The 141,768-nt window shown below is 40.1% G+C and overlaps 13 protein-coding genes across 16 annotated transcripts in view; 8 read left to right on the top strand and 5 right to left on the bottom strand.

Annotated features, from left to right (window-relative positions):
• timeless (timeless circadian clock) overlaps positions 1–4,257 on the bottom strand; it is a 9,337-nt gene extending 5,080 nt beyond the window's left edge. The window contains exons 1-15 of the mRNA XM_079265872.1: positions 4,152–4,257; positions 3,524–3,635; positions 3,273–3,426; positions 2,927–3,041; positions 2,765–2,827; positions 2,543–2,644; positions 2,293–2,448; positions 2,077–2,210; positions 1,774–1,861; positions 1,477–1,653; positions 990–1,207; positions 794–897; positions 410–579; positions 192–317; positions 1–62 (exon numbers count right to left, since the gene is read on the bottom strand). The exon at positions 1–62 is cut by the window's left edge and continues 90 nt beyond it. Coding sequence (XP_079121998.1) covers positions 1–62; positions 192–317; positions 410–579; positions 794–897; positions 990–1,207; positions 1,477–1,653; positions 1,774–1,861; positions 2,077–2,210; positions 2,293–2,448; positions 2,543–2,644; positions 2,765–2,827; positions 2,927–3,041; positions 3,273–3,426; positions 3,524–3,605 — 1,751 coding nt within the window. The 5' untranslated portion in view covers positions 3,606–3,635; positions 4,152–4,257. The remainder of the gene's footprint in view (positions 63–191; positions 318–409; positions 580–793; positions 898–989; positions 1,208–1,476; positions 1,654–1,773; positions 1,862–2,076; positions 2,211–2,292; positions 2,449–2,542; positions 2,645–2,764; positions 2,828–2,926; positions 3,042–3,272; positions 3,427–3,523; positions 3,636–4,151) is intronic.
• Positions 4,258–4,860: 603 nt separating this feature from the next.
• prph (peripherin) lies at positions 4,861–11,467 on the bottom strand. The gene is made up of 9 exons (XM_079297276.1): positions 10,842–11,467; positions 9,215–9,275; positions 8,511–8,606; positions 7,510–7,674; positions 7,300–7,425; positions 6,979–7,199; positions 6,560–6,612; positions 5,701–5,774; positions 4,861–5,599 (listed from the first exon to the last, which is right to left on the bottom strand). The coding sequence occupies exons 1-9, from the start codon at positions 11,387–11,389 to the stop codon at positions 5,528–5,530; spliced, it is 1,416 nt and encodes a 471-aa protein (XP_079153402.1). The 5' UTR covers positions 11,390–11,467; the 3' UTR covers positions 4,861–5,527.
• A 4,731-nt stretch (positions 11,468–16,198) lies between these two features.
• pmela (premelanosome protein a) lies at positions 16,199–23,218 on the bottom strand. The gene is made up of 12 exons (XM_079297097.1): positions 23,070–23,218; positions 21,744–21,839; positions 21,506–21,652; positions 21,050–21,184; positions 20,171–20,332; positions 19,793–20,077; positions 18,678–19,688; positions 18,405–18,578; positions 18,180–18,282; positions 17,770–17,975; positions 17,592–17,682; positions 16,199–16,767 (listed from the first exon to the last, which is right to left on the bottom strand). The coding sequence occupies exons 1-12, from the start codon at positions 23,125–23,127 to the stop codon at positions 16,614–16,616; spliced, it is 2,622 nt and encodes an 873-aa protein (XP_079153223.1). The 5' UTR covers positions 23,128–23,218; the 3' UTR covers positions 16,199–16,613.
• A 3,925-nt stretch (positions 23,219–27,143) lies between these two features.
• cdk2 (cyclin dependent kinase 2) lies at positions 27,144–30,970 on the top strand. The gene is made up of 7 exons (XM_079297093.1): positions 27,144–27,562; positions 28,418–28,495; positions 28,600–28,720; positions 28,845–29,015; positions 29,258–29,359; positions 29,482–29,685; positions 29,985–30,970. The coding sequence occupies exons 1-7, from the start codon at positions 27,447–27,449 to the stop codon at positions 30,087–30,089; spliced, it is 897 nt and encodes a 298-aa protein (XP_079153219.1). The 5' UTR covers positions 27,144–27,446; the 3' UTR covers positions 30,090–30,970.
• A 1,145-nt stretch (positions 30,971–32,115) lies between these two features.
• Positions 32,116–36,301, bottom strand: olfml3b (olfactomedin-like 3b). The gene is made up of 3 exons (XM_079265471.1): positions 36,159–36,301; positions 35,162–35,447; positions 32,116–34,665 (listed from the first exon to the last, which is right to left on the bottom strand). The coding sequence occupies exons 1-3, from the start codon at positions 36,261–36,263 to the stop codon at positions 33,881–33,883; spliced, it is 1,176 nt and encodes a 391-aa protein (XP_079121597.1). The 5' UTR covers positions 36,264–36,301; the 3' UTR covers positions 32,116–33,880.
• A 4,492-nt stretch (positions 36,302–40,793) lies between these two features.
• avil (advillin) lies at positions 40,794–47,800 on the top strand (the record flags this gene model as incomplete). Its single annotated transcript, XM_079297068.1, has 19 exons — positions 40,794–40,853; positions 41,065–41,139; positions 41,329–41,525; positions 41,609–41,717; positions 41,798–41,908; positions 43,057–43,262; positions 43,363–43,441; positions 43,636–43,734; positions 43,923–44,076; positions 44,193–44,293; positions 44,476–44,613; positions 44,787–44,945; positions 45,036–45,215; positions 45,731–45,888; positions 45,999–46,143; positions 46,293–46,481; positions 46,563–46,631; positions 47,099–47,209; positions 47,687–47,800. 19 exons carry the CDS (start codon positions 40,794–40,796, stop codon positions 47,798–47,800), a joined length of 2,454 nt encoding a protein of 817 aa, XP_079153194.1.
• A 1,590-nt stretch (positions 47,801–49,390) lies between these two features.
• LOC306775866 (uncharacterized protein) lies at positions 49,391–55,396 on the bottom strand. 3 transcript variants are annotated; one of them, XM_079266412.1, is made up of 6 exons: positions 55,235–55,396; positions 54,871–54,945; positions 53,357–53,413; positions 52,976–53,137; positions 52,723–52,806; positions 49,391–51,917 (listed from the first exon to the last, which is right to left on the bottom strand). In XM_079266412.1, exons 1-6 carry the CDS (start codon positions 55,331–55,333, stop codon positions 51,384–51,386), a joined length of 1,011 nt encoding a protein of 336 aa, XP_079122538.1. In that variant the 5' UTR covers positions 55,334–55,396; the 3' UTR covers positions 49,391–51,383. The 3 variants fall into 3 exon arrangements, with proteins under 3 accessions (XP_079122538.1, XP_079122539.1, XP_079122540.1); XM_079266413.1 differs by having other exon boundaries at positions 53,357–53,395; XM_079266414.1 differs by having other exon boundaries at positions 53,357–53,392.
• Positions 55,397–58,955: 3,559 nt separating this feature from the next.
• Positions 58,956–79,270, top strand: LOC306775176 (growth/differentiation factor 11-like; the record flags this gene model as incomplete). Its single annotated transcript, XM_079265470.1, has 3 exons — positions 58,956–59,370; positions 72,926–73,299; positions 78,890–79,270. 3 exons carry the CDS (start codon positions 58,956–58,958, stop codon positions 79,268–79,270), a joined length of 1,170 nt encoding a protein of 389 aa, XP_079121596.1.
• Positions 79,271–96,648: 17,378 nt separating this feature from the next.
• gpr25 (G protein-coupled receptor 25) lies at positions 96,649–97,620 on the top strand (the record flags this gene model as incomplete). Its single annotated transcript, XM_079266067.1, has 1 exon — positions 96,649–97,620. One exon carries the CDS (start codon positions 96,649–96,651, stop codon positions 97,618–97,620), a length of 972 nt encoding a protein of 323 aa, XP_079122193.1.
• A 6,432-nt stretch (positions 97,621–104,052) lies between these two features.
• Positions 104,053–118,384, top strand: inavab (innate immunity activator b). 2 transcript variants are annotated; one of them, XM_079296944.1, is made up of 10 exons: positions 104,053–104,175; positions 109,512–109,623; positions 111,503–111,636; positions 113,132–113,254; positions 113,364–113,595; positions 113,760–113,813; positions 114,024–114,327; positions 115,101–115,232; positions 115,436–116,141; positions 116,730–118,384. In XM_079296944.1, exons 2-10 carry the CDS (start codon positions 109,569–109,571, stop codon positions 116,820–116,822), a joined length of 1,833 nt encoding a protein of 610 aa, XP_079153070.1. In that variant the 5' UTR covers positions 104,053–104,175; positions 109,512–109,568; the 3' UTR covers positions 116,823–118,384. The 2 variants fall into 2 exon arrangements, with proteins under 2 accessions (XP_079153070.1, XP_079153071.1); XM_079296945.1 differs by lacking the exon at positions 104,053–104,175 and adding an exon at positions 107,340–107,431.
• Positions 118,385–119,326: 942 nt separating this feature from the next.
• Positions 119,327–125,700, top strand: adipor1a (adiponectin receptor 1a). Its single transcript, XM_079266336.1, has 8 exons — positions 119,327–119,384; positions 120,856–121,071; positions 121,154–121,270; positions 122,084–122,255; positions 122,446–122,632; positions 123,139–123,326; positions 123,441–123,634; positions 123,973–125,700. Exons 2-8 carry the CDS (start codon positions 120,925–120,927, stop codon positions 124,099–124,101), a joined length of 1,134 nt encoding a protein of 377 aa, XP_079122462.1. The 5' UTR covers positions 119,327–119,384; positions 120,856–120,924; the 3' UTR covers positions 124,102–125,700.
• Positions 125,701–126,967: 1,267 nt separating this feature from the next.
• On the top strand, positions 126,968–130,230 carry rabif (RAB interacting factor). The gene is made up of 3 exons (XM_079265915.1): positions 126,968–127,048; positions 127,426–127,638; positions 128,786–130,230. Exons 2-3 carry the CDS (start codon positions 127,495–127,497, stop codon positions 129,032–129,034), a joined length of 393 nt encoding a protein of 130 aa, XP_079122041.1. The 5' UTR covers positions 126,968–127,048; positions 127,426–127,494; the 3' UTR covers positions 129,035–130,230.
• Positions 130,231–131,761: 1,531 nt separating this feature from the next.
• Positions 131,762–141,768, top strand: part of kdm5ba (lysine demethylase 5Ba) — a 17,632-nt gene continuing 7,625 nt past the window's right edge. Inside the window, exons 1-13 of the mRNA XM_079266474.1 lie at positions 131,762–132,032; positions 136,414–136,491; positions 136,637–136,759; positions 136,855–137,025; positions 137,734–137,859; positions 138,118–138,211; positions 138,335–138,438; positions 138,607–138,765; positions 138,918–139,037; positions 139,863–140,021; positions 140,455–140,636; positions 140,745–140,907; positions 141,243–141,362. Of these exons, the coding sequence (XP_079122600.1) occupies positions 131,880–132,032; positions 136,414–136,491; positions 136,637–136,759; positions 136,855–137,025; positions 137,734–137,859; positions 138,118–138,211; positions 138,335–138,438; positions 138,607–138,765; positions 138,918–139,037; positions 139,863–140,021; positions 140,455–140,636; positions 140,745–140,907; positions 141,243–141,362 (1,752 nt within the window). The 5' untranslated portion in view covers positions 131,762–131,879. The remainder of the gene's footprint in view (positions 132,033–136,413; positions 136,492–136,636; positions 136,760–136,854; positions 137,026–137,733; positions 137,860–138,117; positions 138,212–138,334; positions 138,439–138,606; positions 138,766–138,917; positions 139,038–139,862; positions 140,022–140,454; positions 140,637–140,744; positions 140,908–141,242; positions 141,363–141,768) is intronic.

The raw sequence follows: 141,768 nt of genomic DNA, 5'->3' as shown, positions 1-141,768 counted from the left end.
TCAAGCGGAGTTTCAGATGTGGCATCAAATGGCACCATGCTTTCCGTTAACGATTCGGACAACTGCACACAAGACGACAGAAAGGTTGTATTCAGTGTTGGAAAAGACTTTCAATTCACTGATGTCATACTAATGTGTTTTGGGGGGGGGGGGGCTCTCTGCTGCCCTTAGAGGTTGATTCTCACACTGACCTGAAACCCTGAAGCCTTCAGCTCTTCCTCCACAACCTTCCAGATCTCTGCCAGGGCCTCTGGACTGGTATCTGCAGCCGAGGGCTTTTTTTTACCGTGAGACCTTTTCCGCCTCACCTTCTTTTTCTGCAAAGTTAGCAGAGCTAGATATTAATATGTTAAAGAAGATACTACGAGCAAGAGTGTACACACATTACAAATTGGGCACAAGAACTTACCTGAACCATCAAGCTTTTGCGACCTTTGCAGAAGCGCTCTAACATGCGCAAGAAGAGATGAGTGGACTCCACCAAGTCTTTGAGGTAGGAGTGAGGCTGTCTGGTTTCATCATACTTCCTCAGCAGGGTCAGGAAAATCTCCCTGTACTCCATCAGGTAAAATATGTTGCCTAGAAAGTGGAGGCAAACAGATGAGGCAACAAGGACTACAACATGAAAACCCTTTTTCTTCATATTTGAGCCGTGGAACAAGATTTAAAACGAAGTACAATGTCCATAAACTGGAAGCATTATGCAGTGATAAGACCATGTGCAAACTCCATTGATTCATATCTCAGAACTGAAAAGAGTACTCAACGTTAATAAGTTCTGTTAGCATCTTACTTTTAATCACACTAGAACTCTGACGGATGCTTTCATCCTGTGAGCGGTCCATCTCGTTCACAGTCAGCAGCAGCTCCTGATATGCCTTCAGAGCCAAGTGCATCCTACGAAGAACAAGTGACGTCAATCAACACAAGTGATGAACAACGCACAGGTTTGACATTTCCCTATTAGCAGGCTTCCTAATTGATCGTACCTGCGTGACCAGGACGTGGCCTCTTTGCGGTCCGTTAGCAACATCTCATAGTAGTTGGTGATGTTACGCTCGATGTAATGGAAAGCACGGATGGACATGGTCTCGGAAACTAAGTCTGCACGGAAACCGTTGCCCCGGTTGAAAGCCATGAAGAAGCTGAGTGCCCAGAGGTAGTACGTCTCATCGTGTTGCTGAGTTTGCTCTCGAACGAGACTGTCCTATAGAGCAGACAAGGAAATATAAAGTGTTGAGACTATTGTGCTTAAATTGTACTTGTCAAACTTTTACAAAATTGCTCCACAAATGTACACAGCAACTTAAAAAAACACTAAGAATCGCACGTATCAGAGATCTTCTTCAGAAGGATTTTTAGGCAATATAGTTTTATAAAACTGTGTTAGAATTTTAACACTTTCAGGCCTTTTTACCATTTGTATAATTGTTGTAATGGTGCTACAAATCAGTCCTTAATGTTCAAGCGGCTGACCTTGACGAGGTACATGAGGCGATTGTAGCAGTTCTCCAAGAAGTCCGCACAAAACTCTCGCAGGAAGAGTCGAACATTTAATGCCGAGCGGCGTTTGTCCTTGCATTCCCGCGCCTGACGATTCCTCTTGGGAACACGTCTCGCTGCTTTGCCCGTGTCGTGAGTATAGCTTTTGAACTAAAAAAAAAAAAAGAAGAAGAAGAAAAACAAAACTGAGATTCATAATGAAATTATGCATGGCTAACTGCACCAAGAATGCCTGGTAACAGAGATGAGCTACAGGAGTTCAATACTCACATTATGAACATTTCTGTGATAAATCACGTCTTTGTCCCCAATCGACTTCAGGCCTTCAACAACATAGGACCCTCCAAAGCGAGAGTGTCTGAAAGAATAACATTGACACACACACACACACACTTATTTTTAAGCTCCGGTACTTCAAACAAGCCATATAAATAGTGGGACATAAACAAAGGCTTTCTCTAAATAACATGCAGGGGTTCTATGTGAGATTTCTTTCAGACCAAGATAGAAAATAAAACACATTTTGGCTCTAGAATAAAAGAACGCGGTGACTTTATGCGGGCTCGACTGTACCTGGATCCTCTCTGTAATGTGCGGGAGCGTTTGGCTGCATGCTCCTTCTGCCTCAGTGCCTCCAGCTCCTGAGAGTCTCTGTGTTTCTCTTCAGATGAACGAGCCTGACCGGCGCTCACCAAAGCTTCCGGCGTCTGTGAGGAAAGAAGATGAGTTAAAACACAGAACAGTTGGAAACCTGTACGTGTGCCTCCAAGGGGTTTTCTTCTCTCTAACCTGGTCTCTGAACATGAGGGAGATTACTTCCAACACATGCATGCTCCATTGCTGCTCGCTCTGGGCCGACGCAAGGAACTTGATCAGGTCATCGAAGCCGCTCATGTGAATGGCCCACAGCAGCTTATCATGTATGCTGGCATCATCATCCACTTTCTACCGAAAAGACAGACATTAGGGAAGAAGGTGAGATGAAGGGTGAAGTCTAATATACTGTATTCATCAGTATATCAGTATGTGTATGTCAGACCTTCTCTTCACAGGGGTCTGCAGGTACATGAAGCACATTTCTGACCAGCAGCAGGATCCTCTCTATGAGCAGATTATCCTCCTCCTGTCTCTGCTCCCAGTCCTGAAAGAGAAGAAAGTGAGTTGGGATAGACAGAAAGAAACACGTGAATAAGGAGAACCATTTTACTGACATATTGTAGGAAACAGGTGAATTTACATTTTTACCATTGAAAACACTCACCAGTTGTAGAAGCGTGTATAATGTCTCACTTAAAATGCCAAACACCGCTTCACTGGCAAATGCCTGAAAATAAAAAGGACACAAAAATGACTTATTATAAAATCCAGTAAATTATAAAGCGTAACGGCATAACTTCTGATTGTTATACTATGATTAATGTACCTCTTTACACGCTTGTAAATGAGATGTCACTTGTAAAAAGTGATGTCTAAACACTGGGTCATCGGGGACTTTACCAAAGCAAAGCATGGCAGGCTGAGTAAGGTTGACCATGAGCCTGAGGAAAAACAGAGTACAGTCAGCCAATATAATGGCAATATTATATTTAATAAAACAATACTTGGTACCAGTATAGCAAGAATGTATCACAATATTGGCATCAGTGTATCAATATTCCATTATATACGACCATATTATGATGTATTAACAAATTGGTTATATGACCCCCTCATTCACAAATAATCATCAGCATACAATTCAAGTTGAAGAGAAAAGTTTGTGTTTGTACCTGATGCAGGCATCAAATAAGGCCTTCTCTTGTCCATGCTGGATGATAATAGGCAGAAGGTCATTCTGTACAATCTGGCCTGCACCCAGCTGCTGGCGGACATCCCGCGTGTCATCTTCATGGCGTAAATACCGGATCAAGTCTTTTACACTTTCTGCAACACAGAAAAAGAATAGTTAGGAGGAGGACACCAACATATTATCAACATGTCCTGTGATGATGCAGAACGTGTATGTAAAAGAAATACTCACCTAAGCAATCAGCTTCCTTGTGGTAGGTGTCTCCCTCCAGATAGCCGAGAGCACTGCACGTTGCCAAAAGCTCGCAGTTCATCCTGAATAAGTCCACTCACCATCAGACAGCCTGAAGGTGAAGGTGCAGTGGATTCAGCCACACAGTACAGTAGGATACAGAGACTAACACATGATATACATCATAATCAACTTTAATTACACGTTACGTTTTATACAGCACAAGATATTAAAAACTAAGAAGCAGTTTAAACATCTTGACCTGGCTGATCTGTCACTTAGAGCGGGGGTATCCATCTTTTCCATGGTTTGATTATTATTAACTGATTGACTTGAACCTGATTGATCTGATTACTTTTAAGTGGGTAACGTTACTAAAGTTAGATAACTTGTCGTTAATTATTCGGGGCATTAAAATGTTCACTGTGACATTACACGCTAGTCACGGGTTTATATTAGCCACGGGGTCTCTCTAGCTTCATCTACAAATGGATGGCTCGTCTCCACATGATGCTAATGTTATGTAGCCACAGACAGCTAACGTTAGCTTCAGTTTACAGCGGTCTGACCGCGCAATGACTTCTGGAATCTTGGTTCAGATAAAGACAAACAACAGTGATTGGTTTACCAGATCGAACTCGACAGGTTCCGTGTTCAGCAGCCGTTGGTGTGTAAAGTTAAGAGCTTTTCCGTTAGTTGTGACAGTAGTTTCTGTCTGAGAGAATCGGACAATTCTCGCGCCAAGACTGACAACACAGGAAGCGGATGTACAATGTTTCCCCAAGGCATTATTTTCCCTGAGCTCGGTATTTCAGGCAGTGCCTCTCAAGGTTTAGCAATCTGAATTTGTACAGTCTGTGTATTTCCAACAGAATTTACCTCCAAATTTACCGAAATCAATGACTTTGCAGTATCCGATTTAGGCAAAGAAAGTAGGACCCGAGCCATGGTTGACCTTTGCGCGTTGTAGACGTGCAGGGCGAGAAAAGGTGTCGCCTAGAAGGTTGAAGTTAGGGCCAAGGAATATCCACGAACAGGACTTTTACAAACCTCCTTAGTAACTCACATGGTAATTACTTTATTATTATACCTGATAGTGTTCTTTGTTCAATGTAAAGTGTATCTATGTCTTGTTACCAAGCTCCTTCATTCGCACTTAAATAAAAAAAAATAAAGATGGCAAGTGGTGAAAGTTTTCATTTTGGAGTAAAGAGGCTTGACACATGTTTATATTTTCAACACTGCTTCGAAAAAAAAATTGTATAAGACCCCAAAAAACCTGTTGATGTATATTCATAATGAGTTATGTGGACATACAAAACTGATTTGCTGCAGTTAAGTTTATTTTCATAGTGTCAGATACACAGTATTGCAAAGCACATTCAGCAAAATTCTTTAAAGTTGGTTGCTTGTCATATTTTCAGTGTCAACATTTGCCAGTGTGTTGCATGTTTAATAATAATCCATGTATCTGTTGATTTGTTCGTTTGCACTATAAGAGGATAGCGAAGCTTCTAAAGCAAATGCAAATAAGTCAATTTATTATCAGTCTATCTTTTAAGGTGTATTGACCAATGGGCAGCAGTGTCTGAAGTTGTGTTAGTAAGTTGTATCTGTGACACAAACTACTAAAATCCTTAATTTAAACTTTCTATTCCAACCTGTAGTTTATTACTCTGCTACAAACATGTTGTCGTCTGAGGATTCCACGGGATTGCACTGTAAACTAAGGCCTCAAGTGGTATGTTAATAAAGTGGCTTTGCTTAGCCGTACAGATGACACAAGTGTTCAGCAAAAGTTGGGTGGCTTAAATAGCACCAGTGACACTGTCTAAAGGGATTCATTCATTCAATTGGAGACTGTCTGCTCGAGGATTTAACACATAACTAGTGGGAATGAGGACTAGATCAGAGTTTAAGTTTTTTTCAATTTTTTTCCTCCTTTTTTTTTTTTTTTTTTTTTCTTTCGTGGCACAGGCCTTCACATTTTCGAATCATTTTTTTCTACTCGTCATCATCATCCTTGTCGGCGTGAACTGACTCTCTGTCCTTCTCCCTCCTAGATTCCTTCACCACCTGATGGAAAAAAACCCAGATTATTTCCAATTGACTTTCATATTGTTATGAGTAAATATATCAATATATCAAGTTAGTTATCTCTGTATGAATCATTGTACCTCTCCGTCTCTAGTCTCAACAGTCTTGATCACCACAGTCCTCTTGCTCATGCTGCTTGGAGTGTGGTCATAGTCTGTCAAAAGTCAGATTAATGCAAATCTGAGATTTTTCACATTCAGACACATTTACATTCACAAAATAGAAGTTTTTAAAGATTCACTTCAAATTTAGAAATATCAGGAGCTGTAAAGAATAGCAAAGTCGCAGATGCTGTTTCGGTTTCCCTGGTTCTGGAAGTCAAAATATGATACATTTTTCTCGTAGATAGGCAGCATGAAACTCTGACTGATCAAATGATCAAAGGTACAAGCTTGTCTGCCTTCATCTATATGACTCCCGAAGTGCATTTAGTAAAATAACATACAATCAAAGATCTTAAAAGTCAGTTACATAAGCTGTTAAAGGTTGGAGGTTAAAGATCCTGTTTAGAAAAATGACAATTGAATTTGGAATCTGAAATCACTTTATGTTTGGATTTTGGGTCAATTTGTGTTTGGTTGCCAGCAGCAACAATAAAGTGTTTTGAATTTGCTACAAATGTGATTTGAGCCTCTGACTTGCTTCTTCTCCATACCAACGCTGGCTGTGGCTCATGGGCATTTTATTTATTTATTATTTAGAGCCATCCCTCTTACCAAACTGACAGACAAGTTGAAATAATCAAAAAATAAGGAATTGATATAAACCCACAGGTTAATGTTATTTTAGGAGAGTACTGCAGAGTAATATTAAGGATATTAAATGGGAAAACCTCCTCCAGACACTCACACTTTGCAATGCCATAATTGAAAGGTAAAAGCGATTCCAGAGACCTATAATCGTTATATCTTATTTTGAAAAAAGAGAACTATAGCTTACCTTGCTCACCATGGAAATTGCTCATGCTGAAATGGCCGATGGGAACAGCAATCCTAACCAGGGAATATGAAGGTTGTGTGTTATAAACTGATTTGTAATGAAAAGTAATTTGCTTTACTTGAGGTCAGACTTGCATAGAGTTGCTATTAGCAATGTATATACACCTGTCTTGTATGTTTGTTTGTTTTTTATTTGCCAGAAAACTAGATTATCTGGAGAACCCAAACATCCACACCCTGTGGGAAGGGTTTAGGATTGAGTTTAGGTCCTTTTAGCTGTGAGTTGACAAACATTCAACTTAATGAGAGAGAGAGAGAGAGAGAGAGAGAGCGAGAGAGAGAGAGATATCTACAGTGATTGAATCAAAAAATCATGTTGAAAAAGCAAAACATTTAACCTGAGCCTAAGTATGCGTTTACCTGCTCTCCTCCCCCTCCAGTAGTTTACGGTAAGTAGCGATCTCAATGTCCAGAGCCATTTTGACATTGAGGAGGTCCTGGTACTCGCGAAGGTGGCGAGCCATCTCATCCTTCAGGTGGTGGATCTCATTCTCCAGTCTGCCTACGTTGTCCTGGTAGTTGCCGATCTCATTGCCAAACTGGTCCTCCATTTCACGCATCTGCCTCAGCAGAGCTTCATTCTGATAAACACGGTAGCACATACGTCGCGATAAGAATCTGTAATAATATAATGATATATTAGATTAACATAGACAAATGAGGGGTGGTATGTTGCCTCACTGTGTTCTTCAATGCATCCACTTCACAGTTCAGAGACTGAATCTGCCTCCTGGACTCATTGGAATCCTGCTTGGCCTGCCTCAGAGAATCAGTGTTGCGCTTTGCAGACTCAGTCAAATCATTAAACTGCAGAAACAAAAGATGAAACACACAATAATGAATATTTTCTTGTATGGTCATGTGTGACTGTCAGTGTGTCTGTCTGCCTACCTTGGACTTGTACCAGTCCTCCGATTGCTGCATGTTCTTTGAAGCAATGGTTTCATACTGGGCCCTGATTTCCCTCAGAGCTCCAGTTAGGTCAGGCCTGACTGTGCTCTCCACCTCCATCTTCAGCTGCTGGGTCTGGACGCTCACTTGCACATCCTGGATTTCCTGAAAATACCAAGATGAAGACAATATATTGTCAGAAAACCCAAACAAGCTCGCCAACAATTAAATAAATCATTTAGGTTAGGGCTGGGAAATATATCGACATTATATCGATATGAGACTGTTGTCTTACATTTCAGAAGTGTCTTTGGTTTTAAAAGCTGCATTAAAGTCAAGTGATGATATTTTCTGAACTTACCAGACTGTTCTAACTGTTCAATTATTTGCCTTTATGATAATCGTTTATTAAAAATCTCGTCAACCCTACAATATGGTAGCAATCTCTATATCGAGGTATTTGATCAAAAATATCTTGATATTTGATTTTCTCCATATCTCCCAGCCCTAATTTAGGTGTAAGGAGCCAGTTTAGCTCCATGCATGCTCACCATTGGAATCCAGGGTTCAGTTTTGGGACCCCTACTCTTTTCTTCTGCTGTTATCACGAAAGATCACATTTCATACAACTTCTGCAGATGACACTCAACTAATCATTTATTTTTCTCCTGTTGAATCCAAGCAACCGCTTGCCTTGCCAATATTTATGCCTTTTCTCACAGACAAGCTCTCGGAATAGATTCACATCAGATTTAAGAAGACTTCAACTGCAGACTAAAATCCAACATTTTCAAAACATATCCGAATTGAAAACCTTTTTGGTGTTTATGCTCAAAATTAAATTATTTTGCTCTAAATTGCAAAAAATTACTGCCTACAACATCTCTGGTGCTTGGGATATACCATACGTTACCATTATAGGTCTCTAGATAACATACTGTTCTACGTGAGTCCTATAAGAAAGAACCTTTCCATTTATACAAGCTAGTGGAAAAACTTACTTCATCATGGAGCTTCTTAAGGAATTCAATCTCATCCATCAGAGACTCAATCTTCCTCTCCAGCTCCAAACGAGACAGTGTGGCATCATCCACATCCTAATTTGTATATGAGACAAACATAGTTGATGTTTTCATAACAGCAATATGTCATCCATTGAACTGAAACATGTCATAAACATACATACAAAAATATTATATGACAGTACCTCCAAGATTAAATTTAAATGCTCAGAAATTATTATGAGAGTTTGTTATACAATGAGTGACTTCCATCTTTTTGAGGTTATAAAAAAAGCAATCACAAGTTTGCTTTAGTGCATAGAAATATTTTAAATTATGATGTGGTGCAAATATGTTTGATGTAGAAATGCTTAAAAATGGAAACTCCAGGTTATAATTCATGTGGATGTTTTTCCGGATAAAAAACAAGTAAACCAGAAACAAAAAGAGTAACTCCAATCAACAACAGTTAGAATAAGCTTGATTTGTGTGGAGAAAATAATTGTATTAAAGAAGTGTGTAGCAATAAAAGTCTATTTCCTGTGCAGCAGTCGAGATAAATGATTTTTTCAGAAATCTGCCCTGTCACTGTGACACTATTGCGTTGGAGACAGAGCACAGCTGTCCATTTTGAACGGCTATCTGAACCCGAGGACAATGTATAATACATAAAGTAATCATGCCGCAGTGAGCTGAACGTTTACCTTGCGGAAAGCAACCAGGTCATGCTCAGCATCTGCCCTCTTCTGGGCTTCTTCATCCAACCTTGAGGACAAAAGAGCAAGACAAAATATTTCAAACAATGTACGGATTTCCTTCAGGCACCAATATTCTCTCTTTTACAAAAAGGGGAGGGGGAGAATGTGTCAAATTTGACCAAGCACCCCCTTTCTGTCTAAGGTTGCACCAGGGCCTCAGCTGGCAAAAAGCTTTTTGGATCAATTTGTTAATTCGCTGTCCTGTAAAAAGGGGTTGGGAGTGCTTCCAGTGGGATCAGCAGCTGCTCCTTTCAGCTAATGTGGTTTCTCTACAGTTCAATAAGGTCATCTGCACACACTCAATAAGGTTATGTACACACACTTACCCTCTTTTTTAAAGATTTTAAATGGTCGTTTTGATATTGGCTAAAATGATGTCACAAAAACTGCAGGGTACAGATGATTTGAGTGACATTTACAGGGCATCTGTATAATGTGGGATGTGCTTTAGCAAAGTCATTTGTGTAATGTCTCAATCCAAAAAGTAATTTGATGCTTGATGCAGTTAAGAGGAACTGTGATAATGAGTCATCACAAATGATATCCCAATGTCCAATTCATACATCTGCTTATTCAGTGACTGATGGGCTCCGTCTGTCCTGTCATTTTAAGTCTTGTCCGGACTGGACATGAAATAGATTAGTGGGGAAAGCATTGCATAGTGGGCCCTGCTTCCTCATCTTTAATTCATGTTGTGTTACAGGGGTCCCTTTATCCTAATGGGGTCTCTGGCACTATCCCATCAGCACAAAGGGACACTGACAACACACCTAATGGAGTCATTGAGTCACATCGATTTTCCCTGACGCTATTCTCACCACGCCTGATATCCAACCTCTCTTCCTCTAGTCCCATTTCCTCTCTCTCTCTCGCTCGCCGCTCCTCAGTCGGCCCCACCCTGCGTCCGGTCCATCCATCCTCGCCTCAGTCTCCTCTCATCTCAGTGTGTGTAATTCATAGTTGTGTGTTTTTCTAAAAGTCCATACATTTTCATTATCTAAGTGGAGTTACCAAACACTTCCTTATCTAATTTGGCATCATGTACTGTGTCAGAGTTTCTGAGGCTCTTCCCTTGATTTTTGTTGAATCCTGCCAGTGCACAAGACATTCAGTAAACATATACACTCAAACATAGAAACAAACTTATGACCAAAGATGCAGTGCAGTGTCCTCTACCATGCTCCCGCTCTGTGGTGTCCGGTCTGGACATGTGCCACGCCCTACACCAATCTCATCACTGGAGTACTCAAGTTGCAAACACCAGGGGACCCTCTTCCTTTACCGTACTTAAAGGGGACCATGTGCAGTGAATTATAACAGCGCCAATTAATTATGTGATGGTGACAAAGTAGCCCACACACGGGGCTCAACGTATATAACTGACAACCCCAAAACAGGGAAATATTGGAAGGAGGAGTTATATTTGGGACAATATGGTTTTATCTGTAGCCATACATTCTTTAAAGGTTCTGTCTTTTGCACAAACCATATTTCTTACCTATCTATCTATCTATCTATCTATCTATCTATCTATCTATCATGCATCACACTTTTCTTTCTCATCATGTTGTACCTCTGCTTGAGCAGGACCACGTCCTCAGCCAGGTTGTCCCTCTCCACTTGGTACTGGTCCCTCTCTTTTCCGGTGGCGTCCAGTTGGCGGCGCAGGTCCCTCACCTCCTCCTGGAAGAGCTCAGAGGCGCGGTTGGGCTGACCGTGCTGCTGCTGGCCCTTGAACTGGTTGAGCTCTTGCTGCAGTGCACCATTCTGCTGCTCCAGGTAACGCACCTTATCGATGAAGCTGGCGAAGCGGTCGTTGAGCTCCTGCAGCTCGGCCTTCTCGTTGCTGCGGGTGGTTAGGAACTCCTGGTTGATGGCTTCAGACAGGGTGAAGTCCACCTTGTCGTAGGAGAGGCGAGGATGCTGGGCGCCGGAGCGAGAACGCTGTTGGTTGTAGGTGGTGGAGCGGGATGCAACCACAGGTGGCATTGAACGCATATAGCGCCCTCCAGAAGCAGGCATACGGGAGGACACATGGGAGTAAGAGGACATGGAGATGGGGTGTGGGCTTCCAAAGGTGCGCCTATAGGACGTTGAGGTATTCATTGAAGAGTGGCTCATGGTTAGTCTTGTTCTGTTCTCTGTCGCAGAGGAAAGAAGGAGAGTTGGAGGCTATAAGATGCTCGTGAAGCTACAGGACATCAGACTGAGGAGTGCTGGGGGTTTTTATGCACACAGGCTGGCTATCCCATCATCCTTACGCCTTCCCCCTCCCTCATTTCTCCTCACCCCACCCACATGTACCCTTCCTTTCTCGCTCATCAGCATACAAGCGTTGGCCACTCCCTGCCCTTCAGAGATGGACCCAGCCTCTCTGTCTTTCTCTCTGTCTCGACAGCTACACCCTTTTTACCAGCACACTTGGCAGGAGGCCAGACATGGCTTCCACATTACTGCTTTAATATCTAAAGATGTCTCCTCAAGCCCACCCCTCCTCGCCTCTCTGATTCATGCCCTCGTTGACACTTGTTCACTCAGTTCGTTTTGATTTTTGTTTCTCCACACCATTCCTACATGTATAATTTCACCCATTTTCACATGTATGTGTCAAGGATTCTGTTACCTGCTTCTCACTAAGAAACTGTGAAATTGTAGCATAAATTGAATCATGTGGATACATTGATTTAATTCTTTCCTCCCCGTCTATCTGTCTCCATTCCTCTCTCCTCTCTGTCTCTCTCTCTCTCTCCTTTTACAGTAATGGAACACTTTATTGATATTCTGGGTGTCTGAGGCAGAGCTATGACTCTGCAGTTGTTCTATCCTTTAAAATGCACTAGATCCAGTAATCCCTGTTCGTAGAGTCAGAGTTGTCAAATAACTTTGTCAGTAGTGAACAATGGATGTTTTGCAGATAGAGTCTGAATCAGGACAATTGAAAGCAATCATTTAAGCTCAGTCAACATTTGGTAATGATGTTATTGTTGCTCGACATCAAACATACAACTTTATAGCACCTTTACCTGTAAATGTACTTTGCTCTTGACATTATAACTTATCTTTATCAGGTGCAAAAAGTGCCATGAAACCATTGCAGTAATAGTGTATCAGATAGTTTCTTTCTCTGTAGAGATGTGAGTACTATTTGTCAAGCATGCAGCAAGATGAACACTGTGCATGAACACTATTTCATTCACGTATGTACAAAAGCTTCAAATGTTGGCTGAAGATTGTGCGCTAATGATGTCTTTAAGGCTGCACCTTGAAATCTTCGTGCAGACTGTGTGTGTACTTGTGTGTGCTTGTGTGTATGTGTGTGTGTGTGTGTGAGAGAGCTCTATAGTCATTTTAATTGAGGACTGCAGACGGGCTCCCACTCCCATATAAAGTTTACGCAATTCTGAGCATGCTCTGTGGCGACTGGGTGTGGCACTCTCTTCTCTTTGTGTCCCTTCTCTGTGATGCTTGGTACCTTAATCCTGTCCAGTTATGCTCTCTTGTGTCTGCACAACCAACTATAATATATTGTGTCATATTTGTTTCTTTTTCAAACACATGTACACACTGTTACACATCAACCAGCAGCCTTTCTTTTGACCTGCACTCATCACTTTTTCTGATTAAATTTAACTTTGGGTTTCCTCTTCCTGATGGAGCATCTGGAGTACACTGTGATACAAGTATAGTTATCTCTTCGTCAGTCTGTCATTCACAAACACACACTTACACACTTGATTTCCCTCTCTCTAGGTCTGCATGGCAGTTACTGCAGAGGTCTGGCTCTCTGTGTAATAAACGACCCATGTTAGTCTTAGCTCTGTAATCTAATCAACCAGCTCTATGGTCAGTAACTCTCTCCTCTCTCTCTCTCCCTCCCCCTCTGTCTCACTCTGTCTGCTCAGGGCATATCTCACTTTCTATTATTTCCCCTGATCCTGCTCCAGGATGTGTATGTCAGCCACACAAGCGCACATGCAAACACACCTACATTGAAATGATTTTGAACTGGGCTGTATCAGTAATTCTAACCATCAGCCAGATGTTACCATTGGTGATTGATCCTTCTGGTTCTCTGAGAAATCCCGGAGGGGCCAGAAATCCAATCATGCAGCTTCGACAGTGACAGGAGAGAATATATCTGATCCGCTTATTGAACTCACAGTATGTGTGCATTGTCTCAAACCTAACCAGGCATTTAGCTTTCAGGATAAAAGTGAATGAAATATTGTGCGAAGATGCTATGTTCACGATGTTTAGGGTGTGGCCTCTGATAAGAAAATTAGTCAAACTTTGGCAAATCGTAGCGATAATATCCAAACACAATTGCTGGGCAAGAACATCCATATTGACCACATTTGCAAACACTCTGGATTACTTTAAATGGCAATATTTATTTGTTTTACCGAAGGTAAATTTTCTTTCTACCATTCTTGCGCATTTCATGAGTATGATTAAGGTTACATATGTGAGGATTTATGTCTAACTCGGCTGTATTTATCTCGGGTTTTCACCTGTACGAGGAAGCCTTCCAGTTCGTTCCTCGGAGATCAACTGTTTAGTCTTGGCGTTCCTGTGTCGAGCCTCGGGTGTCACACAGACGATCCAGCCTGCCTGCCAGCCGCGGACCGGCCACTTCCCGGCTAAGATCCGAGCAGAGTGCGAGGACGCGCCTCCGTATTGACCTTTGACAGTTTCTCTGTCGGCTTCGTCTACCGCTCCGCAGGATTAGCCACTTTCCGGCTTGGAACCGGGCGGAGGCGTGGAGATGCCTCCTATTGACTTTGTCCATTTCCTGTTTTTTCCCTTGACTGAGAGAAATAAACGAACCTTTGTTTTGAAATAGAACTTTGCTGTCTGAGTCTGTATTTGGGTCCGTGAAACACCCCACATCATAACAACATATAGATGGTGCAAATAAACTATGGTTATGGTATGGTTATGAATGCACTTGGGAGTATTCATTATGAAAATAAACAGTTAGGGACTGTGGCAACTTGGAGTGCAAGTTGCATATTGCAGCTTTCTTATAAACCGCTAATACAAAACAAATTTAGTTCTGTATTTGTAAAGAATTTCCATCGACTAAAAATGTAATGGATTTTAGGATGGTAAATGTGTAGAAATGATGCTGATTGTGGGCTGTAGTGAGACTCATCAAAACATCCTTGACTGTAATGCTTTCTGCAATGGAGACGGCAGATGAAGGAAATTGCATCCCTTCTGACATCAGTTGCTAGGGAGTGGTGAGCAACAAAGAATTGTTCAAATTCATCTGAGCTGTGAAGCTGCTTGTGTGGTGTCAACCCACTGACTCCTCTCCAGGCTCGCTGTCCAGAGAGGACTCAAAACGTCTGCTCTGGTTATCTGGAAAAGAGAAGCCAATTTCTGGAGCTTTTTGAAAGTTCAGCCAGTTGAACTGTGACAAGTGTTGAGGATGCTTTGACCTATTAAAAGCTGCAGGCCTGGTAAGATCCGGGAGGACGGCCAGGTCCAAGATAGAGATAATCATGTGAAAAATGATGGCCTTCCAGCAGAGCTGTGGGGGGTTTGTCTTGGCTGCAGTGCAGTGCACGTCCGGAAAGAACGGAGATGGCTGGACAACACTACATGTGACCCAGAGACACGTTAACGGTGGAGGATAACTAATGGCTGTGTTTGTGTAATTACTGTAATGAAGCACTGCAGTGTTACACAAGTCTACATATTTGTTTAAGTAAAGAGACAGACAGAGAAAGGGCATTATGGCGCATGCATGAGTGAAACCACAATACAAGATTCTTCCTTATATCCCAAATCGTTTTGTTGAGAAAGGTGCACAGTATGTATCTATTGCTTCTCATATTTTACTGCCTTATAGATTCCCACTCTCGTGCAGTAATACAATAGACTGCATTTTAAATTCAGTAAAATCAATCATTAGGACATAATGCAACAGCCTTCTGTCACTTCACACCTTCACTTCACAAAAGCAAACCAGGTTATCAAGAGCCATGTTTTGCTTTCCTTCCTTATCACCCCACATCTTATTTATACCATGCAGGCCAGGCCATGTGCCTTCTTCCATTAAAGATTTTGCTGCATTGACATCGGACTTTTTTCCTGTCATACGATGTGCATGTTACGATCAGCAGCTCTTCGTCAACTCAGTGCATGACGGTAGCCTACAACATCTTGATAAAACATTTTAATTGAACAGAGAGAGAGAGACAGGATGGTAGTAGTTTTCAAACGCACCCAGCTGCAGTACTCCTGTAACCACACCACCTCTGATCACATCTCTGCTCCATCTAAGTGCCTGCTGAGATCACATGTGAAACGTTTATAACATGCCTGTGCATATTTTATTAAACAAGGCATCTTTATTGTTTAACTAATATTCTGGTTTATATTATTTCTAAGACAGAATCTATATGCTGTTCTGTTTTGTCGAAATCTTCTTGTATCTAATCTGTGGCTCAATGTAAACATGGGATGTGTTCTAGAGCCCATTTCACAATGTTATTCATCTCTGCTTTTCTTTAAACATAAAGTTGTTGCAGTAGATTGGCACTGATGTCTGTTTAGTGGTAATGATTTTAGGATTCTTACTGGAGTTAAACTTGTATTTGTTTTATTATTTTTGGCTACTTGGGGCAGTGCAACAATACCTTAATGTGAAATAATTGATCAGAGCTGTAATAACAAAAAGAAGATTCATAAAATACGATATTTACATATATAAATTAAACATTTTGTATTGGTTTCTCGATTAATTAATCAATTTCTTCTTGATCCTGCCATAGCCTTGTATTGACCTCATTATTGAGTACGTCTACCAAATGTTTGCATTTGTGATTACTACTCTCATTATATCATCATTCATTCAGGACATCAATTCCTGTGAATATCACATGCAGTACAAAACAAAATAAATGGGGAAAAGCAAACACATGATGGTGATAAACACTTTATTCATTTCAGGGCAAACAGGACAACATTCTGTGATGTAAGTGATTTCAATTACTTTGTAAAAAGAATGAATTGGAATTGTGTTAACAATGATTTTCCAATTGGTTGACTCTAAGTAGGCCACAAATAAGTGAATAAGTTATGGCTTCTATAAACTACCAGTACTAATTAATACAAAATGTGTAGGTCAAAATAAATATCACTTTCCTCTACAAATGTTTCAACATTCTTGTGACACTTTTTATTTCTGCACATATTATACACAGGGCTGGTTAATTTAATTAGTTCTGGTTTAATACATTGAGCAGGACTAATGTATACACATAATTGACTTTATGTGTATAAAGTCAATGTTTTTACAGATGTAAATGTTAAGTGCATGAGCTGATGATGATATTCAAACAATCCTTCCCTGAAGCAGTGGTCGACTCTCTCCAGGTGATTGTCGGCTCAGCAAGTTCCACAACAACAAAGGCACTGATGTCACCGCTGAGCTGCCTCCATTACCGTCACCATGGTCTTCTCTTAGTGGCTGGTACTGCTTGATTCGCCTGTTTGCAGACACAAAATAGTGTTAAGAGTTCATATGGCATGAAATAAAAGCCGAAATCTCTATCAACAACAAAATCATACAAAGTAAACAAGTAATAAAAACTGTAAAATGGGAGGAAGATAGTTATTTTAAATGTGGAACAGACATTCATGTTCCTATCAGTATGAGCTGTTAATACTTTGGTGATTCCATCATTAGGATACAATTTCAATTTGTCCAATAATTTGGTTTAATACCTGCAAAAGTATCACTCGGTTTAACTTTTGGTCCAGTGCTTATCGGTGAATGTTAGCATGTTAACGTGCTAAACTAAGATGGTGACCAGGGTAAATATTACCTGCTAAACAACTGCATGTATACATTGTTGTCAGCACGTTAGCATGCTATCTCAAAGCACTGTTGTACAGACTCTGATCAGGATGCTGTCCGTTTGGGCGTTCCACAGGGATCAATCTCTGGACCTCTTACTCTCTTTAACACTATTATGTAAATTATATGCGGCTGATGTTTCAGTTTAGCTGGTTACTTAAAAAATGTATACATTGTGCATGCTGGCTTATTGACATGGCTTGTGACACACCTAAATTGAACTGAGCCATCATTACTGTTATTATTTTCTGCTATTACAAGTAAAAATGTGGTCAAAATATGAAACTTTTGATGCTGAGGATAAGAGTAGCGGAAATATGATTTTGACAATGAAACCAGGATAATTTACCATCGTTGCAGTATCTTTGTTTGCAATTTATTTTCAAAAAAAGTATTTATTTTTTGGCCCCAAATTAAATTCATAAATGAAAAGTTGATAAATAAAGTATTCACCTGTACATCAAACCAATACAACAGACAACACAGGCGAGAACCATAACCCCCAGGACTGTGGCTGCTGTTCCACCTGGAGAACCACCGGAGGCTGAAAATGAAACGCATCACACAGATGAGAGCATAATCTATGGATTGAGTACTTTAGTGGTCCTTGTGTCATTTTTCTTTCACCCACCTACTGTTACACTGACTCTTGCACTTGCCATAGCAAGACTGACAGCATTGGTCAAGGAGACATTGATGCAAAATACTCCAGAGTCATTGAAGAACTGACGAAGGATAATTTGACAGTCTGGAGAGGGTGTAGCTGCACTACAGACAGTTTCCATTGGCGTGATACAGTCAGCATCTGAAATAACTGTGCAGATCTCATTTGGCAGACTGAAGGAAGGATAATAAAAATGCAGAGATGTAGATACATGGAGAACAAACACAACTGTATATGTCATTTTCATAAACATAATACATAATAAGACATCATAAATCACAGTTTCTGTGTCTAACTATTTGAGGATCGTTTTTGTCCAGCTGAACAGTAAGTAAACCTCTTGACGCTGAGTTGATGATGCTGATGTTGATGCTCACCTTCCCTGACAGGTAATGGTGAGGTCCACAGCATTCTGGACCAACTCAGTTGCCATCGCTATAACGTTGGACACCTGTGCAATCTCTACACTTTCAATACCCTCTGCAGGGTTGAAAGGTAGAAAGAGAGATTATACCACGATCAAATCATACTGTTTTTATTAAAGCAGATTATCATCGGTTTAGGTTTAAACTGCGATAGTTACAAAAAATGTATTGACTTACGGACAACATCTACAGAGGTGGCGACTGAGCCATAACGGTAGACCATGCAGTCAGCTGGTAGCTCTGGTGCTTGTCTTTTAGCCACAACAAGGGCGACCTGTGCTGGATCTGTTTCCACCTCTGCTTGAACTTCGCCCTCAGCTGCAACGGCTTCTTCAACGCCTGCTGGTTGCTCTGGAAAAACAAGTGACATTTTGTCAAACTACTTTTCTTACAAGATGCATAACAATAAAAAAAATGGTACACTGGTTTTAGTTTGCTGTAAATTCTCACCTGCAGGAGCCACAGTAGCTGCAACTTCAGCCTCGGTATCATCAGATGCTGCTGCCTCTTCTACAGCTGTGGTCTCAGTGGCAGCAGGGGCCACAACGTTATCAGCAGGGGCTTCTGTTTCAGCTTGGACAACCTCTGTAGCATCAGCAGCCGTAGCCTCAGCAGCCTCAGCAGCCACAACGTCAGCTTCTTGCTCTACAGCTACTTCTGCTGCAGGAGCAGCAGTGACTGCGGCCTCAACTGCAGTTTCTTCTTCCTCTGCAACAGGTGCAACTGAAGCAGCAGCATCAATAACAGGCACATTTTCTTCAGTTGCGTCTGTAACCACTGCTGCTTCATCTGCAACAACTGTATCAGCATCTATAACAGCTGCAGCAGCATCTTCAGCAGCTGGATCAACATCTGCAGTAACCGTATCAGCATCTGCAACAACAGCATCTGCAGCAGCTGTATCAGCATCTGTAACAGCTGCAGCAGCATCTTCAGCAGCTGGATCAACATCTGCAGTAACCGTATCAGCATCTGCAACAACAGCATCTGCAGCAGCTGTATCAGCATCTGTAACAGCTGCAGCAGCATCTTCAGCAGCTGGATCAACATCTGCAGTAACCGTATCAGCATCTGCAACAACAGCATCTGCAGCAGCTGTATCCGCATCTGCTGGCTCTTCAACTGCAACTGGGGCAGCAGTGGCCACCTCAACTGCTGCTGCATCGGCAACATCTGCTTCAGCAGCAGTGTTGGCGGGATCTTGTTCCTCTGTAACAACAACAACAACAACTCCTTCAGGCGCTACTGAGGCAACCTCTACTGCATCCGTGTCAGTATCAATGACTGCTTCTCCATCCTCTGCATCAGCTGGCTGCACAGAAACAGCGAGTGGAGTGGCGTCAGAAGCAGGAACGTCCACGGCAATTACATCTCCTCCCTCGGTTGGTGCTGCTGGGACAGCGGCAGGGGTGGAGGCCATCACAACTACTGCTGGAGCAGCAGAGTCATCCATAGGAACAACTGAAATAAAGGTTAAAGTTAAATAAAACAACTGAGCAAAACGTTGTTCAGACTTCTTATAGGAGAGTATAGATCTAAAAGATAAAATGTGTTTAAATTCTAACCAGCAGTGGGGTTTCCGCAGCCGTTGGGGATGCTTGCCATCAGAACCATCTGAGGCTTGAAGGTCCCGACTGCGAGGTATGTGTGTGTGACGGTGAGGTCTCTGGAGATCAGAGTGCCAGTGCTGTCCCCAAAGTCCCAGCTGAAGCTGACGTCGGCACTGTTGAGATACTGGCTGGGATCATGGAGCTTGACGCTGAAAGCAATGGCTCGGTTCTGGATGAAGTTCTGGTCGTCCTGGTTTACATCATTGATTTGGGCAAGTGATATGGTGAAGGGAACCTGGTCTGAGGACAGAGTAAAAGATTTAGACCTTTAAGATGAGAAATAACCACATCATTTTTTTCTCAAGTTAGGTGGGAAATTGTTTGATAGGTCACCTGTGATGGCGAAAACTGTGGAGGCATAGCCGAGAGGAATGAACTTGTCTTTGCCACGCCAGTGATAGATAACAACCTCCATGTTGTAGGAGCCCAGGGGGATGTTGTCTGTACCGATAGAGAGGGAAGAGGATGGTCCGCCTGCCACCTGCCAGTAACGCCCTGGAATAGAGCAACATTCTAATTATTTAGTGGTCTGGTAATCACAGCTAAATTGAATTGAATTCACACATTTTGGAGACACTCAAGGTGTCACTTTCATAACATTGTACATGAGATGCTACAGTTATGGTTATTAAGTTGAACAAAAACCCTGAGTTTCTATGGAAGACATAAACAAACACCATCAAATGTACTTTACTATTACTTTTGACTGGTTGTGTGCTCTGCTTTTAAACAAATGCACAGGGTTAGACTTCATGACTTGTTTATCAAAACAGGTAAACAGTGATCTGAAATAAAAATAAGACTCCAGTGCTAATTAAACTTCCTGCAGATAATACTAATTATTCACAGAATAATTAAGAAAAATATATTTTTCTTGAGTTGATAGCACAATTAAAACATGTAGTTTCTGCTAAAGTGTGTCTTAACGTGATGACAAATGTTCATGTCAGAGATTAGCACTTAGTTGTTTACTAAAAGCACTTTGTTTGTGATACGGCCTGGGGCTTCACTGCCTGGAGGAGAAGCTTCCCCTGTATTCTTTTACAGCCCCTTTATGGTCTGTTCTTTATCTCTATGGAGGTTTTACAAGTTAATGTAATGTAGTCATAGCTGCATTTAGAAGGTTTGGATGTCCTATTGCAGTATTAAATACAGCTAAGGAGCAGCCTAGCTTTTTAACAGACTAAACATTACAGAATTAAATATCTTTACCCCATGCCTTCCACACAAACACGTAGTGGGGTTTCTTGTCTTGGCTCCTGGTGAACGGTGTACCGTCGGGGAAAACTCCAGTTGACTGGGTGTCCTGGTCAGGATACACAGCCTGACCCTCCTGGTACTGTTGTCCTGAAAAAGTCATCGGCCATAAATGATATCAATATCAATATCAATATGAAGCAACACAGGTGAAATAAAATAAGAGTTCATTGTCTTTTGTCCTATCATGATTATATACATTATCGAATTTTAAAAATCTTTTTTTTTATTTCTTGATAAGGAAAGTCTAAAAACAATATTTTTTCCTTAGAAAACAGCATCAACAACTTGAAATGAAGATCATTTTGTATTCCAATCTGTGATAACATGATCAGCTAAAGAGGTTTGAGGATTGAGCATGAATGAAAAGCTAACCTGCAGTCCCTGCCCTCAGTGGAAAGGTTTTCTTACCATTGATGGTGCAGTTCTGCGCCCAGACCACCTGCCCATCAGAGAGCGTCGTCTGGTTTGGTGGGAAGTTTAGATTGACATTGAAGGTTGCTCTTGCTCCTGTCAATGTGGGTGCGTCGTTTTTCAGGTCAAAAGTTACATCACCACCTGGGAAAAAAAGATTTATAATCTTAATATAGACTGGCAGACAGAATATTGTAACATTTCTGTTTTGAGAAATAAAGAAATTTGGCCTCACCAAACCAGCAGTTCCTGAATCTTGGGTCTCCATCTTTCCACACCGGATACATCCGCGAGTTCCATGAGCGGTAACGTGTGAACTGACTTCTAGGCTCTGGAAGAAATATCACAAACACATTTCAGGAAAAGAAGCTATTGATTTTGCAATTGATGCTATTCTCCTACAAAATCAATAATAAAATAGGACAAAAGGCTACTTTATTATATTTATTACCTGAGCTGCACCTGCAAAAATGTATTTCAGTTTTCTTTGTTACATCTATTTATAAAAGTTACATCTATTTCTTTTTTGGAGTCAGATCAATGGTTGTATACCATTAACTACTTATTTCACGAGAGTTAAAGTTATGTAGGCTTTTTAAAAGAGGCACAACTTCTCTATTATAATCAAGAAGGCTTTGGACATAATGATAGAAATGCTTATGTAAACGAGAGCAGGTCCGTGTTTTTAGTGAGGAGGGGTGAGGAGTGTCTGGGTCCTTGGCGGTGGGAGTCACACGACCTGCAATCCCCCTCAATCCCTTTCGTGTGACTATCAGCTGAGCAGCAGCATCAGTAATCCCAGTGAGAGGAATGAGGGATCCCACACAACTGACTCTCTGAGGGTTTTTCTCAGTTTGTGTGTGTGTGTGTGTGTGTGTGTGTGTGTGTGTGTGTGTGTGTGTGTGTGTGTGTGTGTGTGTGTGTGTGTGAAAGGGTTTTTGCATGAAATACCCTGACAAAAACATGGCAAATAGTTTTAAATTGTACAAGCCTGAAAAGAAAACACCATTATTATTGACAGTATTCTGAATCACACACCCTGAAACATATTTGAGCCTACATATGGTCATGAATGCACATCAGCATGAGATACGGGGGCATGTACAAGTTTGTATATCTTCACTCTCTATAAGAGAGTGTGGAGTGTGTTACAATGAAATAAGCGTGAAATGACAGCTCAATCTATTTGCTGTCCAATTTGTAGTCCAAACAAAGAAATACTAACATTTGAGTGTGTAATTGATAGGAAATGTGTTGATTTACATTCGTCGCAGAGAGTGACAAGTAATCACTTTCCCTGTTGCTAAACTGTGTTGGTATAAGGTGTTATGTCACACACGGCAAAAACTCTATTAAAACAAATAATTTAAAATCAGTTGTCAAACATTGTTTCCCTTACACATAACAGAAGAATGGTGCTAATAAGGTAATTCCCCTTTATCTGTTTCTTTGGATCTTTTGTAAGAGTGTCAAATAAGAAAAAAAATTTCAATGTTGGTGAAAAAATGCTCAAATAAATCTTTGAAACAAGTGGTTTCTGATGGAAAAAAAGTGTACTCACTCATCGCAGTTGCAAATGTAAAGGTCAAAACCAGCAGCACCAGCACCAGAGTCCTCATCCTGTATTTCGTCGTCTGTCTCCGCTCTCTGAGCCCCGATCTTCACCCGGCAGTCCTGAAACCCAACACAACTCCCAAAGATACTTAAGGAATGTCCTCCCACTCTCTTTAAGAAGGTTTCTTCTCACCTCTGACATCATTGTGAGTCTCAATCCGGCACCACGCCCCTTTGTAAGAACAGATATGACTGCTGTTGTGATAGCTGTTGGTGTTTTTTTACAATACATTGTTGAGTTCACCAATAGTTTTTGACATTGTTATTATCTTTTGTATTAAATGTTTTAGCCCATCTGTGGTAGAAATGCTTTTACTTAATGTGTTTTTTTCACATTTACGACAAACTTTTTCTTACAATTTCTAGTAATAAATGCAATATCTCCAATAAAGCTCATAAACTTGGAGAGTAACTTAATAAAAAAAAACTCCAAAGGGTATACAGTGCACATAAATTATTCAAATGAACACAAAGTGGCAAATATACCTCAAGCAAGACAGTATTTTCTGAGCACATTATTGGAAAATCAATGGATGCTTTCTGCACAGTATAAATGAAAATGGTGTACGTGATGCCTGCTTCAGGACAGAGAGAGTGGTGATAACTGCGAGCTAAGCGCGAGTCATGCCTGTTTTTGACATATGACCTTCGAGCTATGTGTGCACGGGCGTCACAAGAGGAGTGTGTGGGCAGCAAATCAATAGCATCCTTTTATTTCCTCAGTCATTCTTCTGTAACCTGCTGTCCTCAGGCTGCTGCAGCTCTAAGAATCTGTGCTCGCAGTAACGCAGACACACCCATGCTCAGTTTATGAGGCATAACATAAAGTTCCATTGAGATGAGGAGGAGAATACATTTAGAGGAATAAGCTGATGGATTCTGGAAGTATACTAAAAAACTAAAAATCACAAAAGGCACATTCTTGTCTACTAAAGCTTTGTATCACGTCTATTTGTACTTCAAATATGCACATTTACACAAGGGAAACAACGTCAATGAATCCAGAAACAAGATATCATTGATACATCACAATTAATTATTAATCTGATTGCCTGGGTTCATGTTCTACAAAGCTGGAGAATGGACATTTGGAGCCTGCAATCCACCCGTGAAATACTCTAAAGCAGAGAGATGTTGCAAATCTAATAATATGAAAATAGTTGCTACAAAAGAGGCTGGCTGGACCATTGTTGGTCAGGACCTCCACTATAATACCATACATTAATATCCAGATGTTGTACATGGATTTAAAAAATAAATCGGAAGAAAAATAACGCAGTATACAAGTATACAAGAGAATATTAAGTTATAAAAAGGTACAACAAATAATGTTAAAAAGTCTATGGGTGCGTAATAGCTTGTATCATGTAATTACCTTTTTGTTACTTTTTTTAGGTTCCCTTTTTATTTTCCTTTGGACTTGTTTCATCACTGTAACTACATTTGTCTGTACATTTTAGGAATTTAATACAATTAAATGGCGAATAGATTATTGTGTAATTATATTTTACTGAGAAAAGGGGGAATATATTTCTATAACAAATAAACATTTTTACTCTACAGTCAAAGGCATTGTGGGCTCTCCCATTGATGCTATCTCATGCCTGCTCAGGCTGCACTACATGTGACCCCTCATGTGCTAACAGCAGAGTTCAGGAGGAAATAAATCCTTCCCACAGAGCAGCTGACTTAACATACCAGTCGACGGTTAGATTCTTTCCTAATTAGTCTCCGTTGTATAGTGTTTTGATAACATTGTTCCTGAGGTTCAGAGAATTTCTAGAATTAACAGAGACGTATTTCAGACTGTTGAAGTCATCGGAAATAATAAAAAAAATCTGGCAATTTTATTACTGCTCGCTTTCTTGGAGTATTCATTTAAGTATTAAACAATGGGTTTCACAGACTGGTTGGATACGATTGCAATTTTTCAGTAGTTTTCTTCACAGCAAGCCACAATGAAATGATTGTACACTATAAGATAAGGGAATAATCTAAATAATTGACTTGTGGAACAGCCTTAACGTAGTGTGACAAGTAATGGAAGGGCATACAATTTAACATCAGGACCACAGTCAACCTTGGATGTCTAAAAATTATACAAAAACAGAGCCTGTCCTCCACCTGCAGTCACACACACTGACAAACCTTCTGTCTGTTTCAACAATAACTCACGGACAATGGGCATTGTGTTTTATTATAGGCCAAGAGCCATATCAATAAGGCCATCTGGTTTGTGAAGTGCTAGAACAAGATCAGACCAGACAGGAAAATGAAGTTAACGAATACAGAGAGCCTAGTCATTTGGTGCATCCACGAGGCTTAAACAAATTTCCCTAATTTTTATCAGTGATCCTAATTCCTTCTCTTTGTTGGTCATTTGAGTTCCTCATTGCCACAAACACCAGCATTCTTCTGCAAACACAAAGCAAAACTTTCAGGATACACTTGTACATGAGAGAAATAGTCGTCACTTCACATAACTGCTGGTTGGATGCACGTCAGGCCTCTGGGCTTTGATCATGTGCAGTGCTGGTAAGAGCGCCTCTAACAGAGGCTGTTTCTTCATGCAGTAACAGATGACATCCAATGCCTCATGACCACTCCTTTGTCTTTTTCACAGCACATATTTTGACTTGCCATAATGCACATGTGCTACTAATAGCATTAACAAAGGCTATCTGTATTCCAGAAAGCCACGATAGTGTGACAATGAGCCAGTCAGCCTTCACAGTAGGACCCTGAAACTGGAGGTTATAATTTCATTATTTATACCTGTAATTTTCCTACTGACATGCCAGCTTGATTCTGACTGGGGACCTTTAATGCACGTTACCCAAAGAGGTTTCATAGGGGGCCCAGCAGCTCCGTGGTCCCGTTAATGGTTAATCAGTCCCCTGAAGGCACACAAAGCCACTGCGCATGATGGGAGTGAAACATGTGAAGTGAAACCATCTTCTTCACAAGGATCGATCCTTGTTTTTTAAATGATCATTTAAAAAACAGTGAATTGCTGCAACATGTTGTAATGATAGATGGAGCAGAGATATCTTGAATGTTATGGATTTCTCCAGTGCTTTTCCTGCTGTAACAAGTCAAAATGTCTGCTGATGTCTATGACTCTATTTTGTCTGGCTTCAACAGAGGCGCATGATCGAATTCCAGAGGGGGGTGCACAGCTACACTACTGCCAGTAGAGGGAGAAACGGTATTTGTCCTTCATTCTGTGCCTTTCAGTACACTATTACATTCAATTAAATTACAGTCATTTAGCAGACGCTTTGAAACATGGGGACATTTAGTACATTATCTGACATTCAGAAACATACCAGACTGCATAGTTACAAAGGATGCAAAAATAAACAAAACTGCTAGTCTGACTTATATATTGTGTGACCAATTGATATATGAAACTCAATAATACCTTTATATTTATATATATATATTTTCTAAATATATATATATTTCTTTCCATATATATATATATATTTATATATACAGTATACATGTGTATTATTAAATATATATCTTTTCTGTTGCTATTTTATTGTATTATTCCGTTCTTGAAATATATTTCATGTACCTGTTTTATTTGTAGTATAGCACAAGAAGTTTGTACTTTTGCTCTTTCACGTCAACAAAAAAACAACAGACCGCTTTTTTATTTGCTGCCACTTCCGTCGGTGACGTTGATGACGTAAAACGTCATCGTCGTGTCACAGTTTGACCGGTGAGGTTTGCTTGTTGGCTGTTTGTGTCTCTCCCGGTTTAACATGACTCCGTAGCTGGATTACCAACGAATCAAGAATTGAAACTCAACTGACAGTATATATTTTTTAAACAATGACAACATTGTCCTTACTTGTCGGCACCAGTGTCCCTCACAACGACTCCTAAAGGAAAGAGGCTTTGTGCTTCACCCCCCCGGAACCATCCGTCGGTGTGTCGTGAACACAAAAACGAGCGCCACTGTAAAGTAACGCGGGAAATGCTCTTGTGTTGGTTCAGTGCTGAGGAGCAGCCGCTAATACGCATCCTGACGGATATCATCATTATCAGAGACAATAAATTACCTGACCCCACAATCCAACGTTTACACTCTGATCTAAAAAACAAAACTAAGTACCGTTGACAGCTGCTCACAGGCTGTATCCGGTCCGTTAGAACCGAGAGGTGAGACAGTTCATTATATGCTGCTCCTCCACGTTTGTCTCTGTAGCCACCGATCAGTCGTTAGCTCACACACAAAGAGGGGAGTCCTGCTAACGAGCTAAACAACCGCCAGACCTCCTGTTACTGGTGCTTTGAAGGAAGAAGAAAAACAATGGACACGTTTCAGAAGGTGGAAAAGATCGGAGAAGGGACGTATGGAGTGGTTTACAAAGCGAAGAACAAAGTCACCGGAGAAACTGTTGCTCTCAAGAAGATCCGTCTAGACACGTAAGTTCACTCGTAGAGTCGGTTCATCACCAAGCTAACGCTCTCTGTTGCTTTTACGATGCTGCAAATGTGATTAAAGTGTGTTACTCTGCCATCAGACTCTTGTTTTACATGTAAATGGGTTAATCTTTCCTCAACCACCAGCTATTCAACTGTAAATACATATACTGCTCATATTATGACATTCTACACGTTTTACTGCAGCTGCTTCACTTTGATTGAGGAGATAAGACTATTTTTTTGGAGTGAAGTTTCCTTTCTTCGTGGCCTGAGAAAAGGAACAAATACATGTCCAATTATTTGAGTCCACACTAAGGCATTCATATGTATTGAAGGGTCACAAGTAGCCATCGCTTCATTATAAGGGGTGACAGGGTCACGAGCCAAACAAATGTTTAAAACCATTAAAAATATACGTATTGCATATTTAACTGTGGATCTGATTGTTGTGTCGGTGCACTGTGCCATTACAACATGCTTCCTTCATGTAGGCCTTAAAGACTGATCATTGTTTGTAATATTAGTTTGCCCCCATGCTGTGTCAGGGAGCAGGATGTCCCAGGCTTCAGCAGGTTTCATCCTGTTTCCTGCAGTGATTTATACGTGCAGTACCAGTATAAGAGCGAGATTGTACAGCTCTCCCCGAAGTTATTTTGTCTCTTAAGTTGCCTTTGACTGTTTGCCCTGTGAATAAACACAACATATAGAATATACGGATTAAAACATCTTATTGAAACAAGCAAATACCTTGTGTAATAACCAAGCTGCAGGAAATAACATTAGAGTAAAATAGTATAACTTGAGATAAGTGAATAAACTTCAGTAACATAATCATTTACTGTGGTTTTCCTTCAGGGAAACAGAGGGTGTTCCCAGCACTGCCATCCGAGAGATTTCCCTTCTCAAAGAACTCAGTCACCCAAATATCGTCAAGTAAGTGCCTGATGTTACAGACTTTTAGCCAAATCCTGCTTGCAAGATTCTCGTTTTACTTCTGTCCGTTTTTTTAAGCCAACCTGCCTGTTGACATGTTTCAGACTGCGTGATGTCATCCACACCGAGAACAAGCTCTACCTTGTTTTTGAGTTCCTTCATCAGGATCTGAAGAAGTTCATGGACTCCTTCACAGTTGCTGGTATCCCGCTGCCTCTGGTTAAGGTAAATGTCAGCTAGTGTTTTTGCAAAACAGATGTTTCTCACTTCCTCCAATACATCAAGAGTAAATAGTCTCTGGAGGTGACTTACCTGGGTGTGTGATTGTGTGCGTGTGTGTGTTTTGTAGAGTTACCTTTTCCAGCTGCTGCAAGGCCTGGCCTTCTGCCACTCTCACAGGGTTCTTCATCGAGACCTGAAGCCCCAGAACCTCCTCATCAATGCCCAGGGGGAGATCAAGCTTGCTGACTTTGGCCTAGCTAGAGCCTTCGGGGTGCCTGTCCGCACATACACACATGAGGTAACGTGTACACACACACACACACACCCATCAGGCTTCGTCAGTTATATGGTCTAAAGTGCATGATCATTACCAGACCGCAGCAGCAAAATGCACTCCATCATGCTTCCTCTTAAGTGAATTCAGTATTCCGATACAGTCAAGAGAAAAACATCTCACAATACAAATTTAATCCGGGGTTAATTTCTTCCTGAGAAAATTGTGTTTTCCTAAATGCAAACTGCTTCTGTGATATTTTTCAGGTGGTAACACTTTGGTACAGAGCACCTGAAATCCTCCTGGGCTGTAAATACTACTCCACAGCTGTCGACATCTGGAGTCTTGGGTGCATCTTTGCTGAAATGGTAAATTTGCACTAGGTTTCATATTTTACAATCATCTTATTTGTGAATGAATGAAGCCTGCACATGATGCACACGGATCACATCTAACCAACAGACTCCCCTCACTGTCCACTGTTGTACAGCTCACCAAGAGGGCCTTATTCCCCGGCGACTCTGAGATTGATCAGTTATTCCGAATCTTCCGAACGTTGGGGACGCCCGACGAGATCACCTGGCCGGGAGTCACATCAATGCCCGACTACAAACCATCTTTCCCCAAGTGGGCCCGGCAGGATTTATCCAAAGTGGTGCCGATTCTTGATGAGGATGGAAGAGAACTGCTCGGAGTGAGAACCTTTGTCAATAATTCATGAATTCAATTAGCATTAATGGCCTCTGCGAAGGAAGTTGGTCTTGTGTGTTTGTTTGCGTGTTAGTCAGCAAGATCCAAAGGTGACGGTGACATGTATGTTAGAGTTGGTTGAAAAGAGTCAAAGAGCATCAACTACTGCACTGAGATGCAACACAACCAGGCACATGTGTCCCAGGATATAGTCTGTTCATTTGGATGAAGATCCAGATGCAGATTACAAGCTCTGGCAGAAGTACACAACTATGTCTTAGTTTTTATTTTTTGTCCTTGCAGGAAATGCTGAATTATGACCCAAACAAACGGTTGTCTGCCAAGAATGCCCTCGTGCACCGATACTTCCGCGACGTCACCATGCCAATCCCTCATCTGAGACTCTGAGTCATCAGTCCATTTTAATGCAAGCAATAAGGACCTCCTCGCCACGCCTCATATCCACGACTGGAATGGACAGAAAAAGTGGACGCTACAGGATACGTTTGATCCTTAAATGGATATTTGTTAATACCTAAAACCAGCTTTGTAGCCGATAGACGTCCTCAGAGTTTGGCTGTTTTTTTCAGCAGCGATGTTATAATAGCTCTGAACGTTTAAACTGTAATTTTCAACGTAATTATTTGGCATATATTTCTGTGCAACTGCCATTTTTGATGTAAATGTCAATTTGTGATTGGGAGTTGAGAGCGCAGGTCAGGTCGACTCAGTCTAGTTCTAGTCTGCCGTTATATTTCCCATGTTTAAGTGACACGTGGGCTTTAAGGTGTCCAAATTCAAATAGTCAAGTAGTTAGAATGAAACATGATTGAATAGGTTTGTGGGATAGTGCAAATGACAAATGTCATGCTTTGTGAGACTGAGCAGCGGCTGAATGAAAGATGCGAGTGACGGTCGTCACACAACAGTTTGTGCTCAAAGAACACGAGACCGCAATCGTGTTAGTTGAGGTTGATTTTCTTGCAGTTTAGTTGTTTAACTTTTGTGTCTAAATTATCTCGGAAGTGACTTCATAACGGCACCTTTGGTTGTTTGACACACAGAAATGTTTATCGGTCGTTGAGGTTTGCTGGCAGGATTTTCTTTTTTTTACCAAACAGAAGTTCTCACCTTTGTACAGTTGTGATATACAAACGTACCCTGTTGAAATTCAGATTTTACAGAATTCAATATGCTGTTGCATCTTTCTGACTCTAGATTTTATTCAAATGTAATTAACCTTTTTTATGGATATGGTTTATTTACAGTTTGCAAAAATAAACTTGTCTAAACAACTGTTGCTGTTTATTTGTGTGCGAGGATGATTTTGGTGTTAAGTGAGTGATGGTTTCTTCTGTTCTGAGCCAAGGGAAACATTTCCAAGTAGTATTTTTAGACTCAAACACCAGAGTCAAAGGCCGTCTCACATTGTTAAACCAAGTTCCTGTTACACTTCACTTATCTCTGGCTGCTGGACAACCTCACACACCGACCTCTACGGTTGGCTTCTCGTCACATTAGTTCAGTTGTAATTTCCTGCAGCCGAGACGACCCGATAATGCCAGTGGTGATGTAACAACTTACTCTTTTAATTCTCAGTCAAATTATGCGAAGTAATACACAGCAGTTTAAGGATTGGTTTAGGAATTCTAAGAAAAGTGTAAAAAGTGATGTTTTGATTGTTTTCAAGATAGAAATGTTGAAGTTTGTTAAATTAGTAAGTTTGATGATGAACTGGTGGTATGAGGTCACATCCTAAAAAAGATTTCAACATAAAATGATATTATATAATTTATATGTATATATATCATGCTCAGGGGATCTATAATTGCACATAATTTGCAACGGCTCTCTGCCTCGTCTTACGGTCCAGTTATTGCGGTTGTGATATTCCTGCAGAGGGAGAGAGGAGAAATCAATCGTTTGTATGTTTATAATATATATATAACCTTATTTTTCATTCTCTTTTTGTAATGTTTTCAAATATTTTCTGTCTATTATCAGGCAACCAAATGTATGTATATTATCTAATTTAAATATGTGCAAACAGCACATGAGCACCGAGAAGCTATATGCTTGGCAGCGCAGTCAGGGCTGCATTTCACACTTTGAAGATGTTGTAAATTTCCCCCCTGCGGGACTAATAAAGGATTATCTTATCTTAGATTTATTTTTGTCTTTTTTCTGTATTAGCAGCCGCTGAAGCCGCACAGTCCTTTTGTGAATTTGCCCCTCAGTGTTTTAAGTGTAATGTTTATCGTTCTTGGCAAACTGTTCGATGTTTAAAACACTCATTCCAGAGTTTGAAATCTACTCTTTCTGCTCTAGTAGCCAGGATTTCTTAAACTTTCTAAGCATGTGCATTACACTGGAAAAAGCTGCACAAAAGACTCCAAACAACGAATTAGGTGCTCCAATGAAATATAAACAGGCCGACAACTAAATACGTTTTTATTAGTCACGCCGAATTTAGACGTCATGTCAGTTCATGCAGGTCAGCTTCAAGAAACAAAGTTGAAATCAAGAAAAGATGTACAGTAACAGAAAGTCTAAATCACAGAGGAAGTAATGTATTGCTTTCTGCCACAATGTCTTTTTTGATGCTACCACTGAGGTCGACAAAGTCTAAAATCATTAAATCGTACACATAGTGGCTTTAATATGTTTGTATCTTCTTTTCTGTATATGACAAACTTCTTGCGTTAACAGTTGTACTTTTATTATCAAAATGACCAATAATTAGAGGCAGAAAGCATCGATGAAAATGGGAAAATTTGCATATTATAAGCAAACAGTAGGAAATCGATGTTATATTTCGATATATAAATTAATAAACAATTGCATTATATTGGATGTATAGTTGAAAAAGTGGTGCTTTTCTTTGGTGATTTCATTTGGTAAAAAATGAAAACCACAAAATACGTATGTGCTCAACTTCTGAGAAGAATTAGTTCGCATAAACTGAGAAATATGACAGCACTAGCCAGCTAGCTGTTTCATGCACATATCCTAATATCCAAGTTATGTTTATTGCAGCTCTGAGGTTGCCCGCCATCATGACAACATTGTTGTGGTAGCATTATACCTGACTACACCATAGTACTTACTTTGATTCGGATCGTTTTTTGTTTTTTTTAACAATGCACCAGAAATGTTGAAATGTTGAAAGAATGAAGCTCCAAGATGAAATTTGAAGCATAACTAAACAAAATGTTTATTTTTAATGCTATCTTCTGAACTAGGGGTTATATATACTAAATATATAATACTGTAATATTATATATACTGTGTAGACACAGTATATATTTTTATGCATCCAGCAATGCTACCAAGATGTATTAAAAAGTTATTCATACGGCAAAATGACATGTAAAATAGAAAAAGATGGACAGATTGTGACAGTTAGATTAAAGTGAGCAGTCAGGTAAATTCTACCAATTTAAAAGTATAATATTTGCAGCATGAACAAAAAGAAACAAGCTTGAGTGATTCAACACAAAAGATCACAGGCAAGTTGACAAGCCAGTAGACATTCGGATTAGAAATACGTGTTTGGCAGCGATGACAAACTGAAATCACGTGATACCTTTAAAAATGAGAAAATATGTCAAACATTCACATCTGAAAGTGTGAATGTTTGCAGATACACTTCTACCATCCAGCACTTTTGAACCTTTTTAGGCTTTTAGAGATATTCAGACTTAAAGCCCACACCAGTGATATTGCATGTTTAGTTGATTCACTACAAATCACGAATACGTCACATCACTTCTGACCATGTTGCATACGGAGTGTTTGGACTTTTGACAGTATTGACTTTATTGTTCTAGCCTTCCTTCGCATTGGTATGAAAATCAAGTTGCAGACTCTTGAAACTATCTTGAGATGTCACAGTGCACACATTAAAAAAAAATAGATCTGTAATTGTTAAGGCTTTTCAAATCAGTCTGGACTTTAACTGTCAGGTCACAATCACTAAAATGAACTTGACGGCCACTGTATTCCACAGTTAAAGTAAGTTTCAAGGGGCACATTCAAAAATCTTAAATCCTCCAGCATGCATTTAAAATGCTCAGCAGTAATATTTAGTACACGTGTTTTGTAGTTAAGGAGCCAAAACCTGTACAAAAAACCACTGGTATGGTACTTTAAGGGGGTTTGTGGTATTTGTGGGAAGATGGTGCAGTGTTTTATTTCGTTTAAATCTCTAGTTTCTTCTTCATGATAAGCTTGTACAGGATCTGGTAGCCATCATCCCAGGCATAGAGAAGCTGCTCCTGCGGGTTGTACTTCAGGCTGGAGTGCGATCCGTAACGCTTTGGGAAGTAAATCAGTGGTGCGTCTTCGTTGGTCACCATACCATTGACGTCAAACACACACTGGACACGTGAGCGACCGGGCTGCTTGGTGTTGTACACTACATACAAAGTGCCACAGATGACAAAAGCCGCCTCCGCGTTCTCTCTCGGACAGTTTGTGTCCCACATTTGCTCGATGTCCAGCGAGGTGGCGTCCATTTTCGCCAGAGAGATGTACCTCTCGTTCTGCCGCGTGGCATAAATGGCCCACAGGCCTTCCTCGTCCACAGCCAGGTCCATCACTGTCTCCGGGGTCAGGCCGTACACTGGGACATGATCCTGCAGTGGGAACACTGTGCTGTCTGTCACAGAGCTGTTCTTCATGTCAAATTTAACAATCATTATCTCGTCAGCCAGAGTTATATAATACGCATAATTGTTGAAGACAACGTGTCCTGTCCCTCTCCAGGCGGACGGCAGCTTCAGGTTCTTGGACAGAGTAATGCCCAGCGAGCGGGAGAAGTCTTGCACAGAGGCAAACTCATGGATGGTGTCTTCATCTGTCCCGTTGAAAATGTAGAGCTTCCCAGAGCCTCTGCTGGTGTCTTTGGTCCACATGCCGTTTGGCCCTCCGACTCGCTTCAAGATCTTCATGGCTTTTATGCTGGAGATCATGTCGCTGCAGTCTGAACAGGAGAGAGCGACAGGCTTTACATGACAGGTGTCGCAGACATGTTAACAATGTTTAGACTTTTACTATCATTTAATTATATCAGTTGTTAATTGCAAAGCTCAACATTTTAGGGAATATAGGAAATATAAAACATCTTAAATCTCTTTCAAAAGCAAACACTAAATTAAAAACTCTTCTAAGTCTTCAAAATAATATATTTTTGCATGAGTTAGTGGTTTCAATAAATGTGGCTCAGGAACCAGGCTTTGTGTCTTGGCTGTGTAAAAACTGTAGGTAGGTACGTATTGGACATAGTTGTGAAAAGCGTTTTCTGTCTTGCTGCTGTGTTTTTCACTACTTGAGGATTTGCTTGCTTTTCTCCATTTAAATTGACTCTGGATTGAGTATGTTGAGTCTTAGTTGTTGGTCAGACAAAGTATTTTCAGGTTCATCCTCAATAAAACACAGTGTTTATTCTGATGGTGCAGTTCAAGCACATCATATCTCACCTGATAGCTTTGAATACTTGGCCTTCTGCTTCTCCTTCACCAGCGTCACCTGCTGCTCTATCAGCTTGTCGTCCACGTCCACACACGGCTGAGCTCCGTTCTGAGTCTCCAGGTAGTCCAGCTCACGCTCTACCCGATCCACCCTCGTCCCCACACCGTCCAGATTCATTCTCAATGTCTCTTTCTCTTTATCCAGGTTCTCCAGCTGGGAAACCATCTGTTGCTTCAGAGTCCGCAGCTCGGAGGCGTAGCGGGCGGTCTGTTCATGCCACAGAGAGATCCGGTCCTGTTTTTAAAAGAAGGAGACACAAATGAGTCAGTCACTATTGTTCCCCTTTCATCTGTTTATACTTTAGTAATGTAATGTGAGCAACACATGATGTCTGTTTTACAGGAACTGTGACTGCACTTCTAGAAAGCTTAGAGGAGGCCATCATTTTATGTTATTTTCAGGCTCAGTAAATAGGCTGGGACAGAAGGAGATAATAAGTAGGACACTCATCCTTCAAACAGCCAGGTTCAGCCCACACGTGGCAACTTTCCACCCTGCTCAAATGTCTTTTTAGCAAAACACTAAGTCCTAGCGGCACGCTCTGTAGCAGATCCTCACCTTTGACCTCTCTGTGGAGGAGGAAAATGTCTCTCTACAGGTGATCAGTAAGGTCTGGCAGCACACTACGGAGTAAAACAACTATGGGATGTGGATAAAAAATATTTTGAGAGAGTTCTGTTCAATAATATATAATAGAGGGATTAATAAAATACTTCTAGTGTAGTGTGTTGAAATGACTTCAACCTAGAACATTAATGTTTTCATACAGACAAAACCACAATATAAGAACAGAACAAGAAGCTCATACAGTGAGCTGTATTTTCCAGCATTTCCCCCAGGATTTGCCCACATCTGCATTCCATTGCCTTTGCCCCGTCCCTGGAAGTTTCCTCTGGGAGGGACTCAGGAGCGCAGGGCTCGGCAGGGAGGTAAAAGGAGTCTTACCTCAATAGCGAGCAACCTTTGCTCCAAGTAGTCAATCAGCGCTTGGTGCTGGGCGGTGGCAAAGCAGGTCAAAGTAACCAAGACCAAGACAACAGGTCCTCTCATTTTGTGTCAGCTCAGTCTCTTTAGCTCCTTGAGTTGAGTGAGAGTGTACTGGGGAAGCAGCAGATTCCCAGAGGTGGGCTGGAATATTTTAGTAAGCTATCTGGGAGGAGCCAAATACATCTGGTGAAGATGGAGGCACACAGTCGCCAAGAGAGACGAGACACTGGTTTCTATTTTTACATCAGCTTTTAACCGGTTTAAAAAACTAAAATATGATAATCACATGATAATGTGATGTTTAAATGTATGTATGGCTTGAAGGAGGTGGTAATTATTTTACTCAGAACACATGACAGTAATGTGGCACAGGACCAAACTTTACGTAGGAAGAGGAAGCGTAACATGAGTGGGAGTCAGGAGTCAGTGAGGCACTGTACTCCTGTGTTAAGGGGAAGACTATCGACTACATTAAACTCTCTAACAACGCAGTAATGACATTTGAACCAGTGCTGGACTTACTCAAAATAATATGTGAAACATTTGTAGGAAGTTTAATATATTTATATATATACTGTATACGTATTTCTTTGTCATGTTACATCAGTGTCTGCAGTGTTTTCCAGCTGTGTCTGCCTGCAGGAACAGTTGTAATACTGAATGTCTGCAGCTTAACAAAAACAGTAGTTAGTTTGGCGAGTAGTGAATTACTGGGGGAAATAGTGACTCTGATCTCACCCGTAATTATGAGACCACCTTGCTGTGAAAAAGTCAGTAATGACATCACTGAACCCCTCTTTTTCAACACAGCTGGCTTTATTTGGTTCGCTAGTTCGCTCTGAAACTCAGACTGTGCTCATGCTGCTTAATACAATAATCGGCCTATTCTTCCTGTCTTTTGAAGTCTGACAGGGTTGTGATTCATTTCATTTTCGCTGTATTGAACAACATTACATAATATTCGGTATAAACATATTTGTGGAGGAGAGACTTGAAGTCAGAAGTTTTTTATATATATGTTTGCGTTAACTATTGCAGTCATCTTTCATTCATGCTCCCTTGTATGATTTTATGTAAAGGTGTGAACCTGAAGTGGTAAATCGATTTTGCAAATCAAAATAGTATTATTTTCATTCCGTACAAACTACAACGCCATAGTTTTGCATTTTCTTTATTTCAGCGCCACGGCAGAAAGTCTCCCTACGCACGGCCCTTTGGTCCCATCACACCAACAACATTTATCAAACTACAGTTAACAGAAAGCAAACAATGGAGTGTGTAAATCATCAAAGTCAGTGATGAAAGCCATGCATAGAAGAACATAGAAGTGTGGTGGGGAAGTGTTGATAGTGTAAAAACAAAAGCCACCGATGCAGGGTGGATGTCAGCCAGGGAGAGAGTGTCCAAAGCTTTCAGCTGGAAAGGCCCAGGTGAGCCTAATCAAGCTAAAGAGCCTGCTGATGTTGGTCACAACTGACAGCGTGGCAGCTTTCATCCTCGTTATGTCACTGACTGATGCAAACACACCACGAAGTGTTTAAGATGACATCTGCTCTGCACTGCTCGGTTATGCCCTGAACTCTCATCTGCCAAAGACAGTCTTCTAAGTAAAGGAATATAAAAGACAGCTTTAAAAAGTTAAAAGAAAATAGTTCACTTTAAATAAGAAAAGATGTGTAGCCCATTGTACTGGGTGTATCCTGCCTCATGCTTGTTTATTGGCTCCAGAACACCACAAACCTGAGCAGAAAAAGCTGTTTAGAAAATCAATCAAGGACTGGAAAAACATGTGGCAGGGTCAGAGTTTATTATGTTATATAATATTCAAAAATCACATTTTAAAATATTCTATACTCTTGGATATATCCATCTTTCTACTTTAGAGGGTTACTCGAGCTATCCACAGATATATATCCACAGCAGGCTTTGTAGTATGGTGGCAGTTAAAATAAAACAGACACATGTAAAATTGGACGAGTGCGCCTTAAAACCTTGAAACATGACTTGAATGACAACAAAGCCCTGCTGTGGCGTGTAGAACAATACGATAAAACTAAAAGACATTGCAGAGGATTTAACGTCCGCTAACTATGTACATTTACATTTTAAAATATTTTTACAGATGTATCTTGACAATAAAAGCTGCTGATACTAAATGAACTTGCCATGAGATCACACTAAGCCCATGTGTGTGAGTGTATGTCCTAACTTGATGATGGCTCACCCTAAGAAGTGGATGGTTTAACTTCAAATAAAACAACCAATATGGATGCCCTCACCTCTGATGAGCTCCAATGACACCTTCAAATCCAAGCTTTTTCCCTCCTACCAACAAGTGTGCAGTGTTGTTACTCATTTGTAAATGTGACCGTGACTCTCAGGCCATCTGCGCTTCATACACACGACTGACACCACTCATGATGGTGCTGTTTAATGCTGCTACAACTGAAGGGCCATTGTTTTGGTCATTATTTACAATACAGTCATTCTAATTCGTGGTAGTACGAGGCGAGTTTATGACTCTAGTTTATTGCACTTTGTTCCATCATTGCTTAAGGTTTGTTTGTATAAGCATGGTCTTATTTGAATATGCGTCTTTTTGTTATTTATTCAGTGATACTATTTTTTAAAGTGAGCATACAACTTTGCTATAACAACCTGGATATATATGATTAAAACAGGACAAGCTGATTATTATTGACGTAGTTAGTAATGTTAGTATGTAACATAAAATAGTTTCTGGGTAGTGACTGTGTTTGATGATAACAGAACAAACATTTGTTATTTATCATTAAAAACTCTAGTTTTCATATGAAAGTAACTGACAGAGAATTAGGTATTACGTCGTCTAAAGAGACCAGTGGAAAGAGGTTCATAATGTTCTCTGAGTGGTGAGGAAAATGTATTCAGAAGTAGTCGGTGCATTCACCTCGTAAATCCTGACACGTTTTTCCTTACATGATGAATCATTAGCCGTTCTGTCCCTGGTATCACTCGGTATCAGATCAGAACCAAATGCTGTGGTTTCATCCACCCCTGATAATGCGTTTGATGCACTTGTGTTGAGGAAGCGTGGAGCTGGTGTCCCGTCTCTATTTCATTTTTAAAAGAGTATTCCATAGATTTAGCTTTGCTATTCTACAACATTGTTGGACTCACGTTGGTCAGTTTATAAAGAGAAAAGGTCCAACTGAAGGCAGCAGCGGAATCATCATCTTTTTTCCCCCACATATTCCTCTGCTTATTACCCACAATGCAACATGTCCACCGACAGTTCAACCTGAGATGAGTGTGTTGTTTTGCTAGCAGCACTCGCTCTACAGAGGTCAGGTCAGCTCACTTCGTTCCAGCTCCACACCTCCAGATTGTTTTGTTTTTTTCAAACTTGTTTTCAGACTCAACTGACGCTGACTCTAGTGACATCACTTGAGTCAATTTATCAGACATCACACAGTTCCTTCTGCAGCCACAAAAGTTTTTATACAACTTTTCTCACATCTACAGTACAAAACCCTGAACAGACTTTAAAGATCACAAAGTCTGTTCCTTCAAAACAAAATATATGTCATTGAGTATTTATTCTTTATTTCATCAAGATGTCTTAATGTGAGTGTGTGTTCAGACCCTCTCAGGTGGAGAGTCGCCCTGGCTGGGGCCACACCTTTGTGCTAACTGTTGCCTTGCCTCCTTCATGTCACCGAACAAACCCATCTCACACAGGTGTGTCGGGGTCAGAGTAAAGAACAACAAGGCCTGACCTCATCTGCTTCAGTGTGTATGTGTCGAAGTTCACATTTTCGTCATCATATTCATAGCATGCACAGCAGATATACAAGGTATATAATACCACTAAAAGGAATGCTAATACTACTACTAGAATTAATTTAAACATATAATCATTGTTATCTTTATGCTTTTCAGTAGCTATAATAATTCATCTGCCATACCATTCTTGTGAAAGTCCATGAATACAAAGTTATTATTGATAGACAATCTTTCAACCAATAGCTGTGCATACATCCATTTATGGCGTGAGGTTGTGCAGGGTATGGTGACAAGATGGCGGTGATTACTGTGTGTTTGTGCATTTGACTATGAGTCAAGCCTTCCTTTCAGCACATTTGCCTACAGGATTTTGTGTTTTCCTCAGTGATTGGGTAGATCGCTGTGAGAGGTCCTGAAACATGCAAACACAGGCAAATGTTTTAGGGGCAGTGAGGGGAAGAGGATCGAGGGCCTTCTGTTACCAGATTCCAGGGAAGTCTTCAAGGGGACAAGAATACCAGGTATGTTCTGCTGGATAACATATAAATACATCCAAATATAAAGATATAAATTATGAGATTTGATCAAGTTGGCTCGTTACAGGTTTGCTACGAATCTTATGTTGTGCAGTTTGTCAAGAGAAAAGAGACTAAAGAGGAAAACTTTTCAAATAATGTCAAAATGTGTGTTGCTGTAGGTCTGTACTGAAGGAAATTGTGTTGAATGTACCAAAAGAAATGTGATTTGATAATGATCTCCTCTTCTAGAAAAAGAAAAAAAGCGACAAAAGTGCACAAGAGCCACTGAAACCGAGTGCATCCGAGCAACATGGAGCACACATTCAGAGCAGTAACTCACAGCTCTGGGATCATAATCTGGAGAATCGAGGTACTTTGATTTCACAGTATGACGCAACGCTTTCTATAGACTGAAGTTTTCCCAAATCAGGTGTTTGGTTTCATGGGAAAAGGAAAAATAAGTCTGCTACTCCTGGAGTAAATGACTAAAACAGCAGTGATGATGTGGGGAAAAAGAGATTGAGGAATACCGGTTATTATGAGATGTAGATATTTTTTTCCCCTCTCTCTCTGTGCAACAGAAAATGCAGCTGGTACAAATCCCTGAGAAATCTTATGGAAACTTTTATGAGGGTGACTGCTACGTACTTCTGTCTGTAAGTCTGAGAAGGTCACTATTTGTGGTTTTGGATGCTGTGGCTGCTTGTTTGAAAAGTAAAGTCCACTGTTGTATTCTTACACTTTGTTTAATGCAGCAGAAACAAAATGCTTTTGTCTTTTAATATATCAGATGACATCCTGGTCTGCACATCACCCCACACGCTCTGTCTCTCCTCTCTCCACAGACCCAGAAGGTGAGCAGCTCTCTCAGTTATGATATCCACCACTGGATCGGCTCACAGTCCACTCAGGATGAACAGGGTGCAGCTGCTATTTATACCATACAGCTCGATGAATTTTTGGGTTCCACTCCGGTCCAGCACCGCGAGGTTCAGAACCACGAGTCTGATGCCTTTAGGGGCTACTTCAAGCAAGGAGTAATGTGAGTGAAAATGTTGGTACAGAAGTCAATCGTGTTATAGACAGTGAAAGAAACCCTAATAATCATCATCCTGTCTTGTTTAGCTGTAAGAAAGGTGGAGTTGCATCAGGCATGAGGCACACTGAAACCAACAGCTATGACGTTAAGAGACTGCTTCATGTCAAAGGGAAGAAAAGAGTGATGGCACATGAGGTGCGTCGCACTTCACAGTGGTTATTTAACATTATGGGACATTATGAAGAGAGAGTGCTTTATGTTTCAAATTGTTTCAGGTGGAGATGAGCTGGAAGAGCTTCAACCTTGGAGATGTGTTTTTGTTGGACATTGGCAAGACCATCGTTCAGTGGAACGGACCCAAGTGTAACAAACAGGAAAAGATGAAAGTAAGATTCATGTGACTGCATGGGTGTCTGTGTTAAGTCGGGAAAAAAACTCTTATATTCTTCATTTTCAATTATACAAGATGTGCAGTAAGATTTCAGAAAATCAGCTTACCATTGAATCCACTGACTGCATTCAAAGGTACTGTATTTCCGAGTGTACAATAACAGCATAACAATAACTTTACCTGTTATACTATCTAAATATTCTTATATAAAAATGTTTTACAATCATTTTTGAATTGAAAAGTGACATTGAATGCACATTTACCTGCTCTTTCAGCTCTAGTGTGCTATTTGCAGCATTTTATCTGAATGTGAGACGTTTGAGGCGTGGACACTGAAACAAGGCTTTCCGTGCTGCCCTCACCAGATCTAAACGTCATATTTAAACCTCTCTGGAAAGCTGTGGGAGTGTGCAGTCGTAGCTCATTTCCTTCTTCCTGCAGGAAGGTCGGAGACTATGAATGATTCATTATCCCACTGCACACAGTTCAAAACTACGGAACAGCAATGCAGTGAGGACTGAAGCTTTCAGGGCATTGATATTCATATTCTAGGTGCTTACATCATTTTGTCTACACCACATTTAAATTAGTTCAGATATATTATTTATACATTAGTTAGGTTACATGTTTATGAGCAGAGAACGATGTCGCACTCCCTCTATGTGTGTTGTTGTCGAAGCTTTGCTTGACATAGTTTATGCATGTTTGTGCATGTGAGCGTGTCCCATTGGTGTGTACCCCCCCCCCCAGTTCCCCCTCAAGTAAACACTGTTAGCCCTGTCAGCATTTTTGCCGTTAGCGGCACCGTCAGCTGCGAGTCACCGGCTCAGCTGTCGCCATGTTGAGAATCGTTGAGAGACAATAGAAATGCTCCCAATCCAGTATGGTGCACTTTTACATCTGCTAGGTGATTAATGTCAGATGTGTGCTAATGAAAACTATTTTGCTGAATGTCTAAACTGCACATATTTCTTTGTTTATGTTTATTAGGGTACACAAATGAGCAATGAGATTGTCACTACACTGATGAAATCTCACTTTATCTCACTTTATAATTTCTTTGATAACTGGTGGTGTGTTTTTTTTTAATGTCTCGGATTTCTTGATTTTGTGGTGTGTCTGTGTTGTACTTCTGCTTCTCAGGGTATGATGTTGGCCAAAGACATCCGAGACAGAGAGCGAGGAGGTCGGGCAGAGATCCGAGTGATCGAAGGTGAAGCAGAGAGACAGTCTCCACAGAACATGGAGATCCTGAATGGTGTTCTTGGAGCAAGAAGCTCAGACCTAAAAGACGGACCTCCAGATGAAAGTGCTGACCAGGAACAGAAGTCAAAGCTCACTCTCTACCAGTGAGCTGCTCCCAGGCCGTGGCTTCCAGCATTTCATGTAGTCCATGTCCAGTTAAAGTGCTGTTTGCTACTACTCATTTGTTTGTGCCTTTTATTTCAGTGTGACAGATGCTGATGGTCAGATGAAGGTCGCAGAAGTTGCTTCCAGACCACTGGTTCAGGATCTCCTGAACCATGAAGTGAGTTGGTGCAATATTGACCTAATAAAGCACGCCTAGGCTAGTGGTGCCACTGCCAGCATGAAACTTGCTGGTTGTCCGTCTAGTGTGACATTTCACTATTCCTGTTCACTACTGTTTGGACTCAAATGACTCGAACAAATAGCTTATTTACTGATGGTAAGAAATGATTTATTATCTAATTATCTGTTTAGGACTGCTACTTCCTGGATCAGGGAGGGATCAAGATGTTTGTGTGGAAGGGGAAGAAAGCAAACAAAGCTGAGAGACAGGCTTCTATGGCCAGAGCTTTGGTGAGTGACTTTACAGCAGACCTTCATGTATCCTTAGCTTGTCTTTGATTGCTATTGCACACACTCAGTTGCAAGTGCACGAAATACAACATTAAGCTAAAACTAATGCAGTGTAATACAGCAGTCCTGCAATAAATTCTACCAGAGTGTATTTGTTATGTTTTATCTGTTTGGCTGTGATATTGTAGGAGTTCATCAAAGCTAAAAACTACCCGATCACTACAAATGTGGAGACAGTCAATGACGGAGCAGAGTCAGCTCTCTTCAAGCAGCTGTTCCAGAGGTGGACTGTCAAGGACCAGACTCAAGGTCTGGGCAAAGTGCATACAAGAGGGAAAGTGGGTATGTGTATTCTTAAATTGGCATGAACACAACAAGCACAGACTAAAAGTAATGCTCCTGATGAAAATAAAAATACACTCAAATCGGTTTCGTTTTGTGACCAAATTTTGCTTAAGCTCATATCAAACAGGAAAAGTTTGATGCCGCTCTGATGCACGTGATGCCAGAGGTCGCTGCACAGGAGCGAATGGTGGACGATGGCTCAGGTCAAGTGGAGGTAACTGTGACAATTTAATCACTTTTTTGGATGTCAAAATGTGTCCTGTGAATACTTTGCTTTGTATTTCTTACCAACAATCTTTTTTTCGAATGTGTAATGAGTGTTACAGCCTCATAGGGGCACTAACTTCCCTACACACATTGAATGCAACTCTGTGATTTTGTGTTTGTGGTTCCCAGGTGTGGAGAGTCGAGAATCTGGAGCTTGTCCCCGTGGACCCTCAATGCTACGGATACTTCTATGGAGGAGACTGCTACCTGATCCTGTACACGTACTTGGTTAACAACAAGAAGTACTACCTGCTCTACATATGGCAGGTGAGGATTTGCTTTAACACCCAGTGTAATGATAATAATTCACTTTCACACACTGAAATATTAAGATTCTTTCAACAATGCTTAAAAACAGGAGATCCTTCACTGTCCCTGCTTCAGCATTTTTTAATTATTACTGTAATATGTGATGAAATATTTCACCCCTTATTATTCAGGGCCGTCATGCGACACAGGATGAAGTTGCAGCCTCAGCATTTCAGGCTGTGGACTTGGATCAGAAGTATGGTGATGAGCCAGTTCAAGTGAGGTTAACAATGGGCAAAGAACCAAGACACTTTCTGGCGATGTTCAAGGGTAAAATGGTCATCTTTGAGGTATGACTGCATTTATAATAATTTATCTGGAAGTGTTCTGGTGTATAAAGTTTCTACACCAGTACAGACTATTTCTCGTTTTCCTGTAAGGGGGGCACATCTAGAAAAGGGCCCTCTGACCCAGAGCCACCGATAAGGTTGTTCCAGGTCCATGGGTTTGACCCGTCCAACACAAAAGCCATTGAGCTTCCTGCGCTGGCCACCTCTCTGAACTCCAATGATGTGTTTTTACTCAAGAGCCAATCAGGAATCCATCTGTGGTGTGGAAAGGTAAGAAAGGTGTTAAAATCAGATAGTTACACTGATAATTCACTGAACTGTATTAGCAGGGTGAATATACAATATAACACTTTTTATGTATTTTTGTATGTATGTCCACACTTGTTTATATTGTTACATAAAGGTAAAAAGTATACGTGAAGATACTCCATGGCAAACATATGTAGAAACCCACATCCAGAAACATTCGTCTACTTTTTGTCCGGGACTGTGTGCTTCCAACGTTGTGGCAACAGTTTGGAGAAGGCCCTTGTGCACAAAGCAAGGTATTGCACTGGAACGAGGAAGTCAACGCCCTTGTGGCTGAATGGCAGCAGTTCCCTGTGGACCGATTCAAACACCAGTTGGAAAGTCTTCCCAAAATAATGTTACAGCAGCGTGTTGGTACCAGTGGTTATGGACGAGATGTTGTACAATCACATATGGGGTGCAATGTTTGGTTGTCCGTTTACTTTTGCCCATACAGTGTACATGGTAACGAACAATTACTGAATTTTCTTTGCCAGGGATCAAGTGGAGACGAGAGAGCCATGGCAAAGGAGGTGAGCTCTGTGATTGGCCAGAACTCGCGGCAACTCTCTGAGGAGATTGTGGCCGAGGGTCAGGAGCCCATTGAATTCTGGGAGTTGCTCGGAGGGAAAGCTCCCTATGCTAATGACAAGAGGTGATGGTGACACAATACTAATATTTGCAAAATGGCGTTGTGAAGACTGTTGCAGCAATGGTAATGCGTTTTGTTTTCCACTATTTTGCATGTCACGTTGTTGACTGCAGATTACAGCAGACGGTTTCTGACCACCAGCCGCGCTTGTTCGAATGCTCCAATAAGACGGGCCGTTTCATTGTGACCGAGGTCACTCAGTTCACGCAGGACGACCTCAATGAGGATGATGTCATGCTGCTGGACACCTGGGACCAGGTACGATAGACACTTAATTTAGTGGCTATGGTACATTAGCATATTACAACGCTGAATCATAACATGCCCAATATACCTGTATTTCTGTGTAGCCTTTTTGTGCCATGTTACTTCATCTTCAAAGTGCCTTTTCTTATCGTTGGTCCCAGGTGATTCTCTGGATCGGTAAAGAGACCAATGAGGTAGAGCGTAAAGAGTCAGTGGTGACAAGCCAAGAGTACCTGCGCACCCACCCGGGCGCCAGAGACCCTGACACCCCCATCGTCTTGATCAAGCAGGGATTTGAGCCGCCCACATTCACTGGGTGGTTCACAGCCTGGGACCCCTCCAAATGGAGTGTGAGTGTTTTTGAACTGAAATGGAGCATCGACATGTGTGCATTGACGAGGAAAAACATAACACATATGTATTTCTTTTAGGGAGGAAAGAGCTATGAGGAGTTGAAGAAGGAGTTGGGAGAAGAAGTAGCACCGGTTAATGTTACAACTGTATGTAAGGTCTTGTTTATTTTTTGAAAAATGCGTCTGATGCCATGGTTTCCAAAATGTTATCATTCTTCTTAATGTCACATGTAGGAAAAAGTTTCTATGTTAGTGGTTAAGGTAAAGATGTATTACATACGGAGGGACATTCAGGAATGGTTCCTGACTGCAAACGTCCAGTCTAACCCCAAGCATTGACTGGTTAGCAATTCTTTCTCCGTACTATAGACATTCATACTATAGACATACATACTATAGACATTACAATAACATGAAATATTTTTTCATATATTTACTTTTGGCTCCCTAAGCTTGAATATGTAGAAGAGTTATAATACAAAGTAAGGGACAGGAGTCAAAAACTTGCATTAACAAAGTACTTGATCACCATCTGATTCAATGCCACAACAGGAAGTGATATATTAGATACAAATATTAATAATCCTAAAGTGAACCTCAATGTGACTTTCTAGGAGCAGGACTGTGTTGAAAGTGAGAAAAGCTTTCAGTTTCTTCCACCTGACGACTTGGTCAACAAGCTCTCCAGCGAGCTGCCTGAAGGTGTTGACGCAACCCAGAAAGAGGTAGATAGTGTGTGTGGGTGTGTGTGTGTGTGTGTGTGTGTGTGTGTGTGTGTGTGTGTGTGTGTGTGTCTAGCATGATGTGATAAGAGTTAAAGTAAACAGTTCCAATGTATCTTCTGCATCATCCAACCAGTCATGGCAGAAATAAAACCTTGATGGTGAGCTAGATGATATTTTATAAAGCAAAACAACTGCGATGTTCCTGGTTTGTTTTGACAACGAGGTTTATTTGTTTCTTTGTTATCTTATAGAGCGAAACATACCCTTATATTAACGGAAGGTGATATAAGCCTTATGGAAAATAGCACATTGTTGCAGTGTGGTACAGGTGGACCCAAACACAGGACACTGAAAAGCAGTTGGTGTAGGTTGGTCCTGTTGTGAGGTGTAACCATGACGCTTTGCTGCTAAATGGTATCAGAAATGTATTGTTAATCATTTGTTTTCATTGACTGAAATTTGAGAACTGCTTTTCAGAAATACCTGTCTGACTCCGACTTCAACGACGTATTTGAGATCACCAAAGACGACTTTGCCAGCATGCCCCAGTGGAAACAACTGAACATGAAGAAAGCAAAGGGGATGTTTTGATCAGATTTTTTCTGTATTTGAAATAAGTTACTGCTATTAAAGAACTTTGTGTCAGCCCCGCTCCCCTACAATGAATGACTTTACACATAAACTCAATCTGATTGTCTTGCAATTCATAAATTTGTTCCAAAAGTCTGTAATACAACTCTTTAACACTTGATTATTTTTAAACCTGTGCGGATGTTGTACAATCGACACTGATTAATTGTTTGTGACAATATTATCTGAACTCACAGTATGACAAAATATAAACTGTATTGCTTATTCTGCTGTGTGTTTTTGTGTGATGGCTTACCTCCTCAAATAACACACCACAGCCTGAACAAGAGATCATGTGATAAAAGGCCAATTAGACATAACAATGAATGAATACATAGAGATACCCTGAGCCTTCCACTTAGCACTTATTGTATTCATATTAGTTTGTTGCACTTATTGTATTCATATTAGTTTGTTGCACTTATTGTATTCATATTAGTTTGTTTCTGCACTGTACTTTTGCTCTGGTTTATGCTCGTAGATGCTTGTTTAAAAAAGGAGATGCACTTATGACTTCTGGTGACTGGTAGTTCTCTTGAATATGTTGGATACACTTATTGTAAGTCGCTTTGGATAAAAGCGTCTGCTAAATGACTGTAATGTAATGTAACCCGAACATTAAAAACAGAACATAAATAAATAAAATAAAACATGTAATTTATCAAACTCATCAGGACCAAACATTTATTTTACTTCATGTGAAAGGTTGCGTGTGTAGGCGTGTCTGTCCACTGCTAATCTCTCATTCTGCTGCAGTAAACTGCATAATAATTTGGGTGGTCAGTTATGTCTGCATGCTCAAGGGCCTCTCACGGTTGCGGTGACTCATACTTTCTCAAAACACCTTTTATTACCTGTTTTATACTGCCATTGACTGCCTGCTGACTCCTCACTCACGACTCTATGTGAGGCCCAAGCGATAACACAGGTGAGTGCATCGCCGCCACTCAACCGCTGCTAAGTTTAATTTGTTTTTTGTCAAGATTGTATGTAATGTCTTGTGCAATGACGTCGAGCTGCCTATTACAATGAATCGGTGCCTAGAATTCAGCAGTAGTCGTTCCAGAAATACTTGATAAGATCTGAACTCTACTGAGTGCACCGTAGGTAACTCTGAGGTCTACTTTGCCATCTGTTGGACAAAATGTATTACAACACGTCAGGACAAAAATATTTCAGGGAACAAAAATGTTTAAAAGCTCCTCCATGTATCTCCAGGAGTACAGTAGTTCACTTCTATTTCTGATGGATTTCTCTGTTGTACTTCTACAGCATTTTAAATTTCACAGGAACAGATTACCTTGCAAAGGGGGAAAGAGACATTTCACTTGAGAATTTCCATAATTATCATCAATGCCATTTTCAGTTTTTTCCATGAGTTTCTCTAAAGGGCTCTGAAGGAACTGTCCTTGTGTTTCCAGCTTTCAACTATCTCAGTATCTTTAGATAGTTTTAAAGCTGCTTATGCTGATTCCTTGATCACGTCATGAATATTTTACATAGAAGTGGAAAAAAAAGACCAATTTGCATTAGCATTATTCACTGTTTTTATTTTGATGTCTGGAATGCATTTTCTGTTACAAGTATAAATGTATTTACCGTTACATCTGAACATTTCATACAAAGCAAATATGTAGACCCATAAAACACACCAACTTACAGTAAGAACAGATTTTTTGCATTACATTAAATGAAACACAAAACCAATTTGATTACTTGATAAATGGTCGATAAACCCACTGCTGTGTTCAAAATCCAAAACAGCTCCATTGATAGAAGTTCAAAAAATATGTTTTATCAGTTAAATGTGAGTGATGTAACTTTACTGGTTCGTTAAAACAAACAAAATCCTTTGACCTGACAGGAAACCAAAGGAACATGGAATGAATCATGGATAATAAACAATCAATGATTGTGGATGATCATGTAAAAAAGTCTGACCAACGTTGGTTGCTCAAGATCTGACTACAGTAACAGTAACCTTCCATCGGCATATTTTGTGGAACAAACAGCAGTAATGAGCCGTGTGTGTCTAAGGCTTTGTGCATCACGGCAGCCAACACAAGTAATCAGGTACGAGCAAGTGAACCAGCATTATGTTCAAATGCGACTGATTAAAGTAATAAAAAAGGCAAATGAGTTACGCTGCCTTAAACCAACAAAATGACGAGCAGCTCAATGCAGCAACATTCTACCCATCTTCAAATGTATTGATAGTGCTGCTTTTGTTTTTTTGTGTAACAGAATCAGATATCAGAATTAGTGTCTCATGATTTGTTTCATCAAAAATGAAATTGTGTTGATTTTGCTAAAGAGACACCATGAAACAGGAAATGACAGCACCATCCATCTGCAAACAAAATTAAATTCCCTTCAAAATAGTAATTGTCGCAGTAAATACCTTGTCAAAGTATTATTGTATACACGTGTACTGCGTGAAAAAGTACAGATTAATGACATCAATTCATGTGCAATTTGGAAATCAATATACATTCTTAGGTGCTCATGCAAACTATCACGAATGAGGTGAAAGGGTCTATTCCTGCCTCGAGCATTAAAGAAACCTTACATTGTATAAAAACAAACATGAAAAAAATTGTGATTAAATACAAAGTGTTTACAGCAATCAGACGCTGAAAGCAAATGTGCAAACATACAGTAGGACCATGCAGCAGAGAAGAAGCCTGCAGCAGGTCGGCTCCTTACTTCTTCTCACTGACGTGTTTGGTTGTTACGGGAATGTTGTTTCTAATGAAGTCGTACATTTGATGCCACAATACAAGAACTTTAAAAAGTGCAAATGCAGCCAAATCAATTTCCCTAAATCCAACATTTAAAAACAGGAAAAGGGACGTAAATGGAAAGTTAAAAAAAAATTATCTTCTTGTAAAGCTCAGCAAGGCAGCAAATAGATAGCACTTTCCCTTTTCTTATAATCTTTCAAACAACTGTCGTTGACTTCCCGTTGCTGATCTACAACTGCCAGTTTCTAAATTCCTAAAGTTTCTGATGCAATGTTTCTCTGTAATACAGAGCTCACTGTGTTTAGTCCACAGGTAAATCCTGATTTGTGTCCTGGCAGCTGTTTGAATACAAACAAACCTTATTAAAAGAGGTAAACGGTCAAAGCGGCACGGACTATTGTCCATGTCGATCCACGAATTACAAAAAAGATATAAAAAGAAATTATTGGCAAATAATCTTAAGTAGTCAGCAGTGGAATTCCAGCGCGTAAACCACCTGGATCCTGAGTTTCTTTGTTGAGAATTTAAAACTTACAGTTCTACAGTGTTTTACAACCAATTATAAAGCAAGCTGCTGAATAATTGATTTACTATTTTGTTAAAAACTAGTGTAAAATGATCATAAAGATTCCCTAGAGCCTATAGTGACGTCTTAAAATTGTTATTGTTGGCTTCAAAGTTGTTTTTAAGAACATTAAAATCAGATATGGGTAAACTGCAGATCAAAGAGCTTTTAAATTACACCACATGATCAATAATCAATCACCTTTGCCGTTCTGTCCAGTAGTAGATATAACAGATTAAGACACAACACAAGATTCAGGGTTTTTGGGGTCTTGGGTTGTCTCGTCATTGACCAGGCAGTTGTTCGCAGAACTTTTCTCTGAATCCTCAGGCAGCGCCAAAGTGTCCGCTTCACCCGGAAACATCCCGTCCTGCTCTGGAGTCTCAGCGGACGCATCCTCGTAGGCACTTATGCTGTCTGAGTCGTTCCTGTCCGGAGAAGGGTCTCGTCCGTCCCTGACGTCGTGTTCGTAAGGCCTCTGCAGGATGCCGTCTCCAGAGGACGGGTCGTCCACTGCAAGAGACGGCATCTGGCCGAGGGGCTTAGTGACCATCTTCCTCAGCTTCGTCAGAATGCCTTCCTCATCCTCTGCCTCTTCACTCTGTCCTCCGTTCTCTGACGCTCTGCCTCGCCTTTCACTTCTTTGAGGTTCACACGGCAAGGAGTCTATCAATTCCTTTGCATCCTTTTTCATTTGGTGTCCTTGTGTCGTTACCACATCCACACTTCCATGTGTGTTCCCTGTAGCAGAAGCCTCGTCATTCCTCTCCTGCAAAGAGAAATTGAGTTGTACCGGTACATTAAGTGTCCTTTCAGATAAAACACAAGATAGTTACTACTTGAGTATTTTATCTAAATGTGCCTGTCAATTTAATACCATCTCTGATCTACCGGTATATGGAAGGAAAGAAAAGCCATGAAAAATGTAACTTTATGAACAACTGAAGACATGATTGTGAAGTTTAACTGAATACATAACAAACAAACATCATTGACTTTATGACATCTTAAAAATGAGTTGGTTTCCTCCATTGAAACATCCAGAAGCTCAGATGTTTTTGACTTGACATGATGTTTTAGATTTAACTTCAAATTAGGTTTGGGTGATCATCTCGATAACAACAGAGCATGTTTTCTGCTAGTTAAATTCGTAAATTTTATTTATTTATTTATTTATTTATATATATATATATATATATATATATATATATATATATATATATATATATATATATATATATATATATATATATATATATCTCTCACATATATATGAGATTTGATCATACGTTTCTATGGACTAGCTGAATTTGACCTGATTAAGTATTAATTGTCTTTTATATATTCAATATTGTTTTTGTTATTGAAAAAAACACTATTTGAAATCACCTTTCTGTAAATTTCAAGGGGAGAAATTCAAACCATATAAATTGAGATAGATGGTACTTTTTCAATGCTATAAATTCTGTGGTATTTAAATTTTTATATCAAGTATTCATTCACTGAAGTATTCATAAGCCATCACAACTCTAAAGAATCCTAACCCCCCCCCCCCCCCCCCCCCCCCATTTTACCTCTTTTAATCTCTCCACCTCTTGCATCAGAGAGCAGACCATGCTCTCCGATTTCTTCTTGGCTCCCCTCTCTCGTTCCAAATCCTACAAGTAAAGCAAAGAAAAACGGTCCGTTAGTGTCGTACTTTGTTGGATCGTGGAACAAAAAACAAACTTCTCATTAGAGAGGTTGAAGACTAAAATACGTCTATATATATATTGCTGAAGTTTTGAATTTAAGTGGTGTTTCAGTGCTGGTGAGGCCTTGACGTACCAGACTAGCCTGTCCAGCTTCCCTCTGGGCCTCAGCCAGCAGCTCCTCTACACCCTCCAGCGTGTCATGCAGGACGTCCACCTGGAACAACAGAGTCTCTCGCTCGACCTCCAGCCCACGCAGCTCCTGCACCACCTCTTCATAGCTGGCCTGCAGCTCCAGCTGCACCACAAACAGTTACAAATCAGTGTGGGCAAACTTAGAGGACTGCATGCCCATCAGTGGGTGGACAAGTGTTTAGTGAGCTCTCAGAGGCATCAGTGGGAGCACGACAATCCCTTCATATGTAAAAGAATATGCATGACTGGAGTGATCTATGAGACCTCACAGAACAGTCTTTAAATAGTAATCATTTTCATAATTACAGTAAGAAATACTCACCATTTCTGGGAGTCCCATATAGAGGTCCTGCTCCGACTGCTGAAAGAGGAGAAAAAACTTCTTTTTTTTTTAAAATAGTTTATTTGTAAATAATTCTCAAGTGTTTTTAATGAAGTGAAATGAAGAGACGCATGTTGTCAAAGGCCATATTGGATCCGTTTCCTTTACTCCTATCGTTTACACATGATAACTAAAATATGACTTGTAACAAATTACAAAAAATAGAATTTAAAATCACCATGACGGTAATTCACAAATGAATCGTTTTGAGCGTCATAAATTACCATGTGCTGGCTTGTGTAAGATCCGTGAGCCATAAGAAAAGCAATGTTCAGATGTGTGTTGTGATGTAGAATTTTCTGTACATTTTGAAAATGTTTACTTTTGTGAATATGTGAAGTTATTTGTCCTAAACAAGGATTACTGAATTAATGTTAGTTTGTTTCTGTTAGTAGGACGCTCCTTCACTTCTATTGATGACTGCATGGACAATAGATCTTACTTTGATCTATTAGGCTTTTTAAAAACAAAAAACACATTTTGACATGTCACAGGTGTAAATAACACAATTATTGATGGCTGAATATGATTTAGCTTATTCAGTTTCAGGGTCCTGGTATTAAGCGTGCTGGCTCACTGACACACTGTCATGACTTACTGGGACTCTTCAAATTAACGGGGTCCTCGTTAATGTTATTACTAACACCTGTGCTAGTTCAATGTCTGCTGTGTAAAAAAAAAAAAAAAAAGAAAGAAGAAAAAAAAAAAAAAGGCTTTTCAGTCCTCAGAAAACCAAAAAAGAATAGACCTTTTTAATATGAAACCTTTTATTTGACACTGTACACCCTGTAAAATAGGGTATTGCACCAAATTCTGTGACCCAGTTAGGAATGCAAACATTAATGTTTAATCATTCCTTATCACATACTCTGTGTGGTAGCAGCTGTTACCGAAAACGGTGCCGCCCCGGTGTCTAGCGTCACAATTCCGACAAGTAGCCGACTTTTGTACACCACAATCACAGCCATCAAACACTATGCAGCACCATGCTTGATAACAGCTTTCGAAGTACAGCATGTGATTTAAGATTTAAAAAAAACACTCCTAAGTAGGTCATAGAATATGATGAGTCACACAATTTGAGGAAACATCATCTTCTGAAGACACATTTGCATCAGCCTCATTGACTTTACACAGTTGTTACGTCAGTAGTACAAAGCAGAAAGGAATGACAGACAAATTGTGTTATATTTTCAAATTTACAAATTTTGAGCTTTTAATCCAGGTACACACCTTGACCCAATAAAATGTGCAACGCCCAATACTTGAGTACATTTCCACTACTGCTTATGTATTATCATTACACCGCAATGATCAATGATAATGACACGTGATGAGAGACATAAACTGGCGACATTCAGGACTGTGGAGATGTTTGATTAGCTAGAGATCAAAACAATGCACAGGTATTTCGACTTTTGTGTCCACTCCTGGCTCTGTTATCTGGCTCCTACCTGACTGTCAGTCTGCCTCTTCATGGTGCCCACTCGGCTGTCGCTTCGTATCAGACGCCTGGAGGAACTCTCGGTCTGATAAGGAGACCAAACAAAAAACACAAAGAGCCTAGCATCACAGTCAGAAACACAACTACAAGCTAACGTTAGCTAGCTAACGTCATGAATCAGGAAGTGAACTGAAGCTACAGGCCCAACTGCTCCTTTGAGCCTTTGGTCATTCTTAAACAGTTAAGAAAAAATGTCCGAAATTCACACATTGACAACTTTGCTGACGTTAAACGTTTAAAACGTCTAATACGCACCAGTAACACAACGTTAACGTTAGCTCTAAACAAACAGTAATGACGTCGTGATTCCTCACCTCTTTTATAATGCTGCGGAGCGACTCGTCCTCGCTCAGCCCCCGAGATAACGTCCGTTTCTTTGGCGAACCACTGCTGTCCAGCGTGACTGAATGCATGTTTTATATTGAGTTTCCCTTTTATGTAAGAGACACCTCCGCGGCCTCTGAGTGATGAAGAGGTTTTTTGTTTCCGACGCAGCAGCAGTGAGTGAAGTATTTTGCCGACGCCCAGGTCGTGGTCTACGGAGAGCCACGAGGACCAAACTGTGTTTAACACCGCCCTCACTCCACCCACACAGACACAGAGAGAAGTCAAAGATCACTGTTTTGAAACTGTTGGCAGTTTTTAAGGTTCAGATAAGAACCATGACGCATTTCAAGTCCTGGAATTCCTCAATAAAAACAAGGCCTATCAGGGCTGTTCAGGTGAGCTTTATGGTTTGTGTGAATTTTGTGAAAACGTGAAGTAGATGAGGGAAGTTCAGTGGAAGAGAGTACAATAGAAAAAAAGCAACTCATCACACTTAATTACAATACAAATAGGCTACATAAAAAAATATTTGTCTCTGCCAAACACCATGCAAAATTAGAGTCATCATCATCATCATCATCATCATCATCATCTTCACAAAAGCAAGCATAATAAAATGATGCACAATATTTATAGTTTCCCTATTTTATGTAATTATGAAAACATACAGACCTCTGGGTTTTTTATTTCACTCAGTTTCAGCATCTTCTACTTCTACTTTTGAAGAAGACATTTTTTCTTATTTCTAATCATTAATTCATGAAGCAATGATATTTGAAAGCACCTATAATTCCACTGTCAACAATATAAAATTCTTTGAACTTCTATTTGCATTAAATAATATTTGGTCCACAGTGTAGGCTACATACATGATCTGGGTAGTCAGATCAGACAACTCAATGGAGCACATCTGTTATGTGGATCTACAGCAACAAGCCCACTCATTCGCTCCTCAGCCTTACTTTACATTTAAGGATCTCTTTTATCAATTAATCTATCACATTGCGCTTTACTTCATTCATTGATAGATTATTACTAGAATGATTTATGCATGCCTATTTATGCGCAGATATTTTGACTTGTCTAAGTAGGAAAAACAAATCTGTGACTAATAACATTAACGATGGCTCAGTTGTATTTGAGGTAAGCCATTACACTGTGAGAGGAAGCCACAGAGTGCACAATACCAGCACCATGAAACCAAAGCAGCTGAATGGAATCAAGCAATCAATAATTGTAATATACACCTTGTTTTTGTCTAAATGCCTTCACTGATAATAAATATTGAGTGAGGTGGTTCACGGTAGACACAGATACTGCAGAGTTGGCTGTTTTGATTGACTTTATCATATAAAGGAGCATAGATAGACTACTTTACAGCTCTCTTCCTGTTCCATAGCATCAGCATTGCACTCTGAATTTCTTGATAATCATCGACAGACAGATGCTCAGCATCAGAAGGTTGGATTGACAGTCAAAAGGTCCAGCAGCTCCTGAAGCTGTGATCTCAGACTCAGAAATGAGGCTTCCTCTCTGGGAAGAAGGTCTTGGTGCCTCAGACTCAAGAGTTGTTTGATGAGGCCGTGGTGAGTACTTGGTCCCAAATTCATATCTATAAGCACATTTAAACAACATAACCGTCTTGGCATCTGTTCAGCAGCCAGTATTTGATGCTAAAAAGTACAATGCAAACTAAGACTCAATTGGTAACATCTCTATACATCTAAATTCAAACATGAGCTTCTATTTCCTTGGTGTGGACCAGTCCGCTGCTTCCCACTGTTCCCAGTCTTTATGCTAAGCTAAGCTAACCTGTTGATGGCTCCAGCTTGATATTTATTGTACATTAAAGTACAATTACCTAACAATTGTTCTTGAGTACAGTACTAGAGTAGATGTACTTACTTTCCACCACTGCTGAAAGGGTGAGCTTCAGTACTCATGTTTAGCTTTGGTGCATTGCATGGAGGTTGTTACTCTAAACTGTATTGTTGCGTTGTGATATTTATTATTGATTATTCACATTCCCTCTGCATTTATAAACATAAAAACCTTCAAACGCATCAAGCAGGGAGAGGCATTTTGGCCATATTGATCTTTGAAGAAGTTTCAGGTCACCAGTGAAGTGTTGTTTATTGTTGCTTAATACCACTGATTTTAATACTGCTATATTCTCAATCTAAATGATGACTGGGCCGTGTTTCACAATAAAGTACCACAATCTGACTGCAACAAGCAATGACAAATGCAGCAGACATGGTAACTAATATTATAACTGAAACATGAACGGTTGTTTTTCTGTAGCTGCAACTGTGTTTCCCTCCAGCAGATGACACTAGTGGGTCAGTGATGGTTTACTGAGAGCAGGCGGCTCATTGCTCCATGAAGTACGATTTGTACATAAAGAAATCAGTTCCAGAAATATCACAGCTTTCATTCAGCAGATTATTGGTAATGAATACAGCATCCCTCAGTGGTTTGAAGTTGGGCAACATGCTGATCAGGTCCTATGTCTTGACATACTGTAGGTTTACAGCTCAAATGGACACTCGGAAGACTTTAGATTCTACAATCCATAATTAATCAGCAAACGATTAAAATGTGACATTTCCATAAGGCTTATACAAACTACACTGATCAGTACAAATATATGTCAATAACCGTATAGGCCTATACATTAACCCGTCTTTATGCTAGCAGACCTGCTGCTATACTGCATGACTTAAATGAATCTATTAAACGTACATCTTTTATTATTAGCGTTGAATGCAGCCTTCTTAAAACCACGTTTGTGCAATTTAGAGCCCTTGATTTGAAATGAAAAGGTCAGTTATTACTTTCCTGGTGTACACAGATGACGCTGAGTTTAGACAGCCCTCCATCGGACAAGCTCGTGCAACTTCTAAATAATAAGCATTTAACCATAGGTCTACATGAAGATTCCTCATCAGTTTCTTGTTAAACTACATCGCAAATATATAGATGCATGTGATTTAGGAGTTGATGAATTCGGTTCGAGTCTATGAAGCTTATTTTCAATTTACACCATAATAAACCATTTGTAACAACAGGCGCAATGAGCCGTATTATGTCATCATCATAATAACCTAATTGGGCAATATCTCTAATGTGAGACATTGTTTGTGCACTGTAAAACATTTATACTCTCATAACAGTGTGTGCACCCTCCCTTCGCTCTGTCCCTCTTGACTTGGTGACAGACCTAAAAGCCTTTTGTTGCAATCTTAGCCAATGGAGACGGATTACGACACCGGGCAGCTGAGATATATAAAGAGCCCCTTTTTGGCCGCACTTGCACATTTTTCAGTGACACTTCTGAACATTCACACACCTCCATGGACTAAATTGTACAGAAGATCCAAAAACAGCCACTACACTACACGTGAGCGTGCTATGCATTCATCAGACAAGTAATTTGTTCACTTTCAATCCAAACAGTCTGTACCGAGACACACTGGGACGTACTTTTTTTTTTGGGAAAATTGATTGCAGAATCTCCTGCTGCCAAAAATAGCAACTTCGGGTTGATCGTATTGGATTAGATGCATGTCACTGATTGCCTGCCTCTTGTAGGGTAAGGAAAGGAGAGGCACACATCCGAGAGAGGGGATATAACGGAATATAGCGAGTGAACAGACAAGAAACAGAAAGAAAAAAAGTTGCATTGCCTAGTGTCCACGCATCGTCATGCCGAGGTACAACTTCTTACTGTGCTTAATGGTGCTCATCTCCTTAGGACAATCGGGGAGCGATGAGCCCAATCTGCTGCTGCCTTCTGCCAGCGAGACGCCCACGGATTCCGGGCTGTCCCTGCTGGACGAGGACGCTGGTTCCCACGAGTGCTCCGCCTGTGTTTGGAGGGAGCAGAGCAAAGTGCTGAGACTGGAGACCATCAAGTCCCAGATCCTGAGCAAGCTGCGTCTGAAGCAAGCGCCCAACATCAGCCGGGAGGTGGTCAATCAGCTGCTGCCCAAGGCGCCTCCGCTCCAGCAGCTGCTGGACCATCACGACTTCCAGGGAGACGCGTCGTCCCAGGATGAGTTTATGGAGGACGATGAGTACCACGCCACCACGGAGTCCGTGATCACCATGGCCTCTGAGCGTAAGTAATAGTTTACAACCCAACACTATTCTCTCGCGTCATGTGCGTAATTGCGAAGCAGATAGGTTGAAGTGACTCGGGCCTGCTCCGTGTGGAAGCTGGTGCTCATTCAAGTCAGTGACCAAACCTACTTTTTGAAATTGAGGGTCGACTCTGTGTGTCTGACTGATAATATTTAAAAAAAATGTCAGCTGATGGCCACTGCTGTCAAAATAGGGACTACGCGTGAAGCTGATAAATCAATAATCAGCAGTATAAAGAGCCTCGTCGCTGAAACAGACAGCTCCAATATGGCCTGATGAACTTTTGTATACATGGTGGTGATGATAACGATGACGATGATGATGATGATGGAGGGCTGAGCCCTGTTGGAGCAGCAGTCTAGTGTTTAGCTTCTCAGCCACCTGCTGTCATGTTCAAACTTTTCCCCTTTTGGATGCCTTTTGTGTGTTTGACGGGGAGTAAACGCATGACGGACCCGTGTGAATGCCAAGTGCATTACTAATGATAATGCAGCATTTGGCTGGCAGTTGCATCACTTCATCCTTTTAGGTCTTCTTTTGCATAAAGGCCATAAATTCTGGAGTTATGATCACGTCACGAGGCTCCCTGATTATTGCCCCTCTAACAATTTGCTCGCTCGCTTATAATTTCCCATAAAACCACAGATAAACCGCAGGCAGGCCCCCTTGGAGACATTTTATAAAATTACTGTTGAACCCTGGCAGCTGTGCTCTATCGGTCTTTTATAGGAGGCTCTACCGGTTTCCCTGCTGTTCATCGCAGGGAGAAAAAGTGTGTCCAAAAAGCTGCTATTGTTCCCCTCATGCAGCGGCCCCCCTCGGCCGCACTTGCCTTTTAAATGCGAAGTTTATGGGCGCAGCTCGTGTTTTTTTTCACAACGAGTACACAAAGACAGAGAATCACTTAAGGTCGAGGGGAGTGTGTGACCTTTTCCTGGTGAATCGCGGGGTTCAACAACATTTACACACGTAATATATTCTGCATAAGGCGGATAAAACACACTCCAAATAATCCGTTTTTTTCACCCCACGAGTGAACAAAGATACGCCTATGTGCAAGAGACTTTGGCCTCATCTGATGTCTGACACTATTAATTCCTCATTATAATATCTATCTCTATATCAATCTATCTATGTGGGCATAGTAGGTATATTTTAATATATTATCTGTGATTATTGCAAATCAGCTGCAGACTCAAAAGTCATCTGAATCTCTATTCTTCCTATTTCACCAAGAAGCTTTTAACTGTTAATTCTTTACTTGCAAACATCTCTGTGAACTTTATAATTGTTTACTCTGGGAGATGTTTTTAATCCGGACTGATGTGATCAATCCAGTTCAGTTAATCCTAAAGAGAAACGGTGCACAGCTGATGTCTTACATCTTACAGGTGAATTGAAAGAGGCAGCGTAAAACGTTTGATTTGTCATTTGTCAACCGTTTTACATTATGGGCCAGATATTTTTAGGACATTTCCACAAAATAATGTCTTCTATCTACAGTATCCCCCTCTGTTTCCATCAATATCACTTGCTCACTCACACAGTATGCGATTCATGCTGACAATGAAGATCTTCTATAATAACTTGCTGTTATCTCTCTGATGTGCAGATCAAACCTACATTAATTATGAATCCCTCTCAACCTCTAAATACAGACGAGATGAAACTCTGCATGCTTAACACACTCATCTACACGTTACAAGTGAAATCCATATCCTCAAAGAGCATTTTTGACTCTTTGCTTCCCAACCTCTGCACAGCCTCACGCACACACAACACACCATGAAAGCGATTTGACACCTTCTCAAGCCAAAAGAAAAGGCATTATGCATGACGCTTGCTAATTGCATATTTCTAACGGCCTTGTGCCAGCCAGGGGAGCTAATGACTGACATTACTGTTGTATCTGTCATGTGACAGCACTTCCTGTTCTGCTCTGTTTGCCTCATCTCTTTACATCAGCTGCATGTTTTTATCATCTGCTCCTTCTCTCCATCTCTTTCTCTCTGTCACACCCCTCACCCCCTCCCTCTACCCCCCCCCCCCCACCTTCCTCCCTGTTAGCCCCCTCTCTCCTTCCTCTTCTTTTTCTCCGGTACCCATGGAAGAGTTGAGAGAATGAGTGCATCTCTTTTTGCCTGTGGCGCCTTAGTGATCTCACAGGATTAAAAGTGCCTTTTCTGTCTCTCTGATAGAAGGAGGACTTCAAACACTATTCCCTGTGCACCTCGAACCCAATCACCCTTTCACGGTAGTGCACGCTGCCTTTGATGGGCCATGTGGGTTCACACAGTACATACTGAACTGGACATGTGCCAGGGTTGCTTCTTAGTATTCACTCAAGGTACGTGGGTGCCGCAGTGGGGGTTGAGAGGGTCCATGCTTCCTGGTCTCTAATTACTATGAAATTGCATGGAAAAGTACAGCTATTTATATCATAGTGCGGCACTAAAGCATCTCTCTCTATGTATAGTGTTGTGTAGGTAACCGCTCCGCTTGCTGTTCATGCATTAAAAATGAGTCCGTTTGGAGCAGTTTATCAGGGTCATTTTCTAGCGCAACATTGTGAACGAGTGTCGATTTGTATTCACAAATCTATCGCATTAACATATGAGCTTCTGTATATGTTGATTTATGTGGGTAGTCGTGCGTGCGTAGTGTGTATTTTGGATCTCACTTTTGTCTGAGGTGTGGTGAGGATTTGACCCCACAAGTCTCCCATTTGTCACCTGTCCAAGACATTTAGAGCAGACCTTCCTCTCCCATCAGGGGCCTATTGCTCCTTTCTTTTTCTCTGTCTCTGTGTGCATGTTCTGATGCCGATTAACGGCACGCTGTTCCATTAAATACTCCAGCAACATTGAATGCTAAAAACCAGTCCTGCCAGAGCACATCAGGAAAACAATTTAAAGAGAAGAGGCACCTTTGTGGCCTATGAATACTCTTGACTTGAGTTTAGGTTGTTTGTGAAAAGCTTAACGCATCATCTTCTTGAGAAAACTTCATTTCTGTTCTGTGTCATTTTGAGTAATTTTGACATTGTCCGGTAAGAGAGAATCCAGCAGAGAGCAGCACTTACTTACCCTCCCTCTGAGCCTTTATTCCACGTTTACATTTTTCATAGCAGAGTGTCCAAAACATAGGACATCAGTGACTATCTGCAAGGAAATACTTTACATTTTAAATGCATGAAAACTGAGGTTTAGACATAAAGTACTTCGCATTTGAAACATTTCTTATGACCATGTAGCTATTCCTGGAACTTCTCACTTCGTTAAACTATTTCATACCCATCATTTTATCTTGTCCATCATGATTGTGTGTAGGCTAACATTAGGAAGTGCTATACTGCCATTATTATGTAATCCTCTTTAAATGAGGCACATTCAGTTCAAGCACAGGCTTACACAACTCTTGAGTTGAAAAATAAACATCTACACACATGTAAAGGTATGAATGTACAAATTTCCACATGTGCACACTTGTGTAGACACATGAGGATGCTCTCTCAGGCACACACACTCACACAGTCACACACACACTCCAGAGAAAAGTTCTCCTATTGACAAAAAGGGTCACAGAGTTCACAGCTATGTGATATATTGGAAGAGGAGACTATTAACCTCATCGGGTCTCTTTCTTTGGAAGCAAAGACGAACCGGTAGTAACTTGAACACTTATCCCCCACCACATACACACACATGCTCGAACACACACACACACTCATCCACTAACCACGCCCACAAAAAAACAAGTCTTTTATAGTGTTGACCCTATAAAAGGGTCATTTCCTGAAGGTGCAGGAACCATAAAAATGAAGAGGGAGAGCGCTAAAAGGACAGAGCAGCAGAAGTCGGACTGTCTCCAACTCACTGGCCAGTGTTTGATGGAAGTTGATGACTATGTGAGGTTTTTATAGATTTATTTATTCCATGGAGGTCTCAGTTTGACGATGACACCTGTTCTCCCTGTGTAGTTGCTGGCATCAGTTGAGGGAAAGATAAACTTTGGTGTTGAATTGTTTGGACACTGAGGGGCACGACCGGTTTGAAAGAAGTAAAAACTTAAGAAAGAAAGGTCTGTAGAAGTTGCACAACATACTGTCAACTTTATGGCTAATAAAATTTCAAAGGGACCAAAGTCTATTAATACAGGGACAAAATTTCCCCAGGACCTCAGGAATCTCACTCCTTTCACCCTCCTTCCCCTATTCCCACGCTCCCGTGTACCAGTCCCTGCAGCCGGCCTTTTCTCTTGGCATTTGGGAATATGTTGCTTCGGAATTAATGCATGCTTATTGCTTTACCAAAAATACTACACTAAGAATTTGAGAGAACGGATGTAAGACTGCATTAATGTCAGTTTGGAGGCATGGCTGTGCAAGGTTATTTTTGGCCTCCTTGTTGAAAAAAAGACAATCTTTCCTTTTACTCCTGGTGAGCACTGGTGAGCTCCGCGTTGGTTCTTTAAAGGATTTCAAAGACAGTGATCGAGTTAGCTGCATCGCAGCTCATGCTGCGGGGGTGGGAGTCCACAGGGAGCAACAAGCAGCCCGGTCCTATCCTAAAGGGACAGAAATCATGCAAGGGTTTTATAGGTACAATTAAAAAGACCTGAAACAGATGTTACGTTTCACTAATAAAGGAAATAATTACTTCACACCAGTAATTAAGCCCTGTGTGGGGACACGAGTGAGGAGGAGGAGGAGGAGGAGGAGGAAGGGAGTGAAAAGATAAAATGGAGATCATTGAGGGGATTATTGTTGATGGATGCGTTCAGGCTCTGTGTGGTCGTGTGCAAGGAGCTGCTGAGGATCAGTTTATGGACGAGTCCATTAAATCTATGAGGCGTTTAAGCAAAGGAAATGCTGCATGGGCATAATGCTTGATCCCACGAGGGAGCCACTGTGTCGGATGGAAGCACAATTAACGGTGGATTACATGAAAATTTAATTAGCCATTTTTCTGGAGAGCAGCTTCTCGCTGTATTTATCACCTGTGGTTGTATTTCCGCCTTCCATACCCACATCACCCCAGGAAGTTCATTAGGGAAAATTCACAGTCGAAGTGATTTCTTTAGGGACAAGAGCCAAGTTTGATTTATATAATGTACAACACAGCTCATAAAGGGAACAATATGTTCACGTTGCTTAGGAAATAAGAGTGTGGGAGTAAAGGCTTCCTAGACGGAGGGTTGGTCACAATAAACTAAACGTTATCTTTCGAGAAAACTTGGCCAAGACGCTGGCAGATTTGGGTGGCTTCAGACATTTTTTTGCAGTAACTGAGTGCACTCAAACAGAAATACATTCAGGCAGAAATATGGCACATTTTTTTGCGTTTAAAGTGATTAATCTAATACGCACATGTTGACCACTGATTAGTTTCAAGGACATATACAGTATTTTGGAAAAGCAATTCTGACTTGTTGGTGTCAGGCCTGGAAAGTTAAGCCAATGCAGAAGTGCCTTAAACCTTCATTCTTTCTGTTAGTCAGCAGGGAGCGACTCCTCTGGTTGCAAAGAGAAGTCTGATTGCATAGAGGTCTATGAGAAAATGACCCACTTGATTTATTACCTCAGTAAACATTGTGACTTTATAGTTTCAATCACTAGTTTCTAATCCTCTTCAATGCATCATGATGTTCATTTAGTAAATTGGGGTCCTGTTTAGTGTAAAATAGATGATAAAGCAGGGTATGCTTTAGGGAGTGGCTACTTCGTGATTGACAGGTCGCTGCCACAGTGTTGTCCGGTAGGAGTTGTCTTTGTTTCTTCGTCATCTAATTTAGCCTCGGTGTACTTAGCGCCACCCTTTTGTGTCACTTCTGGTTCCAAAAAAACAAGATGGTGAAGGCCAAAAGCCAAGATGGCGACAGTGCCGAATCCCGTACTCGAGGCTTTAAAACTGCAGTTCATAAACCAATAGGGGACGTCATGATGACTACGTCCACCTACAGTCGATGGCTGGTCGCTCAGTTTGAGTGACAATAAATTCATCAATGCTGATCAGTCCCCCTCATGCCATGGTGCATGCATGTTGTGTCTTAAGATCGATGAGCAAACTAGTTTTTAAACTGCTTTTACAGGTGAACTTCATTGTCTTAAATATTCTGAAAGTTTGTTTCACCTACATGGAGCAGAAACACTTAATAGTGCTTCTCTATGTTTAGTTTGGTGTCGGAGAGCGTTTATCAGACTGCTACCAGAGAGACACATGATGTTTCAAAGGAGAAAATACTACATGCGTTTTGTCTGTATCTGTATTATCTAATCATTGATTTGTTGAATACACTGCTTTCTGAGTCTGAGGGAGCATTGTCACCGGGTGAGAGAGATACATGTGGGTGTCATCTGCATAATTAGGATAGGTATTTTTATTATTTTGCTTGTAAAGTATCAAAAGTCATGTATGATGTCTAGAACATGGGTGGCATGGGGGGAAATTGTCAGCTCATATCGCAGTATAGCAGTGCCTCAATTCTGGTCGTTCCTCATGTGTTCACGATTGGGAAGCCAGTGAAGGATCATGATGTCACTGAATGCACTAGGATCAACCTACTGGTCCTCTGCAATGAAGAAATCACATGTTATCACAGACAAATCATCTCAGACATAGGATACACAATATTAAAAGTTGTATTTGTCTTTGGGGAAAGAATAGTTTTCAGTAGTCAATAGTAAATTAAACACATGGTTAAGGGATAGTAAAACAACAAAAAATGCAATTTATTGTTACAGCAGCTCAATGGCATTGTTGAATGGTTTCTAACACACATGTCCTGTAATATAAATGAATAGGGCTTTTCTCAGATGGCCTGTGGAGAGTTGCACCTGGTTCCTGTTCTGGTTTCATTGATCAGCATTAATGTCAATCTCGGTTTTTCTTCATGAAATGTCACATTAACAATTAAGTTATTCTAAATCACATGAAAAAATACCAGTGGCCATGACTCACTAGAGAGAAAGGCGATCTCAGAGGTCAAACCTGAGTCTTTTACAGTATGTGTTGCTGTAGGTCACTTGTAGCATGTGATGATGTAGAACAGACTTTTATTAAAAGTTGCTCCATCAAACAAATCAACGAACAATTCAACCAGCAACAGAAGATCAGTAGTCAGGAAGTTTGAATTATAATCCTTCTGCTACAGGTCTTCACATAACAAATTAAGTCACCACCCAGTAATGTTTTTTTTGTAGTGATGTTAGCTGTCACATGATATGAACTGAACTGCTTTAGTTTCTGTTACAGAGTAGACTCATACTCTTTTGGTTTTTTTGCTGCAGAGTTTGTATATTGGGTTAGCTGTGCTTGTTACATTAAGCAAGAGTAAATAAGTAAGTTGTAAAAGACTCAAACTGATGACAAAATCACAGCCGTTGAATGGCGACCAGGTTTCTGTCATGCACAGTTTTGCAGATTTCCTTTGTGACATTTGTTTACAGTAAAGCAACGAGATGACTTCCTTTGTCTTCGGGTTATTTAAATTGAATCAACAGATGTATCATGTTCTACAGTGAAATAACTCAGCAGACGATTGAAGAAATATAAATCACCGTGTTCAGTGGCATATGGTCAGCCTGCAAATCAAGAGATGACCTGTTAAATCTGTATGAGTTTGAAGGTTCTCTAAATAGTAATGGCTGAAATTCTAACCGCCTCTCAAGTGTTTATTCTCTTCCTTCTGTTTTCCATCAGTCACCTCTGAGCTGCGTCCCTGTTGAAGCCCTCGCCTCTGGGCTTCAGCCATTTCTAAAAACGATAACCTCTTCAAGAGGGTCACTGCCAAATTGAATGCCATACACACGTGGGTATACTAACACACTGTTAAGTTGCAACACATTTCAGAGAGAGAAATACATTTCCAACAGCAACGTTTTAGTTTGCTGTATGTTTTGGCTATGCCTGTCAACTTGGTGAAGATTCTGCTTGGTGTGAGTTAACAAAACTATGCTCCGCTTCAAAATAGCAAAAGCTAAATAGTTTTAGTTTTAGCCAAGTCGTGTTATTTTAAAGACTTTCTCTGTACTTGTACAGGTTTGAGGTTGATTGGACCACAATGATCAGTGGCTAAAATGCAATTCGAGAGTGCATGATAGTCTTAAAATATAATAACTGTAAGTGCTGTATTAGATTGTCATATGGCAGTGGTGATTCCTGTAAATACATTACAAAAATACCCATTGAATTCACATGCGTTAGTATCTGTTCATTATCTGACTGAAGCCTGTCACCAATCCAAAGCAGCAGCATTAAAAACAGAGCCCGCTAATCAATCAAAACCACCTTCCTGTCTTGTCTTAATATCTGCTGTTATATAAAATATGTAAAAAAAAATGTAAAGTTTGTATTTAACTCTTTAAAACAGAGCAGAGCGTTGTCCTCCGACGTTAACGTCTTGCATGTATGTGTGGATGCACATAAACACAAGCGGTAAGACCCCAGCATGCTTCCTGCTGTCCAGCTGTCCACCTAATTGCAGTTCACTGCACGCTCGCTCTTTTCATCATCCGTCCCCGTCCTGCTGGAGATATCCCACAGACGTTTCCCTCCCAATAGAAACACATATAACCCCAACACTAAAGACAATGAGTCTGTTTGCTGAAGACAGTCAGTTTGGAGCTTGTGTGTGTCGTGTGTTTATGTGTAGTTGCGTGTTTCCATGTGTGTGTTCACTGAGCTAGAACAGGGAGCTTTAGGAGGTGTCTTTTGTTGCTCCTGGGGGGCTACTGTGCTCAGTCCTAATAGGAGTCTTGTGCCTGCCGTTGTCCCAAGGGAGGGCTTCTGAATGAGGGGGTCTAACTTCACACACACACCCCCCTCATCTCCATCCCCAGCTCGAGCCAGGCCTCCCCCACCACCCTCTCCCGTCCCTTGGGACTGACCGAGAGACAAAGAGGGAGTGGGCTGGGGTGGGGTGGGATGTTTGAGGGGGTGCACTGTGGCCCCTGCCTTATTAGAAGGGTCGTGAACGTGTCACGATGATTAATATACCGAGGTGCGTGGGGATACCCTAGAGTCACATTTATTCAACATGAGGGCTCCCAAACACACACTCACCCCAAAATGGCACATTTGCATTTGCCATTAAGAAAAGAAAATATAGATATATATATGCAAATGAAACTCCTATCTTGGTTTATACCATTTTGCATTATCCATTCGGGTATTAACAATAGATGATAGTTTCTCTCGCTGCCTCATCTTAGCTCCAGATTTTCACCTGATTTGATGTTACAGCACATGTCGCGTGACCGCCTTTCAAGAGTTTGGATAAAGAAGTGAACTCTAATGAATTTGTTTTAAAATATGAGCGAGATGTGTGTAGATCATTTTGAAATTTAGAAATATTTGTGATAAATTATTTTAAAGATGGATATAAAATCCTGTTACCATTCAATGTAAAACAAATTCATCATTTATGTTTTACATTACTGCCTGACATTTGACAAAGAGCCTTGAAAAATTTGATATAGAGATATGAAACAGCTCCCAGTTTTCAACTCTTAGATTCATTTATTATGCTTTCTAATGCATTCTATCATGCTATGAACATTGGGTGGGGGTCTTGTAATTGCAGTAAGTATTGTGAGGTTGCTCTTTGTTGCTAAAGTTGAAAGTGTGGGGAAGTGCGAGAAACAGCAGCATAGAAATCTTTGTGAACTCTGCCAACTCTTTTTTTCTATATGTCTTCTATATGGAAATCAAAGATTGATAAATGTCCATTTACCTTTTTTGCCATACTGCCCACATTAATGCAGCCTCACCGGTAACATGTGTTAACTATTCATTGTACAACTGCTCCTTAACTTTCCCTCTCCATCTGTTTTTTAACTGTTTAACTGGCTCAACATTACTGCATTTGATTATTAAGGACATTTAACTTTGAAACAGGCTACGGTCATATTAAAATGGACAGATGGCATAGTGAATAAACTCTTATATACCGGTACATATGTCTCCCCCTAATATACTCGTATAGGCTCTGGGCTAACTATGGGACACAGGTACCCAGGGAGTCCGCCAGATGTTTGATAGGCTCACCTGCAGGCCTGCTGCGTGCTGGCAGTAAAATTCATGCGCTGCATATGCTGCAATTATACCACAGGGAAATAAGCTGCTATAATAATGAAGTAGGCTGGGAACATGAGGAGGAAAAGCAAACAAGCCTGTTTCCTTTGGAAAAACACAGCATCTGTCCATACTTAACTTTACTTGTTCTTTACTTTTTGATGAACATAAGCGTTATTTCTGTATAAGGACTCGTTTCTATCTGCATCTACAGTTTGCCCGAGGAGAGAGGTGTTGTCGTTGCTCCAGTAGGTGGTGCTGAATGCAAAATCAGAATTCATATCCTTACTGCAGGGTTGAAAAACTGAAGTATAACCAAGCAAATTGTTCAGGAAATTTGCCACAAAAACAGTCCTGCAGTTGCAGTGAAATGATGAGCTCTTTTAGCAATAACGTGTTATGGCAGCAGGAGCTAAGTTAGTTCAGGTAGAGGCATTAAATGTCTTTACAAGCTAGCTTTGCTCATTTTGCACAAGTGGAACACTCTGCCAAGACGTGGGGTGCAATTAAGCTGCAGGCATTCATCCTCTGTGGTTTGCCTCTTACTTGCGCACTCACAGGATCTATAAAGGCACAAATTGATTTCACCTATCAATGCAGTCATTGTTTAACTTGACGTAGCTCATATGTTGTGCATGTGTGTTTAATAACGGAGGTCCTTACTGGATCACAGTATATGGGCCCCGCTTCTCAGATTACTCCTCCTCAAGAAAAGGTCTCCGCTCGAGAAGCTGAACCATTTCAGCTCTGCTGTGTTTCTTTGTTTTCTTCCTAGAATTCAACAAAGGCGACACAAACTGTTTGCAAAGGAAGAGCTGGTGTGTGTCGGTCCCCATCTGCAGCGATTAATAACAACAACAAGTAGTAATCACAAGTAAACCCCAAGCAAACTGCAGAATCATTCATTCCCAGTTTTGTGCTGATGAGCAAACACAACACCACCCACGTTAATTGCTGTGACCCCAGCAACCCACCAAAAGGAACATTGACATATTGTTTGCTCAGCGTGAGACACTGTATAATTTACACTCACTAATGACTGTCCCTGGAAATACAGGCTGAAGGACCACGTCTGTCCCTGGCTTGGCCCTTATTAATATTCGCCCTGGACTGTTCTAATGGATAGTCCATCTGTACCTCGGTGAATTCATATCCCTCAATGCATCCCCATAATTCAATTACAACACTTGTTTAGTGTAAAAAGGAGAAAACAGCCTGGTGCAGTGTTCTCTCCATGGCCAATTGAGGTTTGATAAACAAATTCACTATTGGCTGGAGAATCTCCACCCTAATCAAAACGAAAACAAACTGTGGCTGAGTCAGTGCTGTTGTGTATTTTAGATTTTAGATGATTCTCTGTCTAAAACAAACAAACGTGTGTTGTGAGGAAAGACATATTACCATTGCCATGGGGTCGACCTTGACCTTCAAACTCAATCTGGCTATTAGGGCTGCCCCTCCCCAGCACCACTGAGATGTAAAGAGGCTGACGGTTTTGACCCCTGATCCCATTTCTTAACTAGGCTGAGGTGCCAAATAACCTTTTGACCCAGGAAGCATTTGCAGGTTGCCTGAGCAACCTCAGATTTAGCTATGATTGACAGTTCCAAACAGTTTTTGTTTTTTTATCCTCTTTTCTTTTTCTAAAGAGGAAGAACAACACTCCCCTCCAAGCTAAATGACAGAAAACGACAGTTTATTTGCAACATCTAGAGTTGTAATATGTCAAAAACGCTGAGAGAAAATGGGCAGATTAGATATTCTATTGTATTCAGTTGGCACATTATTATGCCAGATTGATGCAGAATAAATTTCCCTTAATAAATGAATGTTTTACATCGAAATGAATGTATGAATGCAATGGATGGATGTCATTATATCAGATGGAGGTCTATGTAAATGAACCATGAGCAGATTTGACATGTGGTGCAAATCACAGAAACACCAGAGCCGAGGATCATGACAGGAATAAATCTGCCTGTTTTAGGAGTTGGCTTGTGTTCTTTGACATAACCCTTAATCCACACCCCAAATATATTTTCAGCAAGGATGAGCCACTAAAAAACTTGAGATGTTTTAATTTTGCTATTTGTAATATAGCGGTAGACCATTTCATTACGATTGACCCAGGGGAATATAAGGTTACCATCTGGCCACTGGCCACCATTACTGATCCTTGTTTTAATATGCAAATAGATCAACCTTGATGTAATCCCAAATGTAACCTGACTGAATGGAGCAAACAACAGGACCATGTGCACATGTGATAACAGACAGCATTCATGCAGATGTAACTAAAATGAGCAGTTGGGCAGAGAATGGTTGTCTGTTTACCAAAATAAGCAGTGTTCACATTCAGTTAAGAAACTCCGGTCTTACAAATTGTGACAAATATTGTGTTTGTTTTTCCTCTAAATTACTTGGACTCAATCTCAAGTTTTAAAAGTCCTAATTAAGATTCATCACCGAGCAAAAAACAACCAATATCCCATATGTTGACAACAACAGTGTATTACTGAGCTGGAGTTACACAAACGTCTGCCAACTTGTTATCACTTCTCAGTGAAGTGCAGATCTGTGGCAGTGTCCGGCTTTAAGGTCAGTGTGCAGAACACATGCGCAACTTTCCTTTCAAGGAATACCTGCCAAGGAATCACAACACTCTTAACTACACCTTTTATAATGTCTACTTTATTACAAAATAGCGTTTGTCCCTTTGTGAGGTGCGAATGAATTACACTGACTCTGAAGAAATAGTTTTAAAATGAAATATCTTATTTTTCATGATGTAGTAAAGTAGTGGTGGCCAGGGACATGTAGCTTAAAATGTTAGGTGATGGATTATAGCACGACATAAACACAAAGGAGTAAAGTGTTAACTTTTACCTCTACCACTGTCTCTCGTTTCATGCAGAATATAGCATTTGTTAGCATCACAGAGGAAAACGTTTGCACTTGAATAATACAATTTTCCTATTTGCTGTGAGAATTTTTGGAAGCTGTGAGCTAGTTCCTCATAAAACTGCTGAGAGATGTTGTGGATTCTTTGTGCCTCTTTGGGAGTAAATTCTCATTTATCTTCTTCTAGTCCTCGCTTGGCTCTATCAGAGAGGATCCATCTCAGTTTTGTGGCTGAGTATGATCGTAGTTATTAACAATACATGAATGAAGAGAGGCATTGCTTGTTCCTCTGGTGAATGACTGAGCACGGATATACTTTTGGAGTCAATGTTGCACAAACAGACAGAAAAGAGCACCACCTGCACCAAAGTAAAAACATGAATATTATGCACAATATTTGGCATTTATATCCCTTTATTTAATCGTCGAAAACGAAGTCCCTTGCTGGACGCACAGTGTTCAGCGCTTTGTGAAGGATGATGATGATTGATCATGTTATATATACAATAAACTGCATATCCAACACCTTTATAAATGAAACCGTCCTCTCTTCCACAGCGGAGCCCCTGGTGCAGGTGAACGGGAAGCCAAGCTGCTGCTTCTTCAAGTTCAGCCCCAAACTGATGTTCACCAAGGTGCTGAAGGCCCAGCTGTGGGTGTACCTGCGGCCGCTGCAGCAGACCTCCACTGTCTATCTGCAGATCCTCCGGCTGAAGCCCGTCACGGAGCAGGGCAGCCGCCACATCCGCATCCGCTCCCTGAAGATAGAGCTCAACTCCAGGGTCGGCCACTGGCAAAGTATTGACTTTAAGCACGTGCTGCAGAACTGGTTCAAACAGCCCCACACCAACTGGGGAATCGACATCAACGCCTTTGATGAGAGCGGCAATGACCTGGCAGTTACTTCGCTGCGACCCGGGGAGGAGGGGCTGGTAAGGACCCTCAGACCTGTCCATGGGGCAGGAGGGGAATCACTTTTCTTAAAGCTCACATTTCTGCAAATGTTAATTCTTATTTTAATCAAAGGACGGCTGCCAAATTCATGCTGGAGAAAAAAAACTTGATCCAAAGAAGAATGTGGATGTGTATTGATAACTAGACGAGACTAAAATTGACTGAATCAAGTATTCATAGAGAAAAAGAAAGATGGCATTTATGTCAGTGGATGAGATATGAGCCCCACGAAAAGGACAGCGGCGCATCATGTAGCATCAATCTGCATTACAAATACTAAAACATAGCAAATACTACGATGAACTGTTGGCATAAACAGTGATAGGTAATTCAGTGTGCACCATATTGACATCAAAATCCAAGTTTTGGGCCACAGCCAAAGCAGCTAGCAGCTACACTTCTGTGGAAACACAAATGGTTTTAAACAAACCTACAGCCGTCACGTTTTTGTAAAGCTGCATTCATTCCAACAGCGTACATCGTAAAGTCACACTGTTAAGAGAACAGCTTCCCCTGACTTAAGTCACAGGTTCACCTCAAACACAAACATGCATTTGTTGTGTTAGTTAAAGACACTGATTGTAAATCTCCACACAGAAAGGAGTGATTTGAAGCCCACAGGCATGAAGCAGCAGGGATCTGTTGAAGGACTCAAAAACCTCAAAAACCTCCATTTCCGTTACTGCTAGGTACATATATGCAAACGGTTTTGAAGGCTGTTTACATGTAGGAACACAGGTAGAGGGTGTCAAAATTGTAGATGATCCATTTCAATCCCAGCCATATTGTCAAAAGGTGGATTTGAAAAAAATGACTACATATAACTTACTGGCAAGTCTATTGAACCGCCATGTATTTGTAACCCTAAATACCATCGTCATTGCACTCTATTTGAACATGTCAGTCATGACCTCTATATTTAGTTCAGTCATGAGAAAAAACAGCTGCTTGGTTTTGATCAGCCTCCACCACTCACATGTTCTTCACATTTGCACCATTTTCCATTGTCCTTTCCATGTGGAGTTAAGAACTGATATTGCGCTTGCACAGACAATCATGTTAAAAGATAAAGTAGAAAAGATTGTACTCCTTGCAAAATGTAAATGGATCATAACTTGATGTTCCTCTGAATATTTTGGACGTCCCTTTAAAGGTTTCCACTCGTCATTTAGCCTCCTGTTGAACGGATGCTTTATGTTTGTTTGTTTTGGTTTTTATTTAAATATGCTCGGTTGATTCTAATGTATTGAATAAGTTTGCATAGATGAAATCAAACTTAAAGCAAAACCATCTGTGAATCATTAATCTAGTCAGAAATCCCAGAGTTACTGCGTACATACATACATCTACGTTGAATTATGTCGGCCACTCATCCAAGTTAAGCAACACCAAATATTTACCAAGTGATCATTTGCGTCAGATCTTCACAACACATATCAGAGGTCAGCTCTGGTGTCTTTGCCAATAAATCTCTCTGAGCACACAGCAGTGTGCGATATTATTCTTGAACCAAAAAAAAGGAAAAGATATGAAAAACACAGGCAAGCGTACCAAAATAAAACAATTCACAACAAGCAAAGAAAGAGTCAAACTCTGCTTCTCCCTGATCCTCTGGGTCTTTTTCTCTACAACAAAAGCCCTAAAGGCCAAGCTGACATGGTCTCACCCCAACGGCCTTTCAGCTTATTTCCTCTTTTGAATGCGTCACAAACACTGTGCTCGAGCCCAGCTGGAATCACTGTGGGGAGAGGAAGGCTTTGTAAAACAAACATGATGGAGTAAAATATTTGACCCGCTTGCTTCGCCCAAAGGTCAAGGTTATGGTGGCCTGCAGATGACCTGCTGGGTCATGGATCAAACCAAGTATACAGAGTCAGCCGTCGACGTTAGAAAAGGACAGTTTCTACTCATAGCACATTGTGTTCCTATGTTAAAAATAACAAATTAATTCATATGTTTTTGTGAAATATCAGATGAGGTATTTTAACCCTTTTCTTTGTCACTTTTGGCTCCTTTCAGGCTGTCAAAGTGTCAAAGTTTTAGTTTGGAGAAAAACTGGTCATTAGCTGACTGTTAGTAATGCTAAGCTAAGCTAAATGAGAGAGTTCCACTCTTTTTCTTTTTAACCAAAGTCATAAAAGTTTCCGGTATAAAAAATAACTAGACCTGATTGAGGGAATTAAAAAAAAAAAAAAAAATACGATGTAAACCTAAAACGTACAAATTGTTAAAAATCCTTGAATTCTCTTCACTGGAAACTACAATTGAAAGACTAACCTCTATGTTCACATAATGCATTTGCATTTACAATAGTGAGGAAATGTTTGCCAAACTTTGCATGCATTATTAATAGTTTTGCGACTCTTTTAGAAGCCGAGATGCTCAACAATGATAGACAGGAGACATTTGGACTTGTGCTGGTGAAACGAATGTTGTTTCATCACGTGTCCCAGTAAACCTCATCAGTGAGCACGACACCTCACCAAAGTGTATTACAATTCTTTGTTATCATTCACACCTGCTGATTTTCCTGCTATGACGAGCCTCAATGTCTGCTGTGAAAAGAGGTCTGTTCTGCTGTCATGGTTAACAACCAGATCAGATTCTCACTTTACAAACCAGTGGTGCAGATAACTAGAGGGCTTTTAATGTCACCGTTTTCTAACATGTTACTGTAACTGACAATCTACAGTTTAAGCTGATTGGTTTGCTTTCTTTTACTCTCAGGAGTAGAAGAATGTTTTGAAAACTGCTGCACTTGTGTAACTGGTTGATTTTGAATTAACCTTTTTCACAGCAGACATTTTGTCTGAAAAGCACAGGTGTTACTAACAACATTACTGATGACTCATTTCTGTTCAAGTGTCCCAACAGTGTGACAGTGAGCCAACATGCACAATGAAACTGAAGCAGATAAATGGCATTGATTCATGTATTAATTGTATTATTTACACCTGTGTTTTTACTGTGGCAATTCAAACTGATTTTTTGTGGAAAAAGGGCTTATTGGGCTGCTGTTGTAACTCTTCATAGAGGATCATCAGTTTGTGTTTTAGTTTTGCTGAAATAATTCATTTCGTACATGAACTATATTTAAGTTAGTGTTTACTAGTTATTAGCCAGGAATTACTTCTATTCATATTAAGAGGAAGATCACTCCACAGCTCCTTAACATGTTGAAAGAGGAAGATTTAGTTTTTTTATATTGTTTAGTGACTAACACCTCCGTTGACATTTACACTTTAAATATGAACAGTCAGAAAACACTGAAATCACAGCATTGGAATACTGTGTGCTGAACACTTTCATTCACTTTGTAGAAGCAGTTTAAATCTGTACTTCGACATCTTTAGTCTACTGAGGTATCAGAAGATCTTTGTAGCTTGTAGTCCAGTTTCTGTGAGTTTGTAGGAAACTGACACATGGATTGAACACAAAAGAAGTGCAGTTGTCAATTGACTTTCTGTATATTTGTGTCTTTACTTGGAAAAAACAAATTCAATATGCAGTCCTCCTCAGATATGAATCAATATATATATATATATATATATATATATATATATACAGTATATATATATATATATATACAGTATATATATATATATATACTGTATATATATATATATATATATATTAGTGCTGGACAACGCAGACAATTATTTTATCGCACGTTAACACATTTTTTAAATAGAAAAAAATAAAAAATATTTATTTGACATAACAACAAGAGGATGACAAGAACAGTGGGCTAAAAGCCAGCAAACATCCTATAGTCAGACTGTCTCATGTTTATCGTTTTGTATTAGAGATATGATGTCCCTTCAGGGTTGCTGTAGAGAAAAGGCGACTCCGCTGCTCTCCTTGGAGACTACTGGACATCGCTGCGGTAAAGTCAGCAGACACTCAGATCTCCGTGGTCAACTCAGCAGACACTTACATGTTAGTGCACCTATATGCTGAAATTCACGGTAAACGCATTTAAACGGCGCAGATCGGGAGCGAGCGAAGGACTTTGAAAGTTAGCGGAAACATTAACTTGAGACAACATCCGGTTTCTTCAGACGAACATCCGGTTTTCAGATTAAGATGCCAACAAAGTATGAATTATATTCACATTAAGTATAAAACATGCTACCTGCATCTCGTGAACCAAATGTTATTGCCCTTTTGTTCATATAGCAGTACTTAAAATAAAAGTGCGCAATACACTACTTTTGAATTCATTATTGAACTTGCCATAACAATGTGATTAATCGCGATTAATCGCAAAAAATCCATGCGATTAATCGCGATTAAATATTTTAATCGTTGCCCAGCACGAATATATATATATATATATAGTCTTGCGTCAACAGTTAGTTTTGTTGTCTGTTCAGAACTCTGCACACCAGCACCTTTTAAGCTATTTTGTTTAATCCACAAACAGGACAGTAAAACTAACACTCTGAGGCTTTATGGAGACTTGCATGCTGTAACTATTTCTTGGCAAATAACTGCTCGGAGCTGTAACTTCCCAGAGTCTTGTCGTTGCCGTGAAGTTGCCGGGTAACCAGTAGAGACACAGAAGGGCTGGGTGGACGAATTAACTGTTATTCGTCCACAAACAGCGACGGTACCTCACTCCCCTTTTAACCACAACTTGTAATTGTACTCTTCAGTTTGTGCAGAGATTAAAACAACAGACACAACATGATAATGAGTGAGTTTTAGAGGTGTTGGGGAGACTGTGGCTCAGTGGTAGAGCAGGGCCGTCCTTCAATCAGAGGATCGGCGGTTAGATCGCCTCGTCCATGTAGATGTGTCCTTGGGCAAGACACTTAACCCCAAATTGCTCTCACAAGCTGCCTGTGGTGTATGAATGGGTGTCAATGCTTAGTTAGAGTCCTGATGGGCAGGTGGCACCTTGCATGGTATCCCCTGTCATCAGTGTATGAATGGGTGTGAATGGGTGAATGATGACATGTAGCGTTAAAGTGCTTTGTGTGGTCGTGAGACAATAGAAAGGCGCTATACAAGTCCATTTACCATTTCCCATGAGGGGATAGTTCAAAATGAAATAATGATATCATGTAACTCATACACATATGATCATATCATCGATAATCCAGCACCACTTAAATCATTTAAATAATACAGTTAGGATTACAGATTCTCTCTTCACCTCCCTACACTCATATTTTGGGTGTAATTCATTTGCCAAAAAAGAGACAAAACACACATTTGATAAAACAAAAGATGAATTTGACTGCGAGCATCGGCATCTTTCTTTTCAAATGTTCTATAGATATCACAATATTATCCTTATGGTAAATTATTTGGGTCACGATAATCAAAGCCTTAGTGGGCAAGAGCAAAACTATCTGTTTCCTTAAAGAAACGAGCAAATAAGCGTACAGTGTCCTTTTAAGACATAATGTGCCATGAAGCAGTGATGTCATGTACTGTAGAGGTTTTCTTCTTCTCGTCAAAGAATTGTGTTTTTCTTCACTGATATGTCAGCCAAGTTGTTGTTGTTGTCTTATAACCACCTCTTCCTCTCTGTCCTGCCTCTCCTCCCCCTGATTCCAGCAGCCGTTCCTGGAAGTAAAAGTTCTCGAGACGACCAAACGCTCTCGGAGAAACCTCGGCCTGGACTGCGATGAGCACTCCACTGAGTCTCGCTGCTGTCGCTACCCTCTGACTGTGGATTTCGAGGCGTTCGGCTGGGACTGGATCATTGCCCCCAAACGCTACAAAGCCAACTATTGCTCTGGCCAGTGCGAGTACATGTTCATGCAGAAATACCCGCACACCCACCTGGTCCAGCACGCTAACCCCCGAGGCTCTGCAGGGCCCTGCTGTACCCCGACCAAGATGTCCCCCATTAACATGCTCTACTTCAATGACAAGCAGCAGATCATTCATGGCAAAATCCCAGGGATGGTGGTGGATAGATGTGGCTGCTCTTAGACTGCAGGGGGGGGGGGACGCACACTTGTGTACAGCCACCATCCCATCAAACCACCCAAAACCCTTACGGAGCTCTCCCATGGCACCAGAACCCACTCCTCGGCACCAGATTTCACTTTTGCTCAGCCACAAAATCATCTCACTGGGTTTCCATTTGTCCAGTAAACTAAATTGATTCTAACTGTAAAAAAAAAAGAAAAAAAGTTATGAATCAAACATGAATCAGAAAAAGAACTGAGTGATGGAAATACAGTACATTATGAATAATTAAAGAGGTTGTCCTTGTGGAGCAGCTTCAGAAAACGGTAAATGAGACAAAACTATGTCATAGAGTACGTGTTAGTTTTGTGGGTTTTTGAAGTTGTTGTTTTTTTTAAATGGCATCTTTGTAAAATGTCCAGGTTAGTGGATTGAGATGATGGGAGACATAAGCATTTACAATAATTTTAAAGCAATTTCAGTTCGAAGGTGAGTTTGGAAATATACACGTACGCTTACTTACGGGTGAGATTTGATCCACAAAAATGTTTGCACGGGGGCATTATCAGAATTATTTTGTAATCCATCACTTTAACAAAACGAACTAAACCCATGCTAATATGAGGAGGGTTTACCTTTAGAAATACTCTTTGTATAAATCCAAAATCTTGTTTACAGATGCTTAGAGATGTGCTCTAGAGATGTAAAGTGATGAGGAGATCCAAAACCAAACCCTCTATTAATGTATAACACTCCAGTGTGACATTCTTGAGTATCTATGAAACCTTTCACAGGTACTTTGATCTTTTTTTATGTGTAGTCTTGTAAAACTCAAAAAGGAACAGGGAGAGAAGAGGTTATACTATTTTCACTCTGTCTTTCAAAGCGGATAAATAAAGCCAGTATAGCTATTTCTGCCATTCTGCAAATGTAGATAAGACATATTTAGGTTTCACTGCGACACTAAAGTCTATAACTAAGTACTGTAATGTAGATGCATTCTGGAGTTATTTTGCACCACCTGGGAGAGGAGGAGGAGCCGGATCCTGCAGGATGACACCAACACATATCTTTCACTTTAACACCCTCAACTTTTGCATTAAATGTTTAAAACAGAGAAGTAAATGCACAGTTTCATAACTTGAAGGGGGCCTAGGACTGAGCATGTAATAACAGACAGGAAGCTAAATCCATACCCTGAAATACGACATACGAGGGTGATGGTCATGCTCAAATGTTCCCCCTGCTGTAAATTATTGAACTGAAAATAGCACAACACAGGATCACAGTATTACTCGTACTTACAGCAGTGTTTGCATCCGTGTTAAAAAGTACTTTTGAATTTAGAAAGAGCAGTAGCTTCATTACTCACAAAGTTCATTCACTTTTTCTCAATGCTTGATTTCAGAACAGAAGAACATAAAAATCCTTTAAGTGCAGCGTTGTACTCAGAAATAATGGCTTTTATAAATCACAACAGACCACAGAACACGTTCAGATCAAGACAATGTAACTCAACAACTGACTTTTGTTTAGAGAACATATTTGATTGCTTTTTGAAATGCCCCCATCCACCTCCACCTCGACTTTGTAGCCATCATCATAAAATATTGTTAGTGCTTGAACACAGAGTAGATTAGTAACGCTTGAAGTCTGTCTTTGTCTCCTGGATGTCAAAGCAAAGATATCCTTTTGTTGTAAACGAAAGCACTATGCTGTTGGATAAAGGAAGAGCCTTCTGACACTATATATAAATGATATATGTATATATTAAAAAAGAGGGATACAAAAACCTTTTTTTGGGGCACTCTACCTTACCAACAATAAATTTTGCACTATGGGACGTTCATGGCGTGAGGAGGTAAAGTGTTGTTTGTGTTTTACCAAGCACAAGAGAGCTTGTACAGTATAGGATGAAAAAATAAAATAAAAAAAGAACTATTCAAGCTTCTGGTGATAAACCATGAACTAGAGAGGTTATCACTTCTTTTTGATACCATCACGCTTTGCTGACGTTTGTCTAAAGCGGGGGCCTGTCCATATACACTCACACACTTTTATCCAATCTGGAACCTGGACGTACTGTACCAGCGGCCTGAAAGGCCTCCTTGCCCTCTGTGGGTGATAAGTCGTATGTATAATAAGTGTCTGGATCAATGAAAATAGAATGCTTTAACTGGAAATGGCCCGCCCACCAATTTTAATCTGTTACCATGTTAGAGAGACTACGTCCTTTTGACTGAAACAATGTGTCGACTGTCTTGCATAGACATGTGTTTGCCTTTGTGTGTATTTTAAGTGAAAGCACCCATGTAAGAATGGGAGGAGTATCCAGGGATTGTTAGCCAAAGTAGAGGATGACATGTTGTGTGCTGTAACTTTTGTGATCGCAGGAATATGCTAGAACATTTCAAAGGGAGGAAAAAGCTGGTTTAGGGGCAGTGGTTGGAAAGAATTCAACTGGTCAATTGTCTATTTATTAATACTAATTACAATGCATTTCAAAGTCTGTCTACCTCACTGTAGCCCCCTCAAAACCTTGCTTTTTTAAATTTGCCATCGATTAATCTGTGCAAACATTCAACCAATAAGACCCCCCCCCCCAAAAAAAAATGTAGATGAAAACCACAGGGTCTCCTTGCTCTCAGGTTCTGATTGAGTTATTGACAGAGTGACTGATGGTAGCGGCTCTGGTAATGTGTGGTCAAAAGAAATAATTAGCTGTGCCCACATCTATGGCTTGGTGAGAAGTCACATTTTGAATTTTAATGTTTGTATACTGGTATGTGTGAGAGTGTTTTCATATAAATATATGAGAGTAAGAAATCTCTGTGTAAATACCTACCCAAATGTTGACATTTATGATGTTTTGGACAGGTTCGCCGCTTCCAATGTTTTTCTCACTTGCCCCCTTCATTCCTCCATTCTTTGTGTAGTTTTAAAAAAATAAAATCACCCCAACTTTGTAGTTTAATGGTTGTGCATATGAATAACTGTTCAATTGTTATTTTTGGCTTTTGTTGTTTATTTACTGTCATTTTTCTTTTGTACAATAAATCATTTATTTAGCTTATGGGATTTGTTGTTTATTTCTGAAAGTTCTGATGAACCCACTGTTCACCATAACTGCTCAGCACCAAACAGAAGACAGACACATTTAGCAGCTAGCTGGTAAACATTGTGGAGCACATAGCCGCTAAAGAGACGTGTATTGCTCTCAGGAGTTGCTGGAGACCAAAACAGAGCTACAAGAGGCTGAATATTGGATTTACATGCATCACGTTCAAATGCATGCTCATGTTTCTCCGTGTCTGCTACCTGTGTGAATAGTCAACTGTTTGCTAGCATGTGCATCATATCAACTTAAAAGATGAAAATATGTGAGTTTTGTGTTTACAGCTTGTTTCTGCTACAAATGGGAAGACGCTTTAGCGAGCTGTAAGTTACAAAAATAACAGGGGAACAACCCGTACAGCCGATTAAACTTTATTGACAATATTTTGTTTTAAAACAGGGGAAAACGCAGAAACCTTTATTTATTTATTTTGTTTGTTTTGTTGTTTGATTGGTAGGCAAATTTAAACAGATTGAGTCGTTGGAGTCAGTTTATAAAATATGCATCAAGTTTTTTATTGGAGAATATACACTCTCCCCAGGTTGCTTTCACACCTTGAGAAGCACACACACACACACACACACACACTTGTAGCATCCTGATTCATAGAATAAACAGTAACGGGCAGCAGAGGTGACAGGAAGCAGATTCACCGCGAGGCTAATTGGTGAAAGAGAGCGTTCTGAGGACAAAGGTTTAGTCTTGGGGTTCAGGTTGCCATTATTTGGATGTCATATAAAATCCAGCCTGACCCAATTAATATGCCACCTGATAGAAGGGCCTCTCATCAACCTAATTTAGAGAATCAATAGGGGGCAAATGAGAGTGAGAACGAAGCTCTTTACAGATGCAAACAGACAAAGACCACCCAGTACAAGCTCGAGGAGACTGATGACATAAACCTTTTGACAAATCCTCACTTGACATAAACAAACATTCACACAGTCCCCTGCCCCTCAAGTGCATCAATGTGCGGTACACATCATCCATCATACCCGTCCTACATAGACAAGGGAGGACATTGATGGATGTTTTTATTGTTTTGGCACATAAGGGGTAGTTGTACAAGTTGTACGTGAAGTATGAGAGGCTTTAGAAGCTTTAAGACTAATAACATGATGAACTCTGACCCCGCTTCATTGATTAATGACTGAGCTGTGCCATGGAGGAATTTGTGGAAGTAAAAAGAAGTACAGTAGAATTGGAATGTTGAATATTATATAAAGCCCTCAAGAAAGGCCAGTGGGGGCTGAGGGGATCTTTATGGCAATTATAGCCATAAAGTTAAGAAGGAAGGTGAATTGGGGGCAGCTCTCAATAGCTTAAATTGCTGGACACAGTCATCAGTAACACCTTTTTGTCTGGTTCTTTGACTGTGTAGAGAGAGAAACTGTTCATGACAATAAAATGGACAGTGGAGACACAAGATTTGATTTTCGATGAGTTGAAATCATCAACAAGGAATAATTGTGGACTATGTGGATTATAGCTCATTACATTTGTTGAACTCTGCTGTACCTCAAAATAATGAGGAATAATATGTTAATGTCACCTTCTTAAAGTGGATATAAAATCAAATTTTGAGTAATAAATACAACATAAACATTACATCTTAAAAGTTATTTCTGTCACCAGTATCTCACTTGTTTCAACATGGACACACTGACTCACAGTATTTCAACAAGTATTTTGAACAGTCACTGAGCTATCACAAATATCTTCTCTCCTCAACTGAGCTGTCATTCTAAACTTCCAACAAATGTGTTGTTTCAAATGCAACATGAGCTCTACTTCATTTAAATGATATCTTCAATACTTTTCTCCTATGCGTCAGTCTGGATTTATTTACCGGATCATCTTCAGATTATAAATCAGTTGTTTTGGGACCTTTTCATTCAGATGAAAATTTTTTAATCCAGCAGTATTTGAACCTGTGTCTTAGTCAAGAAAGATGGACAATAGTGCTGGGTAAACAGATTGATTTCAAAATAATGGAGAGGCAAGTTTAATCAAAGTTTGATTAAAATCAAATCTGTCTAAATTAAATCTGGCATTAAGGAAGAGAAATAAATCTTCTTTTGTGTTTTGAAAAATAACAGCACTTCATAATGACTCTGCCAACATCAGAAATACTTTCATAATGCAAACATGTAAAAGATTAAACTGTTGAAGTAGTTTTTAAAAAGCAACAAGAAAGTCCTGTATTTCCCATAATATTCTGCAGCTTTCTGTTTCTTTGCCTCAAGACAAGAGAGAGGAATATATCTAAAAGTGACGAGAATTATCTCATTTATATTCATGTAAATAGATATTCTCAAGACAAAACATGATCTTAAGATATTATAATGTGTTTCATCTAAAACATTTTAGAGGTCAAAGGACATGATGTTGAAATATGAATAAATTCAGACTGCAAACATTTTTTGGGGAAGATACATCTATGAGCAAAACATAAATCTTTCCCGCAGGAGTGTCGAATGTGAGAAATGAATTCTCTCTCTGGTTCACACAGGTACAACATTCTGATGACTGAACACATTAAACACCAGCTTCTCCTCTGCCAATACACAGCAATCTGCACATTCCATCTACTTATTTTGGATGCTCCTCACAGCATGTGATTACTTGAACGTCAGCCGGACATCTCTCTTTTGGCAACAACAGGAATCAGCCCGAGAGCCAAAAACAAAAACTTTTGTCCCACGCTGTTGTCCTGCAGTCCTGGTAATAATCCCGCTTTGTATTTTGGAACAAAGTCTTCAATATGTTGCTCGACTATAACTGCATTTTAAAACACATAAATATCAAAGAGCAGTGTTTTTAATATTAGAGTTGTTATTAGGGGGGGGGGGGGTAAAGTAAAGATACAAAACAAAAACATCACAATGCTAATTTTTCTATTATGTGAAGTATCGACAAAACTGCTGGTTCTATTCTTGAGTTATCGCAGATAAAATTCATTGGGATGATATAATAAAATAAACAGGACGGTTATACAAGGACACAGCTGCACTCCGTCTTTAATGTGGTAGAGCTGGACACACTAAAAAAATCCAGGTCACTGATCAAACCTCCACAAACACAACCCTCAATCAAGTCAGCGGTACCCCCCCCCCCCCCCCCCCTCAATAAAATGACAAAACACACAAATAGGAATAATTCTGTGTGTTTGGTTATACTTGTCCCACAGAAATTGGTTTCACAGAGCTTATTATATTTTTTGCCATTGTGTCTATGAATGAGGCTTTTTATTTTGCATAATTGAGACCAATATTTACAATTACTAAATTGGTTTATGTACAAGAGGAATTAAGAAAGACCTTCACAATATTTTTTCATGTAGCATTGATTTATCTATGTTCATGTAAATATTTTCTATTAGATTCATTCTTTTAAAGTCTATATTTTTTCTCTTCACATGTAAAGCTCTTTGAAATAGCTGTAAGTATAAGAACTGTGCTATATGAATTCATTTTCCTTTCAGCAGACAGCTGACATTAAAAGTTCACACTCACTATGAGGATGAAGTGAGGATGAGTGAAAATGGTGAAAAGAAAAGAATAAATGAAGGATGGAGACACAATGCTCCATTGCAGATTGTAATCCCAGCATTATCGATTCTGGGGTTCAATACAACATGACAGCAGAAACAGCAATAACGAGTTGCCAAAATATAGAACTCGGGGCAGAGATGCCGTCGGTTACAGTGCTGGCCAATAAAAAGGGGTTGTGGATTTCTTTGAGGCCTGAGCAGTCAGTGAAAGGCACTGTGGGGTCTCCATAGTTCCAAACTCTCAAACACCCATGGGGGGGGTGGGTGGTTGGGGGGGGGGGCCCTCCCTCCCTCCCTGTCATGCCTTAACTGAGGCTAGTGTTGACACAGTGCTGGCCAATCTAATTTTGATTGTCAGGAGCAAGGAATGGTGATCCTCCCCCCGCCCCCCTGAGATCATCAAGTTCATTTCTCTGGCCGCATAGGGATTTTTTTTTCCTTTCACCCCCACCCCTCCATCTCCCCACCACTAGAACAATATTCAGCCATTCCTGGGCCTCTCAGAGTGAGCTCACTGGAGTTAATCTCTCAGGCCTCTCTCCTCTCTGTTGCTGCCTCTCTCTCTCACTCGCACTCTCTCCCTCTCTTTCTATTCAAAAAGCCATTCGAGAACAGCTTGAATTAGTGACAGTTATTATTCAGACTAATGAGTAAAATCTCAAAGGCAACAACAGTGGACTGTGACATCGGCTATAACAGCATTCATAAATCATCAAGCAAGAGAGATTTATTTATAAGTGGGTGACAAATGTAATTTCTGAAACTTATAAGATTTTAATTAATCGAGAACAACAGTGGTGACGAAGATGGCAGATATCTGAATGTGTGAAGTGTGAGGTATTTGAAAGAAAATCTGTGAAATGTCAGGAAGCCTTCATTGTTTTCCCAGATCTGTACCATCAGAGAAGACAGATGGCCCTCTGCACCTTTGTTTGTCAGTGTGTGTGGGTGTGTGTGTGTGCGTGTGTGTAAGTGTGTGCGTGTTTGTGTGTGTGCAGATGCGCCTGCACATCTCAGAGGCCAAGGGAGTGAAAAAGATCAGATTTATTAACAATATTTGTTTAACATTTGAATGCTTATATTTTCCCGAATTCAAATTAAACAACACAATCCCAAATATGAAGTAAAAAACAACAACCATTGTCTACTTATTGAATGAAAACTGACCATATCTGTGAGTTAAGATTCATTCATTATTCATATATTTCCAAATACTCTCATTGAGTTCACTGCTTTCCATCATTTTAGATTTCAGTATGCATGATGAGTGAATGCAATAAAAGGCTACTAAATGTCTTTTGTGTGGTGCAGAAAGACGGGGGAGCTGCACAGTGACAAACTATGACATTTGGTGGAGGCCTTTGAGTCAGTATAATGAAATTCAAGCCGTCGCAGACATTAAGACAGACATTAATTTTCTCAATGAATTCCCAGCCAATGAGATGCAGTGACAGTCCAGCAGTGTGTGGCTTTGTGGTGTAATTGAAATGGAGATGTAATAACAGAGAAGAAATTAGGGGACAGAAGATCAGTTGGCATGAATGGATCAGTCAAGCTACCTAAATGAGAAGCCTGCATCAGAGAATAATGGAGATGATTAATTACAATGCTTTGTAACCGTTTGCATGGAATTATTTAAAATATGTCATTTAAATAATTTTCATATTAGCTATCCATAAAACACCTATGACACTTCAAGTAAACGTTGTTAATTGATATTTGTTGTTCTCAATGTCCTGAAATGTTGCTCAAAGTAGCAGAAATACAACTTTTTAACAACTTTACATGCAGTACAACAAGTTGGCCGTTTGAGGGTACTACAACTAAAAGTCAAAGTTTAAATTCGTCTCTCACACTTTTTGCTAATCCAGCCATCCCTCTGCCATCACTTTCTAAAGGTTAAATGTTTTTTAATCAACGAAAAACTAACCGATGGGACATGTGGACGGATGCTTCAGAGGACACAGCTACAAAACCTCAACAAAAATCAATCTTAGCCCGATCAAATACCCAAACCAATCGCAGTTACAAATGTACAGAACATTGAAATGTCAACTTTGATTGCTGTTGGAGTTGGTGTGCAGCAATACAAAATCCAGTTCATCTTTCAGCTTTCCATCACTCACATTAGTTACATAATTCTTTCATAACTTTAAACACAAATGTATAAACTCCTACTTTGAAACATAATGTTTGCAAAAACCCAATATTCAAACACTGAAAGCTTTAAATGATTTCAAAAAACTAGGAAATCTAAAAGTCTTTGAGGGGGTTGATTTCTAAGTTGAAAGCTAATAAAGAAAAAGAGTTTGAATGTGATTGTCGTACTCTCTGTGGTATAAACCAACTACAGTAACAGCGTAACAGAGCTTAGAGGGAATACTCTGAGTACAAAAGAGAATAAATTGTATGTAACGATTTTAATAATACTTCTAGTTTGACATAAACAAGTATCAATTTAGCAAGTTTATCTGACAGAAAGAAATGCTTTAAATAAAAAAGTTTCATCTCTATAAATATCACCCACCCGTCAATAATTTAAAAACAAAGCTGACACAATTTTCAAAAAAATGCACAATACGGGAGTCAGCAAGAAAACATTGTGCTTTTAAAACTTTTAAAACTCTCATTCCTAAAATCAGCGAATAACAGTTTGCACTTGAGCTGCAAAGCACAACTGCAGCTTGTCAGAAGTAATCTTGACATTACAGAAAACTATTTCAAATCAAAAGATCAAAGGTGAAAGGTCGAAATTATTCCATCAGGGGTGTTGGGTTCACTGGGGAAAACTGACCAAACCAGAGGCCCCCACCTTAAAAAATGAACAAATACAAAACTAGATTGAGATACACGTTGATATCGCTCCAAAATAATTACATGTGGCTCCTTTGTGGTTAAAGAAATGCATATTTAAAAACTAGAGAAAGGCTGAAATTTAAAGAGGGGGTAGGGTGGTGTGTTCGGCGTAGGTGCATGATTTGCAAGCTGTCAGATCACGGCTTTGCGGATGAAGAGCAGTAGGCCCCCATTCTCTGTCCGGTGCTCGGTGCTCCCAACCCCCTCAACGCCTCTCCATACCCCATGGGAGGAGGTCTGTTGCGCTGCGGCCACACTAAATCAACACCGTCCTAATGAGGTGTCACACTTGACCCCCAGCAGCCTCAGCCCCTCACATGGGTGTCAGAGCCACAATGAGCGGCCCTCCATCTCCAGCGCCTGGCTGACACATTTTGATTCATGAGAGAGCCTGGGCCCTGTCAGGTCAAAATTACCCCTATCAAAATGCCACCATCAACACATTCATCAACCCCACCTCTGAATCCGCCCTTTTTCTTTCACCTCAAAAAAAACAATTCTTCTCCAAAAATCAACAACACTTCCTTGCTTGTGCTCTACATGCGCCCCTCCCTCTGACCTTCTGAAAGCACACACACATTTGCACACAATCGTACCTCTAAACACTTTACACACATGCACGTTCTCGCTGATGACCTCTTATTGCGGCAAGAAGTGATACACCTGCCTGTCATTGGTCGGGGTCCAGCCTTCTGCTCCTAATGGTTCTCTGAGCGATGAACTCTGTGTCCCCCAGGTGTTGGTAAGCCTGTCCTCTGACCTACTGACCCAAAACACTCCTTATGTGAACAGGTCCTCACGCAGCTAATAACAAACCTGAGAATGAAATCTGTGTCTCCACTGAGTCAAAACGCAAGGAGAAGGGCAGGGTGCTTACTCATAGCAGGAGGTGAGACACACTATTATCAGTTCAATCAGCTCATTGTGCACAAGACACCGTGTCACAGGTAGAACTCTTCCGATCGTGGTCACACTTGCCGTGAAAAATAATACATCCCACTCTTCAAAACGCACAACTATCACAAAGAGGACTGAGTCTAGAGTGCCCGCTCTTCTTCCCCTGGAGATAAGCTCTTTCATTGTGAACACAGCTGAGACTTTCGCCTTCCTGTTATCACCCCGGGACGAGATCATCTCCTGCCTAATCAACTCGGCCCGGCCGGCAGCAGATGCTCTCCCCGATTCAAACAAGGAGGATCAACGTCAACAACCAATCCCAGTCGGCTTTGTAGATCAACAATCAAAAGTGTTCCAACCTTCGTTACAGTTTGGTACAACCTTGTTCTTCATTTTACAAGGACAAGCTATAAAACGGTGGCCCCTTGCTGAGAAGATCATTTGCTGTCAGCTGACACTCAACTCTGCCCACTGAGGCAGCCATCTGCTCCATAAACTTTCCCTTGAGAGACAATGGCAGTCCAGTAAGAACAGTACACCCGTCAACTGACTGGTCTGGTCTTGAGCCTTTACAAACGTCCATGATCTCGTTGTCATTATCATGCAAAACGAGGATGTCACTATTTATGACTAAAACTATGAACTATCTTCATGGATTCTTGCCACAGTGTTACAATTAATTATGCACACTTCTATGGTTTATCCACCAGGCATGGCAACATTGTGTTGGGTTAACAAACTCACACAGTTTTATCTCTGCAATGTAAAACAGTAAGAAAATGTATGTTCACAACATAAGACAAGGTGACACTAATATTTATCATTGGATGTACAATATGTCTCCAATGAGGCTCCTGAAGTCATGGGTCATGAACTGGAGTTCATCCAAAGTGTTAAAGAAAAGTAATAAAACTGTAAGGTGTTACGACCCAACACCCATAATGTTAATGTCGCAAAACGTTGCCTCATTTGTGTCCCGACACATGTAGGTAATTGTAATCCAGACTTTCTGTGTTACAAACACCATAACGTTCAAAAGTCGGGATTTAAGACTTTGAACTTTAATGGTTTAACCTCCAAACAAAAAGAATGCATGAGCTCGATAGCTCGGTTGGTCATTTGGTCAGACCACAAAAACGTACCTACCCTTTGACTTTCCGCCCTATGGAGGCTGACATTTGGCATAGAATCATATTCATTTGATTTGTGACTGGAGGCCGAAAAAATATGACATTGTTCAAATGTGTTAGGTGTTACCGACATCAGTGACTGTGGTGTGGCTAACAGTATAACCTCCCTTTAAGAGGCCTGCAACAAGTTCCTGTTTAATAGGTGCTGCAGAGAGCAGAATTCATTTGAAAAGAATCTCGAAACACGTTGTTACTGCTGCGTAATCCCACAAGCCATAAAACGTTGCAGCTTGAAAAACTTGGGATTTACATTTATTTTCTTCATATATATTCATTACAATGCAGCTACAACAGTATGAATCATACGATGCCTTTTTGAGTTCATCAACCTCTTCCATGTATGAGCTTCTGTTTTCTGGTCTTTCACACTCCTGCCACCAGCTGCCAGCAGGGCTTCAGTAATAATGATTTTCCCACTTAATGATTTAACCATTATAGTCTCCCTCGCCTAAAACCTGATCCCGCCAGAAGGCCAACAGGCTTCTCCTGTCTTCTCTCAAAGCTGCTCGTTATGTTCTCAACATGAGATGAAACATGACTCCTCCTCTCTGAGTAGTTAAGCCGTGTGTTTACTAAATGCACTGACAGATAAGCGGCACACGGAGAGACACATTGTGACTGAAAGCTTCCGGTTTTATTCAAGTTAAGTCAGGATTGTCCATTTGCAAATAATGCATCAGATTCAAACAGAGACATATTGGTAAATGTGATATGAGTAGGAAAACACACGGGGGATACAACAATCTTATATTATATTGAAAACTAAAGGATTAAGTGTTTGTCCGGCTCCATTGCTTAAAAAGTAGGACGACTGACTGCATGCTAAGCTCCACTGAGCTTCTGTACCATTCTCAATACCTTTCATTGCCTTCACACCACAGCTTCACAAGCTGATGACCTAAATACAAGCTGATCAAACACACTTCAAGCTTTCAGTTTCGTAATGGTGATCCTGTTGTGTTCAAAGAAAATGTTACACAGCAACATCCTGTTTTGGCTGTTTTGTTTTTGCAATTATGCAACATTTGACATTAAAATGAATTCCTGAATGTTATATCCAGCATTAGAAAAATGCCACCTACACTAAGCAAGCAGAGGGGCATGCACAAGAGTAAAAGGAGTGTCCTGCCAATATGTTGATGCCTGATTCACAGAGACTCAGTAGAGAAGGGCGGAAGATAAGAGGGAAAAGACAATAGAAATAAAAATATATATTTCAATGGTCAGCTTGTGATACTGTGTACCTTAAATTTAAGAAATAACAAATTAAGTGGAAAACATCCTGTTAAACACTCAGCTAAGCAGTTACTGGTGCAGGTTGACTTTTTAAAAATAGTATTCAGCATTAATACACAGTAAACATAGTACACAAAATGTAAAAATGTCTGCAAAAGGTCATACACTTTTTGCTATGACCATTGATTCCTTAAATGTAAGTTGCAATAACTTTGATCACCTTATTTATACAGCACTTTTAAAAACAGAGTTTACAAAGTGCTTTGACAGACAAAGTAGCAAAAGCGAGGCAATCAAACAACAGCTCAACAGTGAGGCCCAGCAAAGCAAGACAAACTAAGGTAAGAGTTAAACCCTGATAAAAGACTACAATAGATGAAACAAAACCAATCGATACTATAAAAATAAACTGAGAATTCAAATGAATTTACAAAATTAAGTTAATAATAATATCAACAATAAAATAGAGTAGTAAAGCAACAACATCAAATAAAATGTGTCTGTAAAATGTGTTTTAAGAAGTGATTTAAATGAGATGACTGATTACTTATCTCCTCCAACAGGTCGTTCCAAAGCCGAGGGGCCCTGATGGCAAAAGCACGGTCACCTTTAGTTTATAGCCTCGACTTTGAAACAGCCACAACACATAATACAACCTAGCAACCACCCATAACCATCAAAGCAATCATCCAAAATCCTTTACCCCCTGAATCCTCAATTCACTGCTCATTATTGAGTCAACTATTACATGGTGAATAGTGAATGAGTGAACAAGGGAGTGACATAGAGGACACAGCCTGAGTAACCACCTAGTGAAACCCTAACCAAAGATCTGACCAGTTAACAGACTCTACTGAAGCCTCTGCAACTACTTAATAACATGGTAACCACCAACTATCAATATGTTAATAACAATGTAGCAAAGCCTGGATATCATCTTGAAAATGTACTCAACCACATACCAACAACAATTGTTTTTTTCATAAAACGTAGTGTCCTCTGATTGATATCAATGTTCTTGTTTTGGCTGGCTGGCTAACAGCGGTAACTCATGTTAGCTAGCATTTGTGGAAAGGTCAAAGTGAAAGAGGAATTCAGTTTTCATTCTCAGATTGGCATTTTTTATATGAGCAACCTGTGACCATATTCTGTAACTCCGTGTATTCCTGTACATAGCTCTTACTGTGTGATATGGGCATTAAGGTGTTAAAAATACAAAGTATTTCATCGTGTGGTTTGTATGTAAATGAAGGAGAAATCCGACATGTGGAGGAAAGTCGAAAGTGGGTTAAAATTGTGAAGTTTTTCAACAAAAGGGAACAGTTATAAGCCCCTCATCACTTAAAATGACACAAGGACTGAGGCTGTGCAATCCTTTGTGTTCAATGGAACTTTTGATTTGGTTTAACAGCTAAAACAAGAACCTTTCACACCTAAACAATGGACTCTTTTTCTGAAACTTAACACTCAACAAGTGAGGAGCAAATTGTACGAGTGTGTAGTGAGTGAGTGTGTGTGTGTGTGTGTGTGCGTGTGTGTGTGCATGTGACCCCCCCCCCTATGTCTAACAATCATCCTGACACATACCACCCTTTCTCTCCTCAAATAAAAACAGAGCAAAAGAAAAAAAGAGAAATCATCCACTGTTGAAGTACTTTACGAGATCCTCCTCTCAACAGAAAAAGTATCCATGGGAATCTTAGCACGTTAGGGAGGCCTTTCTCCCTTCCTCTCATCCGCTCTCCCCCGCTGCACCCATGGACCAATGCAATTGTTTATTTTCTCCTATTGAGGCTGCTCCATTCACTGGCTCTCACATTTACTCTGCTCAATTGGAGTGAGACAGCACTTATTCCAGGAGAGGAATGTAGCGTTCCACTGACAGAGCAGCAAGAATGCAGAAGAAATAATTAAATGTTTTTTAAAGGAAAAAAGGTACAGCTGAGCATGAGGGAGAACGACGTCAAACCGAACGATGCGGGACTGACAGGATTGTCTGCCGTGATGAGTATATCCACACATCACCTTGACACTACAAAGTAAAAGGAGTGTTTGAATAACGCACAATGCTAGAAAGTGGAGCAGGGATCCTTTAAGGAGGTCATTCATTCGCTGTGCTTTCTTAACTGAAACTCTCCCGCAGGACAATGAAGCGTTCTCCGGCCTGTTGTAAGATGTGGCCTGTCCTCCAACCTCTCAGCTCCCGGCCAACAGCACAATAGTTGCGAGCTGGACCGTGGAGTTCATTTCTCCTGAGTCTATTCTGTCTTGAGAAGGCAGTCGTAATGACAGTTTCCTTCTCTGTAACAATGGCTGCCAAAGTCTCCCTGTCAATCTCTGTTATCTTTCACCAGGGTGAATCGTCGAGATAGACGCAACGAGCTGCAGGTTGAATCCAGACTGACACCAGTGCAGTATTTGGTAAAGATGAGCTGCTGATGCACAAAAAAGTGTCGAGCAGTTTCAGGTTACATCGGGTTGTTTCCGTGGTGGATGTGGGTTTTTACAGTATGTTTCTTTCAGCTGATTAAGAGAAACAGCTTTGTCTCTATATCACACTGTCACTCACATTGTCTGCTGCCTCAGCACACAAGATATTCAAGTTACAGCATGTCTACAGTGCAGGAAACACATTTCCCCTGTCTTTGTCCTTTTCAGGTTTTAGCTACATGGCAGACGAGTTGGCAGTGAGTTTTCTTAATATGATCCAATTTCAAGAATCACAAGTTTGCCCCCAAAGGGCTTTAAAATATGTACAGCATATTACCCCCACTTCAGATAAGAAACAACTTAAGGAAAAGCAACAGAAGAGGAATCCCCCTTCATGCAATTCTTGTCTTGTGTACAGAACAGACAAAAATAGAAATAGTCAAACAGTCAAATTAGGTTATGGAGAAAGAGAATGTTGTGTCATATTGGGTTGCATATCAGGTAGATAAATAATCCCTGAATTATTGAGCACAACAGAAAGTGATATGCTATCTAGTTATTGGCTACAATCACACATTCTCAGTGGTACACTGCTCAAACAATGCTAAGACTGGCCTCTACACACAGTCAGTAATAAAGTAGACGAGTAAACAAACCAGGTCAAATCTAGAAAGACGAGTGAAAGTGAGTAAATACAAACACAGAGCAGTTTACATCCAGTCTGTTTCCATAAAGACTGTATAGTTGTTTGTCAGCACTCATCTGGTCAGTGACAAGTAAATATTGTTGAAAAAGACATTTGACATGTACTCTGGTTGATATTTGCATATTTAAAGTGAAGCAACTATTGCTGTGTGTAATCTCGTATTAAGTGTCCTGACCTGTTTGTTTAGGGACGTTCTGTCGCTGTGTGTATGTTTTAATTGTGAGCTGCCAAAGGGACTGCAGATACAATTACAAAATGTCAAAGAACAACATTAATGTTTGATATTGTACTCAGTCTCAGATAAAGTAAACTGTGTCAGTATCAAACCTTCTCACGATGAAGTCCAAAGTGAGCCATTGAACCATTGAGGCCACTTTCTAAGCAAATACTGCAGCTTCACAATCAAACAAACACCACTGCTTGTGGTACAAAACAAAGGAGCTATAAGAATTGTCAGTAAACAGAGCCTGCATATTACAGTGTATGCAAAATGGGTTGAATATATGGGTACAAAGCTACTCAAAAGCTTTGATTTGGATAGAGAATGAAAGGATTGGTTGAGGATATCTATGGATTCATAGTTTGTAGATTGACTTGACAACATGTAACTCCGACTGCTCTTTCTCGGCTTGAATCGGAAGCATGTTTTCACCACTGAGAGAGAAATTCTCAGTGAAGCAAACATTTTCTTTTGCAGAAGATCAGTGACATTTGCTCCAGAACAGTCAGTCTGCATTCAGGCAGGAGGTCGTCAGATATAAAACACAAGTAAATCGTACCTGCCCCCTGCTGGTCACACACAACTAATACACCATTCAGGACTATATCCATAAGGCAGATGTGACAATTCATGTCAGAAAATATCTATAATAGTATAGTATGCCACATGCACATACACACACTATCTGTCTCGGAAAATACAATCGTTTTTAAAGTGTTTTAAACAACTGCAATTGTAAACATATTGATAATGTAAAAAGCGTACGCGCTTTTATGAAGTAGGGCAAAATATTCCATTGGCTCATTTTACACATCCTGCCCTGCTGGGTGCAATATCAGAGTTTCATATTGCTCATCAAGCTTCCAACTGTGACAAGTCTTTAGATTAATAAAAAAAACATTCAGTCCTTTTGGCCCATAGATTGCAGTGAACGGACGCTGAGAGGAAGTTATCACAGCCGGTCGAAGAAATACAGATCTGAGGAGTGAGAAGAAGAGAGCTCAAATAGGAAATATCTTTCTCTGTGGTTTTCACAGCAGCATGTTGACTCACCGCCCTGCCACAATACAACAGTGCACTGCAGAGCCCATCTGTGATCTCTCAGGATGGACGCCTACACTGATTATCGACCTTATGATTCATACGAATACTTTGAAAACTCTACTGACTACTGGGTTTTTGATCAAAATGTCACAATGGATTGCCCTGTCTCACACCTGCATGGCTCCAACATATTCATGCCCATACTGTACTACATCATATTTTTCACAGGCTTTCTGGGCAACCTCTTTGTGATCTTGGTCGTGGGCAGCAAAGGTAAGATGGCTGGGCGTCTGGTGGACACATTTGTTGTCAACCTGGCCCTAGCCGACCTCATCTTCGTCCTCACGCTGCCTCTGTGGGCCACCTCCGCCAGCCAGAGCGGCTACTGGGACTTTGGGCCAGCTGGGGACCTGCTGTGTAAACTGAGCAGCTATATTATAGCTGTGAACCGCTACTCCAACATCTTCTTTCTCACCTGCATGAGCGTCGACCGCTACCTGGCCGTGGTGAAGCTGATGGACTCGAGGTACCTCAGGAGCAGCAGGTGCATCCGTGCCACCTGTGCCGCAGTGTGGTTGGGCTCCCTGGTGCTCGGCGTCCCGTCCCTGGTGTACCGCAAAGTGGAGCCGTTCGGTGACGGACTCGCCTGCGTGGAGGACAACAGCTCTGTCTTTTTTCTTTGCCTGAGCCTCACCATGGCGTTACTCACCTTTGTCCTCCCAGTGCTGATCATCGTGGTCTGCTATGGCACCATCATCGTGCATCTCAACCGCCACTGTGCAGCAAATCCTCGGGCTGACGCCCGCCGCAGACACTCCCTCAAGATGGTCCTCTGCATCATAGTGGCCTTCGTGGTGTCCTGGCTCCCCTTTAACGTCTTCAAGGTGGTCATAATTGGCTCGCAGTTCTCGGACGTTGATCTGAGTTGCGATGCTCAGTCGTGGCAAAGAAACGGGCTGCTCGTCTCGTGCTGTCCGGCCTTCATCAACAGCTGTGTGAATCCAGCCATTTACGTCTTCCTTGACCATCACTTCAGACGACGAGCCGAGATCCTGTTCAAGACCTTCATAGGGAGGCCAAAGTTAGTGCAGAGCCACAACTCTTCAGCCTCATACACAGTTTAGTAGCTATAATAAAAGTGTTCAATGATTCATATTTAAGAATTCATAATTAGTCATAAACATAAGTGTTTTGGAAATGCATAATTAAGATAAGCATAAAGTGTTTTAGGATTAGCAGCTAGAAGTAGAATTTGAGACATGAAGCTTTTGCCAAAGTTGCAGAAGTTTACCGTTTATACTGAAGGATTATTATAGAAGGGATTAAACCGTAACTGACAGTCTTTGAATGTGTTAGGAGCTCAGGGAAAGAGTCATGAAGACAGGCGTTTACAGAAGTGCACAGGGAAGTTACCTAATAGGAATTGGGATGAACGGAAGGGGAGGAGTTGCGAACGGATATGAGGGCGGGAGATAGAAAGTGTTTTTCTGCCTCTTTTTAGCCTGTGGTTGCCTGGGACGGCTGTGTCCTGGGACCAGAGGTAGTTTTTTCCAAAGTGGGTTAATATTGTAATATTTCTTTGGAGTAATTTACTCCATTGTGTAACTGTAATCGTACTTGCATCAGTGGGATTAAATTCCTTTTAATTGTAAACCAGTTTTGGTAGATTTATTGTTGCAGCGTGTGGACTGTACAAAGCAGCTGGACGCTCTGGCCTCCTCGCTGTGGAACAGACTCAAACTTCCACAATACCATTGTATTAAATATATATATATATATATATATATATATATATATATTGCTGTGATAAAGTTGCAAAAGTAAAAGCTGAAAAAAATATATTTTTGTGTATTTGTGACTTAAAACTAACTCTTGATGTTGAATCAAATGGATTTTTTTTGTCAAAAACATTTCATTAAGGTTAAAAGAATCTAAGATCATTATTGAATTGTGTAACAATTTAAAAGAGACATCATACTTTAAAACAAGCTTTTCCATAATTACAATCCAGAAACCAAAGACTTGCAGTAATAAGTTACATCTGTGTTTCTCTGCATTCAAGTAGAGCTGCAGCTCATAAATCCTGACATGTGCAGCCAAGACTACCATGTTCTTAACAAGAATATCCCATTTTAATCTTGAAAAGATTTGACAAAACGTTCAGGTAATTTTAGTCAAGTTAGGGAGAATTCGATTTTTTTATAAACATGTTTGAAGATTGGCACCATTATTACATTAAATGTTGTCATTTCCCCTCAGTTGTAAGTGCTTGTAAATGACATTCTCAAAGTAATTCAATAATTTAACTCATTTTCTGTCTTGTCTGTCGTGAAGACCATTGGCAGTTCTCAAATGGAGTACTGCCCATTGTTGATGTATAAGTGACTAGTTTTAGTATTGTAGTCCAGTCCAGCTTTTGGTGTAATAATGCAATAATAACAATCATTTATATTTGTCTTAAAAATGTAATCACAATAACATAATGCAGTAATAAAGTCATGGCTATGTGTTGTGTGGACGACATATAACTAATAAGTTGGTTCTTTGTAGCTTATAAAACTAAGATCTCGCAATTGACGTAACCTCTCAGGTTTATCTCGTCTTTTGAGTATACCAGTAGCCGATTCACTCTGTGCACTTTGTGTGTGGTTTGACTGATGTTGTTCATCATCTTCATGAGTGCAAACAGAAAAGAAAAACAGAAAATAAAAAAATCACATGTAGACTAAACTTCAAAGAGAGGTGTGAAATATGAGGTAATTTATGTTTTCCTGCCATTCACATGTGAGTTTTGCATAAGAAAAACAAAAAGGGTCGTGAGAAACAAGTCACACTTATTCATACGAGGAAATGCCAAACTTGAAACCTAAAACCAGTCAGTGCACTTGACTGCAACAGGAAGCAGAAGCTAATTGAGTGAAAGAGGGTAGAATATGTAATTACAAGTAATCAGACAGTGCTTCAAAACATGAAAACGGGCCCACTTCTTTAATTATAGATAGGTTTATCTAAAACAACATTTCATAAAAGCTCCCAGGCTACAACTTGCTCTCGTAGAAAGACAAATACAAAAACCACAGGCAGCTCAGATGTGACATCTGTGAGGTCTCCTGAGAGTTAGAATGCAAAACATTTGTTATTCCTGGTCTCTTTATTATAACTTTTTTACAAAGCAGAGACACTCGGGCATGAGGCACCGTTAAAAGGAATTTCCTAAAAATCAAATGTAGTCATACGAGTGTTACAGCGAACGTTGAACATATGAAAGTTCAAATGTTCATGTGTGCCCACTTCTTTTTCAGTCGTCTATGTGCAGTTTTAAATATGAGAAAACACGGTGCCAGGCTGTGGGTGCAGGGACGCAGGAATTCCCCCTCTCATGCTTGAAAGAAAACGTTTTTTCAGAGATACATTGACCAGCTTTTCTCACAAAACTGTTTCAAGGCTATCGCAAATAACATCAATGTGTTTGGTATCAAGTAGGAGATAAACACTAGTAGTGTAGATGATCAGTATTGTACTGTTGTTACACAGTCTAAAGAATGCTCATACATGAACAGTGAAAACAGTTACAGAACAGGATCTATTCTAGCAATGTGGACAAGTCAACAATGTTAAGTTTGTCTCTGGTTCACATTCTTTATTGTCATGGGCACAACAATTACAGAGAAGCAGTCGATTTAAATGACAATCATAGATGTCAGGCTCCCTCCAACAATTAAATATGCATAAAAAGAAAATTCCGGAAGTAAACAATTAGAATCTAAGACATATGTATAATGTATATGTATAATGTATATGTATAATGCAGAAGTTAAAATATCGAGATAGAATATATATAAATGAAATATACATTTGTAGTAGACAGGTGTACAGGAATTGCAAACTATAAAGACACATTGTAAACCACAATGTAGTAAATTCATATAATGAAACAAGTTGTAAGAAAATACATAAATAAGGTAAAGTGAGCGTGTAAAGTCGTTACATACACACAAAGATGAAATACAATAATGTTTTTGTTTTTAACCTAATTGATTTATACATGCAAGATTGATGCTTTAATCTATGACGAGAAGTTAACTGTTGTGTCTTTTGGCAAATGTTTTCTTCAATGTTGATTGTAATGTTAAAGGTCAAGTGAATTAAAACATCCATCCATCCATTTTAATTCAAATTAAAACAAGTAATTAAAAAAAATGTTAGTTGTTTGCCAAAGATTCAATTGTTTATAATTTAACACAGACAGGCTTAATAGATCAACTTCATCTGTCTCTTCTTTGGTGTCTTATTAAATTTGTTTATTTTAAATAAAGACACTTTTTATCTAAGCAAAATTTGAGTTTCTGAATGAAGAGCAAAATACTTGTAATAAATGATGGTTGTTAAGAATAGAAACCTTTGAATGAACTGAATGACTTATTCTGCCAGTCTGGTACGCACCAGATGAAAGGTGTGTGACCCTGGCATATTTTCCAGTAGGCGAGGAGTCAGTCATTTCACAAACGTATTTGTGGTCTAAGAGACAGACTGGTAGTGTTCTCACAGCACTGTTGCATATCTCTTGCATGCAGCAATACGTGAACTTGCCTTCAACTTCTCAAATGAGTATTGTAACTGTTAAATCTTCAATTAGACAACAAGAAAAGTAGCCCACTGGTTCATATGGCGCCGGCAGACATATTGATAATCATCAAACAATTTGTCAGACTAGGATTTTTTAATCTTGACAATATATTTTAGTTTGTAACCGTACTACGTATCATCTGTAAGAAGAATAAATAACACCTCCTTCCTTTTACAAAGGAACAGTTTGTTAGTTTCATAGGCAATACAAATGCACTGGTATGATCATAGATCATTTAGTTAGCTTTATAGGCTGGATATTGTTACATTACTTAATGATTCTCTTTTACTTGTGCCACTGTTACATAATGTTTCAGTGTTTATTATTATTCTGTAATTGTTGTAATTGAGTTTTATTTCAGGATATAGCATTATTTAACCTGTTGGACTGCAGGAGTTATAAGTAAAAAATAAGTAATTCTTTATTTTTCCTGCATAGCTTCCATATTCATATTATTAATATTAACTTCTCAGTACAAATATAACTTACTCAAAGTTCATATACAGTAAATAAAAAGGTTCACACAAAATACTGTCACATTGGTGATATCTGGGCTTTATGACGTTGCCCAGCTGAAAGGGCAGCTTCAGTGAATTGAGAGATAAAGTAGCATGGCACAATGTTAGTGCATGTCGGTTTTTTGTATTCATACCTGTCCTGTGAGCAAACCTGACAGCTGATGATATTTTAATTGAGGAAGTATTGTTCTCTGAAGGTTTCAGTGTCTCTAACAGGATCTCTTGTGCAAGATTTGACATCTAGAGACAAAAGAGGCCTTTGTTTGTACAGAAACTTAATCTGTACATTGGGTCATACACAGGTGAACTGTGTTTTCCAAAGAACAATTCTTCCTACAGTCAAAACAGCCATGAAAACGTATCATGGAACCATGGTTTCAGATTTATTCAATGCAACTAACTGCCGGGTAAACAATAAACCCACTGAGACGGACGTGGTTTAATGTTGTTGTTTCTAACGAGAGGAAAGGAAGTATAGTGTTAAAAATCTGAATTTATTCATTTTTAGTTCCTGGTCAGAACTTGAAGGATATTTCAAATGAGGTCTGTTTATGTGTTTTAATTTGAACAGTTTCACATATTATACAACAATGCAAATGTACTGACATGTCACTATCACTAAATCAGGGCAGTTCAATGCATTTTAGGTTCTGAAATAAACACTCAAATTCAGTGCTTTACACAATTTTAAACGTATTTTATCTGAATTTCTCTGAATTATGCGAGACTATATTTCATCAATGCTCTTAACCAAAGTAAATCAAAACCCTGAAAGAGCTATTAATGGCACATGCATAATTTGGACTAAAATTATGTGAAACGCGTAAAATGTAATCTGATTTAACAGCTAAAAGTGTGTGTTGACAAACCAGAAGAAATACTTTTATGATGAATTCAAAATTGTGATGATCAGTTTCATTCTTTTCCATGATCAAAGACACATTGAGCCAACATTGCTCATTAGATTTGTCAAGAAATGTTGATTTCCACAGCAAGAGTTTCCATTAGAGTGAATGGCTTCAGGTTGATGGTTTGTACAGCAGCAGATGTGAGTAATTTATCTTTGATAATGACCGTCTGTAGGTTTTTAAAGTCATGTTGGGGTAAATGACTACATCAGGCCTGTTTTACAGTGACCCACTGGATGAGTCAATGGCTAAAGTAGGTAGCTTGTCAGACACTGCTGTAAAGAAATGGGTCAAGTAGCCCATCTATATTTCTAACTATGTTATATCTACTAATTGATTTATGATTATTGTGTTAACAAAAGAATGTCATCTTAGTTAAATTTGGTGGTAAAATGATACTGTTGGATCCAATGTCATTTTAGTGGACAAGTAGCAGTAAGCTACAATTTAGATTACAATCATATTATTTAGAATGTATTTAGTCAAAGTGAGCTACTGGTTTTGTGAATGTGTTGAACCAACAGTGGATTTAATTATTGTTGTTCAATCTTTCATTTTATTTACCTGCTGATTGATGCTGGTTAGTGGGTTTGAGACACTACTGCCGCATATAAATAAAAAAGGTCTGAAACAATCAAACAAAAAAAGCTAACTGTATCAGAAGAGGTGTTTGGTCACATAAAACATAGGATGGCCCTGAGAAATGATCACGTGGTTTACAGGATTAAAAGTCTATGTGACGCACTGGTGCCCTCTGGTGGCTCAAACAAAAAGAGGATGATGCTAATTTAAGTTATTTCAACACACGTTGTATTACTCGGTTGTAAAATAGATCACTTTGGTCATTTTGGAGGAATAATTAAGAGGTTTTGACGTCATGAAACAGGGGTTGTTGCCATGAAGCAAAGCGCCCACACAGCAGCGAAGAAGAGGATGACCAATGTGGCGTTCGTGGGCCCATTTTAAGCTCGTAATTTCTAAAACTATAGTGGTAAATATAACTTTAAGCACTTACAATGGCCACTAAATGCAATAATAGCAACTTGACCCATCGAGGCATTGTTTTTTTGTTAAAAGTGGCTGTTGTTTTATTTCCAGCAATCAACTAACACTTCGTCAGAATTCTACACAGAGTGGAAGATTACAACAACGACCGATCCTTGAACGAATCATTAATGAATTGATTTAATTAACACATTTACTGGTTTTAAACATGTTCGCGTAGTGTTATTGATCTTGATAACCGAACTTGATACACCTGCCTATGTATACGTCCCGTGTCGGAAACACGGTTACCATGGTAAAAAAAGTTGATGTTGTTGTTGTAGTCGTGTTTTCCGACAGCACGTGGAGGCAGCATAGCATTGTTTTACTTTACTGAGCTCAAGAAGTAGCCAATCCAACAAAAAGTGTCGTTCTGGGAGTAAGTCGTTATTTTTATGTTTGTGTTGTAATGTATCCATTCCGTTAGACCACAGAGACGTCACTTGAGGACTAGTCTCGGTTCCTTCTGCTCTTTTGCTTGTGTAAATAAAAGTAAACTTCCAGCTCAAATCTGGGAGCCCGATGGAGTTTGTATGGATGCAGATGAGACACGATGCTAACTAACTAGCTCACGTTACTGAGGTAAGAGCAACTCCCGATGAAGTTACACGTTTTATTTTACTATAGTTGTATGCATGTACGGAACGCGGTAAATATTAAAGCCAGTGAACTCAACGTTCATCTGGAAACAAGTCATGTTATTGGGCAGCGTGTCGTTAAATGTGTGTGAAAAGTTTCTAAACTTTGAGAAACTCCTCAGAGCCGAGGCCCTGCAGCTTCATGGAGCTGAGGTAGCGCTGATGAAATGCATCAATAGATATCTTTAATGTGTTGTTATTGCTCCAGAGAGTTTTCTCTAACGTAACGTTACACTCAACTTATATCTATTATGTCATTATTGGAAGTATTGTAGGGCACTGAGTCTATCTCCATCGTTCCTCCAGCTTTCATCTTTTTTCACGGACAGTCTCTAATCTTTTCTGTGTCAATCCTGTGTAAAAGAGAAACATAGATTAAACAGTATTAAGTTCTCTGACTGCACTGACCAGCAGAGAAGTTATAAATGAGAGACATCCTCTTTCAACAGAAACGCACAGCATTAAAAGACAACTGAGAGGAACAACAGCATTCAAGTCAGTGAGGTCTAACATTCTGCCTCGCATGCTCAGTATTATTACATCATAGCAGTTTGATAGTGTACCTACCTCATGAAGTTGATACATCATTTACAAAATGGTTCATGGGAGACATATTGGAAATATGATATTGCTTTACTCTCATCTCTATAAAAGTTCCCTACAGAGCAGTCATATTAGTTAGTTAGTGATTGCTGTGCATTGAAACATTTCCCCTGGCTTCACATTCCTGAGCGTTGACCAGGAGGCACGAGGACAGAGGTGGCTTAACCCCTTAAACCTCTGTGACCTGCTGCTGGGACAGTCATTACTAACTCAAGCTGTGCACCCAAACTTTGAAATGTAAACTCTAGTGGAAAGCCTCAAAGTCTACATGGATACCAAATATGTCAGACTAAACGTGCTTGTCACTGTGTAACGGTGTTGATGTGTTTTTACGCTGGTTCACTCTCAGCCACAGTTTAAGGGCTTGGCCACAGTTTTAGAATAGACCTTGATTAGCATGGTGGTGCACAAACTTCTAATTCAGTTATCCACATCACACACACCACTTCTGCACGCTTGCTCATTTAATATACATGTGGTATTTTTTTCACATCTTTATTAGAGTCAATTAGAGCCTTTAGGCAACATAAAACTCAAAGAGAGAGAGAGAGAGAGAGAGAGAGAGAGAGAGAGAGAGAGACACCCAGCAGCTCCAAGAATGGCTTTGTTTCACTTTTCAAAGTTTTAGGAGTTTGTGGTGCATTAGTGTAATCTTATTCAACCTTTTTGTTTTTTTATGACACCACCTTCATTTCAGCATCAATACACTGAAATGATCTATTGGCAGTTGGTGGAAAGAGCCAAGCTGCAAAATACTGAGGGGGAAATGTGTGATCCCTGGCAGCTGATGGCTCGACACACTGGCAGCAGTAGTCTAGCCGTACACGTATTAAAAGGACTCAAGAATATTTCAAGAATTTGTTTGGCCAGCTGCTGTGTTGCCTACACGAAGCTATATCTCTGTCTGGTGGGGACCCCTGGTTTATATAAACTACCCATGACATCCACCGACTGGCTACTTCAACACAGGACGAGTGTCTGTGTCGTACAGTCGTGTTGTGGGAAGATGTTTAACTAGTCGTCACATGAAGATTGACTTAACTGCACAGATGTGAGTTATTGAAAGAGGAAAAGTGTGACAAACACAATTCTATTGTTAGCTGTAGTTTACCGTCAACAGAAGAGATTATCACTCATTTGCATGACTTCACTTCCCCTTTATCTGATTTTAGGTGATCAAACTTGGTATGCTGCCTGTTTCCACAAGACGCTGCTGCTCTTTTATTCTATTAACCATACGAGTCACCGAACCAAATATCTGCTGCTTTGTCCCTGTGGCTGCTGCTTCCTGGGTGCCGTGTCATTTGAGATCTGCTTCTTGAGTGTCTGGGAATTGCTGGACCTTTTTCTCTGCGTGTCTAAGCACCGACATTCCTGGAAAGCCAAAATGAATATTGAGATTCCGAATGAATGTGAGCCATGCAGTTGGAGAGCAGGTGCTGCCTCTTGGTCCCAGTAAATCATACATACTGTCCCACCGCCGCCGTGCGTTTCCCTCTTTTTAGTCGAGGCAAAAAACAAACAAACCGGCAGGCCACAAAACAGCCTCTGCATTGGTAGCCTGGAAGTCAGAAGAGAAGGGGCGAAGTTAAGACGGCTCTTTGCAAATCTTAAGATGGTACATTTGTGAGTCGTACCGGCCCTTTGAAACATCCAGGAGATGGCAGTAGAAATGCTGCGACCAGATATTTGATCTTTGTACAATAGAGCTGAACTCTGACACTGACACAGTTTATTGTAAGAACCAAACCGACGAGGTGAAGAGTCAGAGAGTCGTTAACAGTCAGTTATCCAGCCGTAGTCATCTATTACCTGTGATCAAAGCATGGGGTTTTTGGCTTTTAGACACCTTGCATGTTGTCCCACAAACCTGGACCCAGAAATATGTACCAAGTGAAACAGTTGAACAAGACACTGCTGTTGGTTACTAATGAATACACTCATCATTATTGGTTGATCGGTCGAATATTTGTTTGGTCCATGCAAAACATGGTGGAAAAAAATGGACATTCACAAATATATTAAATTTGCTATCATGCAACTTATAAAAAAAGCAAGAAACCGTCATATTTGAGAAGATGAAATCAGCTAATTTTTGCTATTTCTTTCTGACAATAAACCAATCGATTAGTAGAAGAATGGTTTCAGCTTTAAAACTGATTTAAAACTGATTTTATACTTCTGTGCTGTTCCTCATTTGTTTCTCCTGGGCCCCTGTCTTTGTCCTACTGTGTCTACGTTTTATAGTAATGGTGCCTTTTGCAAAGGGACACATTCAATCAGTTGCCACCAACCGCCTATTAGGATGCTGATAAGAGGGTGAAGTAAAGTGTAATCTCTTTGTATCTTTGTCATTGTTGTTGACACAGTTTCAAGCTCAGACAGGAGCGCTGAGTTATTTGATACTGACTCAAGTGTTCAGCCCTCAGTATGTGGCCACTCCTCTTCACCAGGCAGCGCTCTCTTAGTGGGCGAGTCTCTCATTCCTGTCCGGACTCCGCTCAGCTCAAGTTTTGTGCATTTCCAGTTAAGTCGGGAACTCTCGGAGAAAGGTTTCACTCTTTGAATTTTGACAGTTGTTCTAAGTTTCTCACAAAGTAAGTCGATTTTTTTTGATATATGTGGTCTAATTTGCAGTCTTTCATGTACTTCCTGTCTATTGTCTTCTGGGTGAATTCATTTGGATTTATGTGGAATAACTGTCATTGTGTTAATAGTGTTGTTGGGCTAATATTTCATATAGATATGTATGCTTTTACAAACGATGACAGTGCGGTGTGATTGTTTTTTCTGTGGTACTGACGCTTGACTTAAACAAATGCCTCCAGGTAGTGTTTTGTATAGTTTCTTAGCACCTTCACAGACATGTTTTGCCTTGGATAAAATATGTCTTACAAAACAAATGTTGGAAGAATGAGACTCTGCTGCTTTTTCAGGGGATTTCAGTAATTAGCACACATTGAACTGTCGAAGTGGAATCTGAAATCTCAAAACACTTACGACTTACGACTGGACACCACGGATTTAAAGTACAGCATGTCTGTCTTTATTGATGGATTACATTACTTAACTGAGTGAAGACTTGTCTGACTGTTGGTTGGATAAAAAAAAGCATAATGGGCGTTGTGAACATGTGACAGGGTACTTGTCAGTATTTCCAGTCATTTCATAGACTTAAATCATATTTATTCATACTTTGTTATTGATGAATAAGGAAAATGATCAGTAGTGGCTTTATTTCTGTACATTTCTGATTTCTGCTGTCATCAAATTGGTGAGCTATGTGATCCTCAAACACTAACTGCTGCTTGTTGTTTTATAGTGTGTAGATATAGTCAAAAACCCTGTGCTCCAGTAGCATACCTACCAAATTCAATACACTGGTTCATTTTTTTAGTAGCCATTTATAGGTTTTTGTCAAAAGTACCAGTAGACGGCAAGAAAGCATTTTTGTAAATGTAGCATATGTCTACAGTTGTATTTCAAACTGAAACGGCACTATATTCAGCAGTGTAGGTTGTGTTGGCATTTAAGTGTGTTGGACATCAGCTGTTCAGCCTCAATTTAGCAAACACAGCAGACAATTATCTGTGATTCTAAGGAGCGAAGCTCCAGTCATGATCATGTGAGCTGTTAGGAGGAGGGGTCATGTTCATGTCATCGTCAGGATAATATGGATCACCAAGAGGATGGACCAACATGGAGAGAAAAAACAACTCTTGTTGCTCTTTACTTCACCTCATCTAGCTGTTCCTAAAAACAGGGGCTGCTGGGAAGCTTCCTACCCCGAGTGGGTGTTGGTATGCAACCAGCGGCACATTCCTGTAACCTCTCGGTTAATAATTGAACCAACGAGTTTCACAGTTATTATTTGAAACCAGCCGCTCATATACGGCTCATGCGTCCTGAACCTCTTATCTGAAGGAATGAGAGACTGGCGATCATATGACATCAGAGACTAACAAACAGTCACACACCCTAGACTTGGCAACGTTCATGTGCACTACTCATGCTGTGGGAGACTATGACTCTACCTGACTGTATGGTCAAGAAGGCAAGTCACACGTGAGTCACTCACTCACCTGGTCACAAGATTAAACACCTTAACCAAACAATCCATTTAGCTGTTACCGTGTTTCAAAGAAGGAAGGGCTCTAGCTGATTAGCTATAAAAGCTAAGGAGAGAGGAGAAGAACAAAATGTTCGACTCACTGATGATGAAAGTGCAGGCTGGGTATGCAAATTAAGACAACATGCAAGGTCATTGATCAATACCACGTTGAGCAAAAAGAAGGTGCAACCAAATCATGTACCCGTGAGACCAACTGAGAAAGTGGGCAGCAAGTGGAAAAGTTAGTCTGGAGTAGTTTTTTTTATCCTATCTTATATTCAGGTGTCTTTTCCGAGTGGACTCCCAGACGCTGCAGGCTTAAACGCGGTCTCTTTCTGGGCTACATTGTTACACTTTGACTCTGTTCTGCTTTTGTCTTTTGAGGCTTTGGACAAGACAATACTGTCGTCACTAAATGTTTTTCATGATAGAAGTTATCTCTTGTCTTGTCTCAGAAGTGTGGACATGTTTAAGACCTTGCCACAAAGAATCCCTGACTTTTGTGATAATCAAGGCTGATGTAGATAATTGTGACGGATGTTTAAAGCTGAAATAATACATTACAGGAAATGGTGAGCGGCGACGTCATCCACTAAAGAATAGCAACAGCTCGATTCCCTGACATGGAGGGCAACGGAGAGATCAGTGACACTGACAGCGGCATCATCCTTCATTCAGGTAAAACACTTTTATGTCTCACTTTTAAAAAAATATTTTAAAACCGAGGAAAGCACATGCATGCAGGGTTTTTTCCAGGCTCTAAAGTATCTCCAGGTAGTACATGGTAATGCCACTGCAACATAACAATGAAACTTCATCATCAAGCCTGTTCCTCAGCTGTTCTTCAGCTTGCAGAAGTACACATGTACTTGATTCCTAAAAATCTACATCAACAACATCATGAGACCTGAAATTAGTAGAAACAAACTGTGGACTGCAGATTGTCTTTGGCTGGTTGGCAGATGTGTATCTGAGGGACCCTGGGCAGCTTTATTGAGTTGTGTCAATTAGTGAAAGAGGATTTAAGTTCTCTGACTTTTCGGACAATAATTAATACTGAAAACATTGTGTGAGACCTGCACCCTTGGGTTACATTACTCATTATTTTAGAAGCAAAGCATCAAGTTCTTTCAGCCTGTAGACGCTTACTGGAAGCACAAATCAATGTTGTTCACCTCTTTTGTTTCAAGATCATGAACGAATCGCTTCTGCTTCACACAAATATTGAGCATAATGACTTCCTTTCAGAGAATAACACACTCGTTGCAGATTACATTGAGTTACCAGCTACTGCTGTAATAACAGGATCTACACTCTGAAATCAACTCCCCACTTCAGCACGGACCAAACGATTGTTTTAGGTAGTAATTCCAGCCAGTTGAAAACAAGAGCAAGTCATCTACTTAACAAAAGCAAGTTATCACTTGGGAACTGAAATGCATGTGGTCCTTTGTGATTTGCTGCCAGATTTGTCACTGTACTCAACACATGTTGGCGGCATCGTAATGAATCCAGATTAAAAGAGCAATTCACAGATTTTGGCATTGAACTGTAACATTGTGTATTTAGGATCAACAAAAAACCTGTCTTGTTGCTGCTACGCCCAGCAGTTTCTGATTCTGGCCCTTCTGACATTCTTGATTGACACACGCGATGTCGGCCCGATACAATGAAGAGGCGTCGGTCGACAAAGAATCGGGGGATTGTCCCTCTAGGAAGAGGAATTCTTTGCCCTATTGTGGCGCTGTCACACTTCTTTCCTGTCGCACCTCGGATGTTTGTCAGTACCTCCAGGGATTCCGTTAATAATCTCTGAAGGTATGTGGAGCTCAATGCAGTTTGCCTGAAGCCTCGCCCACAGCCACCGAGACTAATCTTAATGTCATTAGTCACCAAGGCTTTAGACAGCACCAGTCGGACACTTGCACATTGTTTATACCACCAGTTATTCTGCATGCCACTAAAGAAAACAACGATAAAAACAAAGGTACGTTGTGTTGAATGTAGCCATTGTGTTGTCCTTAGTGGCCTTGAGAGTTATTCTGGAGCAGCATCATAATGGCAAGGGCACCATAATATGAGCATGCCAGGATACTAACTAGGCAAAGTAAACAATATATAAATATAAATACAAATATAACCGCCAGAAGCAAAGATCACCATCAACCATCATGAAGAACATGAAATAGTAGGGAGCTTGATGACTAATTATTTTGTTGCTCAAACACGTGATTTACTTTGTTTTCATCGTGGTTAAAAATACATCACTCACACACACACACACACACTATGCACTTATGTTTACCGAGTTGCCAATTAATACTAAAACACCTTTCAGTGTAATACAATGCAATTCAATCTCACCAGAATTAAAAAGTTCAATTTTCAAATTTTTCTGTATTTCTCTTTGGAATGAAATGGTCCACTCCTTTTTAAGTTTGGTCTTTACTTATTCATTTCTAACTTTGATTTCCTCTTGCTTAAGATCTCGCGTGTTGAGTACTTTAATAAATAAGGTGTAACAGTCTGTATGCTTCTTTCTTGTTGCGTTACGCAGGCTCAGACAGCCCAATGACTCATACGAAGGATGTGACCACGCACACGCGGGCCATGAAGCTCAAACACCAGGCTCTCCAAGACCGACTGGAGCTCTGCCTCCTGGAGTTGAAGAAAGTCTGCATACGAGAAGCTGTAAGTAAAATGAATCTACACATCGACAGGCCAACAGTTTAAAACAACAACTGCATTATAGAATTACAGTGAAAAATCTTAAAGGTTTTTAGTAGTAGTACATAACTAAAGACAAAAGTCAAAATATTCGCTACTTGATGAGGCCAGATGTTACAACGTGCACTTGCCATATTTCATGTGATTCAGCAGCTTTTATAAAAGATTAAATAGGTGGAGGATGTTTGATGACTCATTGTATTGCATGCTAACAAAGTGACCTGTGTTCAGCCTTGTCCACACTGATGTGGGGTAATTACAAAATGTTGTTCGGGAGTCAGAAAGTTTTGTTTCTTCAATTGGGCTTTGAGGTCTTTGTGGGGTTTGAGTTTCAGTGGTTCAAAAACACAACAAATTTATGAATTTTCCATTTACTTCTGCATCAGCTTCAAAGTGTCCTTACTGTCACAGTGGTTATCTCCAGTCTCAGTCCACCAAGGGGAACAAACGCACTTTAAATCTTTCCTCCTGTCCGTAGTGACGTTGGAGAATACAAACACCATCGCTTTCCTTTCAGACATATTGTGTTGTGAAGTTAAGCTACACAATGTGGCTGCAATGAGATTTTTAAAAAACAATTAAAAAATGTATCAAAGCCTTTGAAGAGGTATCCTGGTGGTTCAGTTGGCCAAAGTAATTCCAATGTTCCCATGACAGAGCGGATATGAATCCAGCATGAGACTTTTGTCACGTCATCCCTTCATTTACAATATTATCTGCCTCTCCTTCGCTCTCTGCACCGGGAATTACCAAATGGACGAAAGACTTAAAACGGTCGCACTGAATCATTTCGAAACTGGGCACATATTTTGTGTTTTCCTGTCATGCTCCGGTGTAAAATCCCAGAACTGATCATTCTTTCCTGTTGACACTGGGGCCGGGCACTCCTGTCGGGACACGCTCAGGTGAACTAATGGGAGACGTGATGCCTCTCCCTTCTCTTAGTGACAAAAGAACAAGTAAGCTCATTGGCCCGTGCTTACGTGTTTGTCTGTCTGCACAGGTGGCTGGTTAGGAGTGACTCAAACTAACAGTTTTTATGAGTCTTCATTAATGAGACGGTTAACCGTGTGCCGTCGTGCTCTGCGGTTGGTTTGGACACGGATACTCGACACAGTGAGAAAGAATGTGTTGTGAAAGGGAATCTCTGGAAGTGCAGAATTGTGCAACAGATTCCTTGAACCTATATGCCTCAACATGTAAAGAGCAGAATGAGATACTACATCATCGGACATGGTTACCTAAATTCTCAAGAGATTCTCAAGAGGTGTGTGTGTGTGTGTGTGTGTGTGGGTGTGTGTGTGTGTGTGTTTGTTTATTTGGACAACTGAACTGAAAGGATTTATTAGCGTTCAATCATGATTAACTACATCTGTCCTAAGAAAAACAACAACTTTTAGTCACGTTTAAATGTTGCTTTGCTGACATTTGAGTTTCTGATATTGTCTGTGTGGTTTAGGAGTTGACAGGCCAGCTCTCAGATGATTACCCTCTGCTGCCGGGAGAGAAGCCGCCGCAGATTCGCAGACGTATTGGAGCTACGTTTAAACTGGACGAGCAAAGCTTCCCTCGAGGAGCAGAGGTAAAAAAAAAAAAACAGCATTTATAAACAATAACGTCAACCTCAAGGACATAACAATGTTTCAAGAGTCACACTGATGTCTCGCTCTTGTCACCGCGCCATTTTATAGGAGTCAAAACTGAGTTTAGTGGATGCTGAGTTGGCGCTTCAGATGAAGATATACGAGGCAGCGCGCAAGCTCTGCGAGGAGGATCACCCGAGTAAGGCTGTTAAAAAGAGCCGTTTACAGCAGTGCAAGAGGGAGGAGAAGAAACTCAAACGGCTGCAGGAGACGGCTTTTCAGCTCCGACTGGAGCACGGTCGGTCATCACCGCTCCCTGCTTTCAATATTGCACAACACGGTGAGAGGCGCCAGACTAGAAGATAGTTAGCCATCAAATCCCTTCTGTAATCACCTGTGCAAGGAGTTAATTGATCGTCACTTCATAACTTAATCATTAATTAAACCGAAATGTATCATCCGATACTTCACATGTGAACCGAAGTGTCTTTTTCTGATTTTCAGATCTGGGTACATCTGATGACAGCTCTCTGTCTGATTCTGTAGTGCAAGATGAAGGTAAGATTTAGCCTAAAAATCTAGTGTTGGTGAGAGTTGGAACAAGACCAACTTTCTGTAGTTTGAAAACTTTTAGTGCTCATGTTTTCTCCAAATGGAAGATGCTTCCTCAAAGAATATGTTAACATATTTGGAGGATATTAACATTTATCAAGAGTAAATTTCTGCAGGTATCCGACATTACATCATTTCTATTTTTTTTCCCACTAGAGGTGACAAGTCAGTCATCACAGCTGTCTTCTGGACTCCCCGACCCAGCAGAAGCCGATCCACCCCAGCCTCCTGTGTCCTCACAGTCCTTCATAGACGGCCCCTACAGGTCTCCATCTGTGGCTCCGCAGTCCCTGCCGGTGACCCCAAGCCAGTCTCCCCGTCCTAATCTTGACTCTATGCTGAGTCTAAACTCGAGCCCTGTATGTGACCTTCCTCCCATCCAGCACTCCCCGTGGTCAGAGACTAGTCTGGACCAACCTTACCAGAAGAGCAGGAAGTCGCGCTCCTCCAGCAAGACGAGGTAACACCGACCATCCGTCATGACTCCTTTCCTGTTCATCAACTTTTTAGTATTGGGGGGGGGGGGGGGGGGGGGGGGGGGTGTAACTGGATTGTAGTACGCAGATTTTGTTTCTACTTGTAACATGAGAGTGAAAAGGTCCTGGTTGGATTCTTTGTAAATGCTGGGGAAAAAACAATTTGATTCCAGTGAATGATTAATGCTGCAATTCTGCCTTTGACAAAACATTGTGCACAATTCAACAATTTTAGTTTCAATCTTTTCAATGATTCTGGGCAAAAGCTCATCTAGCAAAGTCGTTTCTAGTGCATACGCTCTTATTCTTGCATTGTATTGCAAAGATGTCAGTGCTGTTCATGAATGTTCAACACTGCCATCTGCTTTTGCTCTGGCGCTACAACAGCCAATGGCAAGAATACAGAAAAATAAATCCTTCTGATTGATTATGACACCTTGACGCAGAGGTAGAATTCAGGCTTTATTGTCCAGGAGTCTATTGCTGTAATAAAAGCTCCAATTTGTGATAGTGTTTATTCATGTTTGTCAGTGTAATGGATGAATGCCACAGGATGTCAGAGGCAATTTATGGAAAATGGTACAACCCTTTTATAATCCAATTTATTAACTGAGTTGGCTTCACATTTTTATTCATTGGTATTTCCGCTGTTGCCTGGGTATTTTCCCAAGTATTTAAAGATGTTTTGATGCATAAAAAACACAAACTGAGAAACAAAATTCAACGTATTTCGTGTGCTGCCGTTTTGTGCGTTCAGCAGTCCAGCCAAAAGTGAATTGCTGCCACCGTTGGAGGCTTGCTTTGCTTCCCACCTGAGGCTGAGCCGCACTCTGTCGAACAGCACGCCTTCCACACCGGAGATGCGAGTGCACAGACAACTCTCCCTCAGGTAGCCGCACCTCAAATACATCCACAGTACTGCATGTCCGCAGCACAACTATAGTGAACATGGGATTAACTTCAAATTGCAGTGATATTATTGACCTCTCCGCTTGTTTTTTTTTTGTTTTTTTTTGACTGTGAGATGTACATATTTGTAAAGGTTCATGTGTTTGCTAAGTGGCCATACTAATGCATTTGATGTCTACACAGAATATCCAACCCTGAATCTTCATTTGAAAAGGACCGCGGTCGCACCAGAGGTCCAAGGCGGCGACTGACAGAATATTCAATAACTTTACCTGAGACTCTCCCTCCCACGGTGAACTACGGAAACCACGTTAACTCTGAGGATAGCAACTCTGAACACTCGTTTACATCTTACAACAGCTCACCGTGTAAGGAGATGCCCTGTGATTCGCCCAAGCAATATCAGTCTGCACATCCGCATTCTGGCCCAGTTGGCAGCTATGGACCTCAAGCCTTCGCACGCCCCGGCTTTTACCATAATCCCAGGTACCAGTCCAGCACCGGTTTTCCCAAAGCCTATCACAATGAGGAAATGGCCTACCAACACGATCTGGACTTGGAAGGAAGCTATTACGCCCAGCCGGCTCCCTGTCCTTCCAACAGATATGAGTATTACTATAAAGAGGCCGCTGTGCCCCACCGGAGAGCACAGAGGCCTTTACTCCCTGGGGTCCGACTCTCCCCCGCCCCGGCTCAATGGGACCATCCACACTACCGCCCCAATGGCCTCCCTCAACAAGTAGTGAATGAACAGCTTAAGTCATGGCACCGGCGCAGTCAGCTCAAATCCCCTCGGTCTCGCTCTCTTGACAGACAGGGAGCAGTGAGAATTAAAAACGTATCCACTCGGGAGGCGACCTTCCACCAAAATCACAATTACCATGAACAGGTAAGCAGACACAAGTCATTTGATACATGTCTTACAGTTTGTCAGCCCAAATTACTGCAACTAGTGGCGTTAAGTTAGTCACTGTCTTATTTCAATAGTAGTTACGGGCTCTTCTCATCACATTTCCACAATGTGTCTGACTTTTTAATGGATGAATAATACTTGGAAATCACAGCTTTTTACGTGCCAAAGCGGCTGGAAAATGAAATACATTTTGTATTTGTTACTATTTTTGGAAATTGGCTTGTTTGAGCAGAAGCTGCTATTTTGGGTTTCTTGATTTGTTTGTTACAACAACCACATATGATAATACAATAATGGCAAACAGCTAAATATACCAGTGTAAGTGCAAAGTTGTGTTGGTTGTTGTTATCCACTTGCTTTAAGTGACAGTCATGTAGAATTTAGACCTGAAGTCCTAAACAGTTAGAAGTCACAGAAGAATATGGATGGCACACTCCTGATGCTACAGAAGACAGTGTATATAAAACTATACACCAAAACATCAGTCTGTATTTTACGAATAAGCTGCAGCTATATTTGCATCCCACTAAAGTATTGTTTCTTTTTTCTTTTGCTGACGTTCAGGTCATCCAAAGAAAGGCTCTTCAAAGAGCTGCAGATGACACTCAAGGCCACTGGGTTGTAGATGATTGCTCTCACTTTGTAAGTCAAGTGTAACTCACGGCCACCAAGACCGCAAACTGAACATTGTGAACTCAGAAGCTGCAACTGTATTCATTGCCAATCAACCAAAGTGAAGTTGTTGAAGTCGAAATAACTGTTGATCCCCACAAACATGACTCGTGTTTACCTGTAAAGAGAGAATTTTAAAAAACTGGGACGTCTTTCAATATAATGCAATTTAGTACAATAACTACGGCCACCAATGTTACTGACCGACAAAGCAGAGCAGTTGTATTGGATTTCAAGCACAACTGTAAAGTGTACTTCTTGTTTTTGTCGACCGTCTGTATGTTGTTTTGTACTAACGGTTAGAAATGAAGCATTGAACTGAGTGCTTGTTGGTGATGTTAGTGAGGGCTGTTTTAACCTGCGACTGTAAATCTGCTGCCAGCTCAAAATTTAACATTCAGTTTCTCAAAAAACAAATCATCAGCAGTTTCTGTTTCATTCATTACAAGGTTTTTATGATATAAAAAGCAATTATAAATGAAATGACAATTAACAGCAAATTGGCAGTAGTTCTAAAACAGAAATCTTCCACAGAATTGCACATTGTAGTCAGATTGTGAATGTTTTTAAAGTACCTTTTCACATGTTACTTACAGTTAGGTCATTGTTGAAGTTAATCTCAGATGAATTATGATTATTTATTTCAAAGTAGCCACATGTAAAGCCATCAACAAAACAGATTTAGGTACTTAATAATACAACATACATAGTACTGCATTAGATGTGGCTGTCTGTAGCCAAACACACTGCCACTAATGCATACGTCTGTGAGGATGTGCTCAAGACAGAGAACTTTACTTGTTGCAGTTTGGTAGATGGAGAATACAGTGCTCCTTTTCACCAGCTTTATTAAGGATGTATATTCATTGTGAGATAATGTAAATGAGTAGCATATCCTTTTTCACTACATTTTGTGTATAATGGTGCCATAACTGTGTCACCATGTTGATGAACTTGAGCTGCTTGAATTTAAGATCCCACTTTTGTCCTCGTGTAATTTTGGAGGCTATTTTGTCTTGTTTTTATACCTTTGTATGTCTGCGGCTCTGCCAGTTAACTTGAATTACTAATGGACTTAATCAACTAGTTGAAACTAGATATTAATTTACTCACATGAGTTATAAAGTAGCAAATTTAACAAAAGCAGAGTCTTGATGCTTGGCAGCTATTGATGTGTTCACTTGAGATGTATATGTCCTGAGCTTTAACAGAATCTTTATCAGTGTTTGTGACTAGACACCATTCTTGTTGTTAGAATCGATAAAATTTCAACTATGAGGTGAACTGTATTTTAAAGACTGCCAATATGTGATTCACAATCAAGTCCCCAATCAAACAAGCTTTTTATGGTAGATCATATGAGAATGAGAGCAAATTACTGCAAATTCAACAACAGCTACACACTGACTGGTCTCTCAGTGATCTATTTATGCATTTATTTATTGTGATGTTTACCATTGGACCCATGGAAAGTCAGACTTGAAATAAAAGAAGACATGGACCTGAGTTTGCAAAAAACAGCAGCAGTAAAGACTGTCTAGTTGTGTGTGTGTGTGTGTATATATATATATATATATATATATATATATATATATATATATATATATATATATATATGTATATATCTGTTTATATATATATATATGTATATATCTGTTTATATATATATATATGTATATATCTGTTTATATATATATATATATATGTTTATATATATATATATATATATATATATATATATGTTTATATGTTTATATATATATATATATATATATATATATATATATATATATAAACAGACCACAATCATGTTACCTTGTGTGCCTCTTTTTTACTGTCTTTTTTTAATTTATCCATTAAATTAGTTTAAATGGACTGAATAATAAAGCATTATGTTGCTGTTGATAAATCTGTGAAAATGTTAACCCTGTGGAAGAAAAATAAAGAGTAATGTTTGCATAGTGTTGTTTAATTGAATCCCTCCTATATGTTTTTTTCCCCCACGAAACACATTTTTGACATCTCACAGGAGGAAAAGCACGGGTCTACTCTAAAGAGTAAAATTCAGCTAAATTCCATTTAGCTGCTTCAGGTTCAGGGTCCTGGTATTTGCATGCTGGCTCACTGTCAGACTTTTATCCAGGTCTGTATGTTTTCTGCTTTATTTATTGTGAATTATATTCCCAAAATAGATAGTCACTGTATAGAAAGGTTAACGTACAGTATTTCTGGCCACAGCATTTCAAATACATCTGATGTATAAAATATTACCATATCTCTTGTCTCTGAAATGTATTAAATAAACTATATTTTATATAGTTTCAAATACCTTTTTTTTAACTCTTTGCGATTCGTGCTGGGCTATATATTTAAATAGATACAATACATGAAATAGTATGTAGTTTTTCTACTTGTGAATTTGTGCTTTTATTTAAAAAAATAAATACTCGGGTTGGGTTAACGGAAGAGCTCTCTACTTCCGGAAAGGATTGTGTTTCGCGCATTGATAAAAAAATCACCTTCCTGGTTCTAAAGCTACCTTGTCAGGTAACTTATGTCAATTTAAATTTCCATTGCAGATGTTGGTACAGTATGGTAGGTTAATCTATACAACAATATATGTTCGCTTCGTTGTAAAGACTCAATCTCGAGCAAGTTGATCCACGAACCAGTGTCGCCTGCTCGACTGGTTAGCCGACAGCTCAGCGCTAACGTTAGCATAAAGGTATCGTTAGCAAGACGATACACGAGCGATCCGTGACCTGCTAACTTAAAAACGTATCAGCGATTTTTAATCAACCTGAAATGCAAACCCATGCTACGAACTCAACTTTCTTAAATACGATGGATGTCGTCAGTATTTTGCGGTTGTTTACATTTTGTACTCCCTGTTCCGTGTGACGCGGTGCTAATCAACATCCGTCTGGCAGGCTTCGCTAATCACAAACTCTGTTAAACGTTTGTGTTATCGGCTTCAGCCGCGGATCCAATGTCAATGTTATATCTTATATTTGGGATATTGTCACTGCTGTAATTGTCGACCGAATAATTTTGTCTGCTGACATAGATTTAAGCTACTCCTTTGTTCTCTTGTTGTGAATGTCTGATCGATGCAACCCAGATTAATCACCAGCCATATTAAATCGGGAGTTAGATAACACTACGTGTTTATCACTCAAAAGGGAAATTATTGATCTGCACTTAATCACCTCGCTGTACTATATACTACAGTGTAATATACACATATAACATGTACATAATATCCGTTCACTGTTATATGTTAGGCTGTGCAGACTGTATGTAGTGCACGTGTACTGTATCCTATCTATGCACATCTCTGTATATTGATGCTATATAGATTTGTCAAGACCGACCTATTTATAGTGGCCGATACCAATAAATTACCAAAAAAACAATAATCTTGCAATTGCAGAAAATGAAAGATAAAAACGACACAGCATTTATTTGATTGCAAGGTCTTCATTATTCATACAGTAAAGAAGATATTTAATTGTTGTTAATTTATGTGTATCAATATAACCCCAGACACTTAATTATCTAATTGGTTAAGTCAGATCGTATTGCCAAGGTATAGAAAATACTAAACTTTTTAAAATACTCTGGGTTTTCGCTTACTTACAGCTGAACACTTTCAAGTGAAATCTCTTGTCTGCAGCAGTTGTAACCTGGCTTCACATTATTGGACATAATTATGATCCAAAATTCCATTATTGGAACAATCTTAAAAATTACATTTTCACAATTGCTGGCTAATAATTTATCAGCCACATACATAACATGCATATCTACTTATAATCTATACAATACCTATTTCAGCTGTTTTATATTGACATATTTTTGTAGCTTATTGTCTTTTTTTTTTTTAGCTCTATGTATATTTTTGTACACTCCTGTAAATGTGTTCTCTGCTGTGCAGACTTTATTGAGCGCTACTCATGTTTTTTGTACACGTCAACATACTTAACCAGTCGAGCTGATTGTGATTCTGGTTGCTCAGGAGGAAACTGAAGTGTACCTTCTGAAGCAGAATACAGAGGCTGTGAGTGGGTCATCAGGCAGTATCCCTATGTCAGGCCGAAACGGGTCTGCAAGTGATGCAGACTGCCGGATCTCTGAGGACTGTAATGTCCCAGATGTTGAGCTGATGGAGCTGGGGCCACTGCTGGAGGAGGTAGGGGGGCGACAGGCAGCATCTAAAGGCGTCCTTTCAGAGGTAGGACTGTTTCACAAAAATTCCCAGAGAAAAAGTTGTTATGGCTCAGTTGCTTCAGTGTTCTCTTGGGATCTCTTTAAAGGGAGCCGCAATGCTTGCTGACGAGGAAGAGGAGGAGGATGATGAGGTGGAAGAGGTCCTGACCTTACCCCTTCAGGCTCACCACGCCATGGAGAAGATGGAGGAGTTTGTACACAAGGTAAAAATGTCTTCTCACTTAAATTAAACACACAACTTTGTATAAGTACCAGTTCAGTTGACGGCACCAGTCCAGATCTTATTGTGATAAACTGCAAGTCAGAAGTGTGAGATTGGTGTGAACAGGTCAGCACATGTTATCCAATCTGTTATCACCGACCTGCTCCCAGCTGTAGAAGGAAAGAACAAACACAGATTTCTACAATGACAATTATTGATGTAGTTACTACAGGTATAAATGTCAGTTTGACAAAGTTGATTGTGATTATTGAATGTTTGTTGGAGAATAAAAGATCCTATGACATCGCACAATTTGGCACCGAGCATAAATATTGCATCGCCAACGTAACATGAGCTGAAACTTGGCACCGTGTTTGTCTCAAAAGTGTATAACAGGTGTGGGGGTCTGTTGTAGTTTAGCAGTTAGGTTCATGGACATACAGGTGCAGATCTGGGTGAACAGCAACAACCAGCGATTACACTGCTGTGTAGTGTGAGTGAGTCGTACGTGGGGGGGGGGGGGGGGGGGGGTTAGTAATGCCACGTCAGACGCATGTTGTGCGTTGTTAAAGACTCGCACAAGTCCCCCATGGGAGACAACCGTAAGGTAGTTTACAATAAATCAACATTTAAGGTGTTGATTTCACTGCTACAGAAAAGCAGTTTGACTTAAATTTCAATAAAGATTATCTGCGCTTAAACTATTTTGTGACATTTTTGTAATTTAAATCAAAAATATTAGTCTCTGCATCATCAGCCATATGCTAGTTGTAAATGTATGCGTCCGTGAGTGAAAGCAATTCCTACTTTTCAGGTTTGGGAGGGGCGCTGGAGGGTCATCCCTTTCCATGTCCTGCCAGAGTGGCTAAAGGACAACGACTACCTTCTGCATGGACATCGGCCCCCTATGCCCTCCTTCAGGGCCTGTTTTGGGAGCATCTTCAGAATTCACACTGAGACAGGAAACATCTGGACTCACCTGTTAGGTGAGAATAAAATGCCTTACGTAACATCCCAAAAAATGTTAACAAGCATGAGTTTTAGCAGCAGATTATAATCTTGTTAACAATCAGACATGTTAGTTTATTAACATATCTTTGAACTGGATAACTCCGGGCTGCTCTGGTCTCTTCTCTTGTCAACTCTCAGTAAAACTGGCCTATTTTCTCCCCTCAGGGCTGATCTTATTCATCTGTCTGGGCACGTTAACCCTGCTGCGGCCCAACATGTATTTTATGGCCCCGCTGCAAGAGAAAGTGGTGTTTGGGATGTTCTTCCTGGGAGCTGTGCTCTGCCTCAGCTTCTCCTGGCTTTTTCATACAGTCTACTGCCACTCAGAGAAAGTGTCTCGCACCTTCTCCAAGTAAGGCCTCACACCGTTAAACACTGCTTCACACATACTGGCCTCGTCGCTTGTCACTGTCAAAATATTTGACTGTTTTGGACTCGCTGCTCTGGAATGCACTGGTTCTTAATTTCAGGGATGCATATGTTTCTTCATGCTACTACTAGAGTTCAGTACAGTTAATGAGGGAAACACCCACAGTCATTATTAAGGGCAAAATGGCTTCGTACTGATCTGTGGTTAAAGCTGCGAGATGAGTGCATTCACGCTTGCAGACTGCTGTGGCATCAGGTTCATTTAGGCTGAATTATCAAACCGTATGCTACATTGGGATAGAATTAGAAATGTACCAGCCATTACCCTAAGTATTGATGTTCCTGTGAAAATGACAATAATAAAAAATCAACAGCATAGTTGTTAACGTGTGTTAAGAAACATGAGAAAACATCAGCTTTCTTGCAACAAGCAGATCTTCCGGCCAAACAGCCAGCTGTTGTCTCTTTGTCCCCCCCCCCTCTCTTCAGGCTTGACTACTCGGGCATTGCCCTCCTGATCATGGGCTCCTTCGTGCCATGGCTCTACTACTCCTTCTATTGTTCTCCCCAGCCTAGACTTATCTACCTCACCATTGTATGTGTCCTCGGCATCGCAGCAATCGTAGTTGCACAGTGGGAACGCTTCTCTACACCTCGTCACAGACCTACACGAGCAGGTGCTAACCAGTCGAGGATAATATGCACTTTTTTTGATACAGTCTCTGTAATGTTTGATTTGGGGTTATAATTGTATTGTGGATGAAAGTAACAAAGGTCCATGCTTCTCTTAGGTGTGTTCATGGGTCTTGGGCTCAGCGGCATTGTCCCCACCATGCACTTCACCATCGAGGAGGGCTTTGTGAAGGCCACCACAGTCGGCCAGATGGGTTGGTTCTACCTGATGGGTGCCATGTATATCACTGGGGCTGGTCTGTATGCAGCCAGGATCCCTGAACGCTACTTTCCTGGAAAGTGTGACATCTGGGTTAGTATTTGATGTTTTACATTGCATAACAGAACTTAGGAAAGCCAGATGATTAGTAGCGCAAACAGTCTCCCCCCCCCCTTCAAAATAACAAAATGGACTAATGGTTATATTAAACTTCAATCGGCTTAATGGAGAGAAAATCTGCCAAGCTTATAGACATCTTTGTGTGATGAACATGATGCAGTGTTAACAAATGTGAATATTTCTGCTAAACAAAGGAGCAGTTTCAGACACAGCTGTAGACAATGGATGTATTCTTTTTAGTTTTTGTTTGGTCAAACAGGCAAATGATAATGAATGAAACTAATACATAAACATCTCTCTCTGCTTTCTAGTTCCACTCTCATCAGATTTTTCATGTTCTGGTTGTGGCAGCAGCATTCGTCCATTTCTACGGGGTTTCCAACCTGCAGGAGTTCCGCTACGGCCTCGAGGGGGGGTGCACAGATGACACTCTACTCTGAGAGGCCTGCCTGTGACTTACTCATACTTTTCTTTATAGTCCCACACACCGCACACACACGCACACACTCAATCAATCAATCAATCACTTAAAATGCTGCTGGAATTCAATATAGTCACTTATTGCTCCTTCTGTACTTCTGATTTGCCAACATCTTGTTTGGGTTTTGGTGGTCTTTCTGTTCGGCTCTTTTTTGCTCCAATAAAGTAGCATTAACTAGCCATTGAACTACAGAGGGAATCTTCAATAGGCACTACTTCTACAATACGTATTAAACTTGAAGTCTACATTTTCAAGTAAGGTCAAAATGGGATTTTAACCAAAATCGTATATTCCTGGAACTGATGGTCACTTCTTTGAAGCTCACTAGTACCCCAACCTCCATGTAGTCTGTTACCATTACACCAAGGGCACAGAGAGTATTATTTGTGCTGTAGCAGAGGGCACATACTGTAAACCAGTCCCATCCTGCCTCCCGGTCTCCATGCAGGTTAGAGGATGAATGTACTGTCCACCAGGAGTGAGGTGTAGAGCAGTCCAGGACCATTTAGGTGGTTGAGAGCCTGCACAAACACCAGATGTTTTCTAACTGTGCTGACGCTGATTGTGCGGCTGTGTGTTAAAACCTGGAGGACCACTACGAAGCCACCAATGCCCACTCTGCAATAAAACATGAACTCTACTCTTAAGGCCCACTTATTCAATCTAAAATCATATTAGAAGGAAATGAAATACAATTTTATGAAAGGAACATAGCACATACATCTTATGAATGTGATCGATAGATGTGGTAAAACAAGGTGCAATACTCTTAACAAAATGAAGGGACTGGATACTTAAACAAACTGATATTCTCAGTTTCTTTCAACAGAATTATGAAATGAAGTTCCTCTACATTTGGATGCATTGTTTTGAATTGACAAAAGTCCCAAACAAATGATTTTCAAATGACATAATGGCATAGAAAATGTAGAAGTTAAGCGAGCTCCCCTGCTGTACTGCTTCAGTCAGACAACACATCGTTGATTCATTTCCAGAGTAATAGTTTCTGGGCGTTGCACAATGTACAGATCTAGATAGGTCAAATTGTGTTTTTGTCTGCTAGAGCTGTTTCTTTTGTTCTCGATTTCAGATGCAATGAGAGGTGTAAATATCAAATGCACCTTAGTGTATACTATTAAATTCAAAACGTTAAATCACTGTATGGGATTTAAAATGTGTTATGTATGATTGATATAAACTTTTAGTGTTCCTGTGCCTTAGGCCAATGGAAATGTTTTTAAATAAAACGGCCTATCTTAACAGTCGAGGGAGCTTCATGGATTTCCAGATGTTGATTTTTCTTGTTTTCCTTTCCATATACAATCAAATCCTTATTGAACGTAAAACTCCATGGATAGGTTGTATCAACTGCTGTTTAAGACTCCTTTTTCTAGATCAACTTATTCGAGCTTTATTACAAAGACGAAAACAATGTGTATTCTCGACTTTGTGTAATGTCCTGTGTAGAAAGTGATAAATCATACAGTTCACTGAAATGTAAACATCAATATTTAATGGTAATCTTGGAAAATTATTGGAATAAATTTTTTTCCACATGTACAAACATGGTGTCCAATTGTCAATCGTTTACCATGTAAGCCTATGACATCGGCAGAAAGCAACTTTGAAGGCAACAGGATTAAACCTGCAATTTATCACGTGTTTTATCACCGTACAAAATTGTGTTTACTCGTAGAGCTCAACGGTTACCATGTTTTGAGCACACAAACCGAGGCGACGCAACAGGATCTTCCTTGTTTTCCTTAATCTCCTGGGATTAGCTGCTGGCTGGAGACCAGGAACTGGGGCAGAAAGATGTGTGGTGTGACACCACAGCTGTAATAATGTCACTAGAAAATGGTTGCTCACATGTTCTTTTGCTGAAATAAATTGATCCATAATTAATTTGCATTAAAATGCCAGACTACAGACTATGAGGATGATAAATCAGACATAATTAGAAAGCATTTCTCCTTCAAGGCTTCACAATCATTTATCAAATATATTATTTAAAAAATTACGTTTTCATTACTGTGTCCTTTGTAGATTAGGGCTTTATACGACAGTGAATTCTGAGAAATAAAAAGTATATTTGGATTATGCATTACGTTAAATAATAAGCTAATCGCGTAGTCTATCGATTTACATTTTTCACTGTTTTCAATCAATGAAAACATTGTCTGATAAGACTATTTTGTGAGGTGATCACCAGTGACGTCATCACGACCCTTGTGTGAAATTTGTAGGCCTCGAATCCCTTCTCACAAAATATACATCATTAGTTTAAACAGCCTCGCCTAGTGACTGTCCAGCCACGGCACAAGGCCCAGTGGTGTCTGACGAGCAGGGCCAGAATAGATTTTTTTTTTTTTTTTTAAAGGGCGCAGGCGGGCAAAGGTTTTCTAGTTCGTAGGGTAGCATATGTGGCCCTGCATCATTTCTACAGTTTGTTGAACATGGGGCACACATTTTATGCTATGTTATACTTCTACTTCACTATATAGAGGGATATTGATGTTGTACGTGTTACTCAGTTTCAGTAAGTTGACAGTTATAGTTACATCAACATGCTGCTTGTGCTTACAGAAAAATTCACCAGAAATTAAAAATCTCAGTTGCTATTTCGAGTAGCGTAGTCACAATTATTATGGAGACCATGAAAGACCAATTAAAAGTAACCATACAATCGTCATTTTCTACAATACATTTATTTACAAACGTTGTTACACTCTTGTCAACAGAACTAGCAGAACTTCTCACCTAAAGGGCATGTCTATCCGGAACCAAAGCACGTTCATGTGTTTCTGAACGAGAGCATTTAGTGGCTGGTAGACTTCATGACCAACTAGTTTGGTGTTTTATGATTTTATTGTCGTATTCAGCATTGTCTTTTCTTCAACATTTAGGTACGTGTTATTTTACTTTATTCAATAGTGTGTGTTTTAGTTGTATTGATGTTTACTCTTCATGTAGATGTCTGTTACTTAGTCTGTTGAATTCATTGTTAGCACAGATGTTAGCATAAATGCAAGGGGTGGGGTTTACAGTCGTGAGTATTATAGTTTTTTTAACCAACTACCCTTAAAGATAAATATCTCAGACCGTGGTTCAGCATGAAGATTGTCATACTTATTTTTTTGGGACATAAATACATTTTTGGGACATAAATGAAGCATGTAAAATGATATTATTTGTCATGGACTTCCGGACTACGAAGGTTCCGGATATTTGTAACACCGGACCTCTCACTGTGTGCGCCCCATCGTTCTTTTCGTTATCATAGGACTCCTAACTTAACAGAAGCCAGTGAGCTTGGTTCAGTGCAGTTTGGGCCGTTAGAAGATACCGTAATATGGCCAGTAACCAACAGTCCAAAGACGGCACGGACCGGTCCGACCTGGTTTCTGAAGACGGGAAGAATATTAAAACGGTCGTGTGTCAACGCTGCGGATCCAAAGTGCTCTGCCCGGGGATGGCTGTGTTTGCAGAGAAAGAGGTATGATGTCTGACATAAAGCGATGGGCTCACGTCAGTGCTCTGCTATATTAATATTTAATCTGTCTGTCCTCGGTTAATATAAATCATTCAATAGTTTGTGTATGGCACCATTTCATTTCAAGGTGCTTTACATGTTAATAAAACCAGTGGTACAACGCAACGATATACATTTACTCAAATAATGAAGTTAAGTGCAAATTTTAGATACACAACCGGAGTATTTATATTTGATGCTACTTTACAAGCGTTCCATACGGTTCATATAGAACTATTCTAGTTGTACTCCGCTAGATGTATTTGATGGAGTTACTAGTTAATTTGCAAACAAAGATTTTACATTCAAAACATATGATACATTTCTAAAATATTACGTATAGATTAAACTACCCAACCGTATATAAGGTAGTAAATACCTTCACCCCGAGCAACTAGGAGAAAAATATCACTTGCATATTAATGCATCAGCATTAATAATCAAGTAAAATTATATTTTATAGTTTAACACTATAAAAAAGTACATTTTGCTAATATTAGTTATTATTAATAATTATTTGATTTAAGTAACATTATAAATGCATTACTTTTACTTATAATGGGGGATTTTTACATTGCTACTTTTATTTTAGTAAATGATGTGAACACTTGATTTAACAGTAAATGAAACAATAAGCAGAAACTGATATATATATATATATATATATATATATATATATATATATATATATATATATACACATACATACATACATACATACATACATACATAGCTTTAGGAGAATGCTAAACCAAATAAAAAGGTCTTGATGGCATCAGTAAACATAGTCTAAGATCAGCAGGCGGACTGTCTAATTCTTGAATATGACGAGGATTGGTGCCTTGTGATCTGAGACATCACCAGGGTTTATACACTGAAAGCACGATATATATTGTGGCCATTTAGATCTTAACAAGCAACAGCCAGCCAGTGGTGGTTTCTGGGGACCAGAGTGGGGAAGTTAGATTTTGGTATCTCTTTGATCCAGCTTGGTCTAACTATATACAATGAAAGATATGAATACATGGCAACCTTTTCATGAATATACTAAGCCCTACGTGATTTTCAGAAATGTTTTCATGTCATCTGAGGCTATGTTTTCACTCACCAGCTGTTCCTACCGTCCATGCGGAAAAAGAGCGGCCTCAGCACCACAGAGGGCTCCGTGGACGGGGACACTCTGACCGCCCACTGGTTCGTGGACGACATGTACACTTTTGAGAATGTGGGCTTCACTAAGGACGTGGGGAGAATAAAGTATCTCATCTGTGCAGATTGTGAGATTGGACCAATTGGCTGGCACAGTTTGGATGACAAGAAAAGTTTCTATGTCGCTGTGGAAAGGGTGAATCATGCATAATCTAAATGCATATGTGAGCCCACATGAACTTAAAAAATGTGTTGTCAGGCTATGCATCTTTTCATGGATTTACTCCAAACACTTGCATATACTGGTATATGTACATTGTATATGATAAAAGGACTGCCACTCTCATTCTCCTCCATCACACTAACAACAGTCGGATCGTGCTGTTCTAATAAAGATGTTTTTTTGCAAGCTGATGTTGAATACCATCCTGGATAATGTGATGTAAACTCTCTCATCTCAGCATCTTTTAACTCACAAAATAACTTTCAGTCAGATTAAAAGATGAAAATCATACTGACGCAAGTTAGTGCTCGTTTAACTCATTAAAATAGTTGAGTACTAAAACGATCAGATTAATCAATTGACTAATTTTCATTATTGTTAATTGGATACTTTTTGGGTTTATACTTGTGGTCAAACAAATGCAGTTTTTTGAAGATGAAATGTGCGTCTCTGTGAACTGGTGATGGACATTTCTCACTATTTTTCTGTAATTTCATAAAGTGGGTGAATTCACGAAACATTTTTGATGAATTATTAAATACTGGAGACAAGTTACTCACTGTTGAGAAAAATCAGGTCCCCATTTGCGTGATTGTACCCTAAAAATACAGGGCGCCTCATAGTCTGTCATTCAGCTTGCTTCACGTCTTTTTGCTGAAATGGCTACAAGAACCTGTCACTTCTTATACAATTGTTATTAAGCACATGCACGGTCTCACAATTCTCAAGTACCCAACGAGGCAAGTCCCAATCATATTGAAAAAAACACCCAAGATAGTCTTGTCGTCAAATGTGCATGAAAATGTACATGGTGGTTGTTGTGGCCCTTGGTTTAGTTTTAGGTTGCAACATTTATTTTACTCTGGCTAATCCACAGACCTCACCGATAACGGCACATAATACTCACTGAAGAAATACTCATTATGAAAACAGTTTACAGCAGGGGTGAATCTCATTTATACTCTTTGCCACTAGATACTGTGATTTTGTTATCTCTTACATGATCATAGTCATTGTTACTTTGTGTGTGCTGTGCACCTATCAACTGAAGGCTCTACCCCCACCCTGCCAGCTGAACCCCACCAAACCAGAGGCCTTGGTGGTGGTCAGCAGACAACACTGAGTGACGGTGGTGGAGCTGGTTGCTTCCCTTGGTGCATTTGCATTGGTACTGTAAAAATGGGCGTGTTTGGCAGAAAAGGTGCATCATTTTACATGAACAGGTTCTGGCTGTATATGCTGTGTATGCTAAATTACTATATACATAAAACTCAAAGACCAAACAGATAGCGTGTGTTGATTCAATGTTTTTGTTAGTAAGAGTGATCTTGAGCACCTTTTAAATGTACAGTTGACTTTGAAAGTCACCTGCCATGTGAAGGCTACCTGTTAATGTCTACAATCCACCAAGGGGAAGCTCAAGCGAAACAGAGAACAGAGACATTCAAATCACTCCCCAACCCAGATGAAGTGGTAGGTTACTGTTATCAGCAGAAGGTACAGCTGTTGCTCCTAAAAAAATGTGTTTAAGATGGTGTGATTGATAATGTAATATTGACAAACAACACAAATATGATAGTTATTCAAAATAGATGACCTCACTACATAGACAGCTTTAGATGACTTTAACAACCAATGTCAACAAACAGACAGTAGATAATATAATGCAATGTACAACATCTTGTAGATGTGTGAACAAATAACGACTATATGCTATAACATTCTGTATATTTAAATTGATCACACACGGACCCTAATGAAAGCATTTTCGAGGAAAATGGTCAGCGCCTCCAGAATGTGTCGATAAAGGGTTTTTTTCTGTATCTCGGTATTATTTAGCAAGTGGCTTCGTGCACATTGGCAACAACTGTAAATGCATGTTTAAACGATAGAACTGTGGCACGTTTTTAAACTATCATATTTTACGATATTATAAAGGCTTTACTTTACTATTGAGGCGTTCAGGAGTCAGCCATGAATAAACGACATACCGGTATTTACAATGTTTGTTATTAAAACATAAGCAGCTGAACTATCAACATATGACCGTAGATTCTACCAATCAACGAGCTCCTCTAGACCATTTAAAAACGAAGTGCCGGTCAGCGCGCAACGATCTAGTGGGTGTGTTCGATTAGAAAACCCAACGTACCATCTGATACGTCTATTATTCCGGCTAAGCTGGGCGGGGTTAGGAGAAGTCAGAACCAACCAATACCTTCATTTGTCAACCGACTCAACACCGTACACCCGCGTGCACCACGGGTGCATGAATCAAACCCATCCAACAGGGGGGCAATCATCTGATAGGAAAACACGGAACCAATACACTCTATAATCCTTAATTTAAGAGTATTGTGCCCACGAAGTGTTAACAGCGCGAGAGCAAACTCTACGGTAGTGTGTTTTAAGGTATTAAAGTAAATTGAAATAACGTATAAGGCGTTAACTCTACTCTAACAGTGTCCAACAGGCATGTAACTCCTTCAAACCGATACAAATGAGCTGTATCGATGTAGTAAAATCAACTATAAACACAATCAGTATTGGCATGTGGAATTAAATGATAAATTGTGTATTTGCGTGCACAATCACCCACTGGTTGTAAAAACGAGTGTAGGTTTGTGAGTGTCTACATTTCGAAGCGGAGGTACACAGTCTCTTGCTGTCACTTCGCGTCTCCAACAAGATAATTCGTCTTTGAGTTCAACGAGTGGAGAGTGGACATGAACTGAAAGACGAGGAATCCATTGCGAGCATATTTGGCGTGAGGAAGCCCTTTAAAAAAACAACAACACAACATTTCAGCTGGAGTCATAACGAAGATGCAACGATGACTCAACCACAGCTGAATGAGTTCATTCCTCCTCCGGAGTGCCCTGTTTTTGAGCCCAGCTGGGAGGAATTCGCCGACCCTTTTGCGTACATCAACAAAATACGACCTATTGCAGAGAAAACTGGCATCTGCAAGGTCCGACCTCCGCCGGTGAGTATTTCTTCATTTTGATAGTTATTCGGGGCTTCTTTTTTCTTTTGGCGTGGTGAGTTGGCCTCCGCTGCTGTTGTTAATTTAGCAGGCAAAGTTGTGTTTTTAGACAGCTTTCAACATGGCGGATTGCGGCTCTCCCGAGTTGAATCGTCAGCTAGCCGGAGCCTGGACTGTGTTGTGTTTGCAACAACGAAGTGGAGCTCTATCACATGATTACATCGGTGTCTTAGATCAAGTTTTGAAACCTCCGAACAGCCAGACGGGTATTTATTACAACAGTCATCTTTAAGAGCATGCTTTCTAAAAATAAAAAAAATTCAACCGTTGAAGTTTGCCTGTATTCAAATATAAAGGAAAGTGTTTACGTATGAAACGCTTCCTGGACTGGTCGCACGGAAATTAGCTCACCGAGATTTAAACTAATAATTTGAGCTGTTGCATTTTTAAACAGTTAGTTGGATGTATAGCGTAACTTTCCCAACGGGATTTGAAGGATTTAGCCAGTATGAGGTAACCAACGGCTAACGTTAATCGGGCCCGTTTAAAGCTGCAGTTGTGACATGTACCGTCAACGTTTCTAACGTTACGTACGTGCTCGATGACCAACTGTTTATAGAGAGAAGAGACTGTTTAACGGCACAACGGTCACTGCGTTTCCTTATTTTAAAATCATAGCTTTCATAGCTTTAAAAACTATTTCAGATTGTTGACATCTTTTTTTTTTTAGCTAACTTGCAGAATAACGTTATATCGTTATTATTACAATTGTCGGGCTTCATTTATTTTGTCTTATTGAGGGTCATTTTTGCCATCATCCACACCTAACGGTCACATATTATCAGGACAGAAAGTAGATGAAGTAACGTTTGTAATAGACTTTCTAAAATGGACACAGTTGAAATGTATCTCACAATGAGCTTAATTATGTTTGGATGGGAGAGGAAATATATTTATTCAAGGGTGTGTCCAAGCTTCCATGCCAATTAGATGGAGGGCAAATACTGTGGAATAATAATTATAATGGGTGATTCTCTCATGTTGTAATAATAATATTACCTTGAATGATGACATGGTTTTTTGGCAGTTACCAATGTATCACTTTAAAAACATTGAGGTCAAGGATGCAAATTGTTAACATCGACTCCCAGTTGAAATAAGGAAGTGTGTGTGTGTAAGCCTATTCATGGGCCAAACAGGACGGGTAGTGCTGCAATATAACCCAAAAAAAGGGTGGGGAGTGGGGACTGCTTGGTGTTTGCTCTTCCAAAAGAAACATTATTTTAAAGTGCACAGCTCATGTACACAAAAGAAGGCAGTGGCAAAAGCTTTGAGCATAGATTAGAAGCTGATCGGCGAGGTCTACCTTTATACTAGATGTACCGGAGGAACTGTTGGTTATCCTAGTATTTATAAGTCAAACCCCACCATTTGTCCCACACTGTGCACCATTGTCTGAAGCCCTGTGTCATGCACCAGTATTTCTACTGGATATATTTAGACTCCAGGGTGGTTTGTGGGGCCAAACAAACCAATAACAACAATCTTAAATCCTTCAGCCATATGAATCTGAGCTCATGAGAGTTGATTGCTTTTAAAGCAACATTGAAGTGCATCATTTTAATGTTTGTATGAGGGCATCCTGGAGACTTGTATGGCAGAGGTTCATACAGTGTACATGTTACGTCCTGTGTTTTTTAGATATGATCTGGCCTGAGATCTCCTTTTCTTTGTTTAATTTTTCTCTAAATTCAACAAAAATATGTTGTTTTTTTAGAAGGGAAGAAGTCATTGCACCACAATCAGTTTTGTCTGGATGCATGGTCAGTATTTCCTCCACAATTTTGCTCGCGTCTTATTTTTACTGTCGATGTTAGTGGCACATATGCAAATGATTTTCATCTTGAGGCAGTTTGTGGTTAGCTTCTCACCACTCGTATTTGTCATTTTGTGCGCGTCAAAAGGCTTGTCCTTTTCACACCAAAATTACACTTGTACTCTTAACTGGTGTGGTCAGACTTTAAAAAAAAAAAAAAAGAAGCCCTGTGCAGTTCCATATGTTTAAAAGCGATTGTTTTCTTTTGTGCCAGGACATTTGTGGTTGTGAACCAGCTTTGTCTACAGATAAGGTTGTGTTAAAGCGACTGTTGTTATCTCTACTCTGACCAGCATTTCTATCCTAGTAAGATTAAAAAGCCTTTCTAGACCCAGTAAATCTTTTAACGTTTCATAGTGCTAATAGGTGGTCAGTTATAATGAAAATGCTGACTATTTTAAAAGTGAACTATGTGCTTCTGTACCCATTAAGAAACATTGTGATGGTTGACTTGGATCCAGAACTGTAGCTTCGTTTCCAGGCTCGGCCGAAGCAGGTCACATGATCTGTTCTTCACATCTCACGTGCCAATTTGGCACATTCAACTTTTCAATTCAATAATGTAGTGTCAGCTCTAAGATGTCAACTTTAAAGCAAAAGTTGATATCTTCATTTGCTTCTTATACACATGTGATAACAAGTTGATGTATCTCATCCTCTACAAATTACTCTGTACTACAAGTGAATGGGGAAAATACTTCAATATGAAAAAATTGAGAGCAAATATTAAAATCCAAATAGTCGATGTAGGTGGTTGCTAGTTATTGCTTTAGACTAGTTATCTAATTAGAAATAAATCTTTCCCGTGCCAACAAAGCTGCTACGAGCCCATTCAGTTCATCTCATTTAGATTGGTATGTGGCCTGGTTTTTCTGAAAGCCCAAACGCAGTGTTGAGCCCCGAATCTGAGCCATTAGGACAACGTAACATCCATTCAGTGCTGTTGCAGAGCAGGTGTGGCTTTACACATTTTAAGTTTATGGATTTATTTAGAGTTTATAGATTTGGGTGTTCATTTTAACACAGTAGACATATTTCTGACATACTTTTTGAAGGGCAAATGTGAAACCTGAAACTCATCTCTAGCATTTCTGTCTGTTCCACAGTGTCAGAAATAACTCTGTGATGTTGGGAATCTTTAAAGAAAATAAACTATAATTTGAACTGATTTATAGTTTTGTCAATACTAATAACGGCTCTTGAACTACTAAAGTAGCAATCAGTCTATCCTATGACAGCATATCAACTTCATTTCAGCCAGTACAGCATGTTTTCCATCACACTCAAGGAAACAATTTCACAAGTTGTTTGTCTCTCATTTATATTCTCACTGATGACAAATCAGCAGGAGTGTGTTCTCACACATCCTGTCGTTAAACACATTTTCATTCTCTGGCTTTTAACTCACTTTGAGAGTTACCATTCTATATTATTGTCTTTTAAACATGTCTTTTGTGTTGTGTGGTTTTTGCTAGATTTTCATTGTACAGCACTTTGGTCTCATGTGCTTTATAAATACTTTTGGATTTAAAGATGTAAAACTGAGATTATCTTGCTGACTCTTGAGCCACCACTGACACCATGTTTTCTAGTCTTACAGGAAGTGGTGCGGTCTAGTGTGAGTAGGTGTGCAAGTGCGTTAATACCAGACATGTCTTTGTGTAGTCTGTCAGTAAGACAGATGGTGTTGTTAAACATAGCGACGGGCAGCAAGATGAAATTGTTGTGTATTTCTTTGTGGGATAGTTGTTATTTGATAAATGAGACAAACATTTGAAGACTTTTTTTTTTTTTTTTTTTTTTTTTTTTAATTGTTAGTTAAAAAAAATCGCCCCTAATAATGCAATGCAGCTGACCTGAAATCACATAAATCTTGTTTCCCACATAGTTTTGTTCATGGAAAACAAAAACAAACACAAATCAACATTTAATCAACCATTATTACCGTAGATGCATCTTTGCATGTTTGCACAGACACGCTCTCACTTCCTGTATGTCTGCCTTTTAATAACCGTCTGTTGGTTTGCTAGAATAATAGCAGTCTATGATGTGCATACTGGGTGTGCAGTCAGGATTAGTTTTAGATGTTTACTCTGTATTGACTACAGGCAGGCTTTTTATTTGGGTCAAGAACTCAGTGAAATTATACTCCAACCTGTATTAAAGAAAGAAAAGTCTGGTACTCTGAATAGATTACTTGTTTAAGGAAAAAGTTCAGAGCAATCCGACAGTACTGTCCTGCAGCTTGAAGTCAAACTCACTAGTGCACCAAATATTTGGCTGAAAATAATCCGCAACGTTAAACCAAAACCCGTTGGGTTTTGGTGAAGGAGGCTTCCTTTGAGTGGTTTGACTTAAACCACTACTTCGCTTCGGGCCTTGTTGAGCATGCTGTACTTTTACTGACAAACAACATTTAGATTCAAAGACTTTTGTTTCAGTGTAACCATCAAAGAGTTGGTGTCATTTTGCTTCATGAAATGTTTTTTGTTTTTCTTCTCTCAGGAATGGCAGCCACCATTTGCCTGTGATGTGGACAGACTGAAGTTCACACCAAGGATACAAAGACTTAATGAGTTAGAGGTACATTCAATATGTTTTGTATGTTTAATGCATTTAAAATGCAGTACGCGTAAATTTGGTAAATATAAAATCCTTTCTATTGATTATTTATAAATGATGAAATGTTAAATACACAATATTAACTTTTGTTTCTCTGTGTTTTTAGGCTCAGACCAGAGTCAAGTTGAACTTCCTGGATCGAATAGCGAAATTCTGGGAGTTTCAAGGATGCACTCTGAAAATCCCTCACGTGGAAAGAAAGATTTTGGATCTTTACCAGCTGAATAAAGTGTGTGCAAATCCTTGCTGCTGTTTAAAATCGGGACAGAGGCATGTTATTAAAGATAACCTACAGACTAAATGCATCATTTCTTTCTTCCCAAGCTGGTGAATGAAGAAGGAGGCTTTGATGCCGTCTGCAGAGAGCGGCGCTGGACTAAGATATCCGTCAAGATGGGCTTTGCTCCAGGCAAGGCTATCGGCTCTCATCTGCGGGCCCACTATGAGAGAATCCTCTACCCATACAACCTGTTCCAGACTGGAGGCAATCGGCCCGTACGTCGCTTATCTTTTCTTTGACCAGTAGAGCAGCAGTAGCGAGAATTGTTAAACTAATTGTTTGAAATTGAGTCGATGTTCATCGGAAGAATTCATAGTCAATTTATGTGCCTTTTCTTTTTAAGCTACACTGTTGTTATTATTATAAACCATAGGTAGTGACTAGAGCTCCCGCTCTACCTGCTTAATACACAGTATTATTATTATTATTATAGTTGACAACATTATAATTTGGATTCAGCAGATAATTAATAAAAGTATTAAAATGTTTTGCCACAGAAAAGATCTTAGTGCATTTCTGCACCACACCATTGAAAGATCTGTAATTGTCTTGTTAATGCAATGTGTCCTGGAATTAGATTCACTGATGCTGCCAGTGTCCTAAAACTAGAACTGACAAGCACAAATCACTGGGAGCTCCTTTTAAATGTAAGGAACACACTGCTAAGATTTGTCTGAAGCTCCATACTTTCATAAGAGCTTTTCTTGTGTTTGGTGTCTTTGAAGAGGTTTAATGATGGGACTGGTAGGAGGAGATTATATTGTATGTTGATATTATATAATTGGAGAATGTCAGAGTTTGTTAATTTGTTTTAAATGTAGAAAAAAAAGAGGCTTCGTAGGTTTTTGTTGCAGTTAGTTTTTACTCGGGGTAGTTCAGTGTCTAGTGTATTTTTATTCACGTTCCCCTACTTGTCTTTGCAGAGAGCCACCTTGACCAATGACACTAAAGATAAGGAGTACACCCCTCACGACCTGCCGCAGCGGCAGTCTGTCCAGCCTCAGGAGACCTGCAGCATTGCTCGCCGTGCAAAACGCATGAAATCTGAAGTCAGTCCAATCTCTCTCTGTCTCTCTCTCTCTCTCGCTCTCTCGCTCTGTGTTCGTTCATAAATCTGGATAAAGTACAACCAGTTCTAACAAATCTATATATTGTGACTGTGGCTATATTTCACTTTTGATAGTGAAGCTATCGGTACATGTTTTTGACACCAATTGTCTCGGTTAAAAGAGTAATCCTCATATCTTATTGAGGGCCTGTTGTTCGCTCTGTCTCTGTTTCTCACTCACTCACCGTGACTTCAACAGAGAGGCAGTTTTAAAACCGAACCAGGGGAAGTTTGCGAGAATCGTCCCAATCTCAGGAGGAGGATGGGAACCTATGTTGGCAAACAAGAACCTGGTAAGAACAAAGCAGCAGTGCTGCTTGCTTTGTAAAGGAAAAGGGGGGATTGTGTCAGATGTGACCAGTGACATTATTGGAGATTCTTAAAGCTTTCAATGAGTCTTCCTCTGTGTCTTTCAGTGAGGATGGCCGTCACTGAGGTGAAACGGGAGCCCATCAAACACGAGGATCCAGCGGATTATAAAGAAGAAACTCTATTGGATAAGAGACCTCCCTCGAGTAAAGTAAGTATATTATTTTGTATGTAAATGTTGGCTTACGTCACTATAATTGTGCCAGTAAAAAAAACATATATCCATGCTGTGGTTTTGTACGGTGCTGTACATTATCAGAGAGAATATCTGAACAATCGCTGAACAAAGGCAGTGCTCACAATGATCCTGTCTCCTCAGATAGACCAGTACATGTGCCTTGTTTGTGGCAAAGGGACTGCTGAGGACCGCCTGCTGTTGTGTGACGGCTGTGATGACAGCTATCACATCTTCTGTCTGATCCCTCCCCTCCACGACGTTCCCAAAGGCGACTGGAGATGTCCCAAGTGCCTGGCTCAGGTGAGCAAACCCTCTGGGAGCTGAATCCCGGCAGAGAAGCTCATAATTGGGAATAAGAGAAGAATCATCTGCCTGATATTCACAAATATAATACAACTTCCAAGTGTTTCCCGACTTAATTTTCATCTTTTTTTCCCCTTTTTATTTTACAGGAATGCAGCAAACCACCTGTTGCTTTTGGGTTTGAGCAGGCCAGCAGGAGCTACACCCTCCAGGCTTTTGGAGACATGGCCGATTCCTTCAAGTCGGATTATTTCAACATGCCAGTTCATGTGAGTTTGCATCACTTGTTCATTGATAACCGAGTGGTTTCCATTCTACTCAAGACTCGGACTACAGGAGTTTTGGGTTGTTTTGGGAGAAATCTGGTCTCGGACCTTGGTCGGTAGCGATGTTCGGCCGAGATTATAAAGTAATGTGAGGGGTTTACAGATCCAGTCCTAAAACTCCTGAACTGTTCGTAGCCCCGATTCATTTCAAACATGTTTGCGTGTCGAGTTAAAGTCTGAATTGTAAAGTAGTTTTCCCCAAAACTGTAATGACCCGTGCTATAATATGATACAAAACTTAACATGTTTGACTCAGTGGAAACAAAATATTCCAATAATTTGAAATGCATCTATTTATATCGCAAAAATGTTTTCTGAGCAGATTTTGGAAGATCTTTGAGGACATCAGTTCTGAACTCTCTGTTACTTCTGTTTTATTACCTTGGCCTGTAACAAAGGAATGCTGTGACACACTTCCAGAGAGAGTCCTTTTTGTCGTATCAGATGCTGTTCCCCCTCTCACACTCGACACATCCTGTGAACACACTCTTACTGCACAGACAGAGTGAAAGAGGTGAAGAGGTCTGGCTCAGGGGGGAGCAGCAGGAAGTAGTGGACTAGCTAGTTTGAGACGTAAAGTGTTTTCAAGCTGAATTCCTGAAAAAGACGACGTTCTTGTCATTGGTCCCAGCAGATACATTCTGACATGTGTGCAGTGAAAACACTTTTCTTAATCTGTTTGAACTTGGGATCAAACTAGCTTCGGTTTCTAGACTCGGGTGACCGTGGCACACGATTACACCACGTCACCTCCTTATGTCTCTTTAGATGGTTCCCACTGAGCTAGTGGAGAAGGAGTTCTGGCGTCTAGTCAGCACCATTGAGGAGGACGTCACTGTGGAGTACGGAGCAGACATCGCCTCCAAGGAGTTTGGGAGTGGTTTCCCTTTCAGTAACAGCCATTTTGAAGTCACCCCTGAGGATAAGGTACTATTTGTCTGCTGGTTTGAGGATGGTGTTTTATATTTGTCTACGGCAGAATACATTGACCCCATGATGAGCTGTCTTCAACTTAATTCATTGATTCAAATTGAACTTTACTGGAAATGAATTAAAGATATGTAAACCTTGTCACCTTAACAATAAATAAGAAAACTATATGTGGTTATGGGATGTAACGGGTGACATTTATAAAATACTTTACCTCCACAACCTTCAAAAATTGATTTTTCTTTCTTGTTTTTTTCACATAATGTTGGGCTTTTCAATACAACCTTCAGTATTTCCTAAAGCAATGTAGGTTTTTAGTTGTGTTGCTGGGGAAAAAAAACAACGGCACTGAAATACTGTAACAGCTGCTGAACTAGTCTTTTTAATCGGTAAGAAGTCAAGTGGATTGAGACCTGTGTCTGACCTGCAGCATTACCTGAGCAGCGGATGGAACCTGAACAACATGCCGGTGCTGGACTCCTCTGTGCTGAATCACATTACAGCCGACATCTGTGGGATGAAGTTACCCTGGCTGTATGTGGGGATGTGCTTCGCCTCCTTCTGCTGGCATATTGAGGACCACTGGAGCTACTCCATAAACTATCTTCACTGGTAGAGTGCACTCTCTAAGCTCGATCGTGTATCTGTTATAGTGATTTTTAATGCAGAAGTTTGACTGGCTTAAGTGTTTTTCACTGATACTTTTGACCATTTTTGCAGGGGGGAGCCAAAGACATGGTATGGGGCTCCTGGTTATGCCGCAGAGCACCTCGAGTCGGTCATGAAGAACCTGGCACCTGAGCTGTTTGAGTCCCAGCAAGACCTCCTCCACCAGCTGGTCACCATCATGAATCCCAACACGCTGATGAACAACGGCGTCCCGGTAACCTGCTCTGAATGTTACACTCATTAATTAATCGTCACATTCAAATGTCTGAAACAAAGAGGTCTTCATACACCAAGTGTGAAGATGAAGTTCCTTACTTTTAAATATTACACATCATAGTTGCACAAAAAGTCAGTTAAATCAAAGTAGCTAAAGAAAACGTCCACATGTTGCAGTGTCGTGCCATTTTTTGGTAAAATATCTTTTGATAGCCATATATAAATCAAGACATCAGAACTTTGCTTTGTTCAACATGGTTATTATAAAAACATGGACTGTTAAACACTTACAGCTTGTCATTTCTTAATCTTAATTTTCTTACTGATGACCAGATCTATCGCACCAACCAATGTGCCGGGGAGTTTGTCATTACTTTCCCCAGAGCTTACCACAGTGGATTCAACCAGGGCTTCAACTTTGCTGAAGCTGTCAACTTTTGCACCATGGATTGGGTAAGAAATCAGCAACCCGATCATTTTCTACTTGTCTTGCTGTAAAGTCATGTTCATGCAGTAGGAGTTCTGTTTATTCGATGTCACTGATAAATATGTTTTGCTCCAGCAGAGATATTTACGTATGCTTATAATAAATGGTGAAAAATTGTATAATATTACATTACAGTCATTTAGCAGACAGTTTTATCCAAAGCGACTTACAATTCAGATTTTGTCACATTCATACACCGTAGGCACAGCTACGGGAGCAATTTTGGGGTTAAGTGTCTTGCTCAAGGACACATCGACATGCAACTAGCGGAGTTGGAGCCGGGGGTTGAACCGCCGATCCTCTGATTGTCGTTATAATGATAGCTTTATTTGTATAGCACCTTTCTTGTCGAGATGCAGCCCAAAATAGTTT

The sequence above is a fragment of the Melanostigma gelatinosum genome (genome assembly GCF_949748355.1).
Source record: "Melanostigma gelatinosum genome assembly, chromosome: 3".
NCBI classification, from domain to species: Eukaryota; Metazoa; Chordata; class Actinopteri; order Perciformes; family Zoarcidae; genus Melanostigma; species Melanostigma gelatinosum.
This window is presented reverse-complemented; position numbering and strand designations above follow the sequence as displayed.

What these genes read in the sequence shown, in the direction of transcription:
- prph (XM_079297276.1), bottom strand. Translation starts at nt 11,389, where the DNA reads ATGAGCCACTCTTCAATGAATACCTCAACGTCCTATAGGCGCACCTTT. An exon ending in CAATTTCCATGGTGAGCAAG is followed by an intron (nt 5,775 to 6,559) that starts GTAAGCTATAGT and finishes GACTTTTGACAG; the next exon opens with ACTATGACCACACTCCAAGC. An exon ending in TTGAGACTAGAGACGGAGAG is followed by an intron (nt 5,600 to 5,700) that starts GTACAATGATTC and finishes TTTTTCCATCAG; the next exon opens with GTGGTGAAGGAATCTAGGAG.
- pmela (XM_079297097.1), bottom strand. Translation starts at nt 23,127, where the DNA reads ATGAGGACTCTGGTGCTGGTGCTGCTGGTTTTGACCTTTACATTTGCA. An exon ending in GTTTGTGTGGAAGGCATGGG is followed by an intron (nt 20,333 to 21,049) that starts GTAAAGATATTT and finishes GCTCTATTCCAG; the next exon opens with GGCGTTACTGGCAGGTGGCA. An exon ending in AAGAGTCAGTGTAACAGTAG is followed by an intron (nt 17,683 to 17,769) that starts GTGGGTGAAAGA and finishes TTTCATTTTCAG; the next exon opens with CCTCCGGTGGTTCTCCAGGT.
- cdk2 (XM_079297093.1), top strand. Translation starts at nt 27,447, where the DNA reads ATGGACACGTTTCAGAAGGTGGAAAAGATCGGAGAAGGGACGTATGGA. An exon ending in TCCGCACATACACACATGAG is followed by an intron (nt 29,016 to 29,257) that starts GTAACGTGTACA and finishes GATATTTTTCAG; the next exon opens with GTGGTAACACTTTGGTACAG. An exon ending in ATGGAAGAGAACTGCTCGGA is followed by an intron (nt 29,686 to 29,984) that starts GTGAGAACCTTT and finishes TTGTCCTTGCAG; the next exon opens with GAAATGCTGAATTATGACCC.
- olfml3b (XM_079265471.1), bottom strand. Translation starts at nt 36,263, where the DNA reads ATGAGAGGACCTGTTGTCTTGGTCTTGGTTACTTTGACCTGCTTTGCC. An exon ending in AAAGGTTGCTCGCTATTGAG is followed by an intron (nt 35,448 to 36,158) that starts GTAAGACTCCTT and finishes TTTTAAAAACAG; the next exon opens with GACCGGATCTCTCTGTGGCA. An exon ending in CAAGTATTCAAAGCTATCAG is followed by an intron (nt 34,666 to 35,161) that starts GTGAGATATGAT and finishes TCTCCTGTTCAG; the next exon opens with ACTGCAGCGACATGATCTCC.
- LOC306775866 (XM_079266412.1), bottom strand. Translation starts at nt 55,333, where the DNA reads ATGCATTCAGTCACGCTGGACAGCAGTGGTTCGCCAAAGAAACGGACG. An exon ending in TCCGCAGCATTATAAAAGAG is followed by an intron (nt 54,946 to 55,234) that starts GTGAGGAATCAC and finishes TCTCCTTATCAG; the next exon opens with ACCGAGAGTTCCTCCAGGCG. An exon ending in AAGCTGGACAGGCTAGTCTG is followed by an intron (nt 52,807 to 52,975) that starts GTACGTCAAGGC and finishes CTTTACTTGTAG; the next exon opens with GATTTGGAACGAGAGAGGGG.
- inavab (XM_079296944.1), top strand. Translation starts at nt 109,569, where the DNA reads ATGGAGGGCAACGGAGAGATCAGTGACACTGACAGCGGCATCATCCTT. An exon ending in GCTTCCCTCGAGGAGCAGAG is followed by an intron (nt 113,255 to 113,363) that starts GTAAAAAAAAAA and finishes GCCATTTTATAG; the next exon opens with GAGTCAAAACTGAGTTTAGT. An exon ending in TTCTGTAGTGCAAGATGAAG is followed by an intron (nt 113,814 to 114,023) that starts GTAAGATTTAGC and finishes TTTTCCCACTAG; the next exon opens with AGGTGACAAGTCAGTCATCA.
- adipor1a (XM_079266336.1), top strand. Translation starts at nt 120,925, where the DNA reads ATGTCAGGCCGAAACGGGTCTGCAAGTGATGCAGACTGCCGGATCTCT. An exon ending in CATCTGGACTCACCTGTTAG is followed by an intron (nt 122,256 to 122,445) that starts GTGAGAATAAAA and finishes TTCTCCCCTCAG; the next exon opens with GGCTGATCTTATTCATCTGT. An exon ending in TCACAGACCTACACGAGCAG is followed by an intron (nt 123,327 to 123,440) that starts GTGCTAACCAGT and finishes TGCTTCTCTTAG; the next exon opens with GTGTGTTCATGGGTCTTGGG.
- rabif (XM_079265915.1), top strand. Translation starts at nt 127,495, where the DNA reads ATGGCCAGTAACCAACAGTCCAAAGACGGCACGGACCGGTCCGACCTG. An exon ending in CTGTGTTTGCAGAGAAAGAG is followed by an intron (nt 127,639 to 128,785) that starts GTATGATGTCTG and finishes TTCACTCACCAG; the next exon opens with CTGTTCCTACCGTCCATGCG.